The following is a 144,179-nucleotide window of genomic DNA, read 5'->3' on the forward strand; positions in this document are numbered from 1 at the left end:
CTCTACCACTGGCGGTTTGTTATCGCTATGAGTTGTGGGTATTGAAGTACATTTCAATTTATCTTATACTTTAACAGTGACCTGACTCCTCATTAAATCAGAATGTGGGGTTTAGTAATGTCTAAATTTTTACATTGTATTTTATCTTTACACATAATAGTCATGTATGATATCATTTTCTGTGACAGGAAAAAAGAAAATGATTTAATAAATACAAAAATAATTCAATGCAAAACCATGATCGTTTTCCAGAATTGCAAGAATAACATTAAATGAAAAAGACGGCGTTCTTTTTTTAGCTTTGCTTGTTCATGGTATAATATTAGATTTCAATAGATTTGTAAGATTTGAGGGTAGAATTTCTCAGAATATGAGCAAGAGCTTCATAGGAGCTGCTGGGATGCTGACATCATGATGCCATGATCCTCTTAAAGTTACGTCTTGGTAGCGCAGACTTACCACTTCTTTAAAGGTGCCCCATGGAGTCCTCTTGTAAACAAAGTTATGTTTAAATTCAGTGTTTTTCACCAAAAGAAATTATGTCTCCTTGAAGCCTGAATTTTTCTTAATATTTAAATTCCTGAATCGTTTAAAGCCATGTTTACTAGCTAGCTGTCTTCTTCTTTAACTGCCTTAATCGGAGCATAGCCTAATTTCTTCGCATGTTACAGTCAGGAACTGTAGATCAATGTGAATCCCAACTGGGTACTGTGTCGCCCATGTGCTCATGCACTCGCGTGTTATATCAAAATGTTCTAACCTCCTAAAAATCGATATCACCTACTGCCATCGAAACAATCTTGTATCAGTCGAGCTAATTGTTGATTGCTGCTAAATGTATCAAGCTGTTGTAGAGTTTTGACCTGGGGAGCCGGGGATGTCTTTAATAGTCAGCGCTTTGTTTTGTCTAAGAAGCAGTAACATGTTAAAATGGTTGCAACACATGAAACAGGAAAGTCTTCAGTGACGGTGGGCTTAGACAGGATTAATTGATAGAAGACAGTAAAAAAATCAAGATAATCCCTTCACCCATCAAACTGTCTGTTGATAAATCTAAACAACTCTAAGCCCTTTAAAGATGTGTGGCAGAAGTTTAAAGTGTTAAATGTTTTTTGGAGAACTTCAGGATGCTAATGGATCATACAGTACATCAGACATAAAACAAAATCAATGTTGCAGATTAATTAAAGGGCTTTTAAAACACCCTCTGGCACACTCTCCCCTCTTATTCTCTCCTGCCAGCCTCGCCAGATGAATGCCACTCTATTTAATCCTGACTTTTTGACATTTAGATGTAAAAGACATGGAGGAAAGCAGGTCCGAACAAAGGGACAATTTCAAATAGGCCTTTGTCTTTGTCAGAAGGGAAGAAACGGATTAGCTCTGTGATACTACTTTGAAGCCCTGGAAATTTGTGATGAAAAATTTAAGCTACAAGCAAGCAGGATGGGAAGGGTCTAAGGGGGGTTAAGCACAAGTATTCATTTGACTCTGCATATATTAGGGTCTGTAATTCAAAGGTTGTGCTGTGTGTTTTTGTAATTTTGGCTTTTATAAATATATTTGCTTTGATATACTGATTGTCCTGTGGCAGGCCTGCATGATGGTAGAAGGGAGGGCTGGAGAGAACAAGAAGCCTCCTGGCTCTAATGAGAAGGTCATAGCTCTCTAATTATCATAGGCAGCTCAGTCGCATCCTTCAAAAGACTCCAGGAAAGCACCAGTTTCAGACAATACTCTGAAACAACATCTTCAGTCACATATATAAGCAACCATGGACAGCAACAAACAAAATTATTTATTAAAGCATTTATAACCATTAACTATTTATGTGTCTTCACTGTCCACAGCTCAGTTCTCGCACACAAAAACTGTCAACAAAATCGCCTAAACGTAAAAGGGTCGCCGCTCGACATTTTCTAGCCCCGAAGGTGTCGATACATTAGCACACACTGTGCCAAAACAATGAAAACTATTAAAAAAATATACAGTATAAGTTTAGAATTCAAAACCTGAAAATTTGTGTATATAACCTGCATATAATTTGGATATGAAAGGTGAAATGCAGCCATTATATTGTATTATGTAAAGTAAGTCTTGCTTCCATATTGTTATGTAATTATAAGTAAAGACAAAAGATAAACTTCATCAATACCTGTCGGGTCTTTTTCAAAAACATGAGGAATTGTTCCGCCTTAAACATTTCTATGACAGCTGAAACACACTAATTATTATCATTATTATTTATATATGAAGTGAAACAGGCATGAAAAGTAGAATGCAAGATTGATTATTAATGACATGTTTGACACAAAAAAACTACTTAATGTGCACGCAGCTGAAAAGAAAAGGGAAAATGATGCCGCTGTTTTGACTGATTTGTCAGTGTTCACAGTGTCCCTCATGTGAAAGTATAATAAATGGGGAAAAAAGGAGAAATTGAATAGCATATGGATTGGCTCTCAACTATCCGGTGGCTCCCCAGTAAATTGCCTGTGAATTAATCTAATTAGGAAACCCACAGTATGACTCAGTGTGCTGCCACTGAAGCTAAAGCATCCTCCATAGCATGTAGCAGTGACCCGTCTGTGAGAAAATGATTTTTTAAGTTTTAAGTTAAGTTTTGGAGAATGCAGGCAATAAATAAAGGAAAAAAAGAGAGTAAACAAGTTCAATGATGAACAGATTATCAGTAAATTGCGGGAAAACTGTAGCAATTGCCGATAATTGTTATGCTCTTCAAGTGTAAGTTCACCATTTTTGAAGATGTTTTACCAAACTTAAACACAACCTTTTTTTTTTTTTTTTTTTTATATATATATCTTTGCAGACAGCAAGGGCGTTTCCATTTGACATGTTTTGTATTACACAAGAGACTATTTTCTATCTTCTTGCCATTTCAGAATAAAAACTTACAACCCATGGCTCAGAAGTACAATGATAATGTAAGACATCTCCATCAATTTTCCACTCTACTTCAGTTTGCTTTAACAAGTCCTTATGGAGAGTACAGTAGAGTCGGGAGATAAAAAGCTTCTTTTCTTCCCCTGCTTCTGCCTCACTTCTCCTCCTGCCTTATCAATCGACCGCCCATCCTGTGTGCTTGCGACCTCTAATGGATTTCACATGACAACAGGCCTGGCCCAGACAAGAACACAGGCCTCTCTAACTTGACAACCATTAGCCTGCGAGAGGGGAGGAGGAGGGGGGAGAGAGAGGGTCTCTTGGTGTCCTGTAACTGATGTGTCGTGCACTGAGCCATCTCCCCCGGGTCAGGCGCGGATGTATCCACTCTGACAAGCGTCTCGCTCCTTTCTCTGTGTCCCGACGAGCCTATTATCATGAGGTCCTGTGAATGTTGTGCATTCTGGGAAGTGGCACATAAAAGAATGATCAGGCAAAGCTTTCAGACAGAAGTCGTTCGCACAGGCAGGCTCTTTGTTGAACAAAATGGAAATGCAGCAACGAGAGGTGCACCTGTTGAGCGTCCTTGTGGAGACGCAAGCACTCACACTTGGCATTATGTGCCTTATTATTTATATGGGACTGTCAGCTAATAATGCATGGGTCTCTCACTGGAGCACTTTCTGCCATCTTTGAAAGTCATGGCAAGAGGCACCCATGGTTTCTGAGACATCAGGGGTCCGCTCACCAGGGTGTTGTCTGAAGAAGTCATTCCCACTTATATTGATATAATGCATCTGTGATGGCGTGAGCACAAAGTCTTCTTTATCTCCGTTCACTGATTTACTTCTTCGCTGTCTTCTCCTCGATTCTGCTTAATGCATCAGCGTATACGTTGCTGTTGAGCTGAGGATTTTGGAATCTGGGAAATGATATCAGAAATGCCCTGAGAAAAAACATTTCTCTCCCAGCTCACCTGGCACAGAAGAAAGGTGAATATAACCTTCAAGATTTTAGATCAGACAATTTCTTATAAGCACTGGTTGGCAACCACATCACGTATGACAACAGCAAATTTAACTTGGCGAAAATATGGAAGAACAGAGTCATATCTACAAAGCAGTATTTCAGTAGACCCATTGCTAATAGCTGTAAGCACAGAAATTGGCCTGAAAGGTTTAAGGGCATTGTTCACTTATCGTGTTATAGGGACATTTCTTATGCAAGAGCGAGCCCTGATTAGAGGGTGAGTTTTAATGACAACTAATTAGCCAACCTCTTTAGCCTTGGCGTAATGATCAAACGAGCTGTCATCGGGTACCTGATACAATGATCCTCTCACTCTTGATATGATATTTTATTCCTCTGCAATTATGCAGCCCCCACTGCACCACATGTGTTTATTGCCTCAAGCACACATGTCAAATTAAAGAGCAGCTTATGCACCTGATATTCAATTATTGCCTGCTGCACCACCATGCACAATGGGAAAATGTCAAAGCCAGCAATCTACAGTACTTCAAGCAGCAATCGGTACGCTGCGATCACCGCGCACTCATGCATATACACAGACACACAGCTAGGAATTTGAATATTGAATATGAATGGGAACATTTTCCAGCTTGTCTGTGCTCAGTTGGCTTTTTATACTTCCCTTTTGTCACTGAGAGGGGAATTTGGCATATGACAGTATTGCTTGCCAGGAGAAACAGCTTAAAGCTAATGTTTGCTTACAATATGAAAAATAAAATCGCAACAAAACATCTTAAAGTATATTGCAAGAATAGATCATTACTTACATGAGATTTAGCTTAGTAAATGCATTTATTTCCCACAGCTGCTACGTTTGTCACCGACTTTTGGTCCGCTCCAAGAATATTTTTTCAATAAGCAAGTGGCAGTTTCATAAAGCAAGAAGAATATAATTTTCTATATCAGGGAAATTAGATGCTGTAGACATTCTTGAAGGACTCGGCTTAAAAGCATTACACATCAAGGGGTATGGGGATATATTTGTGAGAAAGTAGCTGAAATGTGCTGGGACACTTATTTATCTATACAAGTTGAATTGAGAGCAGAGACATGAACATATTTTGAAAATGAGAATGCCCGAGCATGACTCCATGTGTTGTGTAATGAATGTTGTTGTGGTAAAAAAAAAAAAAAAAAATCCAGCTATAAAGACTGCATTTCTATGGATAATTCAATTATTTCACAAACCATTAAAGTTTAATTATTCTCAAACTAGTCTTTGAGATATTATCTAGGTCTTTGTCTTGTCTGCAGTCCCTTGACAAATTTATAGCTGTACAAAATGTGATTCAGATTATTCTTCTGCCGCTAACCCAGTGTTTACCCCATCTTTTATGAACTGAAATAGCTCCTCTTTAATTGACTTATTCTTCCCATTTATTCAAACAAGATGCTGTGGTCATGCTCTAAGTGTTTAATTCTTTCCGTTTCCTTCCTCTAAAAGAGCCAAGTGCTGTTCCATTGATGTTTAAATGTGTTGGTCTCCTAATTATATACTTCTTGAAAACAGATTGTCATCTTGGCAGTGTTTCTCTTCATATTTTCTGGTTTATTTCATTTTTTTTGTCTCTGCTTTGTGCGCATCTAGCATTATCCTGTGTGTCTCTGAGCCTACAGTGAATGATTCACTGCCACTGTTAGAAAACAAGAGGGAAGTGTTAAGGAACCTTTGGAAATGGATAGGCCGTGTGCATAATGTTTCTGGGAAACTTTGATAATCAAAATCAACTTCAGATTTGCCCATTTTACATTTGCTTACTTAGCCGGTAGAATACTACATAATGGGAGCAACCGTCATTTCATTTAGCTTCCCAATGACTGTCAGTGACTGGAAGGCATAACAGGATTTGACTGTTTTATGAAGTCTGTTGTTTATGAATTCAGCTGATTAAAATATTAATTGCCCCAGCTCTGATGAATTAGTGAGGTGACATCTCTGGAATGATTGACTTAAACGCCACCATGTGTGTTCATGTCATGTGCGTAATAAATCAGAGACTAACACTGAAAAATTGAATAGGTCCATGTTCGGGTTCGGCCTTGTAAAGTTTTTGATTTACTGTATTGGCCAGCTCAGCTTCCTTTATATTCACTGTTGGCTACAGTTGAGGGAGGGTGTGGACAAAGAGAACAGCAGTGAGAAGCCTTTGAATTGGTGAGAAAATCAAAGTGTGCATTTTTAACACCTGCAGCATTGAGCCGGTCTGGAATAGATAGCCAGGTTGTGTGACAGTTGTCATTCTGCTACAGTATAATGACATGTACATTGAGAGTCTGAGTGGTTGTTTGACAGACCAGCACAGCCCTGCGGTGGGAGACATCACTTAACACACCACCCTGACTGGGAGCCTGCTGGCTGCTCTCCCCGCTCCCTGGTGGACAGTGTGTTAACTTACCACCTGCTCTGCTGTATGGTTTGTGACAAATGTTGATAGATGTTACAAGTTTAAAGAGATAATTGATTGTTCAGGCCAGGGAATCCCCATATGTAGGTTTTCATTTACCAACGGCCTGTTTTTCATTTGCCAATTTGCCATCATTTATTGTGTCCTTACTGGTGTGTGTACGTGTGTGTGTGTGTGTTCTTCATGACAGATTTGCTTCACAAAACGGGAGTGTAAGAAAGGCCTGTGTCTTCAATCTGAAGGCTAATATGAATTGCTTTCATATTCACCCATCTCACCCAGTCCAAAATTGTGTACACAAACAGCTGGATGTTTTGTCATGAAAATGAAATGAAATGGAGATTTCAAGACATTTTAAGAAATAGAGTCTTTGCTTAGGAAAACTGTGAGCCGTTATTGTTTCATTGAAAACCTTCGACCACAAAGAGATGACTGTGCTGTTTGTGGAATCCTCTTACACTCTGCGAGTCAGTAATTACTCTTTTACAAACACGCTGTGTGTATATAAAACTTTAACAGGGAGGAACCATGTGGCCGGCCCAAAGCCCCACTATAGGAGAGCAGTGTTGCAGTGAGCACCTGTTCAGTAGATGCAGGGAAGGAATGTAGACTGGGGAAGTTTCTTTCAGGGTGCCCCAGATGCCAGTATAACACAGATGTTGTAGTGTTGCTCCACAACCACAATCACAACATATGGTAATTGCTGCAGAATTATTTTCTGGCCAGCTCTCTAACCAGGGGCTGATAAAATGGAGAAGTCAGCTACCGATGCTCTGCGGAATGAACACCTGCCAAATCTAACTACATGAGATGTCAGTCCTGTGAATGGAGGGCCACCAGGTAAAGCCATTAGGGCTTGTGATGGCCACAGCAATCTGAGAGGCCATGGGTGAATGAATCCACAGATGTTTCTCTCAACATTCTTCACGAAGTTGATTGTTTGTGATCTTTCGTGTGCTTGACCTGACTATCCTCCTGAGCCTGTAGGTGCGGTGGGATTTTTTTAATACACTGATGCGCGAGATTACAAATTTGCCCGTGAGATGGGATTACTTTATCAAAAATGAAATTTAACAGAATCGAGTTGTTTTAAAGCATTTTTTATTAACACTATGCTTCAAATTTTAGACCAACGGACAGATTTTGTACATTTCTTCTAGTGGGAGGGAAAGAAGTTATCTGTGATGGACTGCCAAATCTTACAGGCCATCATGTTTTGAGTTTTAATTTTCTATGTTCTTGCTGCAAATTAAATAATTTGTACTGTCTGAGATTCCCAATTATACAACAGATTACTGTGATATAATTTCCACATACGTTACATTCAACTTACACACAAAATGTATAAATATGAACCCTGCAGATGTGATGCTCTTGACCCAGTCTTTGCATTTGCAAGAGCTTTTATTAATTAGGTGTTCTTATTTGTAGTTTTGTCAACATAGATGTCTAATAATACACATTAACATAAAAATTCACATGGTGCCGTACTTCCATTATATTGCAGGACAGAGGAAGCTTATTCAAAGGCAAGATTTACTCAGGGATCTTTCCCTCTTGACCTCTAAGTGATTTTTTTCAGGTGGGAGGCTTAATGTAAAATATATGTCTATTTTATGCCAAATGGAAGCAGGGTGAGTTATGAGGTTTTGCTCCCTCAGCACCTCAATATCTTAACACTTTTGCATCTGCCTTGTAGACCAAACTCTTCCAGACTTAATATGAGCAGAATCTGTGGAAAACCTCATTGAGGCCTGCTGAAATGCAAGATAATGAGCTTCAAAATGTTGAAAAAAAAAAGTATGCACTAACTAAAAGGGATGGACCATAACTGTTATTGTCCAGATGCTGCCAGAGCTGACATACATAAATAAGTATGATTATTTTAGCATGATTATAATAATATACATTTCAACACAATTTCTTTGTATTTCTTAGTATCTTTACTATGGTGCTAATAAATAGTCGAGATTGCACCAGTTAGTTACCTATTACCAGGAATTCTTATCTGTAATATACTGGTTGAATCTGAATTTTTAAACTGCGTGTTGCCATCATAGAATCTTTCTTTCTAGACATGCCAATGCCTATATTTCCCATCCTCTCTCATCGCAAACAAAATGTTGCTTTCCTGTCAAATTGACTCATTTCCCAGTGTTGTTGAGGCACATCTAAAACATAGTTAGGGTTTTGTGAAGCATTCAGCAATATCCAGGAGCAGCATTTTATCTCACTCCAAGGCGTGACTTACCAGTCACCCGGATATTCAATCACTGAGCTTTCTTAATTGTAAATGTTCAAATGTGGTTGTTTTGCTCTGGCTATTAGCTTTGCAGAGTGTGTGGAATGTGTTTCTGTTTCAGCACAGCTGAATTCAGCCATTATTCATCCATAGCCCAGAACCAGCCGATGGAGCTGGTTAGAAAATGAGCCCTGTTCTCTGTTTCTAAAGTGAGTGTTTTTAGTCTAGGGTAAACACACATGCACACGTGCTTTCACACACACATGCACTCACGCATACCTACACACACTACCATGCACGCAGAGACACTACAAACTACCTACAGAGCCATCGCAGAAACAAATTAGAAATCAGACTTGTTCTCTTCTGAGTTTTTGGCTCCACCACCTGGCCTTCACAGACACAGTCTCGGTCTCGCACCTGAACTAATCATAAAAAAACATTACTGCTTATACATTACATGAAACTCAAGCAAATAACATATTCTGCATATACTACATTATACCTTAGCAGACTGTTCCTCTGCTCATAGAAATGAAATAAGTACCTAATTCATTCATTGCTTCATTTTAATAATACATTTTTTTTAAATGACTGAAATCTGGTTTTGCAACATGTAAAACAACATCTTTATTTTGAGGCCTTTGATTTAACATCCTGAATGACTACCGATCATCAATGCCATGAAAATGTCAATTTCTCAGTTAAACAACTTTGCAGCCGAATCAGGAACTATTTAGACCAGCATCTAATGAGTCTGGTATAAATGAGAGCGTGATGTTTGTTTCTAATTTGCAGGAGAAGAAAAGGAGCAGAGCCGTGGCTTAGTGTGGTGGTTGTCTTTAGAAGACTACGTTTATTGATTGGTGGAAATGAGATTGGTGAAGAAAGGTTTTTTGCTCCACAGGGGGTAGACTGGTAAAGGAAGGAGGGTGTCTCACTTAAAAAGATCTCATGTTATGGCAGCCTTTATTAAGGCTCTTCATTTGCTTTTGAAGACAGGCTGGGGGGATCAGTCCTGGCAGGTTACAAACGTGTGGTGTCTCCAAAGCTTATTCTCCTACTGACAACATCCTTTGAAAAAAATCTGTTTTTCTGGCTCTGGGCGTGTGTGTGTGATTTACAGGTAGGTGTCTATGTGTGTTTTTGTTTGTGAAACCGCCTCCTGCAGAGTCAATTTTAGCAATTAACGCTGCAACTTTTATCTGTTGCAAGTCATCAATCCCAGGGCAGGAATTATACCACGGCAAAATGGCCAGTGCCGTGGATTCCCCTGGAGTGTGGCAGTAATGCTCCTTCTAAAATAAACCACCCACACGGTCAGTTTGGAATGCCCTATTTTCAACTGACCGTTGTGTCTTTAAAAGAAAGTGGCAGATTTCCTCATTTAAAACCATACGTGACGCAACAAATAAGCAAAGTCATGGTTCACCACGCTGGATATCAACAGTAGAATAACATTTCTCCCACTATCACATATGTGTTACATGTGTAACATTTACATTACCATAACTACAGTATTAACCTGCTAGATAACAACAATTGATGCTGCAATAAGCACAAGCAGCAAAGCAATGTACAGTGTAAGTATTAATACAGGACATTGATTATAGGCAATCCAACGAGCCTCTCCTCCAACATGACAAACTACATATAGTATGTACCATCATCATTAAAGGAGGCAGAGGAATAGCTAAACGTAAGGCTCTCAGGGCGAGGCAGAGCAGGAGAAGGAGAGAGAGTAGCCAAACTGCCGCTAAAGGCCAAGTAGCATGAAAGCAACTATGGAATTAGCGAGAAAGTTGCTAAAAGAAGGAGAGAGCTGAAAGTTGCTTGGGCAGAGATAGTTGAAGTGTACAGTGGGTAATTAGCCGCTGTAAAGAAGAATATAGTAAAATTAACCGACTCGAGAGCATAAAAAACACCACCAGTGACAGAAACTTTGGCAGCTGGGAATGAGACAATATGATTAATGCAGCACATCAGGTCACAACTTCATTTGGGCAGACTGCAGCATCTTGGAGAATTATTTCATGTAGTCCCTGTTTAAGATAAAATCTTCTGATTGAATCTTATTGATGTTATTTATTATGTTTGCACACCTTCTTGTATTTAATTTGAATCAATTTGATTAATATTTTCAGGTTTTTTGCACATTCTAATCATGAATAATTCTAATGTCTTCCATGTTCAGCTGAATGTTTGCATATCTATATTAATATTGTTTAATGTTGTCAAATTCACTAACTCTCAACTGTTGATTGTGCACTGTTGTGTCTTCACATAGTGTAATATCACTTCTTGTTATGCACCATTGGTTTTGGCCTTGGTGGCCTACATTTTGGCTGCAATGCTCCAATAAATGTGCATTTATCAAAAGACTAAGGGTTTCTTCTCCTAAAAATGACTTTTTAACAATATTCAACACCAAAGATGCTTTTTCTTTGTGATGCTGCAAATTATTAATCTATCAACAGTTTATTGCAACATAAATATTTTGGATGTGTTCCAACTTAAGTCACACATAAAACAATCACAATGTCTTTGATACCAATGCCTCGTTTAAAGAACACTGAGGTTTAAGAGTTACATAAATCCTGAGAAAGAAAATCCCTTTTTACACAAAGCATGGTGGAAATAATAAGGTACTTAACAGGATGCCATATCAATTATATGAATGTAATTTTCCAAAAATATTTTTCCAAGTATAATTAAGCAAATTTCAGTGGTTCATTGACAGAATTCATTGAGACAGTTCGTTAACCTTCCATATACATTAATGCAGCATTTTAGACGCCAATGTGGACACATTTGAAAATGCCAGTCCTGCGTTATAGCACAGACCAACAGCACTGGACTGTGAGACGATTTTGGTGCAGAGGCCAACATCTGAAGTGCAGGTTTACATGACGTTCACGGGTCAAAAAATACATTACATCATTATAACAAAAAAAAAAAAGGATGTAAGAACTTGAATAAATCTTTGAAGCACCACAAAACATCCTCAATCATCAAATTTAGAGCCGTTTTTTGTTTTCATTCATGATCATACGGGTAAAGCCCTACACAGAATCTTCTTTTATTCCCTTCTTTGATCTGAATTTTTCATCTGTCGCCACATATTGTTACACCAATTTTGATTCAAATATAAAAGGAGTCAGAACTGGTTTTCCTAAATTATGAGGTCATTCACAATATCCTGTAATAATATTAGTACATTGGTGAATAAAGCTGAACTGCGTGTGGATTTGTGCATGAGACAAGTCTGGCAACGCGTGACAATAGACATCAACTTAAAACTGGGTTTATCTCGTTGTCCTCCTACCCCCTTTGCCCCCTCCACTAATGATGGTATGGTATCTGCTCAGCTGAAAGTCTGGCTTTTTGGTTTTGAGGAGCATTCAAGCACTTCTTGCAGAACATATTCTTCCTCTCCCCACACCATGCTGCTGTTACTGCTGCTGAGAACTGGCAGAGTGGGTTGCCTTCCATTAGAGCAGCATTGGGGAGCTAACCATGCAGAAAGCAGCAGGCTTAAGGAAAACTTGTTACTCTTTTAAATGGATAGGCAGTAAACACTCTCCCTAGTGACTGCTTTCTCCAGACAAAAATGATATTTGATGCTTATACCAACTGACTAGGCCCCGATGAAGCCCTCAATAGCTGAGTCTCTGCCACATTCATGGCTGAGTTTGTTCCTTTGGTAAAGATAAATACACCCACATTTTTATATATAAAGTAACAGTTGAACTGACCTCAGCCCCTTCAAAACAAATAGAAAGAAGACTTTAAAATGAAATGTCCTATTTCGTTTAGGTAATTTTATATCAGGTGGAATTTCTTTGTATAAAAGGTCTCATCCTTTAACTTCCTATATGTGACTGGTACTCCACAGGTTTCACAGGATGGCCAGGGAGCAGATTTTTTTCAGGATGTTGAAGGAAGCTGGACACTGTCTTAATCTTCAGTATATCCCTTACGGGTGGTTGGGTTGATGCCAATCTGACTACCTTGATCAACCTCACCATCCCGGTGCATTGTGCACAATCCATGCCGGAAGAAGGCAGCAAATGCACTTTAAGTAACCAGTAAGAGAATAAGCCTCCATGCTAAAATACGTTTAAAAATCAAAACATCAAATTTAAACTTATGTCTAGGAAGACATCTGTAGATCTGAGGTAGGAAATTGAAGTTTTAACAAAGTGATCAATTATTAAAACTCTTTGTAATATGGTTTGGCTTTTCTGACACAGTTCTGACTGATAGGATGGAAGCAGCTTTCCTTTCATATGTAAATTTAAAAAAAGAAGGCCACTTAATGCAAACAACTTCACCATATAACACAAGGAGGAACGCAACAGAAAAAAACGGAAGACTTTCGAGATCAGTCTGTGTGAGCCTGAGCAGCCATTCAAACAGAATGTGCGTGATATTAGCGAACATGGAGAAACTGTTATTGTGGTACAACAATGGTAGACTGAGCACCACTGACTAGGTGGTTTTATAATACCACTACTTACAATAAAGTCAACAGAATATTACCATTATGGAAGTCAACAGCCTTCACATTCCTTTTACGGGGGTTAAAAATCATCATATGATATCTTCTATTCTGTTTGGAAATATGGTGTGACAATTATGAAGCACAGCAAACTATGCTCCTATGACTTAAATCACTAGAAATGTCTAGTCTAATCTCTTCAATAGCATCCATTGTATCAACTGTACTGGTTAACATAAAAGTAATTGGCAGTTTGTTAACCAATTAATCTATCATTTCCCAGATTAACTGCGCAGTTAAAAGGCTCCTTTGTCTAATTACAATGAAACAAGAGGATTATAATCAGTGCTAAGCTTTGTTGTTGAGCTCACTGATGGTAATGCTGTGCCTTTGTAGGATACAAGTGCTTCAACTTAGATGTAAATCAAGAGATGATTAAGACAATGTCTCTATCCCTTTTTTATCAGCCTTGTTTACCCTTTGAAAAATTAACAATACAAGGGGGAGACACTTAATCAGAATGGTACCAGGGTCATGTAAAAATTAGAAGTTTATTTGCCTTAAAACATTTATAATGCACTTTATCCCAAGAGATTCTTCCCCAAATGAGTAAATAAATACCATTGTAATGCAGTGCAGCCCTGCCCCCAATTTCAAGCAAATCCCCCATTAGGAGTATAAATCTGCAAGGCTTTGTGGGTAATTAGCGAACATGCTCGGGAATGTTAGCAGGGCTTGGCAGGTGCGTTTGATCAGTGGCAAGAGGCAAAATCACTGTTGACAGAGAGAGATGGCAGGGGGATGGAGATAGGAGGGCAAGTGGGTGGGGGAGAGAGAAGTGTGGGGGCTGAGGGGCAGGTTTTACTAAAGCACACTTTTTTTTTATTTTACCACAGACACTCTCTATAAAGACAAGACAGTGCCTTTGTATGAGATCATCTAAAGGACAAGTGTCACAAATTAAGTTGATCAATTAACAATTGAGAACTGAAGCTTTTTGTTGTGCAATGTTCGGTTTTAGTGTGAAAAACCACAAAGAAACGTCATCTATTGTGATAATCAAGTAATGAGGCAACGATAAAGCTCTGTCTAATTCAAACATATAAAATGTAGAGCTTGGGTAATATTGGTCTGACCTATATTAGGGCTAACATTAGTTTTCATAATTAGAACTTCTTGAAACCTCCGTCTGTCATTTTAATATTCATGATCACCTCATCATTTAGTTTTTGTCTGACCTTAGATTACAGTTTTTACCTTTAGAGTAAAGGTGGTGTGTTTCAAATTACTACAATGCAAATAAAATGCAGTCAAACGACAACTCTTAAATACGTCTTATGCTGCTGAATTATTAATATTATTGTGTGTGGGTTACCATGGGTTCAATAAGGCCTAATTAGAGGAGAGACACTAAAGCTAATTTGCAGATGCCAGAAGCATAGTTTATATATAAGAGCTAATATTTGAAAGTCAAATTAAAGTTGAAAAGGCCCGTAATAACCGTTAATTAACTCTGGTTTTGTTTTTTCCTTTGACAAACTTGAATTAAGTACAATATTCACAGGACTAGGGCTTCACATTTCTGACCACAAAGATATATTTCAAAGATTTTAATTATTCGTTTGATGTGGGTATTCTCTGTAGATTAGATATTATTTTAAGATCCCTTTGTTCAAAAATTCATTTTTATTATCGCTGCATGAAATGCATGGCAATTCCCCACATAACTAACCATTGGTGCAATTAACATCTTCGATCGAGTTCATATTCCTGATAATTTATACAGACTATGCACCTCCCCTGTGATCGCTGGCAGGGTTTGACTCTTCCACAGCTCCCTTGCATTTAGAGAATCAGATTCATACTGATGAAAATGGAAAGTGAAACTTTAATGAACGGGACTCGACTGTCACAATAATAAAGACTTTGAAACAACACCGAGGCCAGTTCAACAAGCAAGCCGACAGCAACACCAGTGTAGTGACATCAAACCAATTAAGGCTGACGATAAATATTAACAGGAGTGGGTATTAACAGAACATGACTGGGAAACCAAGCTGTAAACAAGTGCTGGATGGCTGATCATTAAAATTGTGTCACACAGTGCTGCGCAGCAATGGAGAGATAGAGATTTTAACAGTAGAATTGATCTTTCTTCAGAGCTGAATGAAACACTCAGTATTATCTTGTAAACAGAACAGAAACTGGTCAATACTGTAGGTAGCATACATCTATTAAGTCATGACACAATTTATATCAGCAGGTAAGCATTCGGCATTCTGGATAAATCAGTCTTTTGGGGGATTTCCACACTATCAGGAAAGTATCAGTATTTGCATTAATGTTCCCAACAAAACAAATCAAAAGGTGAAATAGTTAGGCTACAAAAAAAAAAAAAACAAGTGTCCTTGAAATAAATAATGAGGGACCGTCCCAATTATCACGAAATTGTGGCAATATCACTAACAACATCACATAAATATCTCAGGCACAACTTCACATCAAATGCAGTATGCACTGTGTTACAAGCTCAAAGCGTAAAGTTTGAAAGATGTAAGCATTCACTACAGGTAACTAGTTACTGGGATTTAAAGTAATTTTTCTTTTTTTTTATTTCTTTAACAGAGAGCAAAATACATAATTTGGTGAAAAGACTTTTTACCTCCAATCTGTGTGTGTCTATCCAAACTCTCTGAGTGCAATAACATCAAAATAAAACGAATATTAAAATGATAAGTACTGCTGTAGCTCTTAACTGTTGTCTTTTCTGACCATGGTTGTACAGTTTTGTGTTTTTGTACCGTAAAAGTGCCAACATCAAGGAACGTGTCCATCACAAACATGGGTTTGTCACTGTACTCTCAATAAGTGGAAAATTTAAAGTATTTGTTGCTGTTTAGTGGCCCTGTAGGTCTGACTAATTGGGTCACAAAAGGTAACACAGCGAGTCGTGACCTTTAGAAACAAGAATGGCTATGTTAGATTCTCACCTCATTACGGATACTATGGTGTGGTTTCGATTATTTTTATTTGACTTCAAAGAAAAGTTGAAATACCTTGACGTACCAGACGTAAGAGTCACAATACGTCTGAATCCGCACCAAAGTTAAGCCTACTTCCTTCAACTATACAAAGGCTGAAAATGGGAAACTTTGAGTAGTGGTGAATGTCACAGTTGCTAATAAATAGGCAGGATTAACGCATACCTTTTAATATTCGCGCTGCTTAATGGGCTGACAGTGTTGAATTATCTATAGGTCTCAGTGATTCAAAAAGGACCATCAAACCCAAACTTGAGAGCAGTGTCTTGTAATTGAATAATACATTACATGTGGCAATTATTTCTGTTAGAAGCAGACTGAGAAATCAATAACCAAGGGATCAAATCAAGGACTGTGAAGCTCTTGTTTCTATTCCCCTTGTGACCAATTACATCACCACAGTTTAAACACCTGCAGTGTCACAGCTCACTGTGACACTTTCTTGCACACTCTCACACTCTCTGTCTCTCTCTCTCTCACACACAGACACGCGCACATAAATTGTGTTAGACAGATGCTGAAGGCTTTGAAAAGAGAAAGGTGCTCATATTTAGATCTTTAAATGTGTGCTGATAGACTAATAACCAATTTTATGATTACTGCATATTGAAATCTCATCTAGAGAATTATTGCACTATTGTGTGCTAAATGAGCTGCGCATCAAGACATAGTTGTAAATATGGAATGATGGGAGAGTAATGCATCTTTGTTGAGATAATATGCACTCATTGCACAGCCTGACCTGGAGTTATAAATTATGCACCAGTTTTTAGCTCCAGGCAGTATCCTCCCATGACATATGTGGTGCTGATTAAGAGAGAGTGAAATGGGCCTGTTTTAATGAACATATCCCATTACACAAAGGCGTAGCTTCAATATATCACTTAGAACAAACAGGTGACAATGAACCTCTGACCACCTCATGGTCTGTTGGTATTGGTGAATACAATTTGCTTTTATCTGAAATATTCACAGCTCCTAAAAAGGCTGATATCAGGTCTCATTAAATGTTGATGCTCCGGGTGAGTAAAGAGAATACTGGCTACATCAAAGGCCTTGTTATGTCCAGTGAATACTAACTAATCCTGAGCTTCTCTTCAGGAGCATCTAAAGCCTGCAGACCAGCAGTGTCTAGTTCACTGCTGGGATCCTGCCTGGTCCTTACAGTTCCAACAGGAGACTCCTATATATCAGAGGGAAAATGAGGGGGAAAACACAGATTGAGTGAAGATTATATTTTTCTGTAATTATCTGCTCTAGCTCGTGCAGTATTGTGGGATGCCCGGTGCACTGACATGCTTCCCCTCATCTGAGAATGGATCATCAAAACTGAAACAGTCAATACTGCACAACACACACAGGCTCGCCCGAGCAATAATAGCCTGGAGTCAAAGGATACGTGTCCCACGGTTGATTGATTATTAGTCCCATTTGTATCATTTTGTTTGTTTGAGAGACAGAGTGTGCGCGTGCGTGTCTCTGTGTGTGTATGTGTGTATGTGTGTATGCGTGCGAAAAAAAAGGAGAAATAGAAAAAAGTTTACCCACAAAGAAAGTTATTTCTTTTCAACTGTGATATCTTCACGTTTACTTGTTTTATTGAAGAGTGTTTCTTTTCCCCAAATTTCTTTTATTATCTATAAGGGCAGTGAACTTTGCCCAAGGCACAACAGTCAGCATAACACAGCTGAGGCCATCAAAACATTGTGAGGGAAAACAGAACCAGCAAAAAACACCTGCGATATTAATAGCCAAATTGCACTCATTACAGACAGTCGGTGTCCACGGCCATAATGGGATAATGAAATGCTATGGTGGGCACTCGTAAACCTTGGCAAAGAGAAAAACAGTGTTCATGAAATAAAAATCATGGTCAGAACTGCAGATCCACGTTACTCTGATGTAGAGAGGGAGAGTGCAGTGCTGGAGCAAGTTTTACAGAAGGTTAAAACATCCACAGGCTAGTTGAATGAAGACATGCGCAACCAAAGGACTTAACATCAAAAGAACCTGTGTTTTCAGCTATTCTCTGTGGTGGGCTTGCTTTGCATATTTCATGGCAGTGGATTTCATATCTATGCCCACCTTTCTATTGATACGTGCAAAACCTTTTCTGTATTTCAATTAACATGTTTTCTCTTGCAAAATCTAATCTGTTGTTTTGATTTGGGGTACAATCTCTATTGTTGTTCTTTACTGCAGCAGGGAGTCATGCTAACACGAGGAAGCCATCACCCCTGTGCAGTTCTTCCCCTAAAGTGAAGAGTAAGAAGAAGAACACAACGTTTGTTTTTCTCCACATAAAAGCCTCCAGATGACCTATGGTTCCAGCCAGACCTTTAAAGAAATGGAGGACAATCAAAAGGACAAATGTGACGGGCCTCCTGTGTGAGGTACAAGATGAATGCGAAACAGCGCGTCGGTTCTGTGATGTCTTTGACCTGATAGTTCAAAGCTTCTCCTGGACTCTGGACCCCCGTTCAGTGTGTGAGCACCTCAGACAAAGGCTTTGTTCATAATAAAGTAAATCCACCACATTGTTCCTTTGAGCCAAACGCCACGATTTCAACAAACGGGGGGGGGGGGGGGGCACGTTCTAGACCTGAGCAAAGCATGAATGTGTCTGCAAACGCATCACACATTGACATAACTTGAAATTCTTAATGAAACTCTAATTTTCAGCAATTTTAGACTATATGTGTGATGTTAAATACCAAAGTTAAGCAATTTAATCTCTTTTTCTGACATACAAACTTATTTTTCTTTACAAATTTTCCTTCCTCTTCCTCATTGCACAGCTGTCTTTTCACACTCACACGTCATAGTTTTTTTTTACACCTAATTCCTTGTATGTGTTCACATGCTTGACCAATAAAAGCTGATTCTGATTCTTAATGATAATATATGGTAATATTCCCATTAAAAAAAACATACTGAGCCAACCTGGCCAAGCACACCTTGTTACACAGGTTACCTATGTTTTTCATTACAGATGCACTGTTCCCAACAAGTGTAGCCTTGTAACAGGCTGCATAATGCACCTCTGTTTCATAGGGACAGGTTATGTGGTGGCAAGGCACAAGGCCGTGTGTTGTGGAGCTACAGGACGCTAACACCCCCTCCACCACCACTCCTGCTCTGGTATCAGGAGGCATGGGGAGGTGCTCCAGCCTGCAGTCATAGTTAACCATGGCAAAGCAGCAAAGACTGGCTTCTATGGTGCCTCCATTCCTCTTGAGACACAAGGGTGAGCAGGGCTTTGAAGTTAAAAGTGTGGCTGGGAGACAATATGAACAGCATGTGAGCTTCTATCTGTGGTGTGTGCTGTGATATAAGGGCAAAGGTGGGGTGTGTGATGGTGTCCCAACTGTACAATAGTTGTACTAGAAAGACTTCTCTGTATAGGGTGACCATCAGGTTATAGTATGCAGCTACATGATAGGAACTTCATTGCAAAGGCTGGTTAAGCGTATTGAATTTGTGACTTAAACCATCCAGGCTTTACATTCAAGGTTATGTTTTAGCAGTCTAAGAGGGACACTTAGGAACACAGGCCTGTATTTGCAAAAATTGAAACTCTATCAATGCATACAACTGAAACTGATTCACCTTTATTTCCCATTCCCATTTTTTATTCATGTGTGAGAGTAAAACAGACTAATGGAAGGTCTTGGACTGGTTAACAACTGCATGTGTTTAAGTGTTCAGGTGTCATTATGATATCAGCATCAATTAAGGAAAAAATTGTTTTTCAAAAAGGGAAAAGAATGGTCTGTTACTAACATTTTACACTTTAGACCTCTGACTACAGGCCAATGGACAATATGGGCTTTGTGAGAGGTTTAAGTGCACACTGAAAGTCTCTGTTGCTACCATAACTTCAGCTTTTTATCCCTGAATTTATATTAATTCTATTTGTATGGCAGTAATGTTCATGAATGTTCATGAATCAAGACCCAACAGCATAATAATTCATTGAGCCATTAACATGTCTATAAATGATAAAATTATTTCATTCTTTCATACTAACTATAGATGGAGACTTTCCACACAATTTGATGTAAAGAAGTGGTCAATTCCATCAATATCAACTGTGAGTAATTTAGGTAGTTGTGCGGCAAGATTACGCCTGCAGCTTCTACAGTATATATGCATCTATGATCAGAAGGATGCCATAGCATTAAAGCTATTTCATTATCCAGCAGTCCCATGACGCTGCCCTAATGAGAAGTCTAACAATTAGGACTGCATGTTGTCTGTGTCTCCTTTAAGAGAATATCAGATAGGCATCTTTATCAAACATAGTTTTTTATAAATCCCTCTGTCATTTACAATTAAACAGATCATCATCAGCAGCGTGCATATCTGAATAGAAGGCCTGCTTAACATTTCACTGTGTACACACAAGGCATTCCTATGCCTACAAAGAGGGCCTTGAGAGGGAGACAGAGTGTGCAAGGAGCTAAATCTTTGACGGAGCACAACGCAGGCCTTGCAAAGTCTGTTTAATGTTGTCTTTAGAAAAATGTGTTTCACATGGTAAATACGGCCCACTGCGGACTAAATTCTGAAAGTGACCAAAAGCTAAGCAGGGTGTCAAAAAGGGTGTGGTTAAGCTTAAGAGGGAAGGCCTCTTTCAACTACGGTAAGTATGAAAACATCCATAAATAGATTATTTTAACTGCAATAATCAATAGCACTGACACAGTGTGTTAATTTACTATTAAAAGGGCAGTGAATTGACTTATTGACATTATTCTTATTTAGCTGTCAAATTTGCTAAAACAATGTAATCAAACTAAGGTAGAGTAATTAGCAATATCAGGCAACCTCACTCCAAATAAGCGTTGGTGTTTTTACTGCATAGCACAAGAAGTTATTGACATATTCACAGACACAGGCCAGTTATAATCAAAATCAAAAATGAAATTAACATTTTTAAAATTAAATAATTTTGGACGAAACAACATACTGCCATTTAGTGTTCAATATGCTCACCATGGACCCTGAGATATCATCAATTATCCTCATCTCATACACAAATTAATTTAGTTAACACCACACTTGGAAGTCATTCCATGAATTTTCTCTTACTGGAATAATTTGTTTGATTAGACGGTTTTACAACCAGAAAGGAAAAGCCTCTGCTTCAATTATGTACAGTATAAATCTGGCACAGAAGAATGGAAAACAGCAAACAGTTTTTTAATATACTTCATAAATAGAAAATTGATGAATTAAATGGGAGAGTTCTATGGCTCTTTGCTGCCATCTTGAGTATCTGAAAAGACATTACAATTTTGGATAGTGGGCAAAATGAGGGCAAAATAAGTTTTTAGTGGATTTAGTGGATTCTTGGCATTTATAAACTATATTCTTTTCCTTCTCATGTCAAAGACTGTTTGCTTTAGATTTGCACTAAGACAGCTGTCTGTAGCTTGTACAAAAAGTAATTATTACTTGAGTGACATTTACATTGGGAAAGCAGAGATCAGTGCGTAGTAGCAGGCTACTGTTAAATTTGAAAGATCTTGGAAAACCTATTGTCACAAGAGTTGGTAGACAGGTTCAGAGGGGAACGCAGGTCGGTCCAGACAGATGTTCAAAGAGGTAAAAACTCAGGAATATGTGCCAAAAAGTACAGGGTCTAGCCACAAGTACAGAAACCAACCGTACACTGAAGACAAACTGACAAATAAAAGATATGACTGGGTTTAAGTAAAGGCTGACTGATGAGGGTGGTGAAGACAGGCGAGGTTAACAAAGAATAGGTGCAGACAGTCACAGGCAGAACGAGGAGGAGACTACTACAAAATAAAACAGGAAACCACAAAGGAACAAGCAGACTACAAAATACAGACACAACAGGGGGATAGAGAACCCAAATTACTAAAGTCCTTACAAGATTCTTTAACCAAACATAAAGAGAACAGAAGCTAAAAATGACACCTATATTCCTTTTATCTCCTCAGTATTAAAATGTTTCCGTTGCTGAATTAAAAGCTAGATATACAGTGCGAGCTGAGCAGAAAATGTTTTTTTTGTGTATTTGGTGTAGACTGGATAAAATGCTAAAACCCCAATTTCAAAGTCAACAAACAACTAGTAGGAGCTATGCTGTTTAAAAAAGATGCATTTGTGAAGCACAATGCATTCCTGTCATTTGTTTGGTATATCTTATGTTTCAAAAATCTTTAATAATCTCCTAGTCAAGTCTGTTTGCCCTGTCATTTCATGCATACTATACGGTTAATGTTTGAGAATACTGAAAATAATAAAAAATGAAATAAATATTTAAAAAAAGAGATGCATTAATGTTATTTCTTTTTTAAAAATAACAGTGCCCCTAAAAACAAATGTAAGCATCCTGATGGGGTTATTTTTCTCTTTGAATTTAACGCTATGCACAAAGTTCATCTGGAAATCTTGAAAGACCAAATCCAACTGGAGGGTATCTAGATCAAATACAAAAGTTTCATTACCGCCATCATGTAGGAAGCCAAATTAGGGCCTGAAATTACATTAAATTAAACCCAGCAGACTTGGTTGCAGTGTTCACCGTAGCGCATTATGAATATAATATGAAATCATTCCATTATTGAAAAGGCTCTTCAAGCCGGCAGAATGTGTTTTGGAAACTGGGAATACTTATTGGTGTGTGTATGGCAAACGTCGAGACCACATTAGCATAGACAGCCTCACTGGCTGAATGAACTCTTTAACTCAGCACAACATGTCAGTGATGCAATGTATGGACAGATGTCAAACTAGTATTCCACAAACAAGCAGGGATACCTGAAAATGTGGTAAGAGAACAAAGTTGAAATCCGTTATATATTATAACCATCTTGATGTAGGGAGACACAAAGGTTGAGAGGAACTTTAATCATTCAACGCTATGTATACATGTATCATCTCAGCATCATCTCAGCATCAGCCTTGATGTAAGACAAATATGTTTATGATCAATAGGTTTCTAGGTATGAGTATTATCAGTGTCAATCCATTACATCATGAGTATTATTCTGCCTAAGCAAAGCTGGCAAACATTTCTCCCTTAGTTGATGGACATGCAGGTTATCGTCAGTATGTCAGTATGATAAAAATGTATTTGATTACTTTTTCTTCTTGCCACCATTGCCACTTTTTGTGTATCAATAGAATTATCTTGACTTCTAGGCACTGTCAAATGTCACTGACAACATGAAATATTTGCATTTTTCTTCTTGCAAATTCATCAAGCACAGAGACACACTGAAAAACATGATGGTGACGTGATAAAGTTTTCATATATTTTGACAGAATTTTGATATCCAAATTGTTAGTATATTAATACCCTCAATCAAATAATCTTACACTCATCAGAACACTAAATAACTTGATTGGACTGCTCTATATGGAAACAGTAGAGTCAAAAGACATTTGATTTCAGAAAAATGTGGATTATATTCCACTGTGTTGATAATATAGTTCCATGCAAATAAGTATGACACTTTCTATCTGCATTCCCCGACCACTAATACTCCCTCAAGTACATGCAGCACAGCATATGTTTGCATGCTATCACCACACACATTTATCCACATGATGGCATTGCAGCTCAAAGAGAGGAAGATTGTGGGTTTGACGCACTTAAACTTACATTATAAGCATTTAGTGTGATGTCATATCATTACCGGTGTTCAAAGCTTTATGAGATGCAAAGAAACAATTATCACGATGGTGAAAATCAGTTGTGAATCCAGAAGTACTAAATAGATAACATATGAGAAGTCAGGTAGTAGTTGTTAGTTTGGTCGACTAGTTACTGCATGTTCATTTATTTATATCAATTTAATTATTTAAATATATATTGTGGGGGGCATGAGAAAATGATTTGAATTCAGGGGCTGAGAAACAATGGTATCAGTAACATTGTTAACATTCTGCTACTATACAGAGAAACACAAAACTGAGATGATGTCGCCAATTAACAACACATTTTGAATGTGTCTGCTTCTTGGGGTCGACCTTTAAGCCCTAAAAACGATCCCACATCACACAGGGGCCAAACGAGTAAAAGCTGTCCGTCTGTGACTGACCGTTGCCACTTCCTGTGTCTGTGTTTCAAATTAAAAGCCCTCTAGCGTTTCATACATGGGCAAGCTATACAAGTTTTGGCTTTATTTTGACAAGGGGCACCTCCCAAATGGAGTATGAGGGAGTTTATTTTCCTGTGACCAACCACGGTGCTCATTGACAAACGTATGGTCAACTATTAGGTGGCAGCACTAATGAAAAGAAGTTAAAATGGTTAAGTTTTGCCATTTCAAAAATTGCAGTGGTGATTGAAACTTGGTGGCTAAAGTTTAAAAATCAAATAAAGCGTAGGGCTTGTCATTTCTTCATTACCACTACTGAAGGCACCAAACCACCAACTCAGTGTCACCTGCTCAGTGACAATCACATAAGATGTTTGTTGCAGTAGGTAGCTTCCAGAGTCCTTCTCTCAGTGAAAAGCTGAGACTCTGGGAAGACATCCTCTGTAACAAAGCTCTGCTCTGCAGGAAAAAAGCCTTTCCAGAAGACTGCAGGTTATATTATTTCTGTGTGTGTCAAGCTTACAAAGTCCTTAAGTTAAAACTGCACAATTTATACACAATTTAATGTATTCGCTGTAAGGAAGCATCATCTCGATATAAGGGTTTTCATATGGTACAAGTGGGGCTTCATAGAGATGGGCTATATTTCTGTAAAATGTTGTGTATGAGTACAAAAAAACGACACTGTAAAAGCAAAAGTCAGCGTCTGATCCACTTCCATGTTCGAGTAGGGTATAGCAGGACATAGTGTCATCTGTTTCCCCTGTGATGGGAGCTAACGGTTATCTATTGTCCCATATGTGCAGAAAAGTTGTGCACCAAACAACCAGCTGGCATGCACAAAAAGTCTGTGATCATATATCAAACAAGAGAAGTAAGACAGAGCCACTCAAAGTCGCAGTTTGTCATCCAGATGGTGATGAGGCGAAAAGTGACAGATGCTCGTCCCCAGACACTGACATCTCGAACAGCTCCTCTGAGGCTCTGAACCATCTCTAGCACCAGCCTCCATCTCCTTCATTAGCTCGGTTTGCACATGGCTACTCACATCCACGAGTTGCCCCGTTCTCCTCTACGTCTAATCAGCTGAGATGCGTGTTGTCGGTCAACACTCAGGGGAATTGCACATTTTAAAACACACTCTTCTCTGTTTCAGCCACCCCAGACATGTTCAAGTTTGTTTTTCAATATTAAGAACTTATCTGATACTGCATATTAAGAAAATAAAAAATTATTATCTATTTATGTTTGTGCAGTTTTTACTGTCTATCAAGCACCGGCACTCACATACCTGCAGCAGAATGTAACTAGTGTAACTTTAAACATAATGTAGGGCTTTGTTTTCTTTTTTAGACTGATTAAGGTGAATGACGACAGGAAAGTCTGGGAAAAGATAAGCAGCCAACACTTAGTTGGGACAGTTGGGTAGTTTAATCTACAGCAATGCATTATATTTCATTTGTTTGCAGCGTCACTAATTTGTGAAGTAACTAAAGCTAGCAGACAAATGTGGTGGAGTAAAAAGAACAATATTTCATTTTTCATTGCATAAGAACTTATTGGGAAGGTAATGATTGTTCCAGGTATTAGTCAAACTCTCCTGCATTACCACAGAGACGGAATTATGGCTTGTGAAAAACATTCGATTTTGGTTGCGAAACGCACAAAAACATTAACTAATGGTTTTAATCTTTTTTCTTTGATAAGTGATCATGGTATAAGTGGGATAACGACCTTCTAGGTGTCCATTAATGGACTCTGCTGCACGTCGGATGGTTCTCCGCCTCCACGACATCAAATACGCTGCAATACGTCTGACTGTTGAATGGGTAAATGTTTGGTGCAGGTGTCACGCTCTTTACCTGCAACTATCTTTTTACATATGTTGCATTTAGATGCACTTTCTTTAAATTTCGCCAAATGAGCCCACACTTTTGCACATTTTGCCCCGTCTGACATGACTGGAGAGCACAGAATGAGGAGACGTAGTTATGCAGCATCAAACGTAATAGCCTGATGCTGGCAGCTTCATCATCATTAGGGATTAGTTACGAATTCAAAAATGCCAGCTATGTTTGAATGAATTAACGTGACATAAATACCAATTTGTTTGTACAGGAGCTTATCGGGAACGGGTACCAATTTAGTACCGGTTCTCGGGACCCATCCCTATTCAGAAACAAAAACAGACTAATGAGCGCTTTGCGCCGTGTTACAATTAATACAGCACAATGTATTTGTGTCATATTGTAACAGTCCCTTGTTGCTGATATTCAAAGTTTAAAAAAAAAAAAAAAAAAAGCATGCAATCCCTGAAGAGACAGTACAATGGAGGAGCAAAAACAAGAGGTAGAACAAGCATGTCAATTAGGCAAGACTAGCAGCCATGAAGCTCAGGGTCTGTTACACAGGAACTCCAGAGAAAGTGTGATACTCACGGGGGTTGTTGGGCCTATGAGGAATGGTTTCTGAGGATATCCTTAGTTCTGCTGCAAAAGGTCAGACCAACTGTTGCTATAACAGCAGGAGTGCAAAAGTGGAGGACTCAATATCAGACAGATGTCACTAAGAGAGAGCTAAACTCTGTACTTGAGTAGTTTGTTTGTTATAGATTGTACAGAAACAAAAGCCTTCACGCCACACAGTGATTCACTATCAACCTATGTTGAACGTTTTTCCAGGTAATAGGCCTCTAACAGGCTTCACTGTAAACCTTTTTCACAGCGGACATTTTGACTTGTCAAGGCAGGAAAAGCGCAGGTGTAAATAATAACATTAAAGATGGAACACAGCCACCATTCATGTTCCTATTTCACATCATAATATTATTGCACAGGAAGAGCTTAAATCAACCGTGCAAACTTTCATTGTGTTCATATTCACTGCACAGCCGTGCAGTTATCAAAAAAAGAGAGAAAAAAACAATAATACTTACTTCCAATTGTAGCCCTTCTTCCTCAGGTGAGGAGAATTCAATATGGCGTCCGGTCCTATTATGGCGCACCTTTCTTGTATTGTTGTTGCAAACTTGAGTGAGTTCTTCATTAAGCACTTAACATTATCTATCAAGGGCAAGCAAACCGTGCGCCCACACAGTATTTACCAACACTGGAAATGACGGTAAGCCTTGTTTATCCGTGTCCAAGCTAATGATGTTTATCTTTACAGGTGTTACAAACATTAGCTTTGCTGCGGCCTTAATGATGGCGGCTAGCTTAGCTGGTAACTGCGTGCTAGCGTCCCGCTCGGCTGTGAGCGTCTGGTGCTGCTTGTTTCTTTGCTTATCAGGTCCATTTATTTAGGCGGAGAATTGACCAGATTTTTATTTTCTACTGCGCAGTTTCTTTCTCATCACCACTGTCAAAAGTTTGTAGGCACAAACCTCCGTACTGGTTGTGTTCAGGTTGACCGGAAGAGGGCGCTGCCTCTAAAGGTGTTCACTTCTTATGGAGGGTTATTTTCATCATGCGCTTAGAAATGTGTCTGGGGTTATCTGGCCGTGGTATAAACTAAACAGGTATCTGCTATTATGCTGGATGGTGAAATATATTATGAAGTATTCAATCAGAATTTTTTTATTTTTTATTTAACCTTTATTTAACCGGGAGAATCCCATTGAGATTAAGAACCTCTTTTTCAAGGGAGTCCTGGCCAAGACGGGCAGCAGCAAATACAAAACACACTTACAAAATGACACAGTGAAAACACAAACAAAAGATAGCTAAAAAGATTAAATTTACAAACCGATTGAGAAAAACAAGTGCATGTTGTGCAGTCGGCCTCAAGAAGTTTGGATTTAAAAGCGCTCAACGAGATTAACTCAGTTGAGCAGCACATAGAAGGCTGCTGATTGATAGCATGAGATAATGTAAATCTATCAGCCATCAGAGGTTTTTGCCTCATCATCTCTTTTGGTGTTCTGGGTTATTGTTGTGTCTCCAGTATAGGCATAATTATATATATATTTTGAATATTTCATTAGAAAGTATGTTTAAAATGTAAAAAAAATATGTAATGTAAAATGTAAGATTTATGTGTGAAATTTACCTTGTTAGAGAATTTCATCTGTTTTTGGTCTCTTTCAGTAAGCAACTAAGTTAAGATGCCTAATGATGGCATACTTCTGCTTGGTTAAAGTTATAGGACGATTGCGGCCATTACAAAACATGAATAGAAATAAAAAAAACAAAAATTAGATTATTATAGGATGGTTAAGTTTAGGTGACTAAAAGCACTTTGGTGTCACATGGTTCCATGAGGGGTGTTTGATTGTCATGTTTGTTGGCAGAGGGATTGATCCTGTTTGGCGGAGGTTGTCATTCATAGCCTACTATAAAGTTTACTATCTAGCTGAGGTGTGCCTATAGACGCAGTGGATTACTTTACTGGAGGTCTTATTTAAGGCACTTATTCCTAAGAGAGTCTCCATATCCAACAAATAGGCAGTACCTTATTGTAACCACTGGAGGGCAAAATGAACCAGGTGTAGACAGATAAAATGTGATGAAATCACAATATTACCAGTTTCTGACTCATACAAGTGTTTAATTAAAGAAATAATCTTTAATCAGGTTTGGAGATGGTCTGATCGTGTACATGAAGTGAAAGCACTGTGTCCTGTGTGTATTTTCATGAAAAGATATATAACATGGTTTGATTTGTCGAGTATATCTGGTTTTTCATACCACACCAATGAATCAATAGTGCTGCTGGAAAGCTCAGTGTGCTTTACAGTTTATACCCGTCAGTCAAACAAAAACACAGCAAGACATGAAAGCCTAATGTAGCTAAAATACAATTTATTCCTGCTCTCAGTTCACAATTATTACAATATTTAGACTCATAGGTACATTTGTCACGCTTGCATTGTGCACTACAATGAAATGTAATGAAGTATTTTACATCAAGGCACGAGACAGCCACATTTTGTTTGTTAGTGCAGTGTCACTACTCACTTCTTGTGACACACTAGTGTCAGAAGAAGAAGAAGTGCAGTTGAGCCACAGATCAAGACAGAGAAAAAAATCCAATTCTTATTCCTCTTAGCAAAAATAAATATCTTCTCAGGTACCTTTCCATGATGATGACGACACCAATGCTAGTTATTTATCTGTTTACAAGCACAGACTAACAATGAATACTGACAACTTTCTGGCAGTGGTCTGAAACCAAGACATCAGTCAGTGTTTGTGAAGAATATATGCTCTCGTTTCCGCATGTTCGTAGGCAGGTGATGATGTAGTTTTGTCACTCAAAGGAGGCACTTGGTCCTAGAGAGCCAAAGAGAGGAGAGAAAAAAAACCTTTGTTTTGTGAGCCACGGGAAATTCTGAAAAGATTCAGAAAGTATTTTGTCGGGCATTTGGCTTCATTTCATAGCTTCACATCAGAGAGCAACAATTTTGGACTGCGGGACCATCAATACTTTTTGTATTTTTTGAATTCATCCACACTGAAGCATTCTGAAAAAAGTACTCAGTTATGTTACGTTTTTGTCAGTTTTGTCCACCGTGTAGTATGACCACATTAAGAGCAACTTGTGAACATCCATACGTAACAAAACACGATCATTATAACAGATTTCAGGAAATTTAAAATGTAGGAATTCTAAAATCATTTTATCTAAACAATGGAAAATTTCACACAAATCTCGAAAGTTGAAATGCAACAACACATGGACAATATATGGTGCTTTGGTTGACACTCAGTTGTTCTCGTGGTACTGAGAACTTGTGTTAATACATTTGACAATAATATATTAAGAGGTTTTATATTGATAGGTTTGCCAAATGCAAAGACTCCTTTCGTAACATGAAATATTTCAGATACAGCTTTTCTCCTAATTTACTACTTAGGTTATTTCAATTGATTTCTTGTTCTTCATCTACACTATAAGCTTCAGTGAGTCCAACAATAATACAATGATGTGAACGTACCGAGTGCTGACATACCTGGTATCTGCTCTTGTGTTCACACAGGGCCGTACCGCTTCCGTCTGCCAAACGCCTGGGCGCCCACGTTGGTTGGAACGAAGTTGCTGTGTCCCAGTCCTCCTGACCGACTCAGGAAGTCAGCCAAGCGGTGGGTTACACAGGTGGCTGTGTTGCATGCCCGCTTCTGTGCTGTTGCATTACTTGGAAGAATGGAAAACATGGTGAATATAGTTTATTATGATACTGAAGATCAGGTCAGACATTATCAACAACAAAGTAAACATAATGGAAATGCATAATAAGGGAAATATTCCTATAATTGTGTGATTTATAGACAGCCATGCTTACCCTTTTCTGCCTTTTATTTTTTTCATTCTATGAACAATGTGCATTCTCACTTTTGAATGAATTACAAAACAACACTTCCATGTAAACGATTATTTTATTATTGGGGAAACATGATACCATGAAGAGAAAAATTATGTAACATTAGAAAAGTTTTTAGCTGTTATTCTATTGTATTGTAGAGAACTGCCTACGTAACGCAATTTTTTTTTTTTAAGTTTTGAAGTCTCCATCATAAATCTAATTTCCACTGGTGGATTTTGCTTCGAAGTTAGTCAGACAAACAGGATCCACATGCATCAGCAGTCTTGAACAAGCAAATGTTATCTCAGACAGACAGCAAAACGCATTGGGTTAAAAAAACGGAGAGCTTTAATTGTATAAGTTGCTGTAGTTTTCGCATTGCGCAGGTGGACTTCACTTCTTGCCAGGCGTCCCCGCTCCCACGTCAGTGCGGGGATAGGTTTGTAGTTTGTGAATATCCTGGGAGAGTCTGCCCAGCACACAAGTGCTTAAGCCGGTGCAGCGCTTAGACATGGGTCTATCCAAGCTGTTAGAGACAGAGACAAACATGCAGAAACAGGCTTACACTAACTGTGGCATGCAGATAAATATTGATAATTACATGCATGATGTTTTTCCTAAAATGTCATGCATTTACAGAAAAAGCTATGTTAAATTAACATTTCAAATGCATGCTAACATACCCAACAGGCATATGAATAAATACTGTAGCTGAATTGTCATGCTTTTGTTCAGTTTCGTCATTCTTAATAATGTCTGTCATGCATGTTCTCTCATTTTCTTTGATATCATCATGCTCTCTTCAGTTTTCTGAGCAAGAACACTCTCTGCAAGCACATTAATTAGTACTGAATAAATGGATGAATGAATGAATCACTGTAGTCCATGCACTAAGGGATTATGACAGAGATTAGATTTGCAGGAATTTCACTCTATACCTTGATAATTAATAAACACCAAAGTTGGAGCTGTTGGCCTTACAAACAAAAGTGACTTATATTTTTGCTTGATTGTTACAGTATATTGATTCAGTAGATAGACAGATAGATATCACACCCTATATTTAAACTCTAAATAATCAGTATCAGAGTTAGCTGTACTAAAACGATGCCTAAAAATATTAAACACCATACCTGTTTCTATCAGCTGTTTGGTGGGCTTGTTCGTCAGAAGTTATCTGCATGAACTCCTTGATGGCCGCGATTAACCTTTGCGCATCATCATTCGATAGTGTGACTCCATCTGACATGGACTCCTCACTAGTTCTGAAAATACACATTCAGGTAGATTGATCTCTCTGGCTCTACCGCAACATTGGTTTAAAAACCGTGTAACCCGTCCAGATAGATACAAGAGAACAGGATGCAAGCCAAACTTAAAAAATACCTGATGTAATTGTTTCTTGCCAGGAAAATGGCAGTTTTATACATATAAGGATGTCGCGTTAAGACTGGTGATGAAGGTCTCGGCATGCAAAATGAGATATTTCTTTACTTGGTAAATATATTTGATACTTTTAGGACTAATGCTACGACTCTCACCTGGACGGAGCTGCCTGTGAAACACACATCTGGCAAATGATCAGCGCATAAGCAAGAGTCCAGAGTTTCAGCATTGTCATGATTACCTGCGGAAAACACATTAAATTCCAAATGAGGAAAAGTTCAAAGTTAAAAGTTACATTTTGTGTGACCTGTGTCCACGACATTTTTATCCCACTGAACTGGGCTTTCTCATCTACTGCAGCTATATGAATCCACTCTCTCCCTCTTACTCTCCCTTGCTGTTAGAGTCGCTGAACTTGAAGGGGCAGATTGAAGAGTTATTGCCGATATACTGACCCTGGAAGCTTTTCCAGCAACTACAACAGCAGCTCTGTCCATTAGCAGAATTAGCTACAGCCTACCATAGATAGTATAATGTCACCAAACCAGCATCACCCCTCTGTTAGTAACCAGTACAGTTAGCTGACCAGTCTACTCATCAGTCCAAAAGCCATATCATCATATCTGATATTTAACAAAGACAGCATAATTTGCCCCATCAACTAACAAAGCAGTCTATATCTATACTCACCGTCTGATAATAGATCTTCTGGCAATGTAGAATTAAATGGTAGAATCACTTGTGAATCTGCGGAACACTCCCCACAATACAGGGTTTTATATATATTCACCATGGGTGTCTGTATTAACTGAGTAAGAACTTGATCACAGTCTATTGGCCAGTGAAATGTTTTACCTCAAACTGCTGGCCAATCACCAAGTCCTCCATCATTTTACAGCAAGCCAATAAAAGAGCTTGTATGCAAATGACAGCAAAGCACGGTCATTACTGTGCGTGATTCACAAAAAGCTGCCAGGTGTTTGTATCAATTGGTAACATAAACTGTAGTGGAGTCATTCTTTAAGCAGGATAAATGAGACTTTAATAAAATAATGAGAAAGAAGAATCTCTCTGACAGTCAGTGTGTCATGTTTGTGAGAACTAATGTGGCATCAGGGCCAAACTACTGCAAATCCCCTGATATTACAGGGTGTATAATTATGATGGCCATGAAATTTAAATATAATTCAGTCACATAATCCAGTGCTTTTGTGATCTTCAGCCTTTTGTTGCACTCACTGTCTCAAGCTTTTCTGTGTGGCAAGGGGATCGAAGACAAAGTTCTCATTGAAAAGGAAACGGACGTTCCCCCAAGAGCCGCTTCACAGAAAGCTGCTGAATAACACAGAACGACAGCCTGAAAAAATGCAGAACCGAACCAACAACACTGAGACAGTCTAAACAAAATACTTGTATATGCTCATCAATATGCCATCTGCAACCAAGGAATTCGCAGGTCCTGTTGTACCACTGCTGGTCTCTCACGTGTTTCAACATAACATTGCTTCATCAGACAATGATGGCAATTCAGATTCGAAAATAGATTTTAACGTCCTGTGTCTCTGCAACAAGTTCCGTATTGACTTAACCTGGAGATCAGTTTTGATAATGCTCATTTTCATCATTTATGTGCGGTTGGATTGAATTATGCCTTTACTTTTTAGTTTAACGTATGGATAAACTAAACCTTCCCACAGGATTCTGCAACGTCCATCCGGTTTCTCAGAGCTAATTACTCGGCTGTTGGTCTCTGGCCATCTTCTAATTCCCCTTATGTAACAATATTGGATGATGTATCATAAAGCATCCTGCCTCCCTGTTATTTTTTGCGTCACGAGGAAGCTCATTAGTGTGGATGAACCTTTTAGTACTATTGAACAGAACTGCAGGCTCTACACCAGAGGCACTAAATTAGCCTCCAAAAGCACCACATGATGTCAAGAAACTGCTTGTGGAGGACTAAAGATTGTGGAGCAAGAGATTCCAACAATACACACACAATGATTGTTAATTGATTGAGTATCTTGTAGAGAAATTTTAAGTTCATATATGATCTTCTTTTAGGGAACTACTTTTCTCTAGCTTCTCATGCATTGTCCAGCCAGTAGAGTACATTTGTCAGGACAGAAATGTCTTATATCACAGAAGACTTGCAATCTCCAAAGTGAACAGTACTTCTATGTCAGACAAGAAGGATGTCTCTTCCTCCATTACTAGTGCCACATTTAACAAGTTAAGATCTACCTTATACTAGTTTGTGTAAAAATAAGTGATCTCCACGCTGTTTTGGACTCAAGCTGCTCCCAGGCCCTCATACACAGCACACAGAAATTACATTCCAAGGGGAAAAGTGTTTTGTCAAGAATGCAATTAGCTCACACTGTTCACATTCCCTAATGTTAGGCATGAATTGGTCTGGAAAATTAATTACAACACAGGAGAGCATTCATGACAGAAAGGGCAGCAGTATGGTCACTGCAGTGCTCATCAGTGACGGTCTCAGCTGAGTCAGTGTGAATGCGTCTTTCTCCAGCACCATTCTTAGCTGGGACGCTGCCGCGAAGCTCCGAATAGACTTTCCTCAACACTTTCCATTGTTTGAACATGCAGCGAGAGTTGATAGTCAGCTGAAATTATCCCACAGAACATGAGTATTGTGTACATTTTGGCATTTAAATGGATCATTTGCTATGTGAAATCTGAAATGCAATAAATCAGGAAATACAATATACTCCTCAAAGCTTTTTTCCCCTTTTGAGTTTTCAGGTGCAAGCTGTACAAATGCCATTAGCACCTGCATAAGGGACAATGACATTATAAGCAATTATTAGGTCAGCTGGGAAAAAATGCTCCTAATCCAAGAACAGGGCCTTAATTAGTGAGGAAGAGGGACCCTGAGGATTTTGTATTGAAAAATAAAAACCAGTTTTTTGTGAAACCTAAATTTTACAATATTGTTTGGGGAAAGAAGCCATCTAAGCAGGCAGAGACTTAAGTGCACTTTCACACAAAAATGAGAACCGAAATAGCACTGTGCTACTTGATCTGCATGAATACCTCTCAGCATGACCAACACAGCACAGCCACAAAACGGAGATGACAGTGTGACTCAGTTTGCACTTCTTGTCTTGTGACTTTGACATGAAATCACTTGCCAGGTGTCAGTGAGAATCGAATCTTTTTCACTAAATCAGGACAAAACGTCCACAACCCAGCCCTGACTGATAATAAGTGGTTCATAGCTGCCTTTTAGTTTGCCTGACTACAAGCTAACAGTCAGTCAAAGAGGGCTTTTCTGGTTTTTCTGTTGGCAAGAGTGGAAACCTTGTACCCACAAACTCCTTAGTTGAAATATAGCCTTTAGTTCACTGTGTGGAAAATCTATAATGGACTGGAGTGCCGGAAAAGAGTTTTCAGACTTGTTTTTGTGCCTTCAAAAAGAACATAAAATTTCCATTGTGGCTCATGGAATTATAAACATGAGGTGAAGTATCCATTAGCAAAGATACTTACAGCTGCTGCTCTCCATTAGAAAGCTAACCAACCCTAACCTGGCATTTAAACACCTGGCCAGTAGTTGCAGAGGGATTACAAGGCCTCTTGATGTTCCTGCTACTGTCATTATGTTGTTCGGAAAAAGAGGTTCTGGACAGCATTAGTATTACCAGAGAAGGTCAGTAATTAGATTTTCCCCATGTACTTGATAATTCTAGTCATCTGGATGGTAAATAATCTACACGGCAGTCAAGGGACCCACCCAGTCGAACATGCAGCACATGTCCCATGGTATAGCAAAACAGGAAGAACAGTCTTGGGAAGGCCCTATAATGTAAAGACTGATGCTGTTTGTACACAAATACAGTAACTGCATTAAATCCCATACATTGATCTGTACTTGGAAGAAAATTACCCCAGGAAAGGGTCGGGCAATGACAAAATACAGGAGTATAAATTTGTCTGAGACTTTTCCATACCACTTGGTAGCTTTTCCTTTCATTTCTGTAATGTAGTACTAGGCCACAGCCATCAATGTGATGAAATAACTTCGTTTTCAGGTTTAATTTGCCGGATTAGCCTGGCGATTTCCTGCTTGGGTATCTGATCCTTTCTCAATTAAAGGTATGCCAGTGATTTTTAGAGGGTTTAAAAAATGAACTATCCTGACTTTTAGTCCCCAGTATGAGTCAAGGTCCAAAAACTCCAAATCATACATTCCCATCCAGTCTCTTCTGCCATCTGATCCAACTCACCACTAGGTGGGGATCACGTGACAGCTCTGTTCCTCTCTTCATCCCACTGGCCAGGACATACAGCCACAGATCTGATGATACAACCACAAAGCTGACCTTTAATCTAAAACCTAAAGTGTTCTGGTACCAAGTGCACTTTAAAATTCACCCTATGCTTGAAAATGATGTTTGTTATGGCCAGTCCATGACCAGCACAGACGTCTAACAGTCACCAGGTTTATCCATTGTCCCCCAGTAGAGCTATAATACCCAGGTAGTACCCTCTCTAGGACCCCACCCTGAGAACTCCAAGCCCTCCTCTCACCAACTTGTAATTGCATGCAGGTGACACTCTCATTCTCTTGGGAGAAAACCAACGCAGCAGCTCTCAGCTGGGGGCTCGCGAGTATCCCCACAACTATCTCATCAAGGACAACTCTCAGCTCTAAAACTGGTCACTGAACTCTGTAGTTCTGTGCTCATATACTTTACATTTTATCTTTGTCTACATCCCTATATATATATATATATATATATATATATATACTATTTATACTGCACAGTATACATAATTATCTTACTACTGAGATTTAAGATTTTTTTGACTGCTTCACTGTTTTTGTTGTGCATATGACAAATAAAGAACTTGAACTTGAGACCAGCCCCTCTCCAGCAGTTTGGTTCCCAGACCCAAAGCTATGCATAGAGATGAGCTCAACTATGTCTACTTGGTACCGTTCCACCCTCCGCACGATCTGGTTCTTTTCCAGGTGTCAGCAGGCGTAGGTTGCTTGAGTTGACAGCTGGTGCAGTGACCCTTTAAGAAAATGTAGCATATAATTCTGTATATATCAATACATGGTCAGGGTAACGTTTCTTTTTTTTTTTTTTTCTGATTCCACGCATTTACAAAATACATTAACCATGTGGACACTCTTCTCGGTGGCATTTTGATTAACTCAACCACTAACAAGATAATGCAAATATTTGATTACATTTGACAGATGTGTTTAACGCTTCCAGAATAGCTTTTGAGTCGGGGGAGCAGGCAGGAAGCAAAAGAAGTAATTTGCAAGAATGTCCTCATTAGGTAGCACTAACAAATCTGAATGATTGGGAGACGTCTGTAGAGGCCATTTGAGACATCGAGGGAAGAAGAAAAAAAAAAAAAAAAAAAGCTTACCAGCTGCCTCAGCAGGAAGGAACGGCTGGATAAACAACTTCATGTCTAATGAGGAGCCAGTCGAGATGAACTGATCACACAGCAAAGTGGAGAGCATGGTTTTACAAAAGTGCAAATTGTTAAAACCCCATTAATGAAATGATGATATTTACCTCTGCAAGCTCTCTCTATTCTCCACTTCCATCTCCAGACAATAGGAAAAAAAATATGCAGGCAACAATAAATGAATAACTAAACAATTGCATCATGCTTATTGTCTATGAGCAAAGGGGATTATTTCAAATATTCTTGCAACAAGTTTGTTTGTTGATTTATTTGGCCTACAGCCTACAACCCATCACTGGCTGCACTGTCTGGATGAGTTCGGGTCTGAGCCAACAAGCTTGAAAAACCTCACACAACTATGCAAGTTTGGAATGTGGTGCATGCCATAACCTTTAAACCCTAAATCGTGGAGCATGACCTAACCTTTAACATGTTGAGGTGGAGGAACCATTATCAGCTTACTGGGGCAAAGTTTATTTGCTTAAAAACAAAACATGGTAAGACAAAAACCTGCTTCACAGAGGACTTTTCAATCACCTCAAAAAATTCAGACACACAAGACGTCCTGTGGTTTTTAAAAAAAAATTTTTGAGTAAAATTGATTGGATTAAAAAAAAAAAAAACATTTTATTGCATTTGATGCATCAATGTCAAAGATTTTGTCTACAAACAGCTGATGATGACTTATGCGAGTACATTTTAAAATATTGTGGTTGATTCAGTGACAATTTCAAAAACGTGTTTCACTCAATTATAAAAAAAAGTCAACTAATAACTATAAATTGTGGAATACATATGTGAAAAAGTAAAAGTGTGCTTCAAAAAACAAAAGAAATGAGGTGAACATTTTATAGAGAACATGAATGAATTTGAGAGAATCAAAGACTCAAAACTACACTTTATGTCATTGCATCTGCGCAGGATTGATCAAGTTGTTTTACTCAACACATGAATGAACATTTTTATCTGCCTCTGTCAATAGCTCCTCCTCATGTATCCAATAATTCATCGCATGTAGGCCTGCGTGTATTGTATCACACACACACACACACACACACTTATCTGTCAGCTTCTGTTTCATTTGCTCTGGCAGATGCATCTGGCTCCTTCCAGTTCAGGCAGATTCCCAGGCCCGAGTCAGGCCAATCACAACCTGACATTTGGCAGGTTTGATACGATACGATACCCCACTGAGGCATTTTCATATTCAACCACGATGGCTACCACTGATGTGGAATGTTCTCTGGAATGTGCTATCAGGGAGGGATTAAAGTAACTTTCTCTTAAAAGAGCATACAACCACACTTAAAGCTTTTTATTGATAAGAAAGATGTGTTTGCAGTATTTCTGAGAGGATTTCCTCTTCCTTTAAATTACGATCAGCGTTACGTCACACACTTCGTTGCTGTTATTGATTGTAAGCGTAATTGATTGAGGTGTTTTGGTCTGTGCTCATTGATAACAAATTGAAAACTAACTGAGAGGACATATCAGGCTACCAAATTATCTGAGTGAGCAATATACAGAATTCAGCTTAATTACAAATACAGTGGAAACCTCTTGCAGTGATCACATTTTTCTGAGTCAAATGAATCACTTTTAGCAGATGTTTATTCGAACCAAATGTTTTTCTTTTTCTCTATTTTTCATGCAGATTACCCACTAATTGACATTTGTGTACGTAAAGTTAGCTTTGCTATGTCTTACATTACAAATTCTGTGTCCAGGCACATTCAATCCACTTGATGACAGCAGCTTTAACCACAGTGCGCGTTCGGTTTCTGTCTCTACAGAGACAGACAGGAGCAGACTGGTAAAACCTCCAGTCCACCAGCCCACAATGATTTGTCCCGGTTTGCCAAATGACCGGTACTGTAGCACGAGGAACACCAAGTTCTGCTGCTGCTTCTCACTGGCTCTTTTTTTAGCAGTTTGTCAAGACCACCGGCCTCGGGTAGCCAGGCAGGGGCAGGCAAATTATCACAAGGCAAAGTATCAAGGTAAAGTAAAATACATATATATATATATAATTACTACGGTTTTAAATGTTTTCATGTGTTGCTGTGTATGAAAAGATCCAAAATGAACACTGCAAGCGACAAACTGTATTTGTATAGCAATACTTCCCAAGCATTTTGATCCATATAAGCAGCTGATCACTGCAATCAGAAACCTGTCATGAGTCTGTTCATAAGCATTTTGACCAGCTACCTAAAACACATGCTGACTTTTGGGAAACAGAGTGCAAATGTTTGTTATCAGCAAATGTACATTCATGCCTTAAACAGTTACAAAGACTGATAGATACATTTATTAGAATTCATATGCACAGAATCTACTTCATTTAATTAGGAATCATGCCAAATGTGTTATGTCGTGCAAATTATGAATATTTCACATTTTTAATTGTCTTGGCATGTGAGTGCTTTGGTTTGCTCCAACAGTTTGACCTCACACTGCAATTCTTTTAGCTCATCTATTCCAGTATTTAAACCGTTGAGTTACTGTCACATCTTTTTTTTAGAAACCAAACATCTTAAATTCATTTTAAAAGCCTGTTTTTTTGGAACCCCCCTGATTGCTGCAGCCTTTTCCACGTACGTCCCCAACAGCAGAGGCATTTCCAAACAGTGTCTGCGAATTTCCCTGCGTCTCCCCTGAAACAAAGGGGGTGGCTCATGTTCATCCATCAGTTCAATCCACCCCAGCCTCCCCTAGTGTAACATGATATATATTCAAATCACACTTACATAATTGTGTGATATAAGTTACCGTGTTGCGCACGTGTCATTGGTGCATCAAAGCCAAAGTTTGCACGTGTTTGAGCCAAAGAGAGAAAAAAAAAAAAAATCAACACCTTTAAATGCCTCAAACTCTTTCACAACTTAACAAATAATGAGCTAGATGCGCTGCAGTGTGGGTTTTATGATGTGCTGCCTCCTCTGTAGCTTCATTAAAACATCCACACACACACACACACACACACAAAAAAAAGTTCAACCTAAAAAGCACCAAAAATGATCCGGATTATTGATCAAGGGCTGAACAAAGTTCACCAGAAGCTGACTCTGACTTTCCGGCCAATCTTAGCCTTAGAGGCGGGGGATAGAAAATGTGCAAGATGATCCATCTGTGCTTCAGTTACTCTGAGGAGAAACCGGAGTCAGCAGAAGTGGCCAAGCAGGGAAAAGAGACTTCTGAAAAGATGGTTGCAATCAAGTCGCCGTCTCTGGTGCCGGTGTCGTGCGCGCAGGCTCTGCTCGGTGTGGGCTGCTTGGCCGTCGTCCTCCTCGCCTTCCTGCTGGTTCGCCAGCTCGTCAAGCAGAGAAGACCTCCGGGCTTTCCTCCTGGTCCATCTCCCATCCCTCTGATAGGGAACATTATGTCTCTGGCCACCGAGCCGCACGTCTTCCTCAAGAAGCAGAGTGAAGTTCACGGACAGGTAATGACTCGGAGCGCATTTTATGACCGCAGTGCTTTTCTGACTGAGCGCCCTGCAGAGTGAGCGTTCATGCACATGCACACTGAGAAAGGAGCAAAAAAAAAAGAGAGACTCACTTTCATGTAGCATTTGCATGGAGGAGAGTAAAAATCAGGGGCTCCCATAAATCCACAAAAAAAAAAAAAAAAAAAAAAAAGGCGCCTTATCAGGAATAAAGTTTTTAAAAGTTGAACATAATGTATATGCAGAGCTGGATATCTCCTTAGATGGAGAGGCAGCCTAACAAAGGCTGTCTGTTTCATTCAGTAACAGCCCTGCTGATTACCCAGGAGCTCATCCTCAGTCTTCTGGCTCGGAGTAGACGCGCGCAAACTGTTGCAACACGCCTGAAATTGTGATACAGATCTCACACTACTTGAGAACGTCTTTCATTTGCATAAAAAACAAGCGCGAAAGGAGAAATGGAGCGCCCACGTTCTAATGTGTTCCTCTCAGATTTTCAGCATCGACCTGGGAGGCATCTTGACCGTGGTGCTGAATGGATACGACTGTGTCAGGGAGTGCCTTTACCACCAGAGCGAGGTGTTTGCTGACCGTCCATCCCTGCCTTTGTTCAAGAAAATGACCAAAATGGGCGGTAAGATTATAAGATCGCATTTCCCGCGCAGCAGCTTTATCCGAATGAAATCACAGTTGAAAAAGAGGGATTAACGTGGTCTGTTTTGCTTTTTCCTCCACCATCCGAAGGCCTCCTCAATTGTAAATATGGCAGAGGCTGGATTGAGCACCGCAAGTTAGCTTGCAACTCTTTCCGGTACTTCGGCAGTGGCCAGAGACTGTTTGAGAGGAAGATCTCAGAGGAGTGCATGTTCTTCGTCGACGCCATCGACGAACACAAGGGAAAGCCCTTCAACCCCAAGCACCTGGTGACCAACGCCGTGTCCAACATCACCAACCTGATCATTTTCGGACAGCGCTTCACGTACGACGACCGCAACTTCCAGCACATGATTGAGATTTTCAGCGAGAACGTGGAGCTAGCAGTGAGCGGCTGGGCCCTCCTCTACAATGCCTTCCCTTGGATTGAGTACGTGCCCTTCGGGAAACACCAGAAGCTGTTCCGCAACGCTGCCGAGGTGTATGACTTCTTGCTGCAGGTCATACAGGGGTTTTCACAGGGCAGGGTGCCACATGTGCCTCGCCACTATGTCGATGCCTATTTGGATGAGCTGGAGCAGAGCGCGGGAGACCCCAGTTCCTCTTATTCGTATGAGAACCTCATCTACTCAGTGGGCGAGCTCATTATTGCTGGCACAGAGACCACGACTAACACCCTGCGCTGGGCCATGCTCTACATGGCCCTCTACCCCAACATTCAAGGTCAGTTTTCGTTGAAGCATCAGCCCAAAATGAGAATATTTTACCTCTAATGAGAATGACAGACGATGCTGCACATCTGTTTCTGGAGTTTAGCTCTAAATTTAGTAGTTATGTCTTGTTAACGCATGAATAAATGCCTGATGGTGTCGGTTTGGTTTTTTTTTTTTACTCCAAAGAGAGGGTGCACAGGGAGATCGACAGCGTGCTGGCCAGCGGGAGAGCACCCACTTTGGAGGACAAACAGAAGATGCCCTACGTGGAGGCTGTTCTCCACGAGGTCCTTCGCTTCTGCAACATCGTCCCACTGGGTATTTTCCGCGCCACCTCCCAGGATGCAAAAGTCAACGGATACACGATTCCCAAGGGCACCATGGTCATCACAAACCTCTACTCAGTGCACTTTGACGAGAAGTACTGGAACGATCCAGGGGTTTTCTCACCGCAGAGGTTTCTGGACAACAATGGCAACTTTGTGAGGCGTGAGGGCTTCCTGCCGTTCTCTTTGGGTTCGTTTTTTTATGAAGTTTCTCTTAGTTTCCAACACACCTGATCCAAATTATTGTGGCTGTCATCATTAACTGGATAGTCACCAGTTAGTGGATGTTTCATTTTCCCACAAAATTGTTTCATAAATCACATTAAGAATCTAGAGAGGCTCTTAGATCAGTGACGCTGGAAGGTTATTGTAGTATGATGTACTCAGTGTTGACCCCAGAATCAGATCCCAGACTCACTTATATAATCACTTACATAAACTAAAAAAAGAAAAACCCACCTTTGCATTATAAGAAAGAATTGAAATTGTAATAAAAGGCTCTTATGTTGAGAATAGAGCAGTATCATTTTCTATTTTCTCTAAATCAATTCTTTGGCCATATTGATTATAGCATCCATAAAAAAAAGCTTAGCAAAATAAATGTGTTCGTTACTGCTATGGCCTACATTTATGACTTTAATTATGCAATATCTCATGAGAAGTCTCTCTAAGTCTCATAAAGTCTTTCTAAGAACTTGAATAAATTAGCCATATGCTGTGCCTGTGTGTGTCCGAGAGTCTAAATCAAAGAATCTTCTCTTTTCTAGGGAGACGTCAGTGCCTGGGCGAACAGCTGGCCAGGATGGAGATGTTCCTCTTTTTCACCACTTTGTTGCAGAGGTTTCATCTCCAGTTCCCTCCAGGAACCGTTCCCACCGTCACTCCCAAACTGGGCATGACCTTACAGCCCAAACCTTACTCCATCTGTGCCGTCCGCAGGCAGCAGAAAAGCCCCTGCTCTGGTGACACTCCTCATCACATGTAATCAAGCAGGTATTTATTACAGCTCATTCAACCCGTCGAAGCCAGAATTCTACAGATACATAAACTGTATCACTCTGGAGTGTGGTGTCCAATCCCTGTGCATTAGTTGTTGTTTTTTTTCTCTCCAAAGGACTTTCAGTGACAAAGAAGCTCTCCAACATATGGACACGTGATCCTGTCTATTCATTTACTGTGGAATTCTTTTACTGAGCAATATGCATGTTTGCACAATACTTTTAAGCGGCAAGGGAGATGACAAGACTCGGTGCTGAAAGGACATCCTGGGAACACAATTGTGCTATTGATTTAGTTCTCTGTTACTCGGAGTTGCTCTGAGCCCCAGACAGTGAAATGTCTATGAACCTTGGTGCAGCGGCAGTGGGTTAGGTAAATGTCAATGATTGATACTAAGTACACCTATGACGGTTCATAGCCCTGCCTTCTCAGGAAAGCTTCAGGTCAGACGAGCGTCGCCACTGATTTATACGTGTGGGACGAAATGGGACTAACAGACTTTCCAAGAAAGTTCTGAACACTGTGTTTTAGAGTTGGAAATGGGCCAAGGTTTACGTCATGTGCACTGACTCTGACCCCTTCTCCAGGGATAGCTCTCTACGGAAAATCTTTCTCTTGGAAGGCAAATGCAACCCTGGTGGATTTCTAGAAACTGACTTTGCAACATCAGTTTCTGCTAAATGGTGCTTATCAGTACTAACAAAGTACTGCGTTTATGTTTGAGGTTAACATTTGTTTGTCCTTTTTTTTTTTTTTGCAAATACTGGTGATATAACTTTTTTTGTATGTATTCATAAAGTCTTTCTTAAGATATTGGAAACTTGCAATGTCGTCTTTTAGCTGCTTGCTAAAACCTAAAACTGTGAAACGTACTAAGATCTCATATTTATCATGTGTATTATTAGCATGTTATCCATAGATTAAGACTCCAGATCATCTGATTCATTACTTGCGTGATCATTTCAGGAGGACACAACCTATTCTCTCTGTGTCCCAAGTCATAGGACAAGCCAACATAATGATGAATTACCATAATATGGAAACTGTGTTCACGAAGGTGAAAAGCAGCTATAAGCCACCCAGGTTCTGTGTACCTCTGCTCTCAACAGAGAAATGCACTGATAGTTCAATACATTAAATGCAATATACACTGGTAAGTGGTACAGTGAGCAGACAGGACTTTCTGTTCCTTTTAGCAAACACAGCACAACTCTGAAGATACTGAATTTGGACTTTTTTGACTGAACTTTGGATTCTTGACCACTTGGGGGCAGAGCAACAAGCTGTAAACACACTGAATCACCTTGGTACGACCAAACAGACAGTGGCTCCTTCACAAATGAGCAGACACAAAAAAAAAACGAAAAACATTAGCATCAATTTAGAGTCAAGTTCATTATTCGCTTCCCTTTTTTTCCCTCTGCTTTCCTGTCCACCCATTCCTGAGGGAATTATTTTGAGCCATGGCTGCTAAATGCGCCACCAGATAGTCACCAACTTTGCCCAGCCGCCGTTCGGTGTTGGGCACAAGAACTATTTCACTAAAATCAGGGTCTTGCTTTAGCCAAAAAAAACCGACGCTAACGAGTTTGTTATGAGAGAACCAAAGCGGTAGAGTTGCAGGCCATGAAGCCAAAACAATGAGCTGCAAGAGGCTACATTGTGTGCTAGCTTTGTTAACGTAAAGCCATTCATAGTAGCAGCTTTGAAGGCCTATTTGCACCCACAGCTGAAAAACCTGTGTGCATGTACAATAAGTGCTGTCTGTTTTGTTTGGGGTAATATTGACAAAAAAAAAAGAAAGCTGTGTTATGTATAGTATTTTGTGAACACACACACACAAACAAACACACACACACTAATAAAAATCAATAAGGACTTCTGATACTTTAGGGATGGTGTTTTATGACAGCTATAAATAACAACAAAAATCAGTTGCCCCCACAATGTAGATTAAGGGTGAATGGTTACATTAGACAAACGTACGTATATTGATGCTACATAAGGGTAACAACCATTCATAGATGTATTTATGGCACAATCATCAGAGGACACTGTGGTTTGAAAGACTGCACAGTGAGAAGCCAACAAACTTTTACAACTTAATGAGCCAGAATATGTCGGGTCAGGAGCTACCAAGGCTTTATGATCCAGCTTGGGTCCATGTGAAAAAACTGATGACAGCGTTGTCAGAATGTATATGGCTCTGACCTGAGTCCGACTCTGACTCTTGCCACCGTCACTGCCACTTTGAGCCTGGTGGAATATTTGACTCGAGGTGGTTCTCTTGCGCGAACAGTACTGGAGCCCAGAGAAATGTTGCCGATCAGCATATCACAGCCCACAAACTACTGTATGTAGGTAAAGTTTGGCACTAGTTGGGTCGACTGAGACAACGGTGATAGAGAGAGAGATAATGAAGGATACAAGAGTGGTTATGATACAGAACAGGGAGAGGCTGAAAACCAAGTGGAAAAATCAAAATCAAAACACCAAACCCCACAGTTCCACACCTGTAAATAGAAGTAGATAAAAACTCTGGAAACACAATGGTAATTACACGATCTCAATGTACAATATGTCAGCTGCGTGTAGAAAACAGATGCATTCATTTGATTAATTAAAAAATATATATTTATATGCACATACTCTTTTGTACAGCGGCTAAACACTTGTTTGGTATTAAAATGTGCACACCTGTATCTATTTTTTTGTCTTTAAATATTACTATCTTGATTTGCACTGCTTACTTAACATTTTCTCCAGAGATTTTAAATCGATAAGGTGATAAAGGAGCTAGGCAAACAATTCTGCCTTCCCTTTCATAAAACATCTTATTCTAGTGGAATGCCAAGAGTTCTTAGAGACAAAAATAGAGAACTAGTAGTTTTTTTTTAAACCTGCCTCGAGGCACGTCATAATGTGTGTGTGTACATATATATATATACACATACATACATATATATACATACATATATATATATATATATATATATGTACACACACACACACACACAAAACCAAAGTGAAATAAAACCCTGGATCCCTTCTTTACACACTGGCCGAGTTATGGGTTTGGCAAAAACAAAAAAAAATGGAAGGAGACTTAGGTGAGCTTTGCTGACTGAAACACAGATGAATAGACACTGAATTTAAAAAAAAAAAAATTTACCTAATATACTGTACTGTTATCGAACTGCAAAATTGTACAATGTGTTGTGTTGCTGCAGGAGAAACATTTGCAGTCTGTTGACAATCAAGATGAGCTTTTCTCCAGTGAGGTTGTGAAAAGGTTATGCAGACAGTGTATGAATGGCCAAGAGACAGCACATACTCTAAGCTCCTCTGTCACAGAGGATTTCAATTGCTTGAATTTGTTTGTAGTCAAGTTGTTCATTGAGAGATTACAAACTACTTCAGTCACCCAGATTTTAATTTTCTTAGTTTTTAAAGTGTATTTCATATTAATGACATAAATTCTTGCAAAATAATTATTCAACTTCGAGTGAATCCTGAGTAACCTTTAAAAAAATACTTAGACTCAAAAAGGAAAATGAAGAATCCATTCACTGAAACAGCACTCCTGATCTGAATGCAACATGTTAAAAACACCAGAGGACAGGTCACTGATTAGAAACCATTACTGAAAAGGACACACATACATACACACAAATTACATACTAAAATAATTAAAAATGTGCTCTCTTTCTCCCTACTCATTCTCTCTATCACATTCCCGCCACACATATTCACACACTCAAACAAAATGAAGCAAGGAGACTTTAAGAATCGAAAAAAAAAAAAAAAAAAAAAGACGGGTGGTACACATGAGTAAAAGCATCAAAAATGATGCAGATATAATGCTATAATCAGTCAACATTTCAATAATGTCTCTGTGACTGAGTCTGATACAGTGTTTCGTGTCACCAGCAAGGAGAGAGAACTACACAAGCCTAGGCTCTGGGCCAATATGGACTCAGTAAAGGTTCAGACAGGCACATTTGATATATATATGTATATATATATAAGTCAAAAATATACCTGACATTGAGGCTGAAACAGTCTCAGTCTCTTGTCTTTCCATTGTTTGAACTGTTCACTTTGGTAAAGGGTATCAATCACTTCATGGTGTCACTTGCTTCATTGTTTTTCCTCTACCTTTCATTTTTTAAATAGACAGGACTTTTTTTTTTTTTTTTTGTACCTAAGGGAGGTGTAAGCGCTTTTGCATTCAAGGCAGCATCACAGCCGGGTCACCATGGAGGGCAAGTTAATGCCGGACCCCGTCCACACTCTTCTTCTGCACCTTCTTCCTTAGTTCTGGTGCTTTATTTTCTGGGTGCACTCGAGTCTCCATGGGGTGAAAGTGCATAGGAGTTGGGCTCCCACCGTTGCAGCAAGGATCCGCTCACAGTAGTAAGGCCTTTTTGTTTCTCCAAAAACAATGTGACTGCTTAAGCATCTGAGTGTCTGCACAGTGAATCTTTCAATGTGTGTGTGTGTGTTTGTGTGTTTGTGTGTGTGTGTGTGTGTGAGAGAGAGAGAGGGAGCAAAGTGTGTTTTATGTGCATTTGTCAACTGTGTGTTTGTCATGTCTGTTTGTGTTTATGTTGGTGAAAGGCAGGTGGTCGAGGGACTCATGTCCGTATACTGCCTCTCCTCTTTTTCGCGCATCTCTGTTCTTTCCTTCGTCCTCGTGCTACTGACGCTCCTCGCCCTCCTCCTCCTCCTGGATGACCTGGATGTCGTCTGACGGGGAGGTGGGCAGGCTGGCCGGCAGGCTGGGGAGCAGGCCGTCGGGCGGCTGCTGTTTCCCGAGCTCTTTGCTCTTCTCCTCCTCCTCGATGGTCTTCTTCCACACCTTGTGGTTCTCCGTCAGGTGCTGCATGATGCTGCAGTACAACCTGCGGCGTCTCTTCCTCCTTTCTGCGAGCGAAGAGAACACAAAGACACGTTTCAGAACATCTAGATCGGCTAAATGCAGTCTGCACCGACGAGCCGCTGGCGACTTACTTGGTGCCAGCTCGTCCTCCAGCTCGTCATCCTCCTCCTCATCTTCATCCGTGTCCGTATCAACCTGCCCCTCCTCGTCGTCTTCATCTGATCCCTCTTCGTTAATCCAGTAGCCAGGAAGGAGGCCAGCGGCATCGTAGGAGTTACACAGTGGTCCTACGATATGAGTGATGAAGGACTCCTGTAGCTTTGCCAGCTGTGGGGAGGAGCGGTCCATGAAAGGGCTGATGGGTAATCCCAATTTCGCCTCCTCGTCTCCCTGCAGATTAAAGCCAAAGGTTAAAAACGTCTCATGGACACAAACTCAACACAATCACAGAGGAGCTCTTACACTTGCTAACTGATATCGGTTTTTGTTTTACTTTGTCTGTTTGTGCCCTTCGGAAAGCCAAATTGTCCATGCAGGACAATAAAACTGACCTGAGCTGAAAGACCTTTAAATGTGCACATCTGAGGGATTAACAGATGTCAGAGTCCCTTGTACTTTTCATATCTCTTTTTTGTCTCCTTGTTATTGCATGTGTAACCTCTGTGTTTAGCTTTGGATGAGGATGTGCGAAGGGTTAGCGAATGCAACATAAAGACAGAACGGAATGGTCTGAGTTAACTGAATACACTCTTGCAGCATTAGCATGTCGTCTGTACCTGCTCATAAAACTCATTGACGATGCCCTCGGTCCACTTGAGGTGCAGGTCACGGACTTTGGCCGGCCCGTTGATGTCTGCCAGCTTGATACACACTTGACACACCAGCAGTCTGTCATTTTCATTGGTCCAATCGATCCCTGGACTGTTCACATCATTCACCTGTTAACAAACAAACATGGATGCCTTATTACAAATGGTCTACTGAGTTTATCTTGCATCCATTGTGTTGAGTACTGCTCAACAAAATTTGAACGTACCATCCTCCTACTGTGCCAATCAATATTTTGCCAGAAATTAAGGGATCAATAAATAGATAATGATCTATTCTGATCATATAACTTCATCTCAGACCTTAGCATTGAACTCAGCCAGGAAGTCAAAGTGCTTCTTGAGGTCTGTGGCCAGTATAGCCTCGATGACAAGGAAGCGAAAACGCTTGAACTCCACGTGATCCAGATTGATCAGGAAGTTGAACTCTGGCCGGGACAGGTAGAGGCTCCAGGCAGACGCGGCGTGGTGGTTCTCCAGCACCGACCTGTCATTGTACAGCACTGCCTGCATGGCAGGGGAGGGAAAAGCCAAGTGGTGAGAGAGGGGAAAGATGGCCAGCTAAGAAGATTCCTCAAATATCATCTAAAATGTCAGTAATAAACTTGCTTACATAATACGTCGGCATATGCGTTACACAATTCGTAATGGATTCAAAAATAGCAAGCACTCAGTAAATGAGATAAAAAGGACATGAGGGGTATTTCATTACGAAAGTAGAAATGGAGCAAGTTCAAGAAGGGAGACGCGGGTTAAAAGCAGCTACATAGAAATTAGATGCCACGAAAGGCTCGAAAGATCCTTTTCGCAGACATGGTCGTTGTCAACATCATTAGCAATCAATAGGTTCAGGGTTTCCCTCTCCCAGACGGTGTGGGTGCTATCACTGGACATGTTGTGAAAATACAATATTTAACCTGGGGCACAGAGTTGACCTTTTCACCCCTCATTTACATGAGTGTCCACAATGACAGAGCATGGGAATAAAAGACCATGTGGTGTGGAGGTAGTCTTATATATGATCTCCTTTTGTTTGTAGGGAGAATTTAACTCTGTGTTCATTGTTTCTTGTGTATTTGTTTCAATCAAGCATCCTAAAAGACAGCCTGTTTTTTTTTTTTAATATTATGTATAGTTTGGCTTTGTATTATGAAGCATGTAAGGAGAAGTCGTGTAAGGAAAATGTAGACTGAGGAGTTAAAGATTAACAGTAAAAATGGAGATATAGAGTTTCTGTAGGACACTAAGAATACATGCGGCAAAAGTGATACGGATGCATGTAAAAACCAAACATAAATATGTAAATAGGATACACAGGCAGCCGGTTACTTGAGGCTACCCATGTAACGTGAGAGCGTGTGGGTTCATCGCTGATCACTATTTGTGTTGAGTGGCAGTTTTTCTGAGGCCGCAAGGGAATCAGAGAAAAAGCAGCCATGCAGCATCCACCAGGAGCTACTGAGACAGACTCTGTCACTGTGGCACAGAGGCAGCCATGTCATTTTACGTTTGTACACAGCTCTTGTCTCGGGGGCAAGACATCAGTGGTGGCATTTGCCCTGGGTCTGTTGGTCTTGACAGAATAAAAATCCTTTTAGAAGGCAAACAATGGATCTCGACACCCATGTAGTGGTTAACTTAGGAAAATACAGCCAATGGGATGAATGCTGATTTTGCAGCAAATACAGCATCCAAAAAAAACGATGAATTCATCGTCATCCATAGAATATTGTTTAGTTTTGTGTAAAGCTCGACAACCTCAATAACAGGGCATGTACACGTGTGTGTAATGTACAGATATAAGAGAAAAGTTCCGGTGCTCTGCTGCTCACATGGTTTACACATCGAATGCATAAATACCAAAGCAGTTCAGTTTAGTATCAATCAACATCCAACACAGTGTGTGAGACATCGAGTTGATGGTTGCCCGCGTGTACACAAAGAGCAAACAGTGCGAGATTGTCTTGGGGGGAGGTTAATCTCACTCCTTAAGTTAGTTATGTACACACACTATCTTTCAACGCTGTTTTTAACAGGGGTGGTGAAATGTCGTTTTGCATAAACCCATATTTTGAACTCCTGATCCTTTGTTTCTGTAAACACGAGTGTCCCGGTGAGCTAAAATACACTTATCGATTCAATGTACAACACTTTGAAATACCAATAAATGCTGGTGGTTACCTGAGGTGCATTAGTGGCTACTAGAAAGGCATTTGTGCGACCGGGATGGTCATAGTCGTGCATTGCAGCTGCTACATAAAGGGCCATGAGCTCCAGGGCAGGTATGTTCCAGGCCAGGCAGCCATAGCTGTCATCCGAAATCGTGGAGCTTTTGGAGGAGGCGTAGGATACCCTGCCTGGAGAAATCCCACTATCTGAGTCTGGAACATGACAACAAACAAGGTAGATGTCAATGAATGTTACAGTGATGAAACATGAGGTGTAGACCAACACTGTTGCTTTCCACAAACTATTTCATTCTTATTTATTAGCTGTTGTTATCAATTTTTCACAATTTCTCTCTTCATCGCTGCCATTTTCTCATTCCCTGCTCTCCTTTCTTCCCTCCCTCTCTCCTCTTATCGAATGACAGCTGTTCTGGCAGCCTCAGCGAGGGACGTCAGCGGATTAGCCTCAGGTAATTTCAGATGGGGCTACAATATCATCAGCAAAGATGAGCCAGGGACTCTCCGCATTTTAAACAAAACCATCTGGGTTCTGTAGAGTAAAGGTCACGTCCCACAAAAAAACCTTGAAAAAAATCAGTTAGAATTACTCTCTTTCTGACATCACATGCAAAAATGCGAGTAGAGACTGAATGATTAAAAACCCCTACGACTGCTCAAAATGTGTGACCCTGGCTGGCATCTGCGCTACACATCAGAGATTAAATGAAGCAATCATGCATTTGGCCTAAAATGATTGTAGTGAGGCCGTGAGTCCAGATTATAGCCCATGTCGCCTGTGTTTACCTGTGTCACTTCCTGTCACATGCTCACTGTGGATCTGTTGGAACCCGGGGATTGGTCGAGTGGTCAGGTACCAGACAGCATGGAGCACATCAGTAGCATGGACCCGGTTGTGATCTGTGTGTGTGTGTGTAACCAGAACAGTTTAAATTAGTCACCAGCATGCACATCAGCAATAATTTACAATATTAGATCATTTATGGATAACTAAAATCTTAGCTTGGCCACACAATAGCTACTAAATAGCTACTTAATTGATCCAATAATACATATGAATATCTAATGATAACACATAAAAAAAAACAAGAAAGTCTTTGACGTTCTTTGACACTAGACAGTGTAATACTCACAGGGAATGTCCCTGTAGCCACTTTCCAGAGCACAGAAGTATGTCATGAACTCCCTCACTGGGATCTTGAAAATTTCAAACAGACATGTATCCTGGAAAAGGGTGTATGTAACCTGGGGAAACACAAGACAGCTTAACTGAAACACCAATCAGAACACAAGATAACCGCCAACATCACTGACGTTAAAATGGCCACTACATTTTAATAACCGGGAGCTCATTGTCTGCTAGAAAAAGTAATTTTTAAATTGTACAACGATGTCTGCCAAAAGACAGACATCGTTGCACAAATCTGTAGCACTTATAATGTAAGTGTTGCCTATTTACAATGCAGCATGTTTGCAATGCTCTGTATCTTATCTTGAACAGTCTCGGTCTTAGAAGAAGCTATACTGCCACTGATGAACTGATGTGATTGGCCCTTACTAAGGTCCACAGCAACTCTACCTGTTTTTCCTGTTCAAACCTTTTTCAGATTGCACTAAGCTGTTTCACTTGTAACTGTGGTTATCGCAAATCTTACATGAAGCTATTTTAAAAATAGAGCCTTTAAATTCTTTACATGACCAGACATGTTAAATTTAAACTAAAAGTCAAAAGGTCCTGCTGGCGGACCCCAAAGGCTAAGATGCTCATTATATCTCGCTCATTGAACTGTTGGACAGGCTGACGAATCTAAAGATATACTGCTACAGCTACAGGGGATGGTTGGTTGTTGGTTGTTGTACTAACATAGCTGAGTATCCTTCCAGTCTTCCCTCCTGTTCTGTCCACCAGGTCAAAGATCTGGAAGTTCCAGGTGTTCATCCTCTCCATGACAGTCTCATGGTCCTCCAGCATAGGATCTAGTTTGAACTCCTGCTCACCCTGGAGACAATTGAGAAATGGACACGTTGCGGAGGTTAGCACAGATATCATTTCCACTAATGCATGATGTTCGGACCGTGCAAAAACATTCATTATATAGAACACTGAAATAGTCTGGCACACCAATCAAACAACATCTATAAGATAGAATACAAATTAAGCATCTAATGAAGTATTTGGCACAGCTAGAAAGTTCACCCACCTTCACTAAACCCTAAAATAAGGCAGCAGAATTGAATTCTAAACCTGAGATCTTTCGCATGAAGACACAACCTCATGATAAACTTTGCGAGTACCTTAATTATTCCTCTTCACAGTGCGGAAAGAGTGCATTTAATCTACGGACACCACTTGTTTTTATTACAACACCCTTGTTGTAATTGTCTTTTTTTTTAGTAAAGTAGGGGTTTATTGTTATTATTATTTATCATGTATTGTTGTTGTTGTTGCCTGTATGTGTGAGCGCGAATGGTTGTCTGTCCCTATGTGTTGGCCCTGCGATTGGCCGGTGACAATCCCACAGGTGTAACACAGGTGTCAACATTTGCATTTGTATATAGACAATAGCAGAAATGTGCATAAAGTCGTTTTTAATGCATTTTATTGCATTGAATTAAACTACAAAATATTTGTCCTTTCCGTCTATTGAACCACTGCCCTCACCAACAGGGTGTATAAACAGCTACAATAAATAAGAATAAAATAAGTTCTGGTTTCTCCTGCACATCTGGGGATTTTATAACACACATATTGAGAATCTTTATTCCCTGTAATCTATAGCTTTAATCGGAATACAAAGAAAGACAATGCTTCACTTTTTCTAATGTTGGAGTCATTAATGGACCATCAAATTTCAAGTTGATAAGAGAGCATTCAGTTTTCTCTGCTGCTAATCGTAGTGGCAGCTCATTTTAGACCCTTGAGACAACACAAGGGTTAAATGATTGAGTAAAATGGTTGTGGATTCAATTGTTGAATCCACAACACATTCATGTGTTGATGGAAAAAAAAAAAACGGAATTATTTTATGTTCAATCATTGTAAGCAACTCTACCGAGCTAAATGTCTGAAATGCATCTAAGGCAGGTGGGCTTGACATGATGCCTTTTGGAAATCAAATATACAAATAACATGACAAATGGAATAATAAATGGAATAATAAGAAGCCGCCCGAGCAGGCACACCTCTGATTCCTGAGTCTGCTGGTCTGTGCTCGGGCTCTTGTCCTTCTCCTCCTCTCCCTGCCCCTGGTTCCCTGCATCATCTGGCCTCCCGTCCCCAGACACGTCCACCTCCACGCTCTCCTCCCTGATCAGAGTCTCCCCTGTGAAATCCAGGCCTTCACCTGCTGCATTCAGGGAACATAGTAAATGGGAAGCCATGAGTACGCGGATACACACACCTTTGCAGTCACAAAATTGAATTGTTTTTGTGAAAATTTGAATGGGCTTTTGATTAAATAATTACTACTGCATAGTAAAGATGATGTCTTTTACTTACTTTAAAACTTATTTTACTTATTTCAAAAAGGATTTGACTAACTCAGGTAATTTTTCTAAACTGAGCAGCTGGTTATCACAAGGTACAGCGGCTAATGCGGTTGGTTGATAGTGATTGTAGACAACCACAGGATAAAATGCTTATTTTGAATGTCTAGCTATTCAAAAAAAATTTACATTTATGAAGTTATAAGTTTATTCATACAAGCCAAATGTTCATTCTTTTGTATGTGCATCACCGTGCATTACTGTTGGAGTCCAGCAGAGGGCAGCATTACCACCCTAAACAGCTTACAGAGGTGTTTCTTTTTCAGCACTGGTCAGGATATTGTCTGCCACCACTCCACTACACTGTGTCACGTACATTAAACGTAACTGTATGTACCTGAGCGCCTGCGTTGGGCCTCACTGGTAAATGGTTGATGAGCTTCCCCTGCATCACCCTTGAGCATCTGACGACCACAGCTAGAACGGACAGACGTGACAATGACAGGCATGACCAATTATGACCGGTGCTTAGTTTATTGTCATCACCGCTACCATAAAAGACACAGTAAGATGAGTACTGCAGGTGTCACCTGGTGCAGAGGGGGAATGTGGAGCTACGGAAGGCCTGCTGGAAATCGGGCAAGCTAGGGGTATAGCCCATGGGCTTGTGCAGGTTCAGATTGACACTCGGCTTTGTCAGGAAGTCAGCCGTGTCGGGGAACTCCACAGGCGGTCGAGTGACAAGGGACGATGAAGAACCTGCACCTACTGCGAGAGGGCCGTGGCTTGGTGAGGTGACTGGGCTCAGGCTCGGAGAAGCGCCTACAGAGGACGAGGGGTGTACAGGAAAAGAGAAAGGCATGTGAATTTGTGTGATTCGGTCAAAACATGAGAAATTAATCCAAATGTGGTGTCTTTCTCAAGTTTTATGGTTAGGTCTGACCTGCTCTCCTGGGCCCTGCATGGTAGGTGAGGGTGACAGAGGAAGACCTCTGCTTGGGAATGGTGAGCAGGTTTGCGTTGGGCCCGTTAGGCAGACCTGAGCTGGAGAACAAAGCACAATATATTCAACATTGGCTGAATAAAAATGCTTTAAGCATATGTTTTGCCTCATCTTGTGCACAAAGCACTACAGTACAAGGCTACACTATCTTCTGTCACACCTCCAATAACAAAAAAGAACATGACGAGATGCTCAGCAGCCAACATAGCTAGTCCTCTACTGCCATCCTGTGGAGACATTTAGACACTACACCCCAAGTGATTTGAACACTGTAATGGATCTGTTTACAATAACTAAACATGTATTTTTTTAAAATCAGTGCATGTAACTTCCTTGATTTTTAAAATACGGATCTGTTTCTTAATTTTTGCTTCAACTTTTTACGTTAACGACTCCTGCTTTTGGTTTCAAGACGAAACCCAAAAACAGTCACATTTTGATGTCGGCAAAAACACAATGAAAGGAAGTGATGGAACACAATTTCTCGTTGTTTGTGGGTGATACTGCAACGTTCAGACTGCTATAAAACAAAAACTCAGGAGGCACAGCGAGTATTGTGATGTAAATCTGAATCAGTGTACATTTTACATATATTCACTGTGTTTCTCTGCTCTGTCCCATGAAACATGAGTTGTGGGTTACCCAGCTAACTTTGCCATTCCCAAAGTCTGCTTCAAACCACAACAAGCAGCTGTTTATGTTCACAGTTAAAATATGAAAATGACCTCTTCACGGTATGGACAAATGCTTAAGATAATAGAGTGACATCTTTATCATTTTAATGAAAATTTATTGTATCAAATCAAAACATTTTCCAGTATAGCCGATGTTCCACTCTGGCAATAAAAGTAACACTTAAACATAGGGGACAGGAGGTGACTTGATTAAAAACAACAATATTTACAGTTTTAACTGCTACATTTTGGCCTCTCTATTCAAAACCAGATGTGATCTACATTTCTCACCAAGTCCTCTCGATGAACACACATTACTCACAGGTGAGCTGGTTCCTTGTGGAGTGTACTATTTTGGTTACAGTTTTTATAATGAAGATGGTTTCTTGCTTATTTGGAGCTTACCAGTGCCCATTCATCACTTCTTTTTTAGGTGGGCCAAAAATAAAAAAAAAGAGAGGAAAAAAAATGGCCCTTGATTTGACTGCGCACTGGTGCTGCAGAGCCACCTGAAGAAGACCATAGCTAGGCTACAATGACTCAGGTCTTTATTCAGGTCTTGACAAGAACGGCCCTTAATTGGGTGCAAAATTGGGCAGAGTCAGGCTAAAGCATAGCCCGGATGATGCGTGCGTGCAGCTCTGCAGACAGCGTGTTTCTGGAAAATGATAAAGTGTACAGTCGTGTTTGTGTTGGTACCTGGTCAAGTTGAGGTCAGGGTGGGGTCTTTTGCCATTGTTGCGTTCCCAGCGTGCAGAGGCGGAGTCAAAAGGAGGGAGTGTGGAGCACGAGGAGGAGGTGGAACTCCGCCTGGGCTGAGGGGTGGGGAGGCTGTTTCTGCTGCTCAAACCCTGATGAGGAAAGGAAGTCTCCTCTATGTAAGTGTGTTTTATACACAAAACTGGACATGCTGGTCATGTTTCACAAACACCATCGTGCCAAAAAGCTGTGAGTGATCGTTACCTTGGGCCATATTCAGACTGACAATGGCACAGCATCAAAAAACAAAAACAAACAGCCTCATTCATTGAGTTCAATGATCCCAGCAGTTTAATCTGTCTCAACTTTTGTCACAATGCGATGCGACGTCATTTGGCCTATCAAATATGTGAATGACGTTATTCTGTTATCTACCTTGCAATCATCAAGATAGAAGATGAAATGGCTGTCATTACGATAACTTTCCACAGATGTAAAACCCTTTCTCATAGTACAAGGGACTGCTGTGCGGTGTTACGGTGCCTGAGGGGACCAAATAAATCAGATTTCACGAAAAACTTCCCTTCCCTAACTTCCCCTCTGAAGACAATACAGGGGTAGTTATCACTGTCAGTGACGATGGGCGTCTGGCCATTCCAAATTGGAAGAAAAGGGGAAAAACAGAAAAAGCTAGCTAATTGATTTATTCAATATTGTGCGATGCGTGACAGTGTGGGCAGGCAGCAATGCTGCATGGTTACAAGGATGGAGGGGCGCTGACGGAGCTTTAAGTGTCTGAGTTAGTTTAGATACTGGAGCTTCGTCAGTGCTGGGGACTTTTCTGACTGGAATGGCTCGTCACTCAACTCTTTCTGAATCCACACTAGTTTGGTGCATCGGTGATACTTGCACCCACCTTAATGGTTTTCCTGTCACCCCTCTCTACAGAGTCCTCCACCTCGTCGCAGGAGTAGAATCCTGGAAAAGGGGTGAAGGGGTTGACCCTGGGGCGGCACGAGCCTGAAAATGTCCCCATGAGGCTGGAGATGCTGCGCAGGGCTGAGGTGGTGTGCGGCGACAGAGACGAGTCCATCAGAAGGTCTGACACCAGGTTCCTGGCCTCGTTGATGACTGAAAGATCCACGCCGTTGCCGCTCACTGCACCCTGCCATATTTGCACATACATAACACAGATTGGGGGACAGGGCAACAAAGAAACACTGAGCTGGTTAAGATCCCTCACCTCTCTCTACACACTTGTGTGCTCCATCTTTATTTCTTTTAGGAATCCCATTTTCCCACAGCTGACTTTGCTGATGTTTACAATTTCTGACTTCCTCTCCCATCTCATCCCTCCTCTCTTCCTCTAGCCCTCTGCATGACAGGAACAGCAGCAACGACAACGGTGTATTGAGAGGAAAATACACCATATCTAGACCCATATGAGAAGTACAGTGCAATGCGAATATCTAAAGTGAAAACCCTTCATTTATAAGAGCAAAAATAAGTGTAATCCTTGCTTTATAAGGGCAGATTTCATGAGGGGAAAGAGTCCTGGCTGGCTTGGCTCCGTCTTATAGGAACAAATACTGATTTTTGGTCTGTGGGACCTAAATTCTTTGAAAGATTACACAAATAGTTCAAACAAGACAAAGAATGTCTGAGTCAGATAAAATGTGGCATGACGACGATTCCAAGGTCATCGTATGCCAGGTTTTACACAATGTGTATTTTGCTTAACCAAAAATATCAGGAAAAGAACTGAATGTCCTGAGGGTGACTTATAGACAGCTTCTACTAGTGGACTGCAGAGACCACGCTATCTGAAAAAGACCTGCATTATCTGTGTGTTACCTGAGTGAACCTTGCACAAAAGCTGCAAATGCGAGCACTGACCTGATACTGTGGTTTGTACCAGTGTTTCAGATCCCAGTCCCACAAGATCATCTGAAAAACACAAGAGAGGCATGTAAACTGTCAGTCAAATGTCAAAACCGTGCATGTGTTTGTGCATGACAGAGAATATGAAATGTATTTACAAAGGAAGAGCACAGGCTTTGACCTATGCTCCACTTTCAGCACACTGCCTTATGACTTTTCGGTAAGGGCACTGGCAGGTCAGCAACAGAGCTTCTGCTAGTCTATTCTGCCTGTTATCTAAAAACACAGTGTAGTAACAGTTTACATTAAGGATTTCCTGCACCACATGTTGCACTTTATACTACAGGTATGCTAATGCACACAGCCTTAGCGACAGCAGACTGAGGCCTTTCACTAAAAGGAAAAGAAGAAAAGCAAACCACTAAAACCGCCATGGTGCGTCTACAATGGAGCTATGAGATCTTATCAAGCTCCAACTACGTCAATCGGCAGCATTTCCACGCTATCTGTTGGTGACCAAACAGGAGCTCTCACACGTTACAGCAGTGTACAGTTAAAGTTGCTGCAGGTTGTGTAACACTAAATTGCTGGACCTGAAATAACCTGCCGGTAATCTGCTAGCTCAAGTATAAATACAACACTTTCTCAGAAATTAATTAGTTAAGATAGCAGTTCACTCGGTTTGTTACACAGTTCAATTATACTTTTGCACTGATTTTCTTACTATATGCATTAAATTTTTTTCTGCCATGCACACTCAGGTTAAAGCACTGAAATCCATTACTTTTGACAGCATAACAATTAAAAACATACATCTATTCTATTATTTGTGATGAACCTGAGTCTAATGTGACAACTCATGCAGCAACAAAAGGACAGCGATTTTAGGTCCACCTTCATGTTTAGATGGGGAGAAATATAGCAGTTTGCCTTGGAAAACCCAGGCAGTATACATTTATTTTAAAAAGCTGCCGTACAGTCTCGCCCCGCACCACAAGGGGGAGAGAAGCAGAGGATTAAGCATTCATTTGAGAAGCCCCTCCACCAAACACCATCAATCTCCATCTAACATGTAAACACACACCTTTATATAACCTTTGTAACATCTCAGCCAGTCGTCATATTGTCGAGAATAATCATGTCACATCGTAAATGTGAAAAGATTAGGCACTGGATTAATCATTCTGACATACTCAGCAATGACACTAGAATATCATTTATTTGGTCAAACAAATTCACTTTATTTTAGCGAATTGCTTTGAATTTGATGTTAAAAGATAGATTTTAAAATGCTCCCTTGCAGTCTAAGGCCAGGTTTTTAATGTAAAAGAAAAGCACACCTTATGGCAACACAAGACCCACAGCTTTCTGTAATATTATCTTTTTTTTTAATATATAAATGATAAATGTATCATTTATGTTTATGCATGTTATACATACAGTACATCAAAGCTATAAGTAAGGTTGTTAAACAGATCAGTGGCTCCATCCCATCTCCTCTAATCAGTAACTGTTTTATTGATCAAAATGGGATGTTGGGTGTTTGTCATCAGCATCTGTACAATGCTGCCAAACATTTAATATGGCAAATAAGCCCTGCCATGGCAACCCGACATAGAGGCCAGCAAACAATGCTCCATACACCATGGCAACGGGATGGCGGGAGACGGCCGGAGGACAGAGTTGTTGGCCTTCTGCTTGTTTACAGAGAGACAGAGGAGGGCTGAAACAGAGAGGAGGACGGGTAAAAGCTGACGGAGAGGATGCCATTAAGGAGGGGATGGAGAATAAAAGACAGGGAACTACAGATGGAGATAAAAAAAAAATGTACACTAAACATACAATGCATGCTAGGGCTTCATTTAACTTACCCAAAGGATCATGTTTTGTTGACAGTTCCATTTTCTACTGACCCTCTCATTTGCACAAGCAGCACAGACCCAGTGACACACTCGAAAGTCTTCAGTGTGTCACACAATATAGCGTAGTATGCGTTCAATCTGTCTACACCTCACCATTACAGTAAACTCTTTACCTCCGCATAATCTGTGCGCAATGCACAAAAACACAGATGTCCTCTCCGACTCTCACACGGCTCAGAAATGGGAAAAGCTGGCTACCATCACCGCCGTTAAAACATGTACCGAGCAACAACTTAGTTACTGTGAGGGCCTTGTGCAAGCGATGAGATTACAATCTTTCGATGAACAGGGAGACATTTTCTTTGGTGATGTTATGAAAACACGACATGAGGGCGGACACACAGACAGAGACACACGACTCAGCTGCTGACACATAGGCACCTGTAGACATGCAGACACACACATGCATGCAGACAAGACATGCAAAACACATCACACACACGTTATTTCTTACCGCGAAGACATTTAAGTGCGCTTGTGAAAGGGACTTTTTTTTTCCTCGATACAGGCAAATAGGTACAAGCACTGAATATTTCCATCTAACACTACTTCACACTATTACTCAGCTACATTTAAAAGAGGGCATATTATCATTTTTACCCTACTAAAAGTATCTGATAGCTTTTACATATGAATCATGTGACCTTTATTATAACATTTAACTACCCAACTATATATAAAAGTATATAAAACATAACTACCATTAAAATGGTGCTTCCATGTTAATCTGAAATGATAATCTAATATCATTCTACAAGAACAATTAATGATTCTTCAGAACATAATAATAGGAAGAATTAATTCTTCCTATTTTTACTCGAGTCAAACTTTGAATGCGTGACTTTTAATGTACATAGTAATTTAAATAGCCTGATTCTGTAACTGCTAATTATACATTAATATCACAGCGATTTACACTGAGAATATGGGGACATGTCTGCACCAGTGTCAGGCCGCCTTTCTGGTAAATGTTCTGGTAAATTTCTCTACTACTTCTATTCTTTCTCTAGATTTGATTTTTGACAGAGATTGTTAGACTTGTGCAACTGGCTATATCCAGTGTGTCTGCCATTCAACACTGCGTGTACACCTACAGGTGCATGCGTATGAAGACCATTTATGGTAATGGAAGAATGAAAATAACTGTGCTACATTTGTTCATGTGTGCATAAATATACAGATACAGAGCAAACAGGGAGAGACCCACACAGAGAAAAAGACAACACACACACATACACACTCACTCACACACGCGATTAAATGCACGGAAAAAAAACTATAATGCACCTCAAAGTAACACTTCACATACACACAGCTATTCAACATGAGATAAGTCATAAATATTTCTTAACACGAGTCAATAAACCTGTGCAAGCTATTAGACGGCCAGTTTTTTACACCCGTGTGTCATATTAGCTGGGCTGCGTGGTGTGAGAGGTGCTAGAACTGATAAAAACACGCTAATAAGAGTGTGGGGGACAGAGAAAAGGTATCAATGGCAGACAGGCGGGGCATTTGTATGGAGGGGAACAGAGCACCGCTGACGTCAGTCTGCAGCGACACACACACACACACACAACGTCAGCAGCCCTCTGCACATGCACACGCTGATAATGAGGACTGTGCTCTGGCTGTCAAGACGCACGGGAAGAGAAGATGATATGGAGAGAGAAAAAGAGAGCACAGGACCGGCTTGATTCTTTTAAGACCATTCAGGAAACAGAGCTAACCAGATGAGAGGTCTGCAGTGTGAGTGTGTATGTTTGTGTGTGTGTGTGTGTGTGTGTGTGTGTGTGTGAGAGACATATTGGTCGGACATAACCTGAACTGCCAGGGCCAGGATAAAGCTGGGCCTGTAGCACAGGGCCAAAGCTCAGGCAGGTTAGCTAATGGAAGGCCAGCAGCTGAGACGACTGAAGGAAGGTGCAGACTGGGGTTAAAAAAACTGTCTGTGAACTTTTGACCCAGGCTGACGTACCCTACACTAAATCATACACAAAACATACCCATACTACACACATCCCAAAATCAACAATAAATATACACTCAAATGTACTAGAGATGCAACATTTTCTTTTATCTGCACAATACATTTTGTCTTAAATGTTTTAAGAATCTGGAATAAAGCTGAAATAATTTAATGTTGCTCAAACGTTTATGATAAACTCTTCCTTCCAGAGGTGCACATTTCAGAACTCAACATCAATTCTCTATAAAATTTCTTTTGGCAAAAATCACAGACTGTTTTTGATATTGGGCTTCATGATCCAGTTAATCTGATGGCATTTTCCGTGTAAATTGTCACAGATGATCACAAAATGGTCATGAAGAAAGACAATGAGCGCAACAGTGAACTTAAATCAACCCCTTGCCAAATATGAGGGATTTACTGGCCAAAGGTCAAACATCTTCAATTATATGGAAGTGGCCAGGATATCTTTAAAGTGTCAAGAAGGCTTTGACACTCTGCGAAATGTACCAACTGTAAACAAAGAGAGGAAGCACACTACAAACGTACTGTACTAGTGAACAGTGACACTCTCATTGACATCCTAGTGCACATTCAGCAGCATTACTTGGAGAAAACAACACTAACTTGTGTCCTGGTTCTGTGGCCACTACTCAATATAAATTACAGCTTAATATTGAACAAGGACACATGATGTTTTTGTCTTGCTGACTTGGGGCAATATGGACACAAAAAAGTGATTACAACAGTAGTATCCCAATGCAAACTGTGCTGCACATATTTTGAGTCAATTCAAAAGCTATGTTGACACTATTAGCATTTATCTTTGCATAGTTATGATTTATTAAATTTTTAATGACTGAGTTCATATAATTTCCGAAGATTAAGTTTAAATTCATAAGATTTGAATAGCATGAATATATATAGACAAAAAACAACATAGTAAATGTATCAATTTAGTTTTTTTATTGATCATGTTGTTTGTCCAAATTTCTGAGCCCTATAGACTTTACACTTGATAGCAACAGTGTCTTAAGTATGCTATCATGCTGCTCAGCTTTCAGTATCATTGACTGCTCTACATGTGATGAAAAAAAATGAATAAATAAATCAACCACAGTCTCAATGTGCTTTACAAAGTCAATGCAATGTGTCTTCGTTCAAAGCTTGTACCAAACTGAGGTTGGTAGATGACAAAAGTATGAACTGACTGAGCAGCTGCCCATGAAAGGCGGGGTGAGATAAAGTACTTCCAGTGTATCCAGCCAGACAATCCACAGGACTAAAGACTTGTTAAGATCTTTTTGCATCTGTGTTGCTTGGCTCACCACCAGCCCGCAGGTCAACAGGCCCAACGGGAAAACTCATGGTACTCCAGATGGCTAGTCTGCCAATGGCTGTCACCAGTGTTGTCAGGGCAACCTGGCAGGACCATGGAAAATTCTTTGACTAGGGAAAGGAGCTCGTGCAAAATGTCATCCCTCTATTTCACACTTATCTACCACTTCACTGGACTGGTGTTGTTCAGCGTCTGCCCTGCATAAGCCAGCATCTGTTAGTGTCACTTGGAGCATTTCTTAGTACTGCTATGATAAGTTCGGTTTCTTTGAACACTGCATGATAGTTGCCTTTATTGGCACCAATCCAGTGAAATAAAATAATAAATAAATAAACCATTAACAATGAAATGCTAAATATTTCAACTATCTGAAAAATAGTTCTGTAAAACTCAACAGACAGACATGAACAGCTAAGTGACAGCTTAAAACAAAACAAAACAAAAATCCACTGTTTGCTATTACAACTGTTAGTGGAGAACTCGGTTTTTCATTACTATCTCAATGCATTTTCTGTGGCAATAACATTTAATTAGCTGTCGCAGTCTTTTTTTTCTGTCGCCAACATGACTCTAAAAAAGCCCCTCATGCTCTTTAAATAGCACCCAATATTTTCACGGTAGAAAACTTAATGGGTATTTATGGAAGCGAAGAGTGTGCTCGATGGGGATACACCCGGGCTAATGAAGAGCATGAAATAGGCTTAGGAATCAATGTCACGTCACACTACATTTAGGGTATTTCAGGGGCTGATCTGCCATTTTTGTCAGCAGCAAATGTTTGTTTACATAGCCGACAGAGAGAGGCGGAGAATGCAGACGCCTCTTAATGTACAGTGAACAATCAGGAGGGGATATAGCACGCTGGGCTAAAGAAAACAAAAAGGTTTTTAAAATGTGAATGTGAGAAAAGCAAGGAACGGTGGAGAGGTTGGCTACATCCAGCACAGACCCCAATAGTGGAGAATTTCTTTACTCCTTAGTTATCCATTTAGCTGTATGTTCAGATAATATTTTCCAGCCTGCTGTTTATGTTAACTGTATACTGCATATAAAAGTGTGGGTTCATCTGCTGTACATCTATGGGGATGTGAGAGAAGTTGGCTGGTTGGCCACCTGTTAATGTGACTCACATTTTATCAAGCAAAACAGATACCTTGTTAAGCTTTAAAGATCCAATTCTGAAGATCAACCCCTACAAGCTAACTTAAGGTAGCTTCTACATAGTAGTATCACCTGCTACAAGTATCACATGACATGTGATACTATAAGATAAGCTGATCTGAAGCACAATGTAGTACAGGTTACTGGCCAGGCAACAACAATCCAACAAGTGTGCAGTATCTGAATGGCATTAGGTTACTCGACACCGTGTTCCTGTGTGCTATAGGAGGCTAACAAGGAAGCAACACTGCTTGACCTGTATCCAGGTCATTTGGAGTCAATTTTAGAATCTCCCATTTTACAAGGGTTGAAACTAGATAAACTGAAAGGAAACATGAGCATAACTTTTGGTATTTTACTCAACTTAATGTCATTACTGATAGCTGATCCACTGATCCACTTGTGCTAAACAAACCATCCAGAAAGTTGCACACCTAAAGATATTTCACAAAACTTTGCTGGTGAGCTTTCATCATGATTGTTCTGAGCCACTATTTCACAGCATGAAATCCATTTTCTAGAAAATCTGGAAAAATAATTTGTTTCCTTTTCACATACCAGCATCATGTCACATGACAGGAGACTGGTATGCTTATCATCGACCTTTGAACTAAACAAGTAATGTACGATTGCTATCTTGTAATTCAGTCAACTTAGGAAACTGTACATGAACATGTCTTCAGCCGCAATGTAGACCACCTCGCGGTCATACGCCTGGCCATTGGTGAAATGCCAGACCTTTCCTAGCCTTTGTCTCTCACCAGACAGCCACAGCTGTTGTTCTCTGAGGATTATGCAACATTAATTCAACTTTCCCCGTTGTGTTACAAATGGCTTTTTATGCGCCCCCACTGGCCTGGAGAGTAGAAAAGAGAACAAAACTTAGCAACAGTGGGTATTCACAAGTTTGTATCCAACTGTGTTTTGCGTGGGGCATCTTTAAGTCTGATGTAAGTGTACCACCTACTCAAGATGTCATCAGTTTGTGAGGTTTAATGCATTCCAAGAAGTGCTTGCGGTCAAGTGTTTAGTGGGTGATTTTCTGTTTCCAAGCTGTTTTTCAGCCACAATCAGAGCTGAGGGTCTTGCAACAAGAACAAGCTAATGTTACTGAAGTTAACTAAATCTGACTGAAAGTCATAAGGACGTTTGGTACAGCCCACTGGATTTTACACAAAATTAAAAACGATTCAACGGCTAAAGACTAATTCAACATCCAAGCCTGCCTGAAACTGCCTGCCAGTTTGTTACAGTAGAATGGGTAGCCCTCACAGCTTTCTCATCTTCTATCTCAGGGGCACTGCATGTAATTTTACTATCGCGCTTTGTGTGTATGAGTGAGGGCACGTACAGACGCCACAAAGACACACGGCCACTAATTTCTTTGAAGTAGGGAATATAGCAGTTGTTGTCTGCTTCCTGGCTGCTATGAATTTGTCAGCCAGTTGTGTCTCGAGAAAAAAGACAAATGAACCAGAACAAGGCTGACAGAAAAACTGAGTGGAAGAGTTACAGCTGTGCTCCATTAGCCATTTTGGGAAGTAGCTGGAAATGTCTTTGTGCTAAACCAAGTTGGAAAGTACTGCTTTTTGATACTATTATCTCATCGAGGCCAAGAGATTGGACAAGTCCAAGTGACATGGAACCAACCTGCTTTTATCAGACATACAATATGACCAAATGTTCTGGACATCTGGGTAACGAAAGGGCCAAATTTGTCAGCTGATCTCTGAGAGATGAGGATGCGCAGAAAAGTCCAATTTCAGCTCCTTGCACTGTGCCATATTGTGAAGGACGTTGGGGATTTGGGGATTGGAGTAGACCGTGTTCTGAACCTATGTGGTGAAAGGATCTGCTTTGAGCTGTGGCCAGAAGTTGGTTGGTGTCCATTATGGTGGAGACCCAAGATTAAAAAAAAAAAAGACAGAGAGGCGTAAAAGGCCGCATCCACCATAGATGTAGAACCAAAAGCATGGGTGAGTTTGAGGAGGCCATGGTGAAAAAATAGTGGAGGCGCAGGAAGGGAAGGCAAGACCAGACATCACTCAGGCTACTGCGAGGCTGCAGGTGTGTCCTCGTTTCAAGAGAATCTGTTGGAAGATACTCAAGGGTCCCAGCAGACCTTCCACATTGTCGAATTTACTGTATCTCTCAGCTGACCTAGGATTACTTTAGAATCCTCCAGAAAGAGACGCAGGAAGGACAAGAATATAGCTGCATGACTATTCGTGTAGTACTGGCTGACCAGAGATTATTGAAAAATGATTACTTTTTACTTTACTTTTTTACTAATTCTAATAGAGCTGTTCATTTCAAAACAGAATACATAAGGAGAGATGGATTTGCCGGGTTTTTTTGGTTAAACCCTACAGAGTCAGATGTTTTTTGTCCATATTTACTGTAAGAGAAAAGGAAAGTTCTGCAGTATAACGGAGCCTGAGAATATCTGCATTTTCCCACATATCTAACAGATGAGTATAAATGGCTATCCCTGTCAGTTTGACGGACATAGCTCATCTATTCATTTTACTTACCTATTATGGTCACTTGCAGTTCCACGCATTCATACACTGTTACCATAATACACTCCTTTATCTTTGTTTGGGTGCATTGTGTTGCAGAAAATGCTTTAAACCATCAACATGTGGAACAAGCAACAAGACTGAGAAATAAGTTTGTTATCACCTTCTGTTATAGCTGTTAAAAAGGAAACCATTGTCCAGGGGAATAAGGAACTCACCCTGCCACAACATACGTTTGAGACATCATGCGTTGTAAGATTGTTATCAATGCAGATGATGACAAAAAGAATTCCTGAGTCCATACTGGACTGACTTGGATGTCTGTCAGCAAAACATTCTTATTACCAATAGAGAGAAGATTGTTTCACCTTCGCATTTGACACAATTTTTGGTTGTGGATGAAGCCGACACACGGCTGACCAGTACGTACATGCAAGTTAAAGCACAACTGTGTCATTTCTGAAAGAAGAGATTACACGTAAAAAGTTAAAATGATAAGCAACAAAATACTCCCTTTCTCAATCTAATACACTGCTACTGCATTCTTACATAGTCTATTACATGGTCTATTATGATTAGAGTGCTTGGCACTATTCTGTACTACAGCAACAACTGTTCAGCTGAAATTACAAAGGGTGATTTAACGGGACAGTTCAGAGTTTTTGACATAAGGTGCTCTGTGTCACTGGCCAATAGTGAAACTGACAAGAAGGTTAAAAGAGAAAAGAAAAATGCACTTTAAGAGGAAGTTCTCAGACCCCATCACAGAGGAGTCGGCTTAGTTGATCCCAGCTCATAAAAAATGAAAACAGAAATGGAATGAGCCACAGAGCCCAAAAAAATTACAGCAGAGAGCGCTGAGCCTCATACATGTACACCAGCGGGAGTAAAGCCAAAGAGGTCACGATGGAGCCCTTTCTAAAGAAATGGGACAGCAGCTACTTGGTGTCATGCTGTTGAGGAGGAGCAAAAAATGTCCAAAAAAGTCAAGTGGCATGTGTCTCATTCATTTTTAATTAATACACTATTTCAAAAAAAAGGAATGAGCTTATCGCTATTTGTGTTAAATTAGCTTTGCATTTTACTGTAAATGCCCACTGTTTTTATAATACAAAAATGTGTTTTGAATTCTTGCCCACCTTTAAATTAAAAATGTAAAAATATTTTCATAGTTTGGATTTTACATAGGATCAATTTCTAATGTTTAGAAGGGAAATGTTCATTAGAAGTCACTTTGTTTGTTTCCATTTTTTTCCGATACACCATATTTAGAAAAAATAGATGAAGATTGTGCAAAATGGCAATAAGAGCTGTATATCAATATTCAAAGTTTGCATATTAAAACATGATCTTTCAGCAGATCGTATCATGCAGAATTAGCCAGAGAAAAGACAGAATGATGACTAAGAATTCTTTTTTTTTTTCTTTTCAGTTTCATTATTATCATAATTATCAAATATTACATGTGAGGTTATTGAGATACTGCATGTTGATGATTAACAGCCCAGCCTTCTCATAGACTAAAAGAAACAACAACAAAGTGACAAGTCTGCTACTGGCCGCTACACCTTTGTGATTTAGGATAACTGAAGACAGGGAACTTGGAGTTTAGCAAGAGACACAAATCTGAGAACAACTGTCAGCATTGACTCACACAGATGAAGTGTGAGTCAATGCCAATGCCCCAGTCTGAGTAAGGTCAACCCTAGTACGTCAATGATGAACTTTTTCCCACAATGGTATGTTTCAGGCTTAAACGGCCCGTAACTTTTTGATTGTACTCAACACCATGAATCAGTAGGCAGCTACCAATGCTGGCAAAACACAGCCTGCACAACACTTGCAGTGTTTTCAAGACCTACACAACATTAAAAAGAAATACAGATGAAATTATACTTGAATCTGAGTGACAACATACATCTGTTTCTCTTTTCTTCTGGTTCTACTGTGTGTGAAAACTGTAATCTTGTAAACTGCTAAAACGTAGGTCACATTAACTAGGATTTGTTTGGACATGGTGTTTGAAAATGTGTCCCTTACATTTACAGCTAAGCTGCTGGTTAGATATACTGTAGTTCCAGGTCTTAGCTGTTCATCTAGTACTTGTCACACAGCACAGACTACACTAAACACAAATATTTAAAATATGTATTCATTAACAGAGTTCAGCTTGTTAAAAGTAAATCAAGCCATAAACTCCACCTGCTTAATTCAAGTTGGTGACCGCAGACCGATCAGCCTCAAGATGAGCTTCAAAACAAGTCAAATTAACCCTTAGAAAAACAAAACGTGTTGTGTATGAAGAAATTTAATCCATTCATGACTTTGGCCCCACATTTACTGGAAACCATTCAGTAAATCATGCCCCTATAAATAGTTGCACGCACTCTGCAGTGCGGGCTATGAATGCAGGTTACATTTTATCTGAGGTTAAATTTTCTGTTCACCAGGAACACAGCAGTTCATCGCTATCACAAAAGATTGGCAAGAATATAGGCATGCATGACCTTTGGAAAGTGGTGGCAGAGAGCCCAAGTGTAAATACTCTGAATAGTACTTCTCAAAGTCCTTTCTGCTGACATTGATTTGCTGATCTGCAGGTTCATATAAATATTCCAGGTTTACCGAGTGTTAACACAAGTAATTATTAAAAGGACCATTGACCTTGTGACGCACACAATGTACAATCAGAGCCTGACGTGAGCTTCATATGTCATCAGAAATATTTAAGCAGCTGTTTATTAAGGCACAATAAGTAACTAGATCTGCCTCTGCCTGGTCTCTCTGTTTTGTCTACCTTATTTTACAGCTGTATTTCTCTCCATCTGTACCAGCTGTAAGTTTGGTTTCCAACAAGTTAGTATTATCAAACACTCAATATATGCCAGGGGGCAAAGGTGATCTCAGTGTTTTCCGTTGAAACTGTGCCCTGGAGCAGACAGCTTTACTGTCCAAGGCAAGAATCTTGTGTTTAGACCAACGATTAGCGCTGTGTCAAAAACTGCAGCATTCACATTGGTTTCAGTGAGACCACTCTGGGCTCTGACACAAAAACACTGGTAGTCTGCTACATATGCTGAAACTGGCTCAACTTTTACAACAATGTCATACAGCAACACACTAAATTGGCAAATCAAATATGTGCAAGAGCACACTCCAGGTAGATTACTTTGTAATGTGAACAAGCATAGTTCTAGTGTGTACGTCACATTATCATATCGTAGTACTATCAACTGCTGTCTGGTGTTTTGGCATCTGATAGGCCTTTAGTATGTTAACACGGAGCAGATCTGATAGCAGTGGCACTGGACACTGAGACAGGTAGGAACATTTTGGCTGAGTGAAGTGAAGCTGTTAATTTATGCATAATTCAGCCTTGAAGTGATCAATTAACATGAATGGGTAGCAATTTGGAAAATCGATAAGCCGCTTAGTCATTTACTAAGCAAAAATGCCAAACACTGTGGTTCCAACTTCTCAAATGTGAGAATGAACTACGCTTTAAAAAAAAAAAAAAAAAATCTGTATAAATATAAAGAAAATACAGAATCTGTTGTGTTACTGTGATCTTTACAAGCTCATGTTTTCAAGCTGGAAAATTTTGCATTTTGTAATTAGTAATTTGTTGCTACATTTCTATTCTGTGTGGTTTCATGACATTCTGAAAACAAATGGCCCATATTTCTGTTACATTCTAACTTGGACTGCTTCTCTCAATCAGAGTGCAAACATGTGATGTATGCCCTTCACACGCAACCTTTTTTGACCACTGTGGAGCCCAAGACCAAGCTATAGTTTGGAGGCTGGGAGGCCTGAGTACAACAGGAAGGTTATACCTGATATGGACATGAGAGCTAGATGAGGGAGGCTCGAAGCCTTGTAAGGGAACATCTGGTTTTATCATGGAATCAGTGCAGGCTCCTCTCATAAACACAACCTAACGCCTGAGCCCTGGAGCTCTGGCCAATAACAAGCATGTGAACACAAACGCCATCCATCAGAGCCGAGCGGTGGGGAGGACTTAACAGGGAAGTACAGAGAGTGAGACAGACACATAGAACAGTGAGAAAAGATACCACAACAGAAATTGTGTAAGTAAATAATTTACAAGCAAGTGACCGACGCCGCCTGTTTGCAGCTTCTCATTTCTACTTTGCGTATCACATTCACAAAGCTGTCATTAAAGCTGAAGTGACGGGAGGTTGAATTAAAAAAAAAAAAAAAAAATTGAAGACATGACAAGTTAAAGGTCAAAATCAATACAGTTAGTCAGTCAATGTAGTTGTTGTTAAAGTTACTGAGAACACGCTTAAATAACTTTGGTATACAGTATGAGAGCTATATAAATAAATTCAATCCACTCTTCCAGGCAAATTCATATTGACAGTCTGTTTGTGTGCTCCATAGCAACAAAGGGCATGTTGCAGCCTGTCCTTTTCTACTCTCCTGGTCCTGGTGTGAAGGCCTGGGTTGGATCAGAGGTAAAGGTCAGCATAATATGGGGCTCCCACATGTACTTTTCAAAATGCCTCACAACTACTAGGTTTTTTTTTTGGCAGGTGACTGTAGCTGGATATTATTTTTACGAAGTGTGATAGTCCACAGAAACTTTGCAGAGTGATATAGGATCATAAATAGACATTAAAATTGCATTTATCAATGCAGTTACACACAAACCCGCAGAGAATTTTTTTGCCTTTTCTAGGTCAATATTTTGGTTTTACAGCCACATATTCACTGCAGTTGGTTCAGTCTGTACAGTTTGCATGCTCTCATCTAGTAGCGGCAGGGAGCTGTCAAAAGAAGTTGACAAAAACTGCTGTACGCTTCCTGCCTAACTTCAGACAAAGTTAGCGACTAGCTGGTGAAGAAAGTGAAACATGTGGCGAACTAAATACACAGACATTTTTCACCGAGTTGGTGGAGACCAAACAGGAGATAAAAAAGAGAAATGACTCAAATGAGATAATGTTGCTCTATGTCTGCTGGATGTGTAGGTAAGCAACTGTTTTAAACTAACATTAGCTAACATATTTACCATCACAACTTTTTAAGGCCATAATATGTCAGAGCTATGCATCTGTCAAAAAATCGAAGAATTCATCTTTAAGGTCTGTGTAAAAAAACATTGGATCAGACTGCCATGTTTGTTTTTTCTCATAGATTTCTATTAAATCCTTTAGAATATAGACATTTCAAACATTTCTGGATATTCTGAATATGTCTGAATGATAAAATGTCCAAGACCACACTCCAGTTCTGTAATTTTATTTGGGACAGATGTTTAAGGCAAACCGCCCTTCTTCTGAGTGAGGCAATTACCCACGACTGTGCAACAATCCACTTCCCTTGGTATGGCCAGACAATGGCTAGATGAACGCTTTCTACTACAATGTGTGGGCATACTTTTACAGCTACCCTGCTGATAGTTTGCAGCTCTATAACAGGTCTGGGACTAAATCCTGCAGCAGTGTAAGACACAAAAATGTCTTTTGTTGCAACGTCCGAGAGCCATAACTTGATGTTTCATGAGAATAATCCACCCTGGCTTGGTACTTGGGTGGGGTGTTTCTGTATTTCATATTGTGGTGTCCCTGGTGTTTTGCACACACACAATGAAGTGAGGCTGTCATCCTGCCATGAGGCCAGTATGCTTTCAGAGACTAACATGGAGAACTTGCTGTTGGAGAAACACAGAAAAGAGAGAAAGAGAGAGACCAAGAGAGTGAGGCCACAAGATTTATGAATCATAAAGGGAAAAGAAAGGAAGAGCGTCTGAGTTTAAATTTGAACATTTTCTATAACTATTGACCTCCACCGCAAAACATAAAACTGTAAAACTTCAAAACGTTCACTACTGCTTCACCACACACTTTCCTTCCTGCCTTTAAAATTACTGCATCAACTATAATTGAATTGAAATATAATGGATATTTCTGCCAATTATCACAAAAGCATCTCAGGGAGGCTATTTGGGGGGTGACCTTCATCACAGGATGCAGCAGTCACATGACTCTTATTTCAACAACTGAGCACAGGATATCTAATTTATTTGCAGATGCTTATCTTCTGCTATTGAAGCATTCAACAAACATAAATCTCTGAACCAGCACTGCCCATTACACTGAGTGAACAATATGGACCCTGAATGACTGTTAAAGGGTAATGCAACAAATGAAGGCAGAAAAACATGTCGTAATAGAGTTGACTAATACGTAATTGCAGTTGCAACTGACACACCGGCATATTTCTTGTCTTTTTTCAATCGACGAACCGACACTTTCTTACAAAACGCATCATATAGTCTCCAGTTTAAACACGAACGTTGGCTTTTAGAGTCACTGGGGTCTTCGGTTACTTTCCCCTCAATATCCCATCTTGGGAACGAGCAGACTCAGCAAGCAGTACTTTCAGCGTGCGGGTCAGAACATAATAGTGGAACCACCGGAGATCAGCATTTTACATCTCTAAGTACAAACGTAGAGCTTTGTGAGCTCTGCCTACATCACCTGAGACGGATGCCACATGACTTAAATACTGGAACACTAGCTGACGGTCAGATGAGCCAGAGTCACACAAACAAACCTGAGGTAGGTTTACTAAACAGAGTTAAGGAGAGCAAAGGTGAGGCCTACATGTACCCAGTTTACCAAGATTTGTGTAGTATACAATCCTTTTTTGGCAGAACTTTACATTTCTAGGTATCAAGGTGTTGTGGCATGGTTGAAAAAAAACACTCCCTTTCATAAGCAAAAGTAAATAAAGTTTAAAAAAGTGCAAGACTTCTATAGAATATCAGCAATACACCAAAATAGTTATTACATGCCAAGTGGAAGAATTAAGTAAAGGGAGAGATGAGAACTTCTTTGTGAAAGAACAACCTACCTAATCAACTTAAATTCTATTTGTTAAATGCCTTTTTAATACTGTTTTTTTTTTTTTCAGAGATGTGAATTGTGACAATGTTTACATAAGAATATCTGACACACTAGATTCTGGATGGAGAAATCAATTATCTAAAATGTCATGAAGTATAAAATCAACTTGAAGACACCCACAAAACATTTCATTGCAGTTTTTACTGCCTGGATGTCCTCCTGAATTTGACCTTTAGCATGCTTCTCTCATTGCTCTGTTGCTCCCTGACATGCTAACAGTTAACTTCACTATATTATCTGCATGGACCTCCTATCAATGTGTCCAAAGCGTGATAAATTATCTTCACTGTATGCACAGCTTAACAGAATATCTCTGTGACACTTGCAGCCTCCGGTAGGGCGACACAGTTTTTCAGCTTTAGCAATCTTTGCGTCGACAAGTGATTAAAGGTGATTAGTTACCGTACTGATGCATTACCCTGTTCCACATCTGGCACATCAGATCAAGCATTTCTTATTAACAGGTGAAATGTATGATGGTTATGAGTTTGTCTTTTTGAGCACACTGTGATTAATTGCCCTCTGTGCCCTAATATGGCTGTGTCAGCAGGCGAGAGCATTTTATAGAGGAAAGCAGCAAGTTTCACGTAAATGTCGCTTCTATGTGAAAATAAATTCTTTTTTATTTGTCATTATTTGTCAGTCCTGATTGTCTTATTGACAGTCATATACTGATTTTCTTTAAGCTCACTGAGTTATAGTGAGCAACAATGCTTTGCGATTTCAAGATTTGCACATTTTTGTTACATCTACAAATGTTGCAGTTTTATTTTTTTGTTAAAATACTTAATAATATATAGACATATACTAATGCAGTATAATTGTATATAATCATGTATTCTCTCTCTAAAGATGGAAGAAAAATATTTGATTATAATGTGATATTGAGCATTATAATAGTGTTTGAACTAGTTTGTAGTAAATGTGTAGGGGTCTCATTTTGTGAACAATAACTTCAATGTTCTAACCCTCACGTCAACAGATGGTTTGTAGCCATTAGCCATTACCATTACATCAATGAAAAAGACATTAAGAAGAAAACAAAAAAGGAAACAACTGATACAGCTAAAAGGTAGCCAAGAAAACTATCTTCTTTCATTCTTGATTTGCTTTAAGTCTGTGTTTGTGCTACTTGTGCAAGCAGCCACGCTGATGTGTCTCTGTTTTTAGATCACTTAGCAACAGTAACACAAAACTTTCTATATGATCAGCGTGCCCGGTAGAGTTCACCTTATGACGCAAATCCTGCATCTTTAATCCATGTCTACCCCCAGCCAACTGCTGGAGTCTGGACCCAACCATCCAGTGCCTAATGCCCCGGGTCTATGGTGCTGTGCCAGGGTGCCTGCTGTTGATATGGCATCAAGTCCACTGTTGATCCAGTTGATCCTTTGATACAGGGTCGGGACTGATACAGGGTCGGGACAGATAAGCACATAGGAGGGTCACACTGCACACACCCTTTTTTTCAAAGCTTTCACGGTGTATAAAAATATGAATATGGTGTCTCTTTGTTGAATAAAGAAACAAACCTTTGGCTTGCTCCACTCCAAGCTGAGGGGGATTCAGTGTTTTGCTACAACTGCACCTCCAACTGTTGTCTTCTGCTTGAGGGAAAGTCTCTGTGGTCACTACACCACTACCCATCAGGCCTTGATCCCTGAGTATCACAAAAGTCTTAAGAGAACATCTTGTCACGGCCTTCATAGGATACAATAACAGTTTGGGGCGGGCCACAACTCTGACTGTATCTTAACAGCACAGTGTGCATTTGCTGCAGAGGGGGGGGATGCGATTAAAACCCAGTGCTCTCTGCTCACTTCCTCTGCCATCAGTGATCTCCATATGAGTGCTGCAAAACACTTAACTCACTCACATCGCAGTCTTCAGGACATAAATGCAGCAGATATGACTGCCTTCTAATGTATATTGGCTGGTAAATTACTGTGTCATCGCTCTCTAGGTACCGTGTCTTGTTAAGCAAGCAAGTTTTTGGTTTAGTATTGCAGCTTTGACGCAGACAAACCAAGTATCACACTGCAATGAAAATTTACTACATTCTTTCAAAGTGATAACTCAGAAGAATGTAACCGTTCATGAGTTGTGAATAGAATAAGTGCACTATTATTTTAACCTGAAATGCAGATAAGCTTTTTGTTTGGTCCACTCTAACAGGTCAAATTTCGTGTGCTGTCACCGGAGAGAGAAAGGCGGGGGAGAAAAGGAGGAGGAGCAGGGGGTGGGGGGTGCAGTGGTGGGGAGGGAGAGGATGATACAGGTCCCCGGGCATTGATTACACTGAACAATGGCGAGCAGATCAAGAGCAACCTTGGCCGAATGGGGGAGATATCACACTGAAACTCAGAGTCAGAGGCTTTCGTCAGACACAAAATCTATCTACAAAATCTCACTTACATTACATGAGGGGGGGGGGGGGTTGTCTGGCATTTCAGCCTCTGTGTGTGTGTGTACTTGTGTGTTGGGGGAGGGGTGGACGGGGTTAAAGTGAGAAAGAAAAGGAGACAGCGACAGACTAAAGAAAAAGTGAAGAAAAGGGGGTGGGGACTGTCCGGGAGCAGTTTCTCCAAAAAAATAATTTTTTTTTTGCCTAAACCTCATCATTCCACTTTGAAAGATTTACTTTTACCAGTCAGTCAGAATGTGGATTGTGTGCAGTTATTGGAAATGGCGATCCTGTTGGTTGAAGTTAGGGTTTTCATTGCAGTGACTAATAGTGCTTCTCAGTTTTGCCCTTTTCAGTGGGATCTGCCCTCAGCTGCTAAACACACACAAGCCCTCCTCTGTAGCTGCGGCTGACGTCAACCGTCACTTAGCAACAGCCTTTTGGTGTAAAAGCAGCAGTGCTGACACCGTTTTCAAAAGAGGCGCACAGAGAGCGAGAGAGAGAGAGAGCGAGAGAGAGAGAGAGAGAAAGAAATTCTGAGAGAATGAGAAACAGAGATAGAGGGAATAAAATGAAGGAGAGAAAACTAGGGGGAGAAAGAGAGTAAAACTTTGGTGACATTGCTGTGTAATATTTCAATGAGAATGCAATGCAAAAATGATAATTGGAAGCATTTTCAGTGCAACAAAAAGCTGAAATCACTCGAGTCTGACAATCCTTTCAATTTATCGAGTGGGGCTTAAAGAGTATTGAGGGAAAAGATGACGATATATCAATAGATACATCTGAAGACTAATAACGGTCAGTAAAACCCATGGTAGGCTCATTTAAATAAATTAAATCTACTGCAACCCTTAAATCCATTTATCCATGCTTAAATTCCCACAGCAACAATTCAAGCATGGGCGCACACCGTCCATGTCATAGCACACTAATTTAACTATACCACCCCTTTGACTAAACCTAACCACACTCACTGGACTGAACAAACGGTCAACATATGCAAGGTTTAATAACCTCATCCTGAACTTAAAGGCTCAGCCACCTGAAATGTTGGGAATCTTGTGGTATAATCAAAATCCTTTGAGAAGAGCGAACCAGAAAGTCTCCACTGTCCCCTGAACTCCCAAATTAAAAAGCTTAATTGTGGTGCAACTAGAGCCAGCAGCTTGGGGAACATTTTGACAGAACTTATCTTATCTAGCCATTTCACATGTGGCAATTTTTTCATGTAGTAGAAACAAGCAACGTACGGGAGGCTGATACAACAGTTGCGGAAAAGAGAAAAGGTCTAATTATCCCGAACTTAGTTGATGGCAGTGTCTCAGCATCCCCCCTCTCCGGTCCAACATTCTGGGCTTCAACAATACACAAACCCAGCCACGAATAAGCTTTGTACAGAAAATAATACAAGCAGATAGACGAGGTCAGGATATCACATCAAGGCTCATTAGAGAAAAATAAGAAAGAGGGGACACGCTGCACAGCTCTTTACAGGCAGCTCAAAACAGAGCATCAAAAAAGCCACAATCTTATGTCCTCAAATAATAATAATTTATAGACAATTTCAGACACAAAATGTTAAGCGAAGAAGCAAAATAAACTCGTCTAAGAGTATTTTGTGAAGCCTCTTTTCATAGTGTCTCTTCAGACACCAGAGTCATTAGGCTAAGCTCTGGTAGACCTATCATGAAAACTAAAGAGCTGCAAGCTAATTGCTGGTGATCATGACGCAAACCGTTTCCAGGGTAACCCGAGTTTTGGAGTACCCGCTCCAGCATTTCCTCATCTGTTTGCACTCACACCAGCAGGCTGACAATGCAGTCGCTGCATCCTGTTTCACTCTGCAGTCAGCCAAACACACAGTACCTCGCTCAACTTAACCCTTTCTACTGGTCCTGCTGCTGCCGATGAAAAATTAAAAGCAGCTATGCAAACTAGTTTGGATATTAAAAGAAAGTGGGGTGAGAATATTACTCAAGGAAACCACCACAACAGCCAATCCGCATCCAATAACAACAAGCCAAATTTTAATCAGAATAATTCCTAAATTTTACAATTATTATGTAAATTCTAATATGGTTTACAAGACACCTGAAAAGGCTGCATAGGTGTCATTCATACATGCTGATTCAGCTCTTGATTTGGCAATCATAAAATGTTTACCTGCTATCAAAGCTACCTGTGGCATCGATGAGGAGTTGCTAAGCAATGAATTAGGACATCTGGGTCTTGATATCGCAACTGTTACACAACCTCCTAAGGTTAACTTCACACATCAATCTCCTCCAGTTAAACGGCAGCTCAGCTTAGTTCACATTTCGTCAAATAGAATTATATTATTACCATCACCAGCTCCAAGTCACATTAACAACACTTTCACAAAAGAAGGCAATATTTCATTTTCATTTAGAGTCCAAAAATTACTGCAGTCCAACAAAATCAAAAGCTGCATTATAAATGAAACAGCAGTTGCCACATAGGACTTGATACTTTCAAGCTGTTTTACTTTCACATGGACTGAGACGACTGAAATTGTTCACAACATTGATAATATCAAGATTAAAGTTAAAACACACATAACCCTTAACTGCAGATAACACTAGTCATTTAATGGTCTCTATTTTAAGGTAATGCACTATTTCTCTGTTAGCACAGTCCTTAGAAGCTCCAGTCTATTCCAACTAAAGTAATATAAAACATATATATGTAAAGGACAAAAAATACCTTTAGCTTATCTTAGTTAGCCTTTATTATTATTGTAATCATTATTATTTTTCAAATAACCCCCCAAAAAAAGACCAGCAGCTATAATGCAGAATTAGATTGTGATGTTCTCTTAAGTGTTTATGACACATCCCGAGCATGTAAGAGGTCCAGAGTGGCGCAGCGTGTCCAATAAGGTATAATTTGATTATCCTTTATACATTTAATTGTATAAGACAGCCTTATGTCACATTTCTATATCAGACTGAAAAAGACCATAACCACCAAAAGGAGAATTTACAGTATATTGGAAAATAAAACAGAATCCTTGCTTCACAACACACTGCACACACACACACAACTCATCTTGAATTGAACACATTGTTCAGATACTGGTTTAGTTTTGATAACAGTGAATCAAAGGCAAAAAAAGCCGGCAGACGGTTTGACTAAATGTATGGAGGATTGCATTGATTACTGGAGATTCAAACAGTATAAACAGTACATAAGGTAACATTTAATTTGGCCATGATCTTTTTCTAATTAGACTATTGCCAAAAAATAAATGCATTATTATAATATATACCTTTATATGTAGGCTCAAAACTAATACCAGGTACTTATCCTACTACATATACAAGCATGTTTTTATACATCTCTATTATTAGATTTTAAACCAAAAAGCTACTGTTACATTTTACACCATTCACTACTATAATACTGATGAGAATAGATTTGTATATATTACATTTGGAAAACATATTAATTTGAAACACAAAATAATAAAAACAATAGCACTGTCTGATTGTCTTGATGAATAAGCTAAATTGTCTGAAGGATAATTCTCCGTGGCAACTTTTTCCACCTTAGGACTCGTTCTATTGCACGCCGTCTAAAGAAGGACAATTTCTCCCTTTCTCATCACTGCTGGAGGCAGACACTATATTCTACAGGGCGATTAATAAGACTTGGCATTTTTTCTTCTTTGCAATCACCCTGTGGTACGTCACTGGGTTGTGACGTCAATGTTATATCATTCCACATGGCTTTACAGCAAGCGAACGTGACAGCTGAGAGCTGCTCTGCGTTTTCACCGCTCTCCCTTCCAACCTTTCTCTCTGCAGCCTGCTTCTCTGTTCTCGTCTGAATGGGGGGTTATTTAAGTGTATTATTTACCCCTGCCTGCCCCCGTGGAGTGGTAACCACACAAAAAGAGGGCCTTCTCCCTGAATTCGACATTGCACTGCCAGCACTGCCTCTAAGGTCTTACTCATGAAGTAGAGCTTTTAGATTTCTACCATGAAAGCCCAAATACAATAATCCTACTTATAAAATATTATCTCCACTTTATTCTCTTCATCTCAAAAAACTAACTGGCTCTCAGAGACACATGCTGACATAATTTTGGTTCCCATTCAGGCTGGATGATAAAATCATTGTTGTGGAAAAGAGTAACTTAAAATAAAATTATTGTTACGGACCTTCAAGCAAATATTCAGCAGACAATTTGTGAAGATATTTCTGACTTGTAAATAGTGTTGTTTTCTTTTTTCTGGGTCTCAGCTTGTGACCCATGTGGCTCCTGCACTGTCTCAAGAATGATCACAAAATAAAATTAACAAATACAAAGTTTTACAGGGCTCCTTCACCATGTCACAATTACATGATTCATTGACCTATTTAGGTACCCTATTGAAAAAGAATTTAACACAATAGAGCGACATGGTTAATGCAGTAAATCTGGGACCCCTGGCACTTGCAGGCAATCCATAAAGCTTTGGTTGTGCAAGAGGTTTAAAGTTACGGTGGCAAAACACAAAACTGAGATGTGAAATTATCAGAGTAAAAATGAACACTTATTGAAACTGGAATGGGCTAAATGAGACGATTCTATCCCACTGCATAAAAGTTTATGTTTACAGTATACCTGTCTCCACAGGGACAGAAAACCTCTGTCCTGTTCCATGATTTTTGGGCTAAACACTGCTTCAATACATAGTGAATAATAGTGATGATGGCAGCAAGTCAGTTTGGCACATTTCTAGAAAACGCCTTCAACAAAAAGATGTGCTCAGCTATACAGGTAGTCACCATAAACATGAGAAATTGCCCTTCAAGAAAAATGAAGCGATCTTTTGACTCATGATGTGACCCATTACGTGACGTGAAAATGAATAAATCTGTAAATCCTGAGCACTTATTCGCATTTTGTGTTTGGGCCTTGTTTAAAGATCACAGATAATAATTGTAGAGGTTGTTCATGTGGAAGAGATTCTATTTATTTCAAGTTTGGTGACGGTGACGGGTGTCAAGGAAAATACATTTAATATAAAATATATTTTGTGACCTACTGTTTGACGTGATCTCAAGTTTGATCCAATATAAAAACAGTATTTAGGAAAATAACGACAACTAACACTTAGTAGTAGTGAGCAGTCTTTGATTAGTATATGAGCATCTAACACTGGTGTTAAAAAAGACTTAAGACAATGGAATGAGACACTGACATCAATGCATTGAAACTGCAAGTAGACTAGTTTCTGGTGAAATGTAATTAAATTTAAATTAGGTGATCTAAATCTGTCATCAATGAAGATGTACAGTGGGTTTATCGCGTGGCACTCATTTGTAAACTTTCAAAATGTTACTCTCGAAAAGCGTGTGGTTGATGGTAATACACAGATATTTAAAAACAATAGTGCTTCAATGAAATAAACTAGCAATGGAAGCTTTGATGGGGTGATGGGATGCCACCGTATGTCCATTTCTTACTAAACACTATGGTTTTCTGTAATTAAGTTTTAGAGAGAACTGTCACAATTCAGTTTTGAATTCCACTCATTTATCTTCAGTTTCACATCTGCCTCACATACCTGTTCATTGAACACTGACGATGTTCTCTTCTAAACAAGCTTGGCTGTGTTTACTCTCAGTGCTTCTCTTTGGAACATGCTGCACGTATTATTAAAGGTCTTCATAAATATTTCGAATTTAGAGTCTCGTTCTCCTAATTTATTACCGCCTCTGACTGTGAATGCGAACAATTGAGTGAATCTAGGGGATCCATTTAAAGACATGGTCAGAAAAGTCTGGAGCATATTTCTTGAGACAAAATTAGCTTAACTGATTAATATTTTCCCATCCATGTGGAGTCCATGTTATAGAACACCAAAGACAAATAATGTGATAATCTTCTCGTTGCTCTACAGCGCCACTAGTGGCCACAAAACGCATCAGTGCACCTTTAACGTGAGTAATAGCAGTAGTCTCAGGCGAAACACAAGAAGGATCCTTTTTCATAGTCTATGCTCAGTGTTGTGTCAGTGGTTACTTCTGGTAGGTGAGTACGTAGTTCTGAGGAAGCATCTAATACAAAAAAAATGTATAAATGAAAAACAATAAAACAGAGGCTACAAATTACTCCTTTTTTGACCTTTTTTTAAATTTTAGGTGTAAGTAGCACTCCGGTATTAAAGCTACTTAGTTGTGCTGCCACAGCTCTACAATTTAATCGTGTCAATGACAAATCAAGCCTAGAAAACAAAAATAAGCTAATATTTGGAAGGCCACCATTCTGTTCAAAGAAACATTGGACATATAAAACTCTCGCCCTGGTGTCTTTCAGGCCATGGGGTACATCATCCAAAGCAGCACTTTTCAGTTTGGATATTCATGATGGTGTCGACTTTCAAAAAGTCTGAGCTCACATTAATGCAGTCATAATGAAGAACACATCAAACGTGAATGTAAAATGTCGTAAGGATTCTCACTCACTCTCACTCAAGGAGTCTCACTGACAAATGTCTTTAAATTAAGTGTTAATACACCAGAAGTCTCATCATATATAAATGGAAGAAGTGTAGGGAAATAAGTTCACGAACTAAAGCGTATAAACTAAACCTTAGAGTATATTTCCGTGGTTATATCATGGTCATTTAGCACAGGTAAAATGGAAAGCTGTTTTTACATCATTCTCCTCATTTTTTTTTTTTTTTTTAAAGGTCGTGAGTTCAACGCCAAGCAAGGTATTTTTCATCAGTGAGAGTAATCTGTTCATTATACAGCGTCAAGCAAAAGTGCTGTACCTGTTACCTGCAGTAATACATAATCCACACAAATTAAAGACACTGGTTAAAATGTTGGCAGGATTATGTTAATAATTTTAACAAATACCTAACAGTTAATAAAACAACAAGCGCTTCGCATAGACACAGAGCAACATAATAATTACAAATAGACTAAAGATGATATGAAAATTGTGACAATGATTTCAAGTTTTGCTTTATAATCATCTCAGAGGCAACATTACTTCATATCTAGTTTATTTAGTCTAAAGACTTAGTTCATATATTAAGTCTGTTAACCTGACCAAAACACCTTCCTTCATCAACATGACTTCAAATCTCTCTGCAATCATTTCCCATCGTGATGATAAACTTGCTGCATGTAAAACCACGTGTTGCCGCTAACAAACAATCCCTCCGTCTTTGCAACTGAAGGCAGAAAACCACTGACCCTCTCAGACAGCAGAAAGGGGGGTTGACTGTTTTGTGTGTAAAGCATGTGTGAAGATGAAGAACATGTGTGACATCACCAGTGAACCCAGAGCGAACCTTTCGGAGTCTTCCTTTATGCCTCTTTCTGGCTGCCTCTGACGCAGAAACAGATTTTTCTTTCCACAAAATGACTCATTAACACATAGAAATCACATTATAAATGATTATTTCTTATTCTCAGTCTGCGGTTCTTCTTTCGACTTTATTCCCTGATTATCAAACCCAGGAAAGGAAAAGTTTGGCACCATCACTGGGTAAAATTTCCATTTCCAAAATCTTGAGTAGAAGGAAAACAACTTTCAGGAGTGAGACAGCAATTCCCTACATTGTGGGCTAATCAGCTAAAATATTCTAGGCCATCATACTATCCCAATGAGTAAGATCTATCCCAGCATGCAATTGGCACAACACCGCAGACAGGTTGCCAGTAAGCTGCATCATAGGGCTGACACCTACAGCTAGACAGACAGACAGACACACTAACAGGCAATCCAGACTTTAATTCACCTGACTGCCATTTCCCAGGCAAATATGTTGTTTGTCCCTTTTAGTCATTAGAAAAATGTGACTTTGCCTGTAAACATTTATTCCAGAGACGCTGCCAAATGTGTTTTTGCGGACAGTGTCATGATGACGCAGGCGATAACGTATGCCTATCTAATCTTTTTACTCAACATGGATTGTGATGCATGTCAGACATTCCGCTGATAAGATGACATGGCCATCAACAATCAATAGCCTCTTATCCGCCACTCTTTTGGTCACATGTTTTTGTTGTTCTTTTCACACACACTTCCAGTTTTCTGTCTACAATTTACATACATGCAATTTTACACAGCATAAAAGAGGTTTAAAATAATCTATTGGGGGACGTGGGGCAGGCAAATAACAGCGTGACTGAACCTGACAATAAATGTAGCACTTGAAGTGATAATTACAAATGAAAAAATACATGGTATGTTTAATCAAAGACCATGACCTCTTTCAGCTTTTCCACTGAAAATTATAAGTAGTAGTTTTTTTTAGTGTACGACATGCTGTATGTACCTAACTACAAAGAGACAGGAAAACTACGAGTGGCACATAAAGGGAGAACAATTCAGTTTTACTCCAGACATTAGTCAGTTTCAAGTTTCAATGTCAAGACTGAATGAAGGTTGCAAATCAAGTAATGAACTACAACGGATGTCAATTGAGTCTAATATAAATGTGGAATGGGAATGCACTTGTTAGGAATTGTACTAATATACAATGTTTTTTCCCCCCCAAAGTTGTTGGAGCAGCATATTTCAAGTTAAAGTCAGGTCTGTGGTTTCAAAAACACCTTATCTTGGGTTCGAGTCAATATCTTTCTCTTCCAGATGGAAAAGTTGGCAAACGTCTGCGCTGACGCCTCCATTGCAAATCTTATTTTAAAAATATATGTAATATTATTGTTTATATTTTGCTCATTTTCAATAACACATTAAGTGCATTCTGGGATCCAAAATGGAGCGAAAGGTGAAATTCATAAAGTGTTAGTAAATGGTGAAACCTGTTTTTCTGTTATAGTTTCCATGCACTGTTTCCAGGCCTAACTCAATGTGACTGCTAATCTGCTAATAGCCTAAAACACAATGAGGTGAAAAACAACTGCTGGAAATAGCGCAACTGAGACAAACTGGCTATACATTTTTAGTCCTGTTATCATTTCAAACAAAGCTTGAAGGACACAGAAACAATGTGTGTGAGCTAATGCCTTGGCATCTGCACATTTTGTTTTTGAAAACACATTTTAAACCGATACGGACAATAATAATCGTCTGCATTACCTGCACACAGATTAAAGCAACAGCTTGAATCGGCTCTTTTTCCACAGCATATTTTATGCAACGTGATAGCCCTCATTTTGCATGGCCATCACTTGATATAGGTGTATTGGTTTACAAAACTAATGCAAAGTGGAAAAAAAAAAAGGAGCATCACTTTGTAGTAGACCTGTTTGCTACTGTATGCAAACAGACTGGTTTTAAACAGCTTGCGTACACCAGCAAATAAAAAGGAGCACAGGAATAATCCCTGCGTGTGCTCACTATCATTTTGTTTTGTTGACTGCTACAGTCAGATGGGAAACGTGGGCCACATCACTTGCTATGCTGCTGGCTGGGTTGTTATTCTGCCAGCATGATGTACATGGACACACACATTTCATTGATTATCTGGTATACACACTTGTAAATAAACATATTCCTAACAAACTACAGAGAAATATTACTGATGTCATTGTGGGGAGGAGTGTTGTAGGAAAATAGCTTGCACTCTAAATCATGTTGATATTTCATTTAAAATATCAAATCTGGTATTAAGCACACTTTTTGGTAATTGGCTGAAATGCTAAAAAAAATGTCTAAGTAAATTTGCACACATCCCTGTGTTGATGATACACAAGTAGGCCTGTACAATAACACTGCAGAAAGTAATGTTGGATTGTCTGCTTGCTTAGCAGGGTCTGTGATAACCTGGTGAAGTCATTGACAACACAAGACAGTCTGTAGTTCTCCTTCTACCAGAAATGATCTCCTCCACTAACATTAAGTCATCCACTGATTGCATATCTAAAATCAGCTTAACTGATTTAGCTGCGTGAGGGAATGTTTTCTGTGGGTCACTCGTTTGCTTCGTGTGGGCTTTTTTCGTGATCTAAGACAGGGTGTTTTCCACAGCTGATGCACATGTGCACTCTGTGGATGATCAGCGGGCCTACTTTTGAACTACAGACCTACCTGCTCTCTGGATATGCAGGGCAACGAAGGTCTGCGAGGCATTTTACAACTGCCATAATAGCTGGTCGACGTTTCCCCCAGTGAAACACAGCTGGACCTCCTCCTGGGTCTGATCACGGGGACCTTCTCCTCCGCGGTGGAAATCCCACTCGGCGCTTCCCTCGACGGGTAGTAGCGGTCAAAGCAGAGCCCCAACAGGGAGCCGGAGACCCCCGCAAAGCAGGCGAAGAGCGGTCTGAGCAGAGCAGGCAGACCGCTCAAACTTGTGAAAGACACGAGCCACACAACGCTGGCGAAAACCAGTATGAGAACACTGTGTTTGAGTTTCAGAGTGGGGATCAGGGTGAGCAGACCCACACACCCCAACACGAATAACAACCTGCCCACCATTTGCATCTGGTGCTGGTCCTCTCCCCATTGCAAAAACCGCAAAACCAAAAAATCCCCGAGGTAACACGATGCTGGCAGTGACACGAGCCAGCATTTGCTGCTCTCCTTCTTTTTCCTCCTCAGGTAAAACGTCAGAAAGAAGAAAGCACATCCTATGCTGAATAAAGGACTGATGGACTGGGAGAAGCCCGACAAAAAAGTCCGCAAATCCCAAAGCGAGTCACTTTGCAAGCTCCTGGAAATGAGAAAAGAAACCGCGAGGATGACAAACGCGCCGACGTAGAGGGCAGAGACCTTTAACAATTTTGAATTAAGAATGTCTTCGTTGCAAAACCTGCACACGTTGAACAAAAACCCCCTGTGATGGTCCTGTTTCAGAGGGGTGACGCAGCTCTTCACATAGCCGTTCCTGAAGCCCTCTGAGCTGTTTACACTTCCAGCTCCGTCGTGGTGCCTTATTTTACTGTGCAAACCCTCTCCTTCCTCCCCTGCAGCCATGGCTCTACTGTGGCTCCTCCGTATCCGCGCCAAATAAAAGTCCTCCTCTTGTAATATTCACGCCGTATTAACGCTGAACTACATGACAGCAAATACGCTCCATGGTCACTCAAACGTGCTCCAGCACTTGGACTAAAGAAAGAAGGTGAGATGTTGTTTTTACAGAAACGGCGCTCTCTGCTGCCGCCTACAGGCCACAACTCAGACCGCAGGGCTGCTGAGCCAATCCCGTAGACTGGAAGGACCGATCCGGGGCTGCGTCTGCTATAGTATGTAGTGTAATATAATCAATATACTCACAGGCTGCAGCTAATAGGGGGACTTTGAAAGAAAGAAAGAAAGAAAGAAAGGAAAAAAATCACAAAAAATGGACGATAACATTTCCACAACATTTTTAGCCTGCAATCCTGTAAGCTGGTTTCAGACACATTCATCATATGCAGGGAAGTCTTTGTTATTGTTATTTATTATTCAAAATGTGTTGTGAATTTTTATTTTTCATTTGACCTGTGCACAATTTGAATGCCATTTTGGCATTCAAAATAGAGATTTGAATAGAGAGGCTGGAAAAGTGAGTTTGTGTCTCTCACGAAGCAGTTTTTTTTTTTTTTTTCTCCACCAAAGCACGTAGTTTAAATAAGATCAGCTAACGTCTGATTAACTGTATAATTGCAGTAATAGTTTGCCATATTAATATTAATTGGTCTTTTGGTCAAAGTGACGCCGCTGCGTGTCGCTGCATCGCGCTGCTCTGGGATCGTTTGGTTTCGCCTGCCTTTAGCTCGGTTTAAAAAAAAAAAAAAAAAAAAAAAGGGTCGATTGTCGATCACACTGATCAGAACAACAGCGTTAGTTTTACTGCCGAGTGGCGGTGAGATATCTAAAAATATCCTTCAATCGCTGGTGAAATACATAACGCCCAGTCTAACACATTGTTCATGGCTGGATGCTCTAACTATCTAGGGTCAACTAAATAGAGGCTTTCCACACACGTAAGCTAGATTGTTTACATCCAATAACGTGATGTTAGCATCATCCAGCAACAAGACTTAGAATAAATCAAATAAATACATTGAATTTATGGTAAATATAGATTACATGAGAACTACCAATTTATACAGACAAGTTCTTGCCCTAAAACGAAAATTTAAAAAAACTTAATTTACATAAAATCCTAGTATTTCTATAATTTCCAGTCCTGTCATATCAACTTAAACTAATGTCACAACACTATTTTAAGTTGATAGAGGATCAACTGTGCTGATGTCATTACATTACTAATCTTGGAGCTGCCACAGACAGCTAATAGACTTTTCACAGCAGATATTTTGACATGTCTCAGAGGGAATTAAACACAGGTGTCATTAATAATATTAAGGATGACTGCATGGCATTTAGCTTCTGCCAATTCCAGAGCCTGTGCGCTGTGTATGTTGGCTTACCGGGACCCTTAAATAGAACAGAGCCAACATTAATGTAATTAGTTACACCTGTGTCTCTGCTTCTGTGACAAGTCGACATGTCTGCTGTGAAAACGGTCCATGGAAAGGCAGTTACATGCAACGTATGAAATGCACACAGCCGCAAATAACACACAGAAGAATAGAATAAGAGGACAAACAGGAAGTTCCCACAAGAACCGTGCAAACCCTGGATCCACCCCACACACGCTCACATATACACAGAACAATGATCTAGCAAGTCTGGGAAAATATAAAGGTTTTCAGTCTGCGTGGCAGCTTGGACACAGTTGTCTCAGGTCATGAAAGACACCGTGACTGCACCATTGTGGATGACACATTGTCTGCGGTACACTAGGGATTTTTACAGAGGAAGGCATTCTTACATTGATGAAAAGCTAATTTGGATGTAATATCTCAAATAAAAATGTCACCAAATGTGTGCCACCCATTGCTTTTATGTAAAGAGTTGTCACCTGACAGATTTATCATTTTAAGTGTTTGTATTCCCATGCAGTGTTTACTGTTGATATCTTGACACTGGTATCTAAGTGTAAAAATATGATTTAGGTCTTCTTTTCACTTTATAGTCAGTGTGGTGAACTAGTGGTATCCTTCAGCACATACAGGATCTCTTCACTAAGTTAAATGAGAGTTCCTGTAATAAAAAGCTATTTTAATAGTAATAGAATAGAGACTCGCATACCAGTATGTGCAGCCATTGTTCTTTGGCTCTGTATTGCAAACAAATACTTTGCTCTCGACTTGAACCGTAACCCCTCCTTATCATGAAAACCTCAGTTTGAATGTGTATGCCTATGAAAAGACTTAGTTAACCACTGCAAGAATGAATGTAATCTTTTATATTGTTTGCAGTCATACAGTACAGTACACTTAACAGTGTTGAATTGGTTTGCCACAATTAATTTGACTTACTATCACGGCAGCCTGATGTAGTTTATGTTTCTGTGCCACAGAACTCCTGGGTCCTCAAAAACTATCACAGACATAACAGAACCACACTTTTGCACAGGGGGATATATCCTTCCATTATGATGTACATGGCCAGTGAAGTGTCTTCTTACACAAACAATGTTTGTTAATGGAATAATTCAGTTATTAGTTTTGGTGTTTTAATGGGTTTTGTTGACAGTAATAGTAATATGCTAAAATAACTTACTCATCATATTAGAATTTCATATTAAAAACATAATTTGTCAAAACATTGTTTCTGAAAAATCACTTTCAGTTTTGGAGGTTAAGTAGAAAAACTAAATATTTCCAGCAATATTTATGCTGTTTGCTTAGTGGCCTCTGGTCATGGCTTGTTGCATTGCATTGCTGTAAATCGGTAAGTAAAGAGTGGAAGATAATGAGCAAATGACAGACTTTGTGACATTCCCTTTAAGACTCCAGTTCATTCAAGTTTCTGCAACATCAACTGCATCGATAGGTGAAGCTTCCACTGGAGGGTGCTGCATACCATTAAAATCTGTTGTACTATTTTGTTAAACACTGAAGTCCTTATAGTTCAGTAATGTTTTTTATGTGATATTTTAAATATTTTGTTTGTGTTTGTTAAACAGTCTGAAGAAAACTGTAGCCGATGGTGAATCAAGTGGAGGTTATTACATACCAGGGGAAATGTTATACACTCTTCAAATCTTTAATCATTTAAAACTAACACTGAGTACTTGGTAATGCATGATCGTGTTCATCATTGTATTTCGTTGCTATGCAGTGTTTTTGAATATCTTTTCTTTCTTTCTTAAAATGTTTACAACACATGCATTTTGTTGCAATGATCAATATACAATTTAATATTAAAATTTCATTGTATATGAAAAGGAAGTGTTGTTCAGTGCTCAATACATTGCAACGTTTATTAATCGGTAACAGGGTGAACACCAGATGTGAAAGTTGTATTTTCTTTATTCTGAGTTTTTTGTTTTGGGTGTATTGGTTTCGCGTATGGACCTTCCGGCTCCCGTAGCAGTGATGTGGCTCAGAAAGTAATCTTCCACGTCATTAGGAAGTAGTGCAGAGCCGTAGAGTCAGCCCGTCAAAGGGAGCTCCTGAGACATTTTTACAGATGTAAATACCCAAAACTGGATTTCGAAGTCCACTTCGGAGCGTAACAGTCGTGCAATTAGGTAGGATATGTAACTTAATTTTGAGTAACATGAGTGATGTCTTCTTCCCTGGTCGCTGTAACTTAACTGTTAACACAGCTAGCTAGCTAATGTGACTGTCCTCCATTTCATTGCTAGCTTGGGCAGAAGCTACGCTGGTATTAGCTAACGTTCGCGGTCCAACAATTGATCATATATATTAACTTTATCTAAGCAGTCAAATATTTGACTACCAAATGGTTGTTTGCGTTTTATCGAAGCTTTACGGTACAGCTGTCAGCGGTAACAGGTAACGCAGGTAGCGCCATTAATGCTCCAGCAGTAGTTAGCATAGTGTTGTACGAGGTGTTAGCGCTGCGTGTCACTCTTTCTTCACTTGTTTTAATAACATAACGCAACACTACATGTAAAGTTGATTTTGCTGTTACAGTAATAGGCCTTGCCACTGTTGTGTTGGCACTAGTTTAGTGTCTATAGTCAAAAGCGGCAGAAAATGGCAGGAAGATTTCCGATCCTTGTAAACGTGACCTTTTGATATGTCATAATAATGTTATCTATTTAAAGATACCTCCGCTGTCTACTGTTTGTTCAGTCAAAATGAACGGCCATGTAACTTAATTGTGCTCATAATTTCAGATTTAGGTATTTTTATGTACCATCAAATCCACATTAGGAGGCTTTTATACTTACAGACCTGAACTTGCTGGGTTCACAGTTACACATACAGGTGATTTACTAATCAGATTGTTTTTTTCAATCAATGGCTGTTGTTGTGGTCATTGCTATCAAAATAAGATACATGCCCACCCGCCAGTCAACACTTATAGAAGTTGTTAAGATTAAGATCTTTAATGCATCCAGTTAAAGGTCTAAATCCAGTGACTTGGTTGACCAGGCCTTTATTATCAGGATGTTTTGTTTGACGCGTCATGATCTCAAATCATTTTTGAATGTTTTCTATTAATTAAGATTCCTTATCAAGCAAGGGTATGAGTTTGTAAGGTCTGTTTTCAATACTGTTGCGCTTAAGCAGAATCAAACAGTTAATTTTAAAGGATAAGTTCACAAATTTTAAGTCTGTCTTAAAACAGTAGTCAAGTGCCCCTACGTGCATCAGAACAAGTGTTGCTCGTACCGTTCCTGTTCATACGGGCCATTAATAGATCCCTTTATAATGCACCTCCAATGTCAGTGATGGGAGATACTAAGTTCATTGTCCTTATTCAGTGCAAAAATTCTTTTCAAAATTTGAGGTCTAACAGTTTGGTAAATCAAGGGAGTATTTTCCACAGCTCCAGACTTTGTTATAATTCCACCACCACAGTTCAACACAGTAATTGTACACTAAACTTAGTGTAACTCTGGAATATTATCATGCGATTCCTTACAGCCAGTTGAAGCCTCATTTTGGCTTAAAAAAACGTATATAAATATAATTTTGCACAGAATACAATCCGTGGATTTTGTTGCCCAATACTTCCATTTGAAGCATGGTAAGAACTGACATTTAATTGGCCAATATGAACAGGGGGAATGATAACAGCAAACAGGACCTGTTTCTGTGTACATTTTACTTGCCTGGCTATTGTTTTAAGACGGGCTTGAAAATTTGTGAACTTATCCTATGAGTTAAAATTAATTTTAAACTAGTCTTTTTTTTTTTTTTTTTTATGGCACACCAGATTTCTTGTTCACAAACTGCTGTTTAATGCAAAAATGTACACATACTGTTGAGATGTCATCATGAATATATTTTCTCAAATGATGATGCATACAGATTTATTTAAATAATAAGTCGCTTTGTATCACACTGTTACCTTTTCTTTAATACTGTACTATTGTTGTACTACATTGTGAGCACAAGCCAGAGTTGATCACATTGTAACATTAGAGTTTTGAGATCAAATTCTGTTTAGTGTTTGGTGTGGATTCCAGTGACTGTCTGTTTTATTCAAGATGCATTATTAATAGGTCTGAGATAATCCACTGTTGTTTTGTTGTTATATTGGATGGGATCACTTGTTGCAGAAGTCCTTCTGAGATTTTTCTGAGAGTCATTGTTTAATGACTCACAACACTGAGTAGTTTCCTTTCATCAATTTCCTGGATCTACTTTTCTTAGTCAATTTTATGGAGGGGTTAAATCATATCCCAGCATGCTTGAGTCCAAGGGATTTTTGACAGTTTTCCACTTTTGTTTTGTCTGCAGCAAAGGCAGTTAATATCATGTATATGTGCATGATGCTCTTCAGGTTATGCTGACTGTGGTTTTCATAGTTGTATCCTACTATGCATCTGTGTGAAAGCTTTCTTTTTCTATCTACCATGTTTCTCTTTTTCATAGGTATTGACCAGTGAGCTACATTCATTGGGATTCTTCTAGACGGATACAAGCCCAGCAGCAAAATGACGGCTGCAGAGAACGTTTGTTACACTCTGATCAATGTTACATCAGATTCAGAGCCCCCCTCTGAAGTCAGCCTAAAAACGGATCTAGGTAACTATCCTTAATGTTAACTTGCAGAGCTATTTTACTAATGCAGAGATATGCATTTCGAAAACTTCCCTCTCCACCACACGACAGTGGAGCTGGTTGTAATTTAATTTGTGGTGTGGTGAATTGAAAAAACACTTATATATATCTTTTTCTTAAACAACGTCCTGTTCAGTCACATTTCAAATACAGTATAATACAGTGAAAATTCTTTCTGACAATATGCTTGAAGACATGCTGATGACATTAATACTAACAATGATAATAATAATTTTTTCACAGAAAAGGGGGAGATCAAGGCAAAGACTGAAGCCCTGAAGAAGGTCATCATCATGATCCTGAATGGTGAGAAGTTGCCGGGGCTGCTGATGACCATAATCCGCTTTGTGCTGCCGCTTCAAGACCACACCATCAAAAAGCTGCTGCTGGTTTTCTGGGAGATTGTTCCCAAAACAACCCCAGATGGCAAGCTGCTTCAGGAGATGATCCTGGTCTGTGACGCCTACAGAAAGGTAAGATAACTGACACATTAACAATTGTGATCGACTTAATCAATAGATGTGTGTATTTTTCTGAACAATATTTTATTAGATTTTAAATAACAGAACAAAATACGGAACCAGTCAGCACAAGATCCATCCAGATGTGTGTATTTTTAAAAAAGGTAAATGTGTGAAATAGTGTTTATGATATAACTAAGATGGACTTTTTATTGAATTGGTCATATGAGATAGTAATGTACCCATCTGAGAGGATTTTCTACTTATTTTATCTGTACTGTAACAGTAGTATAACTAATGAAAAACAAACCTGGCTAGAATATATTGATTTTATTTCATCTTGTGAAATCTTTCAATTTCAGGACCTGCAGCATCCCAATGAGTTCATCCGTGGCTCCACTCTGCGTTTCCTGTGCAAGCTGAAGGAGTCTGAGCTGCTCGAGCCTCTCATGCCAGCGATCCGGGCCTGCCTGGAGCACCGTCACAGTTATGTGCGCCGCAATGCTGTTCTGGCCATTTACACCATCTATAGGTACAAACTTTTATAAACATTTGATGTTTAGTTGTGATTCCAGATGTACATACGGGTATTTCATAGTTCATAGTGAACAACATGTAGCTGATGATTTTTTTTTGTTGCTGTTGTTGTTTTAGGAACTTTGAACACCTCATTCCTGATGCCCCAGAGTTGATCCATGATTTTCTTGTCAATGAGAAAGATGCCAGCTGTAAAAGAAACGCATTCATGATGCTCATTCATGCAGATCAGGTCTGTAGCATATTGTCCTTTTTATACAGTCTCTACTTTTGTGTGCCAGTAAATCTACAAGTATCCCTCTAAAAAGACCTAACATGCGTCATGTCATCCACGTATTCACATCTTCCAGGACCGAGCTCTGGATTACCTCAGCACGTGTATTGACCAAGTTCACACTTTTGGTGACATTCTCCAGCTGGTCATCGTGGAGCTGATTTACAAAGTGAGTCAAGACCTTGACTAGTTTAATTTAAGCTTTGTAACACAACAGTCTACTAACAGTAGCGCTGATTTGGTGTCTGACCTCTTACCTGTTAGGTTTGCCACGCTAACCCCTCTGAGCGCGCCCGGTTCATCCGTTGCATCTATAACCTGCTGCAGTCCTCCAGTCCGGCTGTAAAGTATGAGGCTGCTGGCACTCTTGTGACCCTCTCCAGTGCTCCCACAGCCATTAAGGTACATCACCAAGGTTTTGTCAGTGATCCTGTGTTTGTTATATACCGTCACTGGTGGAGTACAGTCTCTCATGCATTCTGTGGGGTTTTTCTTCGGACTCTAGGCTGCTGCCCAGTGCTACATTGACTTGATTATCAAGGAGAGCGACAACAATGTGAAGCTGATTGTTCTTGATCGTCTGATTGAACTGAAGGAGCATCCCACTCACGAGCGTGTACTCCAGGTATGCTGAATTATGGCTGTGGTGTGTTTTTTTGCAGTTAAAATGTTGTGCCATATTAACCACAAAGACCATTGCCCTCTGTCTCAGAAAGTTCCATCTTAAAAACAAAAAAATTGATTGAAGCTGAAAACAAAAAAAAAAACTAATATCAATTAAACTTTTTAGTATAAGCGTTATGTTGTTAGTCCTCCTGTTTATGGTTACTATTTAATATGAGACCAAAATGTATAAGAGTCATGTACATTTTAAAATTTAGTCTCGTTTATAGAATTTAAAGGAGCAGAAAAAGCCAGACAGTAGTTTTATTATGACACAGTACCTAGTTGCTACATCTGCATCTGTATCAACTCTGTTAACACTTTTTTTGGTTGCTTTTTTATCCAGGACCTTGTGATGGACATCCTGCGCGTTCTCAGCACTCCTGACCTGGAAGTCAGAAAGAAGACCTTGCAGCTGGCATTGGACCTTGTTTCATCTCGCAACGTAGAGGAGGTCAGTGGCACGCACATGTTTTTGTTGTCATTTCCATGTCCAAGCATGGACACAGAGAACAAAAAGGAATATGCTGAAATTACAGTGACATCAATTTGCTTTCCAGCTGGTGATTGTTTTGAAGAAAGAGGTGATCAAGACAAACAACGTAACAGAGCATGAAGATACCGATAAGTACAGGCAGCTGTTGGTGCGCACTCTCCACTCCTGCAGTGTGCGCTTCCCTGACATGGCCGCCAATGTCATACCTGTGGTGAGTTTCCTATAATTCAATCAAATTAAAAAAGCTGCTCTTCAAATTGGTTAGACTTGATATCTTTTGAGGGGAGACCCAAACGGTGGAATATATTAGGACTTTTCTGTGTGTTGATGTGATTTGCAGCTGATGGAATTCCTAAGTGACACTAATGAGGCAGCCGCTGCTGATGTGCTGGAGTTTGTGCGGGAGGCCATTCAGAGATTTGACAGCTTGAGACCTCTCGTCATCGAGAAGATGCTGGAAGTCTTTCACGCCATCAAAACCGTCAAGTAAGGCTTTATGAGCACATAGAGGGGAGCATAATGCAGAGTTCCTGGCTTCTTGTCTCTCCCCTAAAGGTTACAAAAAGCAGGTCAAATTTGGATTAGCCTATTTGAATATTTGAGTTGATAAATGGGTAAGTGAGTCACTGATTAAATCCATCATTATTTATTCAGTTTTTGCAAATGAGAAGTTAATACTATGCAAGTCAAATGTGAGGTTAACTGTCAATTTCAGCGGACTGCATTGTCTGTTTGGCACATGCTTTCATTAAAGTTAAGAGTCTTGTGCGGCACAATGACACATTTCAGCAGTTCAGAATTCACTAACTGCGTCTCCACACTGAAATTATGTGATAAATAAAGAAACAATAGGAAACTGAAAATGTACAAAACGGGGTAACACATTTCAGCAGCAGGTTACCTGATGTGATTTGAATTTAGTTCAATTTCTCTGCTTTTCTAGCTTTTGTATTCTGAGAGTTATGTCAGGTTTTTCTCTACAGTAACATTTGTCACCTGTTTCATAGACTTGACAGAGTTTTGTCATTAGGTTATCAGTGCAGTATGAGTATGCAGCACTTTGAATGTGAAAAAAAAAAAACATGTTCTCACCATTGTTATTTTTCAGGATCTACAGAGGAGCACTGTGGATCTTGGGAGAATACTGCAGCACCAAGGAAGATATCCAGAGTGTGATGACAGAAGTACGCAGGTCCTTGGGAGAGGTATGCTCGTCCATTATTGACAGGAATTAATGTAACGCAAGCTTACCTGACGGACCAACTTCATTAAAATTGTCACAAATATCTGACATCTGTGTCTTGCTTGGATAGATCCCGATTGTAGAAAATGAGATAAAGAAAGAAACAGGAGAGGTGAAACCAGAGGACGAAGTGAGTGCAGCTCCAGCCCAGAAGCTGGTGACAGAGATGGGCACCTATGTGACACAGAGTGCCCTCAGCTCCTCCAGGCCTTCAAAGAAAGAAGAGGATAGGTAAAAACTGCACATTGTGGGGGGGGGATATCCTTATTTACCTGTAATGTCACACTGATTGGTCATCTTACCTCCCCATATTGAATAAACACTGATTTTGTTGTTCCAGACCTCCACTTCGAGGTTTCCTGATGGATGGAGACTTCTATGTGGCGGCTTCCTTGGCCACCACACTGACCAAAGTGGCTTTGCGCTATGTTGCTATTGTTCAAGACAAAAAGAAACAAAATGTAAGGTGTCCTCTCTTCACTCCACTTCACTGAAACACAACACCTTTGTAAAGAAATCATTAAACCAGCAGCCTGTGTGTCTAATCCCTGCTGTCTTGCTGTCCCTCTCAGTCCTTTGTTGCAGAGGCCATGCTGATCATGGTCACGGTGCTGCACCTGGGCAAGTCCTCTCTGCCCAAGAAGCCAATTACAGATGATGATGTGGACCGCATCTCACTGTGCCTCAAGGTCCTGTCAGAGTGCTCGCCGCTTATGAATGACATTTTCAACAAGGAGTGTCGCAAATCCCTGTCACATATGCTGACTGTCAGACTGGAGGAAGAGAAGCTGTCACAGAAGGTAACGGCAGAAGGCTGAACTCGGTGCTTAACCTTCTGACAGTTGGGCACAGCTGACGTATTATCACGATTAGCGGAAAGGAACAAGCGTTTGGTGTTAATGGGCTATTTTTTGGACACACCCCTCATTTATTCCACATTTATGTTTGTAGAACATGTGATAACAGCGTATAAGCCAAATAGGGCTTGTTTTTAAGAATTTCTGACATTACTATGCAATATGAAGATTTGTGGGTCCTGGTTTCTTGTGATAGGAACACATTCAATTGCAATTTTCATCTTCATTCTGCACAACAGCCACTCTTGGCTCTGAATGCTACTTGATTTTATTCTTTCTATTACCCTTTTGTTTCAACATCTTGGCTTACTATTGTATGTATTGTTAGTGTGCCGAGTCTATTGAGCAACTATAGGCCTGAAAAATAACCGTTTCTTATTCCGACCACAGAAAGAATCGGAGAAACGTAACGTGACAGTGCAGGCAGACGACCCAATCTCCTTCATGCAGCTGACAGCCAAAAACGAGATGACTTCTAAGGAGGACCAGTTCCAGCTCAGCCTGCTGGCTGCTATGGGCAACACTCAGAGAAAGGAGGCTGCTGATCCTCTCGCTTCAAAACTCAACAAGGTACACCACAGAAATTGTAACATACAAGAGAACTGGGAATTGCGTTGAGGAAAATACTGCATGAGGAGACCAGACTGGAGATTAAATTGATGTTTTTGTTTTCAAAACGTGCCAATGTGTGCACAGTGGGGAAAAAGAACAGTTGTTCCAGTTTGTACTTGTCTACTATTCATTCATGGAATAAGATCCATTTGATGTTAGTTATTTAAGTTTTGTTTTCATTTGGCTTTGGGTAAAATAGTTTTTCACACAAGGTGATTCTTTTTTGTTTTTGTATCCCGCTGCACTACTGCTGTGCACATGACACAGTTAGAAAGTTCAGGAAAATAATATCTAATATCTTTGTGTTCGAAAATATTTGTATTTAATTGTATTTGATAATGAAGTGTTAACTCATTGCTGTCCAAACTAGGTGACCCAGCTGACAGGCTTCTCAGACCCAGTGTATGCGGAAGCCTACGTCCATGTCAACCAGTATGACATTGTGTTGGATGTGCTGGTGGTCAACCAGACCAGTGATACTCTCCAGAACTGCACCCTTGAGCTGGCCACTTTAGGTTAGTTAGTGTGGTTTATTTTCCACCTCACTTTACAAACAGCAGAGGTTCTCATTTTTAGTAAAGCTGATTTAAGCCAATCACATTTGTGTTGCCACATTGCACTATGTATGCATTTCACTACATTCATCTATCCTACAGGGGATCTCAAGTTGGTTGAGAAGCCTTCGCCTCTAACTCTGGCTCCTCACGACTTTGCAAACATCAAGGCCAACGTCAAGGTGGCTTCTACAGAGAACGGGATTATATTTGGCAACATTGGTAAGAGAATCATCTTGTCCACTTATCATAATTCTCTGCTTATGTTATGTAGGTTTTCTTATTTGTGGGAATGTTTGATTCTTTTTTCTTCCCAGTCTATGATGTGTCGGGCGCCGCTAGCGACAGAAACTGCGTCGTCCTCAGTGACATCCACATCGACATCATGGACTACATCCAGCCAGCTTCCTGCACCGATGCAGAGTTCAGACAGATGTGGGCTGAGTTTGAGTGGGAAAACAAGGTAAGGTTTGTGGCATGTTTATAAGGTTTGTTGTTCTGACGATTTCCGAGTTTCTTTTTTAATGACTGATTTATATCCAACAAATCAAAATTGAAAAAAATTCAATTAACATTGAAGATGGTCATTGAGCAATCTTTCTGTGTTGTAGGTGACAGTGAACACTAACATCACAGATCTGAATGATTACCTCCAGCATATCCTCAAATCCACCAACATGAAGTGTCTGACTCCTGAAAAGGTTGGTACGCAGCATCACATACAGCTGAGAAAAGAAAGTAAATGAGGTTTTGCGGCTGGCAGGACTCATTTAGATAAATTAGATGGACAGTAGCAAGTCTTTTGGTGCTGGTGTCCCATTTTAACTGCCCAAGCCCATCATATTGGATAAAGTGCATCAATACGTTGTTGTTGCTGTACAAAATCGTCAATATTCTTTCCCTTTTGTCAACAAACCAGGCACTGTCTGGCTTCTGCGGCTTCATGGCTGCCAACCTTTATGCTCGTTCTATCTTTGGAGAAGACGCGCTGGCTAATGTCAGCATCGAGAAGCCCATCCACCTGGGGCCGGACGCACCGGTGAACGGACACATACGCATTAGAGCCAAAAGTCAGGTGGGTCACAGCTGCTGCACCATGAACCCTTATGCATCTGAGAAGTAAATGCTTGGTTGAATTTATTTGCTCTCGTCTGGAGCAACAGCGACGGAGTTTTTAAGCTCATACCTCAGTGAAAGACTTGGGCTGAATGCATGAAATAACCCATCATATTGCAGCATAGCCCAGTGCTATTACCCGTGCAAATATAGCCAGTCTGTTAATATATAGTCTGTCTGTTACAATAAAGCCTCCCTCCTTGCTTTCACAGGGGATGGCCTTGAGCCTCGGGGACAAGATCAACCTCTCCCAAAAAAAGACAAATGTGTGAGACAACTCAGATCCAGCTGATCCCTCTGACTTTGTAAAAGTCACCTGCTGTTGTCTCGCGTCGCCCATCTTGCAGCCTTTTCTTCACAGCAAATTAAGAACTCTGTATGGTCAGTTGCTTCTTTGCTTTTTTTTTTTTTTTTTACATCAACTCTGTCTGAAAACCACATCCCAGTAATGTTCTTTCTCTGTCCTGTTTAATTTTCAATAAACATATGTATTAAAAGGAGGAAACATTGTTCCATGCTGGATTCATTGAGTCATATTCTTTAGTTTTGACATATTATGCTTATATTTCCTTATTATGGGGCACATGATTTGATTTTTTTAAAGATGAAAATGAGTACAATTATCATTTTGGCAACTTAACTGTTTTTTTTTTCCTTTTCTAACTAGATTGTGAAATTAAGATAAAAGTGTATACTAGCGATGGACAAGGGCATGTTAATGCATTATTCATTTCTAGCACTTTGAACCTAAGTTGCTTTTTGAATATTTAATTGATTCAAGTGTGGCATGATATGAAATTTTGATGAACTCTGTCGATAGACATTTTAAGAAATCCTCAAAAGACAATTTGACACTTTTAACAAGGCAGATGAGATGAAATGAATGCGAAGATGTCTGCCCACTTTCTGTGTATAGAAATATCACCGCACAAAAGATTTAATCAGCCACTCAGCATGAAATAACTGTTGGAAGGTTGAAGTTTGGATGAACGGCCACTGTTTGACTGCTGTCTCCAGGAAAGAGAACCGTACACGTAGCAGATATTTCAAAGCGAGCTGTCACTGTTACCCTAAAGTGGCTGTGTCCTAAAGTGAAGGGACTCCTGTCTGGAGCTCTGGCTGTGTGTCGCTTCATGGCTTCCAGCTCTAATTAGAATTCCTTAGATACCTCGTGTGATATCTTGCACAGTGGGAAACTGACTGGATTTTGTTCTGTCGGAGCCCCCAGATTGACCGTGAGATCACGAAGACTCTAAAAAACACTTTTAACCGGGGGATGATGATGTATTGTGGTGATTTCAAAGGTGCTCTCGAAGCCATCTGCACATTTTGCTGTCATTGTGATAATGAGATGGGGATGGATTAATGCTGGCACACACCAACATACTCCACCTGCCCTGCTGTTTATTATTTATGGGTAAAGGGACATTTCTGGTTATATGCCAGATTAAAGGGTCACAACCCCGGTCATACATTTACAATATCTGTGAAATCTGTCTCTCAGGAGGGGGGGGGGGGGGGGGGGGGGGGGGTCGGGGGGGGGTTAGATAAAGGCTGAAAGGTGGCTTTGAGGTCAGAGCTTCGGCTGTGAAAATAAACAGTTGGCTATCTGGCAGCTACTGTGTGCACTGCACTGTACGGCCTCTTTGGATTTATGGTGCATATTACCCCTAATTATTACAATCTCAATAAACTCCATAACCTCAAATCTGAGGTTTTGCACCCAGTCTTTTGGTAATGATTTGCTCAAAATCATCACAAACTATCTCGTTAGCAGAAAAATTCTCAACAAAAGATCCCCGTGACATCCTTTAATTCCTCGTGCGCTTATAAGGAGTAGAAGTGTGGCCTGTGGAACAGTGAATTTATGGTGGCTTTATTATATTTTGCTTTAAGGTCTGTGTCAAAGTGACTTCTGCTTTTACCCTCTAAGATATCTGAGTAACATCAAATCTCTTCAAACACTTGAGTGCTTTACTGTGACGCTTTTATAGACACCTGTCCTGCATTTTATATTACAAGAATTGCTGCAGCCATTATTTTTTCATGGCTGTCCAACCTGCCAACAAGCTTTGCACGCACAGGTGAGACTGACTTCAGCAGCACCGCAGAGATGACTCGGCTATTAACATGAATATGTGAAACCAGTTTATTTACTTAAAAGCTCCCAATCACGACTTTGAAGAGCACTGAGGTGCAGTTTCACGCCCTCCCTCTGACACTAGGTGGCGCCACAGGCGTCAGAGCGGACAGTGTGACGGTGTTCTGCATAGCACAGTAAGTGGGGTAAGATTTGTCATAACACGGCACATAATTGGCATGCTCGCATAATACAGGCCGTGCTGATGTGAAGCCTTTCATTTCATTCTGCAGGCCTTCATGCCAACTTTCACCTCAGGGATGACTTATCATGACCTCACTTCAACATAGAAATGATAGAAATGATTAGAATAACGAAGCCTTATTTGGAAAGGGGCAAATGTAAATGTTTATGAATCAGTTTGTGCTCATTCCACCAAGCAAATCAGGGCATATGACAATGAGTTTTTTTGTTTTTTTTTGATTTTCAGACATCTGCATCCTCAAAAAGAAACCTAACTGTGGGAACTAGACATATGAGATACTGCTTTGAAAAAAAAAAAAATCCATATCATTATCTACCAGAGTGAAAGTGGGAGTAAAGTCAGCATAGTTTACCAAAAAACTTTTCCTTTTTTTTTTTTTTTGTGGTTTACAAAAAGTAAGAAAACTGGCCTACAGGATGTGTGAAGAAAGACTGAAATACAGTTTATATTGCTCGAGGTTATCATTATGATGGTAGCTGCAGGGCACCCTTATTATCACGCTTTAATTTGGTTGTAAATACAGTAAGCAGGCATTTGCTTCTGTGCGTGCAGGCTGTGTTTGAGGACAGCAAAGTGACTGCAGCGGTGTGTGATACTGGTCTCAGGACGGGGCTGCAGAGCGGGTTAGAGGCGTGCGAGCGTGTGTGTGTGTGTGTGTGTTTGAGTGTTTTATGTGTGTGTGTGTGTGTGTAGGGGGGTGGGGTGGGGGGTGTTGAGGCAGGCACAGCCTGTAGAAGGGCCCCTAGCGCCAGACACTAGTACTGGCCTGGCTGATGCCTCCTACTATCGGATCCTCAGCTTGAACATCGCAGTGTTGTCGAGGCTGAAACACGGTCAGGCGTATGGACAGGCGCGCGTAGCTCCGGGATCTCCCTCTCCGTCCACCCGTGCGCTAAAACGGACTATACGCACGACTCATCCGGACACCTATCTGCTCTCTCTCTCTCTCTCTCTCTCTCTCTCTCCCCTGCGCTCCGGTGTCTCTCCACTGCAGGGCCTCTTCAGTTTACTGGGGGGTGGGGAGGGGGGGAGAAAAAAAAAGTGGGTGTTTGCTGCTCACTGGTGTTCCGGCAGCGGCGGCGGCGGCGGCGGCGGCGAGCGCAGCGAAGTGTCCTCGATGGCTGGCTGGAAGGACGGCTCGGTGCAGGAGAAGTATCGGCTGGTTGTGGTCGGAGGCGGCGGCGTGGGGAAATCAGCCCTGACTATCCAGTTCATCCAGGTCAGTCGCTTCTCTACAATTTAGCCCTCGCTTTGATTTCCCTTCTTATCCAAAAACACGGCGAAGGCCAGACACGGGAACCCCGCAAGCGGATACCGGGGTCTGTTTTCTCCTCTGCTACTTTGCCGAGGCCTGCAACTGTTTACCGATGGGTTGTTAAGAGGATGTCGGGGTGAGGTGTGGAGCCTTAGTTTGTGGATTAAACTCAAGAGGACGGCTGTCACTTTAACGCGATGGTTTCTCAGAGATCCACTTCCACTTTGCAGTTCACAGCCGCTAGTCAGAGGAGAAAAGAAAAGTGGCTCTGCTGAGCTCCTGACTAGTCTCATTTTATTAACTTACTGCAAAGTAAAGCAGAGGATTTAGAGTCCGTGCTCACACGTCTCACCTCCAGGATTTAGTCTGCTCTGGCCTGCCAAACCTAGAAACTTAAAAGTGTGTTAAACAGTGCAGAGAAAAGTTGCACCAAAATCATATTAGTCCTTGTTAGAATATAATTGGAGTGCTGATACCCTCAGAGAGGAGAAAGTACCTTTGAATTTTGTGTTTTAGAGCCACCAAACGGTGCCAAATCCCATTAGAAATATGTGAACTAGACAGAGAAAATCCGTCAGAGTTTAGCGACTGTAAAATAAGCAGCAGCAGTGGCACAGAAATGTCCATTGAAAGATGATTAACTTTTGTAGAGTCTCACCCAGGCAAGCTGCTGGATAACCTCATTAGAGGCACTTCCAGTAACCAAAATCAAACAAGCACACTTGTGTAAATATTCTAAGGAATAAAACTTAACTGCCCCCCCCCCCAGAGACAATGTGTTCATCGGGGTTTAAAGCAGCCTACTTGGAGCTGATCTGTGTCACATATAAAAGGCATGTAAACAGTTTACCTCCATTTATCCCTGCTTGCATTCCAGCACACTGCAGACATAGCCTGCCTTGCTTTGACCTTTCAGGGTTTCATAATGGTCATTGAAGCAAAAGCCCACACACACACACACACACACACACACACACACACACACACACATACACACAGTCTGTATGAAAGAGATGACAAACTTTGCCCTCTGCCTTGTGTGTTTCCCCCTCGTGTCAGTGTTACTGACCAGACTGCAGGCAGCTGCATGTCTCCACACTGTCAGACAACAGTGGGCTGGCACACGTTTCAGAGTGGGGGTGAGAAGCTTCTGTGTGTGTGTGTGTGTGTGTGTGTGTGTTGGGGGAAGTTGTGTCTAATGAGGGTTCAAAAAGCTCATTAACTGCATACCAAGTAAAAAGGGATCAGATAGCTGATTTTTGCCGTTGCCTACTGACCCTCCTGACCTGAAGCTGGGAAGCATTTAAAGCTGCCTATGAATACTGATGGCTGAATACTACATGGTAACAGAAACAATAGCAATACAGCCGCAGCCTCCGCAGAGGAGAACCTACAAGTCTCCCATACACTTTGTATGTATTTTGTATTCAGTGTGACTCCCATTTTTATTTCCTCTCACTGGCGACTGCCATACCTGGTGCAGCGAAGGCGCGCGAGATTGAGATGTTGACAGCAGGAGGAGAAACGTACGTCCTCATCTGAAGTTTCTAGAAGTTGCCTGTCAAGGAAAAAGACCTGAGAGGTGGTTGTGAAGTAGAGGCTTTCCCCAGAACTATGTTGAGTGTTGGGAGGTTGGAGGGGTGGGGGTGGGGTGGGGTGGGGGGGTCTGAGTCACCCTGGGTGGGTTAATGGTCATGGACCATGTGGAATTTGGCCCTTCGGCAAAGGAAGTCCCTCTACTGCTGCTCTTACGGCTTTCTAGTTTTGTATGGAAAAACATGACCTGCTTCCTGAATCACTGGAGCTGTGTGTGTGTGTGTGTGTGTGTGTGCGTGCCAAAAATATTAAGTACTTGTTGTAATTTTCACCAAGAATTATGAAAGTATTTTTTTACTACCTTTGTTATAAAATGCATTTTACAGTTTAGACCGGATCTCCTACAAGCACCCATCTAAATAAAAAACAATGCTACTGCAACTACTATATTTGCTTCTATTCCTACTTCTCTTTCCACCAGCTTCATAACAAAAAACTGATTTAATGTCGTGTACTAGGCTGCTGATGCGACAATTTATTAGCATTTCAAGTAAGAAAGTAGTTACAAGTGTAACTACAGTCTACGTCTATTGTCCGAGTATAATTTCATTCTTGTCTAAGTTGTCTTAACATGAGAAGTTGTTCAAACGAAATGTACAAAAAAGTTCCAGGTTAGGAAAATAAATGAGGAAATATGTGAGAAAAATAAGTTTCTACAAGACTAGGAATCATCAATGTCCATTTTCGATACTTGACAGTTTTTGATACTCGATTTTATGGGTTCATTTTAGTTTATTTAGCAGAGCTTACGATACTCAGTGTTAATTTTATTGTGCTGAAGCAGAGTCTCGGCCAAAAAAACAGACCACTGTGCTGAAGCAGGGATTTCTGGGAGTTAGAGGATAGAGGATGATGTCGCTAGCAATAACAGAATGGCAGGTCCCTGGGAGCTGCTGGCCACCCTAATGCCAAAGCAGTTGACTCAAGCTGAAATAGCATTGGGATGACATAACATTGAGTCATCTGACAAAAGTTGTGGAACACAGCGTGTTGTTTAATGTGACGTCTGTGAGGGAGGAAGCGACCCAAGTAAGGGAAAACATGACTCACATTGGCCATGTGAAGGCTGCATGTGGGGTGGTGTGTGTGTGTGTGTGTGTGTGTGTCCATCCGTAGGTTTGTTTTCATCCCAGAAATAATGGCACATCAAAAGCTGACTTCATTTGCGCAGAGTAACCGAAGAAGCTACTGGAATGAGAGGGCTCTATAATGAGATGTTGTGCGATCTGATCGCTGGCTGATGCTTGCTCACATGCTTGCTAATATTAGTGTGATGGCGGCCTTCGGCAGTTGAGAGAGCAAAACATCCTAACTGATCAAGTCCAGACAGATTAGTTGAGGATTTTTGTAGACCTCAGCTGGATTTACAGCCAAAGCGCACAAGTGACCTCTTATACACCTACTGCCTCTCCGCATATCTCACATATTTTCGCGCATGGCTTTGATTGCTAAGATGTGAGGTCATTTAGGAGGAATGTTGCCATAAGTAGTCATTCAATAGAATAAACATGGATTATAAGTTCAGCTCTCCTTGGGCATGTGGAGACAAGGTGTGGTAATGATAGTAGTGTTGGCGCTGGATGCGGTGGGTGCAATTTCATGTGCGTTTCTCAGAACCAGCCACAGGTGGTTAGACAAAGTGTTTGCAGCAGCACTTTTGTGCGTGTGTTTTTGCAATTTTTTGCTCAGAACTTTTGTTGCATGTAACACTGCTCACGGCATACTCTCAGCCCATTTTTGGATACAGGCAGTTTTGTAACTTTCTATCTGGCTCAGTGATATGTCACATGCCACACCGCTGAGTGCAAACAATTCCATTTATATTCTGGCCAGCGTTACTTCATCTCCTTTAAGGGAGTTATGGTGGACTGAACCGTATGACAGTAAGCTCTTTTGTAGAGTAGGGTTTGCAGCTGTGGCAGGTGTGTGTGTGTGTGCGTGTGTGTGTGTGTGTGTAAATGTGCCAGAGAGGGCAGGTGATGAGAGTATATTGTTTGTTTTAGCTGTGTTGGAGTGTCACCTGTTGATTTCTCACAGGGCAGAGTCACAAACCGGTGCAAAAAAAAAGCCCCTCATTGGTTTTCACAACAGAAATTATAACCGCAAAGTAAAACAAAAGCGCATGCTATTACATAAACAACAATTATCGTATTTTTTAAAAAAAAAGTACAAGAAAATCTGGTTTCACAGTCACTTCGGTTGACGACATCAACAATAATGAAAGAAAACTCACTGTGTGCTGCATGCTCCTATAAACAGTGTGCAGGTGTGTATATCATAGCTGAAAAGCAAAATGCTCTTAGTCATTTGAAAATAGGTTGCTGTCATTCTGATTTCTTTTTAAGATTTGGTTAAGTGTAAGTATTGAATGACTGGTGCAACGCTCGCATTAATATCAGCTTCATGCCAGTGTGTCCCACTCAACTGATATTTAAAACAATGTCAAGCACGCAATGAGCACAGCACCACAAAATGTTACTGTGCCTCAGTTTCCCTTTCCTTATGAAAAGCTAACCTAAGGACTTATACTGTGTATAGATTGAGAACAGCAGAGGGTTGCAGAAATCGTTTACCAAATCTAAAGCAGCAGAAGTAAACTATTGCTGCTTTATATGTAAAGAAAAATGTTCTCCTTTTTATAACACCGTCAGATGTTCCCGGGTTCTGAGCAGGGTCGAATGACATGCGCTGACCCATTAAAATCGACCCCAAATGCAAGTTTATCCTGTGTCCCTGTGTTGTTTTAAAAGGGCTATAACTCTGCCATGATAAGAAAACATTTAAAGAGAAACCTTTTTTAGAAATGAAATCACCGGCTGGCATTCTCAACTCTGTATTCTTTGCTGCAGCTCTCCCTCTATGTGCAAGTGTACATACTTAATTATACGTTTATAGTTGTCAGACTTCAGTAACTCAAACTCTAACCAGACACAGTCTATCGTAAATATATTTCTGACATGAGAATCAGGTATGAACTCAGCAGACCTTGAGGCCCCCTGTGTCCCCTGTGTACAGTACAGAGCATGCCTGATTCTTCACAAGATTATTTCTCATTTGTTAGTCAACTTTATGGTCACGTTTTTGAAGTGTGTGAGAATTGGCACATTTTAGCAACACTAGTAGGACGTAGATATTTGGATTCTGTTCTTATAATTCAATTGCACAATGAAAGTCTGCCAGAAGTCTAACCAGGCGGTTACGACACAGCGCTATGCTACATGGTATGTGCGTCATTGTCTGCTAGAGGTTAAGTGTACTTGTATTGTTTATTTATTTATTTTTTTACTGGTGACAGGATGTCAAGCTGGTAATACTTGCTGACCAACAATTATGCCCAAGTATCTCAAAATGAGAGGCCATAAAAATTTTCCACGATTATTCATGTGTTTTTATTCATTATTTGAATGTTTTATGCTCAGATTTGACAGTTTTTCACCTCCAAATCAGAAGAATAGTCAGATGCTACTTAACCACAGTTAGATGTCTAACCAGTATATTATTTATGTAATCCAACTAGGGCTACAACTGATCGATTATTTTCTTGATTAAGCAATTAGTTGTTTGGTCTATGAAATATCAGAAATGGCGAAAAAATATCCAAGCTGATGTCCTCAAATGTCTTGTTTCGTCCATCACCCAGAGATATTCAGTTTAGCGTCATAGAGGCGAAACCAGAAAATATTCACATTTAAGAAGCTGGAATCTTTGAGAATTTAATCGATTATCAAAATAGTTGTCGATTAATTTAATAGTTGACAACTAATCAGGTCATTGTTGCAGCTCTACATCCAACACTCTGGTATTGTGGGGCGTGGCGATCATGGCAGCACCACTGGCCACCAGTGAGGCTTCACATTTTTGGTCTGTTTTGAATACGTGGAATCATGCGAATCCCGTTGCTGAGGTAATGTACTTGAATGTGGCAAAATGCCATGCAGCACACCATAGGAATGCTCATGCAAAAGGGAGTTCGGGATTTGTAAAGGCACTCCCACCCATCTGGGAAAGCTCAAGAGACTAGAAGGTCATCCCTTTTGCTTCAAGTTAACAAGAAACTAATGACCTTTCAGGGAGGAAGACCACTATTAATCTGCAACAGCTAAATGTACAGAAAAGACATTATTACAACGCGAGGCACAATTGGATTATTGTATGCATTTGTGGTTGATTCCATTCTGATTATTATTATTATGTGTCCTATTGGTCTAGTAGTAGAGGAGAAATCCACTGTCAATTTGAGGAACTAATAGAAGATTTACTGTTACACAAATGGCTTTGCATTTATTTCACTGCCATTTGTCTCTACTTTACATCTGTTTCTTGTGTGACATTCAATGACCTTTACCTGTTACCACATGTTGATTAAAGTATCGCTCACCTTTCTTTGTAATTCCTCATTCTGTGTACTTCTTCTGTGTATCATGCGTGTTTGCCATAAATGAGTTCTCTCTTTTTGATTTTCTAAAATAACTAATCACTTGTAAGTTAGTAAGTGAGTAGTTTTTTTTTTTTTTAAGAATTATGTTACAGCACTGTTTACACAATCAGTTCCTTGTTCAATGAAAGACGAACTTTATCCCTGACTTGGGGCTGTACCATTTCTATTATCTGGCAGGGGTGAACAAATGACGCCCTCCTGAAGTCAAGAAAAAATGGCAGTGATTATAAGAATTTAACCATCCAGCTCATCCCCCGACTCTTACGCAGCCTTGAATGCAGCACAATAAGAGGAGCTCTGTGTGAGAGTCATTACAAGCTGGAGTGAACAATTAATCATTTGTAAAGCTTTTATCACAGAAGAGGAACATATCTTTTAAGGTGATGAGTATGATGTCAGTGATCAGATGCTCTCGAGACCAATTCCCATTCATTTTTTCCTGAAGCATCCTCTCTGCTGTGTAAAGAAGAGCTGTTAGCTGGAGGCGAGGGTGTGATCTAGAACGTGGTTTACCAGACATTGCAGATCTGAAATCAGATGATAATTTCAACCACTCCTCTCTCTCTCTCTCTCTCTCTCTCTCTCTCTCTCTTTCTCTCTCTCTCTCTCACTCACAAGAATCTCACAAGAATCTCACAAGAGTAATTCAGATGTAGTGTGTATGTACAAATCAGCGAGGAAGAACCCAAAGTGAGTTTTATCTTGTATAATCATAAACTGAGTCTTGGTGTGAAGTATTTAGTATTTATTGGGTTTTTATTGGGTTGTAAAACCATTTGTCCCTATACTTCCAATGCTAGAGTAATAGCAAAAATAAGTAATCAAATGGTTTGAAAGGTATTGCATGTCAACGAAAGGCTATGTTACTTATTACTTCATGCAGATTTTACTTTATGAATGTTTTTTGATTTACGTCTCACTTGGCACAACATTCACTTACGCTGCTTATTAGATTGTAAGATCTTCATGACATTTTTTTGTGCGAGTTTCTTGTAGGATACCTCTTCGTTTTGGGTTGAGGAGGGTACGCTGTACAGTGTGAGTAAATACCAGAAGAATCTAAATCAATTTCAAAGAAGGTCTCAACCTCACTTATTTGTTCTTGCTCTTGTAACAGGAAGGAGGCAATGACTGTACCCGCGTTATTGGCTTGGAGAATGAAGATTTTAAACTAACGTACAGCCCATTACTCACACGTTGATTGAATGAATCATCTCCTGGGTACAGAAATGACTAATTTCTGTAAAAGGCTCCTCTTGATGCTGCAGAGATTAACACAATCATCAACAGAATGTGTCTTTGCATTGTGCTGACAGCATAGCACCGAGTGTCGAAAGCTGTCAAGTGCTGAAAGCTGGCGTCGAATGTCTCGTAACATCAATGATCTTGTTTGCTTGTTGAGTCTATTTCAGAAAGTAATGTATTTGGAAAGTATTATTCTGGTATTAGTATCCAAACTGTATAGGTTTGGTCTATGATGTATGCTGAGCGTCTTTTGAACCTGGTTATCAATCCAGGACATGATGTTGATAAATATGCATCAATAAGAAGGTCATGATCAATGGGGGCCTGTTTGTAAAGATTTAAAATCATGTTGGCAGCCATTTCCACCCCCATACATGTAATTTTGATCAAAAATAATAAGAGAATTAAGACAATATTATGTACCAATAGATCCAAACTTGTTTGTTGCTACACTGATTAGCAGGAGAAACTTTCTGCTTTGTCTCCTTGGCCTTTCTCAGATTTCACCTCAAAGTTACGTTTCCTCTATATACGTGTACATGCAAGTTGTTTATATAGAAAACACTGGGGGATCTGACCTAAGAGGTTCTGCAGGTAGCTGTATGGATGCGCGCTATAGGCCCAGCAAGGTACCAGCAGCAGAGACGGCAGTGTGTGTGTGTGTGTGTGTGTGTGTGTGTGTGTGCACGTGTGTCTCCCTCATAAACACTTTCTACTTAGTCATGGCATTAAATCCCCATGTTGTCCCACCTAACTGCTCAGTGGCCAGCTACATAGGTCCGTGCTGATATCAAGGATATCACATACAATGACAGACAACTTGTATGTGAAGGTTTTTTTTCCTGTGTGATTGTATTTCTGCTTTTATTTTATTCTCAAGGTTGTATTCAATTGGTGGTTGCTAGTTTATTAATTCATCATTTGATTTTAGAGGAGACACGTTTGTGTAGCATAAAACATAGTGGTAGTGTTAGCTTATTTTACCTCAAATAGCCTGTCCCCAATAAAAGGTTTTCAATATGTAAAATATAGACAGTCTTTATTTTGTTTTTTATAGTTTTATTTGTACAAATAAGATATATTCTTTAGAATCTGCAAAAAGTCAGTACTTATTATCGTATGCGTCTTGTCTCTTGTCTTATTAGAAAAAAAATCATGATCCAGTTGCTGTTTTCTGGAAACAACCTGCTTTCTTTGAAGTTGATCTCAACAGATTTTCACAAGCTGCTATTCAATTTTCTATAGAACATTACAGAATTCTGCAAAGCATTTAGTGTATGATAAATGTAACTCGCAAATAATTGTGGTTCAGCTTCATGTATTCTATCATCAAAAACTACATTTTAATGACACTATTATGAGACAGTTGTTTATTAGTAGCATTTCCCTCTAATAAGTAAAAAAGAAACCAAAACCCTATATCCACCTGTGATATCTGTACGCTGTTTTCTGGTCACTGCTCCTCAGATAGTCACACAGACAGAGAGGGCAGCGGGTTCCTCTGTGTTGTTTTTTGGCTATTGTTCTGTATTCACACATCTGTCTGTTTCAGAATAACTGGCCACAGTATCAGGTCTCACATCTCAGAGTCGTATAACAACAGCTCTGGGTATGGGAAACCGACATGCTGCTTATTTTAGCAACCCACTCCCACCACCATCTAACACTTAGCTTTCCAAATTTATGTACACCTTTATTTATATATATATATATATAGATATATATATATATATATGTATGTATATGTAGTGTTGATTGTTTAATTGCTGTGTGTCCCTTTTTGAGCATTGTCTGTACCGTTATTTAAAGCAGCACCGCCTTCAGTAGTGTGCCACATGTAGAGAACATATTTTTCATACTTCTTAGTTGATAGAGCACTATGAATGGTTCTTTTTATATGTCTCTGCTTGTCGATGATGCTGGGCTCCGAGGTGCCTGCCAGGCAGCTGGTAGACATTTGGCACGTCTCATGCGGACACTGTCCAGAGGCCTGTGGGGCACCTGCTGTCCATCAGGGGGAGGTGAGGCACGGAATGAGACAACCCCTCAACAGGTGACGGTGCAGCACGACTCGCTGTCCAAATGTTCCGGCGACAACGGCCAAGTGTGACTTGTTTCCCCAACAAGCGAGCTACTGAGTCTCTCCCCCGCTGATAAGATACCAGATCGTAATCAGAAAGGCTGTTCAGTAAGCGTCAGGTACATGTGTAGATGCGTTTAGGAATATTTGAGTGTGGCTGAGTCAGTGACACAGCTGTTGTGTGACTGTTATACTGATCTAAAGCGCACAGCAAATGTGACCGTGTCTTCAGCACCAGTTGGTGTCGGCAAACCCGATGCAGAATTTTAAATTGGCACCCACCAGTGCACACCGAGTCAACAGCTGCCTAAAAAGTGTGTCTGGTATGTCTAACCAAAACATTGTCCTCTCACAACCAGGCCTCTCTAGATGCTAGAAGCAAACGACATTCATTTGGCGTTCTGATGATGGTGGAGTCTAAAGGCTTAGTTACGCCAGACAGTGGCACGGTGAAATTCATTCATGTTTTTGTGAAATATTTGGTATTTAATGACTAATCATAGGACTAGTTGGTAAACTACTCTTACTGCTAATAAGATAGCAAAATTAATCGATTGTTTATAGTTTTTCTTCCATCTTTTCATCCGTCTGTGTATTGCTTCTTACAAGGAATTGTAATTGAGACATGTGCAACGTACTATATATCCTACTATATCCATATAAAAGGACTTTTAATGATGGCGACTGGGCAGGCAGGGAGGAACCATCAGAGAAGATGGCTCCATTAGGTCTTGTTTATGAGGAGTTGCCTGCTATGGTAATAACATTTCTGCTGCCTGTGTTGTAGGACTGCTGGCCTAAAAGCACACGGCAGTAATGATGCTGTGTATCTGACATGATGCCAGTGAGTGGCCCCATTTCCTTGGACATATCACCCTATGCTAAGAATTATAGTCTGCAGCAGAGTACACTGCTGCAAAAAATACACACTCAGCAGTTGTACCAGAGGAGAGAGGGGAGAAGATGAATACATCTCTGCAGGTGCCGTCAAAACTTTTTAGAGGTGTTTGGGAGAGAACTGATAATAGTTAAAGTAGTGTGTCAGTTCTGGGCATTTCTACAGTGTTGTGTTTAGTTTTAAATAACTAAGTTTCTCTAATCTTAATTGACAAAGAAGACTCTGACTGCTCTATTATCACCACTGACATACTGTTTCCCAAAAAGCATAGACTGTAGACTGTGAGCCACACTCTGTTGAGTGACTTTGTCTGGATTTTTTTTTTTTTTTGAAAGTCGCACAGTAGCTGCTCTGTCCACACAGCCATTGCAGTAGCTGCTGTCCTCTCACTGAGCCATCACAGTAATGCTTTGTTGATGTCAGTGCGTGCAGTAATCTTTCTGCACAAAGACAAGCAGAGGAAGAAGATCTGAATAAAGCCTAGAGTGAAACAAAAACGTATGCAAACACTGTACTGTGTGAGCCAATGGGTTGCACAAAAGTCTCAATATATCACTATATGTTTTTTTGTTTAAAAAGTTAGCGAGATGATGCGCTTCTGCGTCGACGTTAGCAGCTCCAGGTATGTTTTTTTTTCCTTTTACTGTATTAAGTATATCATATTCTTGTCCTAACTATGAAAACTCCTTTGTCCGGCCCTGATTTATTTATCTTCCACATCCATTCCACTTAATTTGTGTCGATTTTGATATAGCATCACATGGGCCAAGGTTTTCTTACTTTCACAAAAGCAGGCATTGATGAAGATTCACCAGAGCAAAATGCAGTCAGGGGGACTCACCATGTTGTTTTCTTTTCAAAATAAGTCTTTATTTTCTGTCCCTTCCAGCAAAACAAGGAAGGACCGTAGAAAAAAAAAAAAAACTGCATCAATAACTCATCAATGGCTGGGCTCAGGGGAGGCTTAATGCAGGGAAGGGGAACATTACCAATGTCACATGATCAGCTAGAACAATAAGGCCGGTTCACACAGTTCTCCGTCTTTGTGTTGGTCTGTTTAATCACTTTGTGGGCTTCTAAAGTATTTACACAGGCCTCCACTTATAATTCAACAAAACGTACTTATATGAAAAGGAGATAAAGAAACAGTTTGTGGTGTGACCGCTGTAGAGCAAACAGGTGGCTTTGAGCCCAGTGATCTGGTGGAAAAAGGCCTTTTAAATGGCACCTCTTTGATTCTGCGTCTTTGAGCGGGTTCAAAAGTTTTCAGAGTCCAGCACACATTGATATTTAGCAGGGTGATTGAAGTTTTAATGCCAGAGAGGTTAGAGGAGAGCAGGGGGTTGACTGTGCCAGGAGTTGGCCTACTTGGTGGGACATTTATCCTCTGCTTTATTCTCTGCATGAGTGCTGCCCCCGACTCTACAGCCTTGAGTGCTAGCTGGGCCATTCAGCACATACTGTATGCAGCGTGCTTTATTGTAAAACACAATTATGCGTGGCATAGCACAATTTATTTGTGCTTAAGCAATGGCAACTTCGATGACAATGCTCATTTATTTTTAAATATATCAATACATTCAAACACAAATAGTTTGTCCATTACTGCCATCTGTTACACTGAGATTTTACTCTGAACTGTACATCAGGGTTCTGAGAATATGGCAACACAAGTGAGACAATCACACAAGTTGGAAACAAACATGCACCCAAACCTATTTAATGAATGTTAACTATTTGAAAGTGAAGGTGAACCCAGCAGAAATGGAAAAGTTGCCTACATGCAAAGCGACTGTAAGTACAGTAAGTCAAACCAGAGAGCTGCAACTGTAAATTCAAAATGTTATCTATTCCATCTAAAAACAATTAGTCGATCCATTTATTAGCCCATTAACAGCAATGTGAATTTGTAATGGTTTTTAATCATTTCAGCCATTTTTTCAAGCAAAATTGTCAACAATCTCTGATGTAGGCTTCTCAAATGTGAGGATTTTCTGTTTGCATTTGTCATAAATGTTAGTAAACTGAAAATCTGGTCGGATAAAACTACATTTTTGCCATTTATGCAGAAGAAAAGATTAATAGATTAATTGAGAAGTCATTTGTCAGATAAAACAATAACAAATAAACATTAGCTGCAGCCGAACAGTCATGGCAATACTTTTTACTTTCACCTTTGTTTTCAGTTTTATATAAGTGGCAAAACTGCCTATTTGATCATCTGACATCTTGAATCATTCCAGGCTTGTTGTTTGAGGCATGTAGGGCTGCGCTCCCATGTTGTCTCAAAAAATGCTACACATTTTAAAGGATTTCTATTGTCTTCACCATGTAAGCCCATTAAATTAAAAAAATGATTTAAAACCAATCATAAAATCTGGAGCAAGCATGATGGCATTGATGTCTTGGTCGGATTCAATCTATCAGTCTAGAGTAAGGGCACACATATAATATAGCCCAAAAATACATACATATTTAATATGTGTAAATATTTGCAGATATTAAATATTAAACATTACTAGGGGTGCTGGAACACCAGAAATTAAAATGTTATAGCAGTAGAAATATTTCTGTATTAAATATTGAGCATTATAGGGGTACTGGAACATTTTTCAAAACAAAGTGTTGTCTAGTCCATACAGAAAGAAGAAATGTATGAATTGTGTGTGTGTGCTTCCTGAAGTCCAAAGATACCTTAAAGTCCAAAGATAACAGAATTATCCTTCACTCATTAACAAGACTCTATATGAAATCCATTGAAAGGACTGTTCCCTTGTTTTTTTGTTCTTTACGTTGACCTTATTTTTGTAGTTTTGGCTGTCATCTCTGTTGCTTCTAATAAAAAGTGAATTATCCTTTAACTTTAGAGTGGCAGCATCCAGTGAGGTCATGGTACTGGATGGATATGTGTGTGTTATGCCAAGAGTTTGTCTCATTTAAAGACAAGGCAATGATTAAAGGGACAGGCTATTGATCTGTTGCGCATTAGGAGGAAGAGAGCTTGTAGGAGTGATGTGCACGGGTTCATTTAATTCGGCATCAAGCCAAGTTTCAGTGCTACACCCAGACTGCATTCTCTAACTGAACTAAACGTTCATTCAATTACTGTGGATGTTGAGCATTGCAAGACGATCATTTGACTTTACAGCGGTGGTTTAAGAGTTCTGAAAATGACTGGTGTCAATCAAAATGTTTGGTTTCATTTACAATTTGTCTTCAAACTTTCTCAGCTTTAACAGAATATTCCCCAGCGGCCCTTTAAGGCAGCAGACGCATTGTGTGCTCGCCTTCTCTCCGCATGTATTAGGTATTGAATAAGTGACCTTTCTGGTTTGTATGAGCTCATGGGAAAAGTGGGTGTTTCCACAGGAAGTTAATGCCTTTCCCTCCCCCTCTTTTTTGCTCTTGCTCTCCCTCTCTATGTGCCTACAGTCTTCCTCCCCTTCAAACCTTTCATTCTGTCTTATTTTTTCCACTATTTCTCACTTCAAGCACTCTTAAGTACTCAACAAAACAATGCTCCTCACACAAATTCCGGTGTCACTTGTGTGAACCCCGGTGAAGCATGAGAAGAAAGGCAATGATGGAGGAGGACTGTCAGTGTAAAAAAACGCAAAGAAACTGGTGTTCTCTTCCATCTGTTTAACATCAAATCCTCATGGTGGCTATTTGATTACCGACAGATGCTCCGGAGTCCAGCCCCAAGGGTTCGGCAAAGGTCGAACCTGCGCCTGTTTAGGGACAGGAAGTGATACACACATGCCCCCCAAATTTCTGTTTTATTAGATCAATGGCCCATGCTGCATTGCTTTTGTGTGCAGTGCTTCGCTAATCAAGGAGTGTGTGACCTACACGCAAGTTACAGTAGACTAAGATTTACCCTGAAACGTTCCAAAAAAAGGGGAACATTTTAAAGGGATCTTGTAGACAGTTTTTAGACATTCATTGTTATGCACCTAGTTTCGCAATCTATGATGATTGAGAGGAAGAAAAGAAAGAGAAGCATGGATATGTATGCCACTATACATTTCTGATATATTTATCAGCATATACAGTTTATGAGTTGGCATGTCATGATGTGTTATCAGGAATGGATCATTACAATCTCACACATTCTGCCGCTGTCGAGCTGAGGGTGCGTCTTGGCAGGCTCCAGACTGTCTGGCATGAAGTTTGTGTCCTTAATTGAAATTGCTGCACTTGGCTGTGGCCCACTGAACAAGTCTTACAAATGGCATGTTTCACCTGTCAGTTCGAGAGCAGCACCCCCCCCCCCCCCCCCCCCCTCCCCCCGCTCCGGCCCCACGCCTCGTGTGGCGGCCACTCCTATCCAGCTTCTCGGTGCTGATGTCTCAGTCTGCGAAGCAATTTGTAATTCTCTGTCTGCAGAGCCAAGCATGAGGACCAGTTTGGTGAAACTTCAGCTGAACACTTATCGTAACACTTATCTGACTCTTGTAGATGTTTCAACCTTGACTCTTCACATCTATTATTCAGGTGGGCTTCTGGGATACCCGATCAAACACGTTTGACACAGTTGGCGTGTGTCTTGCACTTTAGTAGAGTTGCCCGTTGAATCTCAGACAAACACCGTCCACAGCCAGCAAGACCTGAGTCCTACTTGCTGATAAAACGCACGCAAACAATAGCACGAGTCCTGAGACTGTTGCTGCTCGCCTTCAGTTCATTCTGCAAAATGCACAAAACCACACTTAGCTCATTTTCACACCTACTCCTCCATCCAGAGCTATTTTTATTATTTATTTTTTTTTTTACTTTTTGTTGGTCCACAGTGTGCACAAAACAAGTGAGTCTGAGTGACGGTTGCAGGGTTCTAGGGAACTCGAGTTGAGTTTGTTGCTTTGGCAAAATAAGATGAGATCAGAACATCGGCGTTACTCCCACAATTCCAAATAACTTAATCTCTTGTAGCTTTTGCAGAAAAAAGTATTTTTAGTGTAGTAGTAGTGTTTTGGTGCGGGGAATGAGGAGGTATGGGAATATTATACATCTGCAGATGCAGACAGATTTTTTCTTTCCAAGAATAACACAATATAATGACATTCAATCTACATTTTTCTTTAATTAAAGAATAATTATGGCTGATGATTTTCAAGTCAAGGTCTGTGAATTCTCACTGGCATTGGGCCACATGCAGAAGGTAATTAACTCCCAACCGTGTTGATGACCATTTGTTTTAGCTCAGCATTGCCTCTCATTATGACAGTCTAGTAGACTGGCACACCATTTCCCCTCATCTGTGTAGATACAGTGTGTTTTTGTTAATTAATTGCCTGAGGTTTTTTTTTCTCTTCTTCTTCTTTTTGTAGTGAAAATCTCAGTTTTCTTTGCATTAGTGCTGAATCAGTGGTTTTGTGTCCCGTGTAGTTAATGATGGTATATTGGCTAATTGTCAAAGAGGCAGCTCGAGCAGGATAACTGACAGAGATGGAAAAGAATCTATATTTAGTGTTTGTGAGGCTGTTTGTGTGGAGAGGAAGTGGGTGCATAGTGCAAGCATGATGTTGATTACATGCCCACACATTTCACCCATTCTTGCTCTCCTTGAGGCTGGCAACAAGCACTTGTAAGATGTATTGCTTTATATCTCCACTGAAGAGCAGCCGGCAAAAAGAAACCTGACCAGGTGCTTGAAATAAACGTGTTGTGAATATTCAAATTATGAAACACTACAAGCTGGACCACATGCAGCATTTGATGCTTTTTTTGAATAGTGTGGCGGTTTATAGACAAATACACCTACACAATGATTTGATGCAATCTTTGTGGTTTATTCGGCAACGATTTGGCCTATTTCCAGTTTGGAGACATCAACTTGGACTTTGGGAAAGTCTGATGGTCATTTTTCCATATTTCATTGCATTTTATAGACTAAACAAATAACTGATTAATCAAAATCTTCTGTGTGTGGTAATTTTAGCCACAGAGATAGTCCATCTTGCTTTACAAAGATACAGAGCCGCCCGGCACGAAAAAGCTGTGCTGCAGCTGAGACTTATCTACCAGCCCTGTGTTCATGGTGAAAACAGGCCTCTAATGTTTTCCTGGTGTGAGTGTGCATGTGCTGTACACTATGTGGGTGGAGGGCTGGGATGTATGGCTGGAATGCTGGAGGGGAACTGAGTGACAGGTTTGGACTTTGGTAGGTAGGCGGGGTAGGGGAACATGTCATCTGTGACATCACCACCACCCTAAGGCTTGGCCAGGCCAGCTGCCTGCTGCAGAGGTGGAGTTTCCTTCCTGCTCAGCTGACTGGGGCAGAGTATGGCCTGAACCACCTTGCCACCAACCTCTAAACTCGTCTGCAGCTTGACCCTGCAGGCTTTTATATTGCTGTTTTATTTTATTCTCTTTTTATATAATGATCTGTTAATGTGTCTTCTTTGTGCAGTGTGCCCTGATATATGTATATTTTTTTTAAAAACTGTGAATTCAGAACACCCTGGTCTGATTGTGCACTTAAAATAAACTTTAACTTGACTTTGACTGCTGCAGAGAAAATCCAAGGATGTTAATAATCCTGGTTTTACAGCTCACAAATACACACGCCCACCACATGGTGGTCATGTCAGCACTGGCCTAATGATTGCTTAAGTGGAGCTTCAGTTTGTTCTGTGTTTTTTTAGCATCATTCCATGCTCCATGCAAAGTACACGTTGTTAGACACCAAGTTGGCTCTGTTTAAATAGCAATTTACCTCAGCTTTTGCTAAGTTTGCTGCAGGCCGCCTGTACTGTAAATGGATCCGTAGCTGTGCTGCAGTTACATAATTTATCTGAGAGGAGAGGACATTTAGCAGTGAATGTTTTAAGATTTAGTGCGCACTGGCCACTGTGGACCATCTGTACGTTTTAGTGTAAGTGTGTGTGCCTGTATGTGCAGTCCAAATCACACACACACACACACACAGAATTTAGCTGTTAACCCCACTGTGAGTCTCAGCTGTCTCCTTATGACAGCTGTTCAGTAAGTACCTGCAATAGTCTGGCAGATAACATTAAGAACACTGACGTCACATCTTGTCTAACAAATATGTTGGATAACATCTGAAAATACTATTAAAATCAATGTGATACTTGAATTTCGGTATCAATACCACCATAGAAAAACCAATACCAAAGAACTTTGATAATCAATTAATCATTACAGTAATTTGTCCACCAGACTCTCAGCTTCTCATATGGAAGCATTTTCTACTTTTTCTCTGTTTTGTAACATTTTAAACTTTGGATTTTGGACTTTTTGTCAAAGAAAACAGCAGAAGGACAGCGGAAGATGTCACCTTAGGCTCTGAGAGAATTAAATGGGTATTTTTTTTCACTTTCTTTTTTTTAACGACATTTTAGACCAATTTCAATTAATCAAGTAATTGTAAGAAACAAACAAACAAAAAAAAAAGGCAGAATATTTGATAAGGAAAATAATAATTATTTGCAACCCTAAAAAAAGATGGCAGCACATTAGTAAGCGTATGAACATGTTCTGCTCTCTTTTTTGGTGCAGCAGTGCATCATAACACAATCAGCTGCTTAAGAGAAAATATTTCACAGGATATACCAGACAAAGCATTCAATCATAACTTTTAAGACAGTTTTTGATACGTGACACATTTTGGTCTGCTGATACCCCGCCCTAATTGCAGGCAGTGGTTGCATAGTAACTTGTAAGTGCTGACGCCCTGAGGCCGCTCTACTAGACTAAAACAGTCTGAATCATTCTGTTTGAGGAGCCTGTTACCTCTAATGAGGTCATGAACTGATATAAGGATTTATAGGTAATTTTACTGGACATGACTCAGGCTGGCTTATGTCACACAGTTATTGGTAGTTGTCCTGAGTCATGTTGCACTCCGTCACCTAGCCAATCGTTTGCCCAGCTGAAGCCCGGCCAGCCCGAGCTACAGCCCTGTTAGCGCTGGCTCTGGCGCTGCTGGCACTGCAAAACAGCCTCATCTATCACGGGAAAAGGCTCTGAGAGAATCAGCTCAGCCAGAACAGAGCTCAGCAGCTACACTACCCATGCATGTGGAGGGAGGGGAGGAATAGCCAGAGGAGTGCAGTGCTCAATGCGGCTGCCCGAGGTTGACAGAATAGGAATAAGAGGTTGACGGGAAGCTGAGGTCACGTGCTGAAGCTATGGCTGGGAGAGTGGTGGTGGTGGTGGTGGTGGGAGGGACGAGAAGCACAAGCAGCTTTTTTTTTTTTTTCTTCCCTCTTTCTGTTTCTGTCTGGTTGTCTGAAGGCACACCGTCAGTGTGCAGTGCAGGGAAGCCCATTTTAGGATACACAGTTATACTGATGAATTATTGAACAGTGGTGAGTGGATGTGACATAGGACTTGCGTGCTGCAGAGCGACAGGAGAGTGAAAGGCAGAGATTACCTGCAACAAGAGAGCTGCAGGTGAGGAGAATTTGCATGCAGAGGATAAAACAAGAGAGAAGAGACAAGTTGAAATTATGAACATTCACATATTAGAATTGGAGCTAGAGGCCATTCCCAATATTGGTATTTGACAAGAAAAAGTGTCAAATGACGATACATTGACTAATTTAAGACATATTTGCACTGAGCAGGATTTTTGCGCTGAGCAGTGTCTGCTGGAAGGCAGTATATAATGGTAATAGAGCTGCAACAATTAGTTGATTAGTTGGACTTTTGCCAGTTCCACCTTCTCAAATGTGAGGATTTGATGCCTTTCTTTGCCATATATGTTAGTAAATAGTCAAATAAAGCAATCTGAATCCATCACCTTGGGCTGTGGGATTTTTTTTTGATTTTTTTTTTTTACTATTTTCTTACATTCTATAGACAAAATGACCAATCAGAGGAGCAATTGGCACACCACTTGATAATGAAAATAATCCTTAGTTGCAGCCGTAAATTGCAGTTGAGTTTCTCAGTGACCACAAGCATATCCGAGGCTTTTCTACGCAACATTTACTTCTTACTTATCAGCCAACATATAAGCTCATACTGATGCCTCTGTAATAATCTAAGATTGGGCTGTAATCAGAGTTAAGGAAGTGGTATGCCTGCTTCTATTTCCTGATCTGTAACAGCTGTCTAAATATTACTGTGTATAATATATACTGTATATCAAGAGTCAGATGAGATGTGACATTCAGTACACATAATGCAAGCTCTGTCTTGCGTCCCCGGCAGGCAAATAAGCAGTATATGGCATGTGCCATCTTGCGAAACAACACACACAAACAACATGACTGTAACTGTAAAAGTTTAATTTGGCTTCTTGTTAGAACAACAGGGAATCTTGTCTGGATTTTATGTTCTTGTGATTGCTCTGTGTTTTAGGGTGTTGGTTTGACAGCCCCCCAGCACTCCCCTCAGCTGTCACCACTTAACTAGTCCCCAGAGGAGAGCGAGAACTACAAAACATGGGAAAAATGTAAAAAATGCATGACTCCTCCTCCTCCTGGCTCCCTGCCCCCCAGCCCCACCCTTCCAGTTTAGGTTACTAAGAGACCAGATATTGGCCCCAGAATGAAAGAATCAAAGTCTTGAGGGATTGAGTGGTGTGACTGTTGCAACCAAGGAAACATCTTGTAAATGTGTTATTAGCATGAAAACCAGCCTGTCGTTTCAGCCTACGTCGTGGTTGTTCTGCGAGGGAATATTTACTCGACATTTTTTGTGCAAGTGTCTGCAGACAGTTTGTTTACCTCCTGTCTGCAGTATGGTAGTAAAGGTAGAGGTCAGTAAGGCTGTCTGCGCTGTTTTAACCAAAAACACAGAGGACTGAGCGGCTGTTTGCTCTCATATCCATTCATTTTGAAGCCAGCTGACTTTTAGTTGCTTTAGCAGTTTAGTCCCACAAATCTATAGTACATACTCAGGCTAAGCAGGATTTCAGTATATACAACAGTGAGTTGACGCTGGTGCCAGAATAAAATATACTCGGCGAACTTAGATTTTTGTATGTGCTGTTGAAGCTTTTTTTCCCCCACCATGCAGTGCACAAAAGAAATGAAAGACCTGCTCACAGCTGCAAAAAAAAAATATGTATGGTGATGAAACGGCTCCATGAGCAAAAAAATACCTACTGAACTTTTTGTAAAAAGGTAGATTGTCTCAGTTTAAGTGTTACTGGCAGTGACTCCATATACTACTTGCTTTATTTCCTGTTGCCATAAAACATGTTGGTTTGGTGTATACTCACTGCAAACATTAGTATATAATGAATACAGTTTGCAGTATACAGTTAGCATGTGAGTGGGCCACAGCTCGTGCCTCAACCTGACATAACCCCAGGCATATTCACAGCTCTCTTTCTCTCTTTTGTCCTCTTCTTTCTCACCTGCAGTCGTACTTTGTCACTGACTATGACCCCACAATTGAAGACTCCTATACCAAGCAGTGTGTGATTGACGAAAGGGCGGCCAGGCTTGACAGTAAGTGCACTTACTGCTGAACAAACATGACCCGAGTAAACACACACACACACACACACACAAAGACACACGCTATATATGTGTTTCTATTGCATTGTATTGTACTCATGGAACTGATTGCACAGTCTATTTTGTAAGTTATTATATGCGAGATTTGTGTCGATGTGTGTGCGCCCGCTCTCTAGTCCTCGACACGGCTGGACAGGAAGAGTTTGGAGCCATGAGAGAACAATACATGAGGACAGGGGAGGGCTTCCTGCTCGTCTTCTCAGTCACTGACAGAGGAAGGTGAGTGACAGTTCTCATCATTTGCAAACTCACAGCTATACGCTCCCTCCTCTGTCTTTCCTCTCTCTCTTTCTGTTTGCACATCTCTGTTTACTGTTCACAATCACACCCTTCCTTTCTCCCCTCCTCCGCCTCTCACTCTACTAAACCCATAAATCTTGCAGCGATGCTCTCACTTGTTGCCGCTTGTACTTCCGGACCCTCTTGCTGTTGTTCATGCTGTCATTTTCTTTTGTTCTTAACACTTCCTCCCTTGTTTTGTTCTCTTGAATTCACTTATGCCTGAACTTTAACTTTCTATTTTTTTCTCTCTTACATGTAGAATATTTCCACTTGGTGTTATGGCGCAATCATTTAAGACAGTCTTAGGTGTGAGTATTTCACTTAGCGTAGACATCACACAGCTCCCATAAAGGGGCCGAACAAGCCAATACAGCATATACAGTAATATGATTCTGTCAAATTGTGTGCATCTTTTAAGATTTCATTCTTGGTTGATTTGGTGACACCTGTGGTAACTGTGGTAACGGCAAGTGCAATTGAATCCTACAGCCAATGCTCTTCCAGCTGCTATTTTTTCAGAAATACATCAGGAAAACAACTGGTGTACATAGTTTTAATGATGGAAACAGAGCGAACAGTGCACAGCAAGGCTTTTATCAATCACATGAAATTGCACTGGATACCATGAATGCTTTGTTTTCCTATGAATCCCTTGTGTTTTGTAAGGCAGTCAGAGTCAGGCACAGGAATGGCCGACTTCACCGCTACCAATAAAAACTACTGCATAGGAGATATTTATTTATTTTAGAATGTAAATACATTAATTGGCTTTTGCAGAAAAAATGCAGACCGCAAATACTATCAGAACTGGGGTTTGACTTCATGAAAATTGTGAAAACTGGATGATAATGGAAAATAGATTAGATTTTCAGTGATTATATTTCTCTATGATGTGTCAGGGCACCTTTTAGTTATTTTCACATAACACTATATGGGATTCTTCTAGTCGCACCCCGTCCTCCCTGTCTTTGTGTCCATGCCCAGCAGTGCAGTGAGCTGCGTTCCCCTGCCCCCTCCCAGTGTTTATGTTGTAAACAGTCTTTCCTTCCTCCATTTATATTAGTCAAGTCTTTCCAGATTTACTATGTGCTCACCAAGCTGTCTGCCCGTGGCTGGAATGCTGTCCTGGGTTTGTGGTTGCATTCTGCCTCTTTTTTTTTTCTTTTTTTTCTTCCAGACTGACATTTTTATTTGCTATTTGGTTGAAGAAGTGCACATGGCATTTATATTATAGTGGGACAACGGTCAGGTCAGTGCACAGAGCAGAACCTCAGACAAACGTTATGTTTCTGTGATGGTGTGGCTGACTTTTTCCTCTTTGCTGACATGTTTAACCCCTTAGTGGCGATGACCCCAACTACTGGGTAATGGATGTGTGGTTTGGGGGTCATTTATACTGGATTTATGTGTGTGTGTATATATATATATATATATATATATATATATATATATACACACACACACACATATATATATGTATGTATGCAAACACAATATATAACCTATTTGTGCATGAAAACAGCGCATAACACCATGTGATATGTTTTACAGCTTTGAAGAAATCTACAAATTCCAAAGACAAATTCTCCGAGTGAAAGACAGAGATGAATTCCCTATGATCCTTGTAGGCAACAAAGCAGATCTGGAACTACAGAGACAAGTGAGTCCAAGAGATTGCAGAGATCTCAACCCACTGACTGACAAACATATACTCTGTTTAATCATCTGAAGAGATAATATCGCAAAGCCTGAGGGAGTCACATTTGCATATTTGAAAGTGGAAGCAAAGCGTTGCAGCTGCAGCTAGCTGAGATACAACAGGAAGTGATTGAAAGAATAAAGGAGAGGCTGTAGAATGGCGGTGTCAGTAGGGGAGGATGGATGGAGAGAAAAGGGAGTGTGATGAAATGATGAATTTTGTGGCTGTTGGTATGCAGCAGCTCGTCACTACGGGCAGTGAATCCACACCACCCCCTTATGGTGAAAAGAAGCCTTGCAGGCACATACGGCTAATTATTATCAATGGGCCCTATTCACTGAATTGAAATCACTGAATTTAGTGTTTCAAACCGCATGGGACGTGAGCTTGTGTTGCTTAAGCCCATTACTTATTATTCATTCTATGTATATGAGACGTGTTGATGCTAGAGACATTAAATTTAACACTGTAATAGATAAGAATGGTACTAATGTACTAAACGTGACCTAAATAGCTTGGTGGTAGCTCTGTAACAGAAGCCTAAACGTGATTTGTTAACCTGTCTGTTGCTATCAGGAAATACATTCTATCTTTGGACGTAATTATTTTTCAGTTATTCAGGTCTGAATTAGATGCACAGCTGTTTCAAAAAGAGGTGGATGCAGATCTCACCTGTGTCCCAGGCGCATACATACTAATTGTCTAGTAAGTTTACACCTGAGAAATTACAAAACTAAATACAATTAAAAATGGCGCCATGTACAAAAATTGCTTTATTCTTGTGTAATGAAAAGGGAGGATATCTTCTGGGTTGTAAATGAATAGTGGGTGATACCGTGAAGGCTCAGGAGAAAGCTTAATCAGAGGACATTTTCTGAACAACTGGATGGAAAATCATGGTGAAAGAAGTGGCGCTACTGGGAAATATTATGTAAATGTAAATTTACTGTTACTGTTATCTTTTGTGAATGCAAATTTTTTTTGCAACAGGAAGGCTCACACGATAGCACTGAAAACATGGACACTGGTTTAGCATGGTTCGTTTTTGAAATGGAAATGTTTTTTACATGTGCCAGGCCTCAAGTTTCAGCCCATCGTTACTCTCCCCCTCGTTTTGTTTCAGGTAACCCAGGAAGAGGGTCAGCAGCTGGCCAGACAGCTGAAGGTCACATATATGGAGGCTTCAGCCAAAATCCGTATGAACGTAGACCAGGCTTTCCACGAGCTGGTTAGAGTAATCAGGTGGGTGACTTATCTTTTACACATTGTCTTCATGTTTAGTGACAAATTTGCGGTAAAGCAGTGGCTGAAAAGATGCACATTCAGGCACTCCTATGGTAACTGCTTTTGGACACGTTGCACGTCATTCCCCATTTCTCACTCCTCTCTACTGTCAGCTAGTGAGTAACAGCATGGCATGAGAGTTTAATTAACAGTTTAAAGCACAGCTGATCTCCTTCATCAAGACTGCGTGGGTGTGGTTTCATCAGTTTTGACTGACAGGCAACTGGCAACATGAGCAAACATCCCCACAAATGCCATAATTTATGGATGAAAATATTGCTAAATTGTGACAACACATAAAACAGCACAGTAGGAAATATACCAAAATCAGTGCCTTTTTTAAAAAGAATAATTAAGAAGCTGAACTTTCTGTTAATCATTTCTGTTTTGAAAAAAAGAAAAAGAAAAAGAAGGCGAGAAGAACCCAGTCCATTGTGTCATGATAGTTTTGCTCTCTCCAAACTCCCAGGAAATTCCAAGAGCAGGAATGTCCACCATCGCCAGAACCTACAAGAAAAGAGAAAGACAAGAGCGGCTGCCATTGTGTGATCGTCTGAGTCGGCCTTATCACTGTAACTCATGCAGCTACTCTCAACCACCCCACCCACTCTGCCTGACATCACATCCTAAGTGGATGACTGACCGCTGCCTTCTCCACGTGCATGACTTCAGACAGCCATTTCTGAGATACTTTGACCAGGAACTGCTGTCCCCGGGACATCACTATGGACAACTTGACAATGCCAAATTTTAACACCACTCTACCTTCAGCCGTAATCTAATTCACACGAGAGAGTCCCAACACTAAACATTGCCTTCTAAATCAGCCTGACAAATTAATGTTTTGTACTCTGAAGGACTTCTCTTGCCTTGTAGTGACATTTGTACTTGCTACCGAGATTGAATGAAAACTATATATCCAGAATGTTAATGAGTTTCCTTAGTTTCAAGTGTCTGACCAGAGCAGAGAGATTATCTTATGAAGCTTTGTGTATGTTGTGCCATATCCACCTTTACTCCCATGTGCTAATCTGCTACTGTACATATGTGACATTTGTTGTGATTTTCAAAGTGTATTTCTAATGACCTATTAAATCACCACAGTACAGTGTGTGAGGTTGAGTTTGGTTTTACATATATGAAAGTGAATATATAAGTATGTATATAATTATAATGCCTAGACAGTCCTTAAAGCTACAATGATAGAACTTTTTGGCATTCTGCAGTGGATTCTTTACTTTTGTCTGTGGTTTCTGCTTTCATCTCAATTGCCAAATATGGAGTGTCTACTGTATTAGATTTTTTTTTTTTTAAGTCTTATAGATCGAAGGATTCTTATCCTGTGCCATCTCGTCAATGTACCTAAAGTAGCAAATTTGTCTGAATTTCTCTCCTTGAAGGTGGCGATTCAGTCAAAATTGGACATTATACATTGATTCGGATTTTTAAGAAGCGGTAGATAAACGTGTGGGTAGCAACATTGTGTATCTCTGACAACTAACATGATTTCAGATCGAAACACTGAACACTGTATGCGCTATATTCAACTTTAATCAAGTAATGTTAACAAATCCATTTGCTGCAAATCAAGAAGCTTTCAGTGCTCAGTTCAGTTCAGATCATTCCGATGTAATGCATCTTTTCTGTCAAACTAGTCTGCAATATAGATCAAATAACTGTTATATCATTCCAATAACACAGTGGCTATGTATCTGTTTCGTGTCCTTGAATTATTCTGTTACATAACTCCCCCCCCCCCCCCCCCCCCCCCCCCCCCCCCCCAACCCCCCCCCCCCCAATGGTCTGTAAGTTGAAAAACCAGGACAAGAGGAAACACTGAGATGCACATCGTGGGACATGAACTCACCGGCCACCCTGCCACCTGTGGCGCTACCACCGCCACAGACACAAAATACTGTTTTGCCTTCCCTTTCCATTTCTGTACTTCTGTTCAGGCATACAAATGAAGTACTGCAATTTTTTTTTTTCATATCATCATCTTGTAATATAAACAACAAGAAAATCAGATGATGGAAGTAATGGACTTGATTAGATGTTTCTACTCTACTTTTATACATTATTTTCTTATCAAACTAGTTGACAAGTATTTTTATATGTTTATAAGTGAATACACACTCACAGCATAGCTGTGTATATATGTAAAGAGGAATATTTAATTCTCTTGATTATGTTAAGCTGAAGATGACTGTTGGCCCAAATTTTTTGCAAAATTGGATTCTTCACTCAAATGCGACCAAGAATGTTTTTTTTTTCTTTTCTTATTGTGGCTTAGTAATGGAGAATATATTTATCTTGAGGTGTTTGCCACCAGCTCGGAGTGTAAAATGCCAGGTCAGGTGGGAGAGGGATTTAGATTCTGGTTTTAACATAGGAGCTTTAAGTCACAAAATTGAATTATTATAATCACTGAGATTCAAAACATCCACTTCCCTTCTTATAACAAATCCTAGTGTGCATCCAAATCATACTGTTTTTTTCCTTTTTCCTCCATATCAGTGTCTTTTGCCCTGTGTGTAGCTTTTGGTGCTAAAATAAAATCTGTCATTGAGCCAGATGGGGTAGAGAATTTTTCTTTTAGATTGAAAAAGCTGCACAGACCTGAACCTTATACTGTGCTTTGTGTCAGTGAGATTTAAGGCTATAGTCCGTCTGTGATGGAGTATCCCATTATTATTCACAATGTTTCACAAAACAACAAGGATACACTTCATGAAATACTGGATTTGGTTTAAGTTGCACATAAACTGCAAGTTACTCTGGGGTTTTTTTTGTTCTTCTTCTTGTTTTGGGACCACATATATCAGAATCTCTGAATCCCCAAAAGGCTTTTGGTCTATTGTTGGATTTTGCTGCTACAGCACGTCTACTGTATAGGAAAAATAATTAGGAAGCAATGTAGAAGTACATTTTCTGCTGCTTACCATGTCCCCTCTCTGCCTCTTCTAAATTAAAGCCATTGAGAACAAAAGTAGACACTGAAAATATATATGCGCTCTGATTACTGGCATTGCTGAGAGATGCTGACTCATTTATCTCCTCAGTTTGATAAATGATAAAATGATTTTAGAATGACAATAAAACCCCAAAATGTGTACATTGCATTACATCAGCCCAATGCTGCTATAAGTGTTCATAAAGAGGAAAACATAAATTCTTCCATGGCTAAAGTGTGGCTTAAAAAAACATTTTCCAGCTTGCTAAAAATTAAATATTTTATTGGCACTCTTGCCTTCCTGAGACACAATGAACCCAAACCAATTAACAGTGTGGCTTGCACACCTATATGAGCCCAACACATGCACACACATATTTGACCACAAGGGGGTTGTTTTCACTCAGGAAATGTTTTTAAATGCTTGAACCAATTGCGGTTAAAATATAACCCTGGAATAATATAGATGGGTGGCAAATTAAAATAATGTGCTTTAGTGTTTTAGTGTTAAGTGCTGTGGCATCATGAGGAGCTAACAGGATTATCATCAGTCTTCCAAAATATATTCATCGCTCATCTTGTGTTTTGATGTTTGGAAGCACCGACCAACACTTCAGTCCAAACTTTTCACACAGGTGTTAAATCTGGTGACTATGAAATCAGTAGAATAAGATTCACGCGATTTTCATCAAACCATTAACAGTAAATTCTCACTAATTTCTAATATCTTCGATTGTAGGAGAATATCCAAAACTCACTTTGATGGTTCAGTGAACACACCACATAGAGCATCATCTCTCCGAGCAATGTTCCAGCCAGCCCTTACAATATGTGTCATTTTGACAGCCATTCAACTTGTGAAAATAGTACCTCTCTGCATGTTCCTGTCTTTTCTCTGACCGAGCAGCTCATTCCTCTACGGACCCGTGCTATGATTTGAATCCTTTGTGGTTGACTTTGTATCTAGAACGTGCTTTATATAGAAGACCATGTGCATTTGCAACTTTTTTATATTCAAAAATTGCCTGTAACTACACCACACAACAAGGGCTGCAGACAGTTTCTTGAATTGTGAAAATCTTCAAGCAGACATGGTGGTGTACCAGTGTAATCATGGCTGGACCCATCTATGTCCTGAGAGTACACCGCATCCTTGCAAAGAAAGAAGAAAAATGTAAGATTAAACACCAAAGCGCCGTCAAATAAGCAATGTGTAAGATAGAAAGGTTTAGTTCAAACATAGAACTAATAACATCACCAGAATGTGTGAAGGTATTGATATTGTGTCAAAGACGTCTTTGCGCTGTGTTGTCAAGATATCTGCTGAAGTGAGCAACTTAACCATCTAGCTCCAGTCAATACTTTTACGAAATACCACTCAGATACTTCAGAGGCAATAGAGAATCACTGCAGCATCTCAGTCCAACATGAGATGAAGAAGTAGAGCAGCTCCTGCTGCTAGCTTATGTTGGATCTTCAGCACAACTAATGATGGCAAAACTGTACTGTACTCTCCAGCTGCAGTGGTCGTGGCTCTGTGTGTGTAGCATGATGGGGCTACAGCTTTCATTTGGTTGTGCAACCCTGTGTTTCACAATTACAAACAGGCCTAAATGAAACTTGACCTTTGAAATGAGATGAGGCAATGACTACATTTATTTTTTGGACATTGCTTGCTCTCTTAGGGGAGGAGGTGAAATGCTTCCAACCATGCAATTTACGAGTCCTCCAGTCATGAATATAATACAGACAAGACAAAAGGAGCTAAGTAAGAAAGCGTTATAGGACCTCTTGAAGGATGAAGATTCTAGGGAAAAAAAGGATTTCCTGCATGCCCTTTGCCCTCATTTCCTTTTCCCTCTTGGTTCTGGTTCACCTAATGATAGGTTGTTTTAAAGCATCTCTGCCTTTTCACAAAATTATAGTTGTGCAGACATCCAATTAATGACCTTAGAGAAGCAGCAGTCTTAACCTGACTGCAATAAGCAATGAGCTGCCTGATCCTATGGAAAATATGAAAAAAAATGAAAATTCTTCTTTCTTCTATCTATTAATATCTGGAAGTAATAGATAGATAGATAGATAGATAGATAGATAGATAGATAGATAGATAGATAGATAGATAGATAGATAGATAGATAGATAGATAAAACATTTATTTTGGCATAGATGAAATGAATACACAGTAAGGAAAAAGTAAAAACACTTGAGGAAGGAATATATACACATCGATGAGCAAATGCAGATATAATAATATCTGCAGGACGGAGTGCAGTTTGAAAGAGAGTTATTGCTTTGGGCAGGACTGATTTCCTGTATCTGTGCTAGTGCTGCACCAGTCTGTGTGTCCAGCTGGTGGTGGAGAGGGTGGTCAGGGTGGTTGTCCATGATGATGGAGTGTTCAGAGTCCTCCTCCCTGCTACCTCAGCGCACACATGAAATATTCTAAAAATGAAAGACCACAAAGTGTGTATGAGGGCTACAGCACATCTAGGCTACTACCTGCCTTTTTTGTATTGATCAGCAAATGAGTGGAAAAGGTTGCTATTATTGTCTATAGAGCGGCCATGACATGCCAATAATCAAAATAGTAATAATAATAATGATCAAAACAAAAATAAACAAATACACATAAAAATAAACAAATACCAGTTCCACCCGTGTTTAACCACACTGATGCTGACTCCTGACATGCAGGACATGCTCAGTATTTTGCCACTACAGTTGATCAGCATCGTGCGTCCGCGTGAACCACATAAATCAGCATCCGCGCGCGCACCGTGATCTGACAGCTCGCGCTCCCCTCTCAGTGGTGGTTCAGCCCGCAGCAGAGAGCGTCTGGCTCCGCACAGCCTCTCTTGCCCATCCACCTCAACGCAGACTCCTCCAGTCCGCGTTTGCATCTGTGAGGAAGAAGAAGAAGAAGAAGAAGCAGAAGAAGAAGCAGAAGAAGAAGAGAAGAGAAGCGTTCACCGTTTGATTTTTTTTTTTTTTTTTTTTTGCTTTTTGCCGTGTCGCCATCCGGTCCAGCGCGTCCAGCTCCGCGGAGACATGGAGGGAGTGAGCAGCAACAGGAGCATGTCTTACAGTAGATGGAGTTACGACAGGTGAGCTCTCTCTCTCTCTCTCTCTCTCTCTCTCTCTCATAACGGTAATAACCGCACGTACGAAGCGTTGGTGCTGTCACGCTCGGGCCCCGCGGTGTAAAGGTGGAGGAGGCTTGGTGGGGACCTCCTCCTGCGCAATTAGCTGACAGGTGCAGCGGATTTGGAAATGAGAGATGCGAGTGTGTTAAGTAGCTTAATGCTGGATGCAGGATGCAGGATGCAGCCCACGGGATGTTCGCCATCCAAGGTGTTTCCACACAGCGGCCACCGTCCTAGACAAGCACCACCATCATCCAAACATTCCCATAGGAACGGGTGGAGTGTTTATGTGTTACCCCATGGTGCTTAATCTTTAGCCTGCCACTGAATTTAAATAACCAATAGCTTCATCTATCTATCTATCTATCTATCTATCTATCTATCTATCTATCTATCTATCTATCTATCTATCTATAGGGGATTTGTCATTATACTAAAAGTTTTATGTACTGAAGAAGTGGCAGCTAATTGTTCCTTCACCAGCTCAGTGGTAAGAATATATGAATACATAAAGGCCACACTAGCTGAAGTGCTTCAATCTCAGAGCTGGACTCATTATCCAGGAAGTTGTCTCAGTAGGGGCGTAGGAGTGTGATCAAAAACCTCACAGTTTGGTGCAAATTCAAACAGGCGCGCAGAGTATGAACAATATTTTGATTGATGTTTTTAACACTAATTTGTGAGAGGAAGTAAAGAGATGCGGCAGTGGTGGGTCGCTTTTCCCCCCCGAGGAGTGATTTATGACACATTTGCGTTTCATAAGTAAGTATTGTGAATGAACAAAATGTGTGATGTGTGATGTCACTGAAATAGCGTCAGATGTAAGTGTGAATGAGTCACTTTGAATGGCTGTGAGTAGTGATAACAGCCGTGACATGGTACATAATAGTGACATAATAGTATAGATATACTGTATGTGTGGTTTAATTGACACACACGCACACACACACACACACACACTGCAGTACACAGTTATTAAAAAACATCTCCAGGAATAGTTTGTAGGCAGCGCACATCCAACCATACACTTCTTCATTAGCCACTTCCTCATTAGTCATTCCCAGCCAAATACTTGGAATACAACGGAAGGTCTGAGATACTGTTGCTGTATTATTGATCACCGGAGGCACAGCAGAGGAGGTTTTACCCTGACAACACTGTATATGTTGGCTCGGACAGTGTAATTGGTATTCTGGATCTGTGCTTGGATATCCCAAGAGACTCCTGCCAGAGTCAGTGGTCTGTGAGCCTCCCAGGATTCCTCACAGCGCTGCGAAATAACGTTTATTGTGTGCAACCGGTTATATAAGAGGTGCAAGGGTCAGTGCATTAACAGAGGGGTATTGTTTATATTGACAGCAAAAATATAAGATTTTTCCATTGGCTTTAGTATGAGGGATTCACTGCCCAGCACTGCCTTCTCGTATACATGTGAACAGATTTTTTTGTGTAACGGGCCTCCTTTCTGTCAATGTCCTGAATTATTTAAGTTTGAACTCGCCATTTAACTGATATCTCTCTCACTTGCAGCCAAAATCAATCCAAGCAAGACTAAACAGGGAGGTTAATGGGACACGGTCTTGCAAACACAAGAAGCTACCATCAAGAGTCAAATCACATAGGTCCGTGGTATATACAGCACCTTTATCTCATCGAATGAATAGTTACAATTCCTCAGTAAAATCCACACAGACTACAATGCACAAGTCATGTATCTTTCTTGACAGAGCAGTTATATATCCAGTGATGTAGTGGTGGCATCTCTTCTGCATATCCTAGCATGAATTAGCAAGGCTGTGAGTGCCCCTATGCTGAAATACAGACACATTCACATCTGTGTTTCCCCTTACAGGACCCCAGAGCATAACACCTATCACCCCTCCACATTATAGCCTGCACCCGCCTACGATCTACTTTGTTTTTGCCTGATTAAGTCTCATCTGAGGACCGTGTGGGTGTACGGACCATGCTTGTCTGATGCTCCTATTAGTTTTGTAGCACCTGTTGGTGTCAGAGAGGCTACACATTTATCTTTCTAATTGGCTCATGAACTTCGGTGGCCTCATGTAATTGAGGGTTCAGGGCCTGTAAGTGAGACACTTTATTAGCAGCGTGCTCAGCGGTAGTGATTATATTCAAGAATATTCATCCTGATTTTCAAATGTAGTTGCAGTGACATACTTCAAGCTAAGTGACATCTGACAGTGATAAGATTAAAGATATCCGAAGGAAGAAAGAATGATCCAACATTATTGTTACAGGTTTAAGTGAATGCAAGCTGCTGCTCAGCGATGTTACGTTGATAAAGGTTAAATTAGTAAATTTCAGCAACAACAAGTTTCACAATGTTGAACTTTTTAAACAAATGTTGAGCATCATCATGAAAAATTTGTTTGAAAGTTCAACTATGGCTTGATATTTTCCATTTAATTTACACTGTCAGATCAGTGAATAGACTCTTGCCATTTTACTGATAGCTCTAGAGTGTCAGTAATTAGTCCTGACCCTGCTCAAGCCACCACCCCCCCATACCAATAAGTGAATCTAAATACACAATATAAATATAATGGTGTGTATTACCATTTTCTTTCAATTCTAGCTGATTGGCAGATAATTATTCAACATAAGTAAGTCTATTCATACCGAAAGACAAGTATAGGCATGTCTTACCCATGTGTTTTTGCAGGCATTGGTAGAACCAGTTCGTACTTGGACCTACAGTATGTACAGTCACACTGTGTCCTGGCGCCCACTCAGTAAACACTGTATCCTAGAGATGAAGGGACAAGGTGGGCTGACAAGATACAATACAGAGCTGACAGATCTCAGGACAGAATTGTCAAGTTTCTTTAATCAATAACAAAGGTTAGGGAGAATTTCCTTGTGTACACTGCGTTCCCCCCCATTAAACTGCACAGGATAAACAGATATATAAAAAAAGAGGGGTAGTGGAACTTATATATATATATATATATATATATATAAGGTTTCAGCTTTCATTATGGGGCCTGCTGATTAGTTGAAAAGACACCTAAACCTGAAAGCAATAACTGTGGGTGTTGCAAAAAGTGATAATTAACTCACCATTCACTAATTAAAAAAATCTCTCCTTGGCTGCAGCTGATATAAGAGATGGAAATGAAATGAAATCAAACTGCAAAAGCCCCTCACTCACTGAGTCTAGTTTTTTTTTTTTCATTCCTGCCATGTCTCCACAGGATGAAGGGTCTATTTTTTTAAATTGGAGGAAATTTGTCAAATTGAGAAAAAAAATCTTCTCGCTAGTTTAGGTTTCATTCTAGAGCTCAAGGCTAGTATTGAAGCCAGTCTGGCCAATGAAAGCAGACAAAATGGCCTATTTTATCTAACTGTCAAGGAAGGAATCTGTTTGTGTGTGTGTGTGTGTGTGTATGTGTGTGTGTGTTCTTCAATAACCATTCATCCGATCACTTGACGGCTGTATGGCTGGGGACCTAAGGAGAAGCAGTGTAAAGCGTGAAGTTGTTTGGATGTGAAATGTTAAAGATATCATTAAAAGTAAACAATTGCGGTCACAACAATGCAGCAATACGGGGGAAACCAAGCAACCGGCTCGTTCTGAACAGCCCCACCCTGAACGGGCACTGCAAGAGAACATCTTCTCTGCATTCTCTGTAGGCTGTCTCTGTCATGCTGCTCCGGCCCTCCATCCATGCTCCATCCAAGCTGGCATTCAGTCACAAAGTGAATGAATCTGAAAATTCTGTCAAAATCTGGTCAAATGACTTGACAGGTATAATATAGTGATTTGATCCATGTCTTGGTCTTGAAACAGGTATATATTTCATGAGTAGCGATCAAAGCACCATGTTATCCTTGTTCAGTTTTTCCCAACAGAGGTAAAAATGAGAAATGCTTGTGAGTTCAGGTAAAACATTAAAACGGCACAGGTGAATACAACACTCAGACGGTTTAACCAGCTGAGACTCGGCAGATTAATCTGTGAGGAAACCTGTGACCGACCCACTTCTTACCAGATGTTGGCTGTGACACCTTGTTTTGCTTGTTGCTAATGAAGTGTTTGTCGGGAGAATTTGCAGTGTTTGCTCAGTTGACACACTGTCAAGCCTTTATTGCTATCTTTGAGTTTCAGCTGTGCTCGTTTGGATTCTGCGCAGCTGACTGAGGAGACGGAGTCAATAATACATTTAACAACTGATTTAGACTTGCAGCCAGACGTTTCAATGAATCGTGGTTATAGGGGGCTTTCGTAGGAAATTGTATTGTTTGACGCCTCTGAATAACTACAATTTGGTTTCAGATGAGCTCAGATATATTGATCTGGGATGTTCTCATGTCTGTTCAGTGTGTGATACAGGTGTGAATTAGCCACAGCTAGAGCTGGTGATAGTACTAAAAATAAGTCCATGTGTCTGCACTCTCTGTTACCTCACAGGCGCTATGACCTCCTAGACAGTATGCTGTCTTTAATTTGTAGAATATGTGGATTAACACATATTTCCATGTAAAAACTGAACCAGAAAGCAAGTACCAGATGTTTTAGAGACCCTCATCCACAAGTACATTTCTATCACTGGCTGTTAGCTAGATATCAAGCCACACACTAAGTGGTGCAAGCTCCTTTGGTGGGGATCCATGGTGTATGTGGGGATATTGTGGGTGAATCACACAAAAAAAAAACAACACCTTTGTTGGAACAACCAGACAAAAGATTTGAGATTGTTTCATTTGTCTCCATCCAAGGAGACTGTTATTTCCATTTGGCCTGTAAAAGAAACAAAATTTTACTGTTCAAAAATAATGCTAATAAGAGGGAGGTTACAGTGGATCAGAGGCAAAGTGAAGAGAAGAAGTTGAATGTGTTTGTCGTGACAGTCTGACAGAGTTTGTAGAGGTTTTTTGTTCGAACCGAATGAACCAAACAAGGTGTTTTGACAAAAAATTCATAATCCACAAGTTATTGATTAATCATTCAGACTCGGTCTTAAAGTGAACTGTGAATGAGGAGCATATAGCACAGATATTTGATATTCAAAGTACTATACGTACTGTATATGTAGATTTTGGATTGAAGAATTAATGGAAAGCAGAGCCTGGAAAAGCATTCTTGACACAGTTCTGTATGACTGCTATAGTACAGTGCACGGTGTACAGAGCCGTTCAAGTGACATCTGCGTCCAGAGAGAGTCAGAATGTCCACTCTGCCTGCTGCGAGAGCCTGTCCACAAAACATGCCAATGATAGATTTTAGAGGATGTAGCTCACTGGCATGACACATGGATATTCTGTAACACCTTTAGAAGTTGCAATTTACAGCAGACAAAAGAAAACCAGCTCCGTATTTATACCTTTATTGTTATCATGACATGTTTTTAGGAATGTTTCACCTTTGCAAACCAAAAAATATAATTCTCGTATCTCTCACTGTTTCTGGTGATGTGGCCCATCATGTCTTATTCATCAGGCCTCCTAACTCTCCAGCTCAACGACACCCCTGCTGCACTGCTGTTATTATGCAGGTCATAGCTTAGTCACTGTCCATCTGTTTCTGTAGTAACCACCAATAGAAAAAGCAGGGTACCAAACAAAGCTTTTAGGCTTTTGTCTGTGCTGCTACACCTTTTTGTTTACAGCAAACGCATGAGGTTATTTGTAGCTGTTGTGAAATGTAAAACAATTTGTAGATGTTAAGCTTGATGGATTTAACTATTTCTTAACAACCCCATCAGTTCAAAGCCTACATCTCTCTGTGTCGTCCATTAGGGTATTGGGCAAGCTAGATGCAAAAACGAAATGTCAGATGTGTCTGCCCACATATTTTCACCTGTCATACGCACATAAATCCACAACACAAAACTTCATTCATGCAAAAACAAACTAAATCGCATTTTTATTTTTATTGCCTGCATGGCTTTCCTATTCTGAAATAGTAACATCATCATTCTGTAGTGTTACACCAACCAGTTTAATTAAAGTGATTTAAAGCAACAAACTAAAAGCCAGACAGGCAGAGAGAACAGAATGCATGATGTGAATAATGATTTCCACCTAATGCTAGATTTTTGAATGTTGTCATATAAAACCATAGCATAACCTCTTGGCATGTAGCACATGTTACTGAGATGTTACTTCTCATGTCTTGCTAACCCAGTTAGCAACAAAACCAGATGACATATTGAAGTGATGAAATAGAGGAGAGTTTAGTGAGCACACGTGAGGTAATGAGAGAAAGGATGTGGGTGCTTTAGGATCCACTGAGGTGAAGCTCAAAGATTTTCAAGGTGGAGATCAGAGGGAGTTTGTTGAGGGTGCCATGGCAGAAAGACAGACAGCCTGTCAGTCCAATCCTTCCTCTGCAGGTCAAAAGGAAAACACTCAACAGCAAAGCCAGCTGACGTGCCTCTGGCTGCATCTCTCATAATGCTGCTGACAAGTAGGCACTGACATCAGGAGTAAAGGTGGAGAAACTTCCCATCTGACATCTCCCTCTGTGCTTTGTGTTGCTGTGAAGGAGCGGTCGGTGTCTGCTGTGGTGCTGATGCTGGCAGGCCATTAGCTTTTGAAAGCAAAGGTGTGAGCAGAACTGGGCATTTCGGAGTTGGAATGATTTCTAGACGAGGTGCTAATTTTAATTGTTAGTAAATGTGGCCAAGTTGCACACTCACACAGTCTTTTTTTTTTTTTTTTTGAGTCTGGTAGGGTTGTGCTGACCATCATCGGCAAAGGTGGTAATACAACCATTTTTAGGTGAAGAAACCTACATATACAGTATACAGCAGACAAAGTCCCAATAATTGTTCAAAAAATACAGATCTTGGTAAAGGAGCAGTATGATAGTCCAACATATGTATCCAATTAGGCATCCATATGTATTTATGGTGTGATCCGTTTATATATTATATACATATCTGTCCTTCTATTCAAATTTGAAAATGAAATTGATAATTTAGATGGGTACTGCAATTGTTCGATCTCTAAACTGAATAAACCTTGCAAATTTTACAACTTGCTGTCTTATTAAATTTGATCTAGTCGGTATATCTGTGATAGTAGGTGATGCAGGCATATAGCAAATAGTGTATGTGTGCATGTCCAACAATTAAGATAAATGCCAAAACCGACTAACTATGAATTGTGATTAAACTACAACAAAAAATCCCAATGTCAGTTAGAAAATATCCTATTAGTAAAGATGTTGTTTGACTTGTTTTTTTTATTGTTGCTTTTAGTTTAGCTTTGAGCATGATACATCTTAAAGCCAGATGACAAAGGACAACCAGCTACACAGTCCAGGATAGAGCCACTTAAATGTCCAGTGACACTTGATGATTATTGTTGCTCCAAGGAGTTTGAAAAGATGATCTCTGAAGAGTGGTGGAGATGCACTTTAGTGGTGTGGAGGTGTTTGCGTAGGGAACGTTTAATGCTTGTCTAGTGTGAAATGGATAAGAGTTTCTAATTCTCAATCTGTGAACATTACATTTGCTCTTAGCTTGTTAGGCAACACATACTCACAAGCAGCCTTGGATTTTGAAAGGGCTTTGTCTCTAAGACCAAGGGTTTTAACAGACATAGAAACAGACAATAACCTAATGTTTTTGAATGCTTTTGCGTTTTCAAGAAGAAAAACACCTACTGGGAAAAATCATTATATTATATTGTATATTATAATTCATCACTATTTAAGTTCCTTTGTTTTTCAAATCTGCACTGGCTGAAGTAAAGTCTTTTTGTCAGCTTCGCATTTCTGACCAAACCGAATGCTCTATTTTTAGACTTGTTCAGTGAAAGGAATAGCATCACTTCGGTTCATAATCATAATCACTATAGGGGTGGCATTACAGCGTCTCTAGCCTCCTCACTTTGATGCCTTTGCTGTCTTATTAAAATAGGGGAGGGTTGTTGGTTCTCCTTCACATCAAAGTGGATTTGTGTTGAATTGCCCTTTCAGCAGCAGGTGTGCATTTGGATCAATAGTCTGAAGCAGGATGACAATCCAGCTGTGCCCTTGACCCTTATAGGCAAGAAGTGATGGCAAGTATTGAAGTAATGGTACCTCTTTTATGATTAATACCTTGAGTAAATTAGGACCCTTTTGAATTTGTGATTTACCAAGCTGAACATAGCTGGCCAAATTGAATTTCATACTATAACTAAAGACCATCTTGCGGTGAGTTCAAACCTGCCACAACACTAAAGGTAAGGTGCAATGGAACACACGATGAGAGAGAAGTTTGACAAAGCAGGCGAACACTCCTTAAATAATATTATTTCACTTATTAAGTCAGCAATAGTCATTGTAAACAGATGCTTGCATAAACACCAAATGTGAGCCAAATACTAGTAGGAGCAGTTTGACGGTGGCTGGCATATGTGCCAACATGTGGCCAGCCATCAGATAGAACGATGATGATGATAAATTGGGCACCAGCTGTGCAGAGTATATACAGCTCTAGGACGGCAAGAGCGAAACACTTTTTCAATGGGTTTGAATATGTTATTGATCATTTTAATTTAGAGAAAACTTTAGTTTGTTTCCCTTGTCTTGGGTTGCCGTAGAAGAATATAACTTGAAACCTTGTTGTGCACGTTTCTTGGTGAATAAAACTGGCTACCATGGAAGAGAAGAAGGAAGCCATTAAAGTTAGCATGTGTAGACTATGCAACATGTTAGTTGTTTTGATAAAGCCTTAACGTGATCTAGATTGCACTGGATCAGTAGAAAGGAATGACTGACTCAGGGAGAAACACGTTTTGTAGTTAGCTACATGCTAGAGGTTGCATTGCCTCACCAGGATCCCCAGTCATACACCCTCCAAATGTGTGGCACATTGGATAAATGATTCAAACAGTCAGACAAGGATGATCAGATTCCACCAAACCAAATGTTGGACAAAGAGTATGTTAGTTTGGGAGAATGTACACACCTCACCAATGCTGAGAAGTAGTCTGAAATTAAGCTTGTAGTGCAGTAGTCTAATTAACACTACCTACTTCTGACGCCCTTGCACGTAACACTCCCATATCTGAACTTGGCCTTGATTTTCATGTCAACTACACACCCGTAAAGTTTTGGTACTGCATCTTGCACGGTTGTGACGTTATCGCAGTATCAAAATCCGTGCACAGACAGACTTATAAAACACACACACAGACTCACAAGAGGAAAACAGTACCAGCCGGCACTGCTGCGGCTGCTAATAATTAAGAGAGCAATCACAGGGCAAGT

General features: G+C 40.1%; 5 protein-coding genes across 8 annotated transcripts; 3 read left to right on the top strand and 2 right to left on the bottom strand.

The window, feature by feature from the left end:
• Positions 1–29,374: 29,374 nt before the first annotated feature.
• calca (calcitonin/calcitonin-related polypeptide, alpha) lies at positions 29,375–32,615 on the bottom strand. 3 transcript variants are annotated; one of them, XM_070833857.1, is made up of 5 exons: positions 32,584–32,615; positions 32,049–32,134; positions 31,641–31,772; positions 30,157–30,338; positions 29,375–29,476 (listed from the first exon to the last, which is right to left on the bottom strand). In XM_070833857.1, the coding sequence occupies exons 2-4, from the start codon at positions 32,126–32,128 to the stop codon at positions 30,176–30,178; spliced, it is 375 nt and encodes a 124-aa protein (XP_070689958.1). In that variant the 5' UTR covers positions 32,129–32,134; positions 32,584–32,615; the 3' UTR covers positions 29,375–29,476; positions 30,157–30,175. The 3 variants fall into 3 exon arrangements, with proteins under 3 accessions (XP_070689958.1, XP_070689973.1, XP_070689966.1); XM_070833872.1 differs by lacking the exons at positions 29,375–29,476; positions 30,157–30,338 and adding an exon at positions 30,871–31,033 and having other exon boundaries at positions 31,641–31,766; XM_070833865.1 differs by lacking the exons at positions 29,375–29,476; positions 30,157–30,338 and adding an exon at positions 30,871–31,033.
• Positions 32,616–40,550: 7,935 nt separating this feature from the next.
• Positions 40,551–43,473, top strand: cyp2r1 (cytochrome P450, family 2, subfamily R, polypeptide 1). Its single transcript, XM_070832029.1, has 5 exons — positions 40,551–40,792; positions 41,288–41,429; positions 41,540–42,172; positions 42,349–42,678; positions 43,256–43,473. Exons 1-5 carry the CDS (start codon positions 40,556–40,558, stop codon positions 43,471–43,473), a joined length of 1,560 nt encoding a protein of 519 aa, XP_070688130.1. The 5' UTR covers positions 40,551–40,555.
• Positions 43,474–45,383: 1,910 nt separating this feature from the next.
• Positions 45,384–88,413, bottom strand: pde3b (phosphodiesterase 3B). Of its 2 annotated transcripts, none has more exons than XM_070828877.1 (16): positions 87,405–88,413; positions 59,141–59,191; positions 58,161–58,409; positions 57,245–57,396; positions 55,812–55,912; positions 55,459–55,690; positions 55,266–55,345; positions 54,566–54,726; positions 53,247–53,381; positions 52,516–52,627; positions 52,169–52,282; positions 51,378–51,577; positions 49,500–49,703; positions 49,146–49,307; positions 48,501–48,759; positions 45,384–48,413 (listed from the first exon to the last, which is right to left on the bottom strand). In XM_070828877.1, the coding sequence occupies exons 1-16, from the start codon at positions 88,290–88,292 to the stop codon at positions 48,187–48,189; spliced, it is 3,327 nt and encodes a 1,108-aa protein (XP_070684978.1). In that variant the 5' UTR covers positions 88,293–88,413; the 3' UTR covers positions 45,384–48,186. The 2 variants fall into 2 exon arrangements, with proteins under 2 accessions (XP_070684978.1, XP_070684970.1); XM_070828869.1 differs by having other exon boundaries at positions 54,566–54,729.
• Positions 88,414–91,796: 3,383 nt separating this feature from the next.
• copb1 (COPI coat complex subunit beta 1) lies at positions 91,797–101,645 on the top strand. The gene is made up of 22 exons (XM_070828889.1): positions 91,797–91,905; positions 94,229–94,381; positions 94,661–94,890; positions 95,241–95,410; positions 95,533–95,647; positions 95,766–95,858; positions 95,954–96,091; positions 96,195–96,314; positions 96,699–96,806; positions 96,913–97,059; positions 97,189–97,334; positions 97,957–98,053; positions 98,162–98,322; positions 98,432–98,552; positions 98,664–98,891; positions 99,339–99,518; positions 99,931–100,075; positions 100,217–100,336; positions 100,432–100,577; positions 100,726–100,815; positions 101,034–101,189; positions 101,443–101,645. Exons 2-22 carry the CDS (start codon positions 94,291–94,293, stop codon positions 101,500–101,502), a joined length of 2,862 nt encoding a protein of 953 aa, XP_070684990.1. The 5' UTR covers positions 91,797–91,905; positions 94,229–94,290; the 3' UTR covers positions 101,503–101,645.
• A 2,983-nt stretch (positions 101,646–104,628) lies between these two features.
• Positions 104,629–130,059, top strand: rras2 (RAS related 2). Its single transcript, XM_070847010.1, has 6 exons — positions 104,629–104,794; positions 125,430–125,517; positions 125,703–125,805; positions 127,420–127,528; positions 128,691–128,809; positions 129,321–130,059. Exons 1-6 carry the CDS (start codon positions 104,693–104,695, stop codon positions 129,406–129,408), a joined length of 609 nt encoding a protein of 202 aa, XP_070703111.1. The 5' UTR covers positions 104,629–104,692; the 3' UTR covers positions 129,409–130,059.
• Positions 130,060–144,179: the final 14,120 nt, after the last annotated feature.

This window comes from Pempheris klunzingeri, chromosome 1 (genome assembly GCF_042242105.1).
Source record: "Pempheris klunzingeri isolate RE-2024b chromosome 1, fPemKlu1.hap1, whole genome shotgun sequence".
NCBI classification, from domain to species: Eukaryota; Metazoa; Chordata; class Actinopteri; order Acropomatiformes; family Pempheridae; genus Pempheris; species Pempheris klunzingeri.

What these genes read in the sequence shown, in the direction of transcription:
- cyp2r1 (XM_070832029.1), top strand. Translation starts at nt 40,556, where the DNA reads ATGGTTGCAATCAAGTCGCCGTCTCTGGTGCCGGTGTCGTGCGCGCAG. An exon ending in GAAAATGACCAAAATGGGCG is followed by an intron (nt 41,430 to 41,539) that starts GTAAGATTATAA and finishes CACCATCCGAAG; the next exon opens with GCCTCCTCAATTGTAAATAT. An exon ending in CTTCCTGCCGTTCTCTTTGG is followed by an intron (nt 42,679 to 43,255) that starts GTTCGTTTTTTT and finishes TCTCTTTTCTAG; the next exon opens with GGAGACGTCAGTGCCTGGGC.
- copb1 (XM_070828889.1), top strand. Translation starts at nt 94,291, where the DNA reads ATGACGGCTGCAGAGAACGTTTGTTACACTCTGATCAATGTTACATCA. An exon ending in CTCACGAGCGTGTACTCCAG is followed by an intron (nt 96,315 to 96,698) that starts GTATGCTGAATT and finishes TTTTTTATCCAG; the next exon opens with GACCTTGTGATGGACATCCT. An exon ending in GATTATATTTGGCAACATTG is followed by an intron (nt 100,337 to 100,431) that starts GTAAGAGAATCA and finishes TTTTCTTCCCAG; the next exon opens with TCTATGATGTGTCGGGCGCC.
- rras2 (XM_070847010.1), top strand. Translation starts at nt 104,693, where the DNA reads ATGGCTGGCTGGAAGGACGGCTCGGTGCAGGAGAAGTATCGGCTGGTT. An exon ending in AAGGGCGGCCAGGCTTGACA is followed by an intron (nt 125,518 to 125,702) that starts GTAAGTGCACTT and finishes CCCGCTCTCTAG; the next exon opens with TCCTCGACACGGCTGGACAG. An exon ending in TCAGTCACTGACAGAGGAAG is followed by an intron (nt 125,806 to 127,419) that starts GTGAGTGACAGT and finishes TATGTTTTACAG; the next exon opens with CTTTGAAGAAATCTACAAAT.
- calca (XM_070833857.1), bottom strand. Translation starts at nt 32,128, where the DNA reads ATGACAATGCTGAAACTCTGGACTCTTGCTTATGCGCTGATCATTTGC. An exon ending in TCACAGGCAGCTCCGTCCAG is followed by an intron (nt 31,773 to 32,048) that starts GTGAGAGTCGTA and finishes GTGTATTTTCAG; the next exon opens with AACTAGTGAGGAGTCCATGT. An exon ending in CAAACAGCTGATAGAAACAG is followed by an intron (nt 30,339 to 31,640) that starts GTATGGTGTTTA and finishes CATTCTTCCAAG; the next exon opens with TAATGCAACAGCACAGAAGC.
- pde3b (XM_070828869.1), bottom strand. Translation starts at nt 88,292, where the DNA reads ATGGCTGCAGGGGAGGAAGGAGAGGGTTTGCACAGTAAAATAAGGCAC. An exon ending in TGGCTGAGTTCAATGCTAAG is followed by an intron (nt 49,308 to 49,499) that starts GTCTGAGATGAA and finishes GTTTGTTAACAG; the next exon opens with GTGAATGATGTGAACAGTCC. An exon ending in GGAGGACGAGCTGGCACCAA is followed by an intron (nt 48,414 to 48,500) that starts GTAAGTCGCCAG and finishes CTTCGCTCGCAG; the next exon opens with AAAGGAGGAAGAGACGCCGC.